General features: G+C 44.7%; 2 protein-coding genes across 3 annotated transcripts; both read right to left on the reverse strand.

Annotated features, from left to right (window-relative positions):
- Positions 1-389: 389 nt before the first annotated feature.
- On the reverse strand, positions 390-41499 carry Maml1 (mastermind like transcriptional coactivator 1). The gene is made up of 5 exons (XM_059270442.1): positions 40777-41499; positions 13393-14808; positions 10886-11116; positions 6736-6832; positions 390-3501 (listed from the first exon to the last, which is right to left on the reverse strand). The coding sequence occupies exons 1-5, from the start codon at positions 41110-41112 to the stop codon at positions 2513-2515; spliced, it is 3069 nt and encodes a 1022-aa protein (XP_059126425.1). The 5' UTR covers positions 41113-41499; the 3' UTR covers positions 390-2512.
- A 2147-nt stretch (positions 41500-43646) lies between these two features.
- Positions 43647-73398, reverse strand: Canx (calnexin). Of its 2 annotated transcripts, none has more exons than XM_059270443.1 (15): positions 73262-73398; positions 61051-61231; positions 60373-60446; positions 59538-59596; positions 57963-58104; positions 57460-57541; positions 56011-56203; positions 52074-52263; positions 50809-50922; positions 50031-50187; positions 48637-48852; positions 47983-48102; positions 46671-46794; positions 46453-46532; positions 43647-45501 (listed from the first exon to the last, which is right to left on the reverse strand). In XM_059270443.1, exons 2-15 carry the CDS (start codon positions 61222-61224, stop codon positions 45448-45450), a joined length of 1779 nt encoding a protein of 592 aa, XP_059126426.1. In that variant the 5' UTR covers positions 61225-61231; positions 73262-73398; the 3' UTR covers positions 43647-45447. The 2 variants fall into 2 exon arrangements, with proteins under 2 accessions (XP_059126426.1, XP_059126427.1); XM_059270444.1 differs by lacking the exon at positions 73262-73398 and adding an exon at positions 72155-72261.
- Positions 73399-109871: the final 36473 nt, after the last annotated feature.

Here is a 109871-nt window from a genome sequence, read left to right on the forward strand (position 1 = left end):
AAAAATACTAGTGGCTGAGTTTATTATCTGGGCACAGTGGTGTGTCTAATTTCAGCACCCAGGAGGCTGAAGTGGGAGATCATTCTTACGGGCTATCAGGAAGGCCTTTGGAGATTCATCTTTTCCAGTGTGCCATTGCTAGCCACCAGCCCCAGCGTTTCGTGCCCACTTCCGTTGACTACCTGGAGTGTGCTCTTTTCCATGTCTTGGTCTGACCACAGTGAAAGGACTGTTCTTTTGCAGCATGCCAGTGGCTCTACCTATCTTCACTGCCACCATCGAGGGAGCCTCCAACAGATAGAGGAAGAGAGCCAAGTTCAATCAGGGAAATTGGCACCTGTCAAATGTCCCTTGCTAGTCCACCCCACGGAAGCCCAACACACCGGTGGTTTCCATACTAGTAAAATATTTTTATTATTTTTATAACACAAGGAAAGTAAAGACTTCTTTTTGGTGTATACCAGAGCTAAGGGAAGCAGAATAAGGGGATTAATAGGACTTTTATGCACTTTTGATGACCATAAAAAGTTAACAATACCAACTGCTTGCCATAAAACTTACCATAGCTCCAAACACATATAAAGGATCAGTTTTAAAATCTATAAAAGTAAAAAATATACAGTTGGACACTCTAACACTTATTTCATCTTCAATATAAAATTGTAAACATTTATTTACACAAAGCACATGTGTAGAAGAAAGTCTGAGCACCCTTTTCTGCTTGAGGCATGGCTCTGAGAAGATAGGATGTGCGAGGAAGTGGGGTCACCTCTTCCCAACTCCTCAAAGCCAGACTCATAAATAAAGCCGTGGGCAGCTCTGAGGGGACCCCAAGAATCACATTTTATTGCTATGACACTGCAGCAAGTGAGCCGCCCACTGCCCGTGTGGCCAACCTGGGCCTAAGGTAGAGTGGGGGCTGGCTGGCGTGCCCTGGGCAATGGGGGCAGGAGGTGGGCAGCTGTCGTAGGAGGCTGGAAGAGGAACCAGGATCCGGCTCCAGCCCTCGGGCATGTTTTTGGTAGAGAATCTGCTGAAGTCACCCTCTTCCCCCTACAATCGGGGGATGATCAGAGGGTGGCATCTTCACTGGCTTATGATTCACCTGCTTCTTTGAGAGCTGAACTGAGTTTCTGGGGAGGACAGGCAGTAGGAGAAATGGCTATGAGACAAGGACCTGAGAGCATGGGTACCCTCAGTGAAAGGCACTGCCGGTGCAAACTAGTTAGCAGTGTGTACACCCTCTGACCTCCAAGTGTGCTGGCTGCTCTTGTCATTTCCTTGGCTCAGTTCTTTACACCGGATGAAGAGTTCTGGGACCCAGGACAATGGGCAGAGCTGTGTGGTTCCTCTATCGACCACTCAGCACGCAAGTCACTCCAGCAAACACCTTTCCCTCCGCCATCCTGCTAACGGTCTCACCATCTTGCTTGTGGTAAGGACAAGAGCTGGTGGCAGCCCCCTCGTCATGTTCTAGTCTGTGGTCATCCACAGACCTCAGAGAATCCACTCACATCTTTAGCAAGGATGGGTTAGTGTTATAAAGCCACTTTCAAAGTGCAAATCGTCAGCTTCGGGAGCAGCACAAGCATGGCGGGAAAGAACAGGGTGACTCCTGGTGGCAGCGGGCTGCCTGCAGCCTTCAGGCTCCCTAAGGATCTGACCTTTCCTCTTCTAATGCAGTAAAGTGAATCACCGTTTCCCAGGTTGGCTGAAGAGGACGAGGCGGCAGAAAGAAGGGACACAGGGATGATGTGGAGGAGGAAAGACGTGTGCACTTCTACTGTGGTAAATACAGGTTGTCAGAGAGATGCAGAGGCTGGACCCTCAAGGGGGCCCAGTATCCCAAAGAGTGAGTGGCAGCTAGGAAGTAGGAGCTTAAGGAAGGACCCTATCTGGACCACTAGAGCTACCATCTCGTGGCATCCTGATCATTTTGGCATCTGCAGCCACAGCCTATACTCGTGGCAGTGATTTCCAGTGACCATGAAAGCTGACAGAGCAGGAATAGAAAGCTCCGACTCAAAAGGAAACCCCAGGTCTCCAGTGCCGCTTACAAATACAACCACCACCTATCCTAATCTGCTTAAAAATCTTAAATTAAAAAAGTTACTTCTATGCTACAAAATGCAAATTATTCTATTTAAAATTTCAACAGAAATTTGTTCCCAGCCTTGAGGCAAGTGGAGAAATCTGGGTAAAAACACAGCACATTATTTTTGATAAGCCTGACATGGTGGGGCTTAATTGCTTCCACTGGCTTTTTGGTCATGTGGGTAGGAAGCCACCTTTCAAACCCATCTCCTGCTATCCCACCCCCAGGTAGTGATGCCAATGGGCTGGGCCAGCCCGTGGACCAGCAGATACTGCCCAGAGCCGGCTTCAGCTGTGGCTTAAGTTCTGCTGGCCTAGTTCTCTGGGCCATGGGCTTTTGGTCCAAAGTAGTTGCTCTTTCTTGAGTCTGAGAACAAAAATATAAGATATCTAAAGACGGAAAACACACAAATTCCTGTTACTGTGACCCTAGAAGATCGTCCAGCTCATTGATCCACTCTTCAGAAGTCCTGCTCTTCAGCAGTGAGTCGATCAGGTCAGTGTGTCCAGCCACACTGGACAGCCCACCGCCGCCCGGCTGCCCACTGAAGGCAAAGGGCAGCTCTTGGCCCATGGTCCTCACAGGGTAGGCCTGGGTACAGTGCAGCCCCGCCCTGCTGTTCATCTGTGAAGTGGGGCTCTGGCTAAAGGCCCCCAGCTCAGGCCCTGCGGGGCTTAAGCCGGGCAAGCCCTGCTGAGGGGCTGCTTGGGGAGGTGTGGGTGCAGGGGCACTGTTCCTCTGCTGTGTGCTCACTGGGGGCAGCAATGATCCTGCTGCACCTGCTGAACTCATGGGGGCCATGGGCCTGCTAGGCATGGCTTGGGAGAACTGCTGGCCAGGTATTTTCAGGTGAGCCTGCTGCATGTGGAAACTGGAAGCTGCAGGGAAGGGGCTCACGCTGCTGTTCCCTGGCGTCTGGCTGCTCAGGTTTGGCATTCCCTGATGTTGCCATGAGGCATTCTGGCCTCCCATGGCTGCTGACACCCTTGGGACTTGTGGCTTTGTTAAACCAGGAGGCAGGGTCCCCTTATTGTGCTGCTGGGAGAGGCCAGCACTCCCCAGAGAGTTCTGTCCATAGGCAGCTGGAGTGGAGGCATTTTGGCCCACATTGGTCTGCCGTGGAATGTGGGCATGTGCGCTGGTAGCCTGTGGTGGGGGCTGGGCAACCATCTGGGGTAGGCCAGAGGCCATGCCATAAAGGCTGCTCTGAGGCAAACTCTGGGAGCCAGTAAACTGGGCCACTCCTCGGTCCTGCTGGCCTGAGCTGGAGGGGAGAGAAGAAACAGGAGCATGTCCAGGACCCATTGACATCAGAGTCCCAGGCTGCGGCGGCGGCGGAAACACTCGAGGACAGCTGGAACTGGACGGACCCAAGTTGTTCATGCCAGGCACAGCAGCAGAAGGTCCTAGAAGACAGAAAATTCTAGCAATCAAGTTGGCATTCATTTTTTTCTTTACATTTGTGTGTGTGTGTGTAGGTGCATATGTGCCAACAAGTGTGTGGAAGTCAGAGGACAACAGGCAGGAGTTGGTTCCTGTTTTAGTTAGGGTTTCTTTTTTTTTTTTTTTTCCCAGAGCTGAGGACCGAACCCAGGGCCTTGCACTTGCTAGGCAAGCGCTCTACCACTGAGCTAAATCCCCAACCCCTTAGTTAGGGTTTCTATTGTTGTGATAAACACCCTGACCAAAAGCAACTTGGGGGGCAAAAGGTTTATTTCACCCTCCCCCCCCCCCCAGACAGGGCTCCTCTGTGTAGCTCTGGCTGTCCTGGAACTCACTGTGTAGACCAGGCTGGCCTCAAACTAACAGACCATCTGCCTCTCACGTGCCAGGATTAAAGGCGTGCGCCACCACACCTGGCAGTTTATTTCCTAGTTTGTAGTCATCATTCAGGGAAGTTGGGGGCAGAAACACGAGGCAGGAACTGAAGCAGAGACAATGGAGGAGTGCTGCTTACTGGCTTGCTTACTCCCTCTTTCCAAATGCCTCTAGCTTGTGTCAAGATGACATAAAACTAGTCAGTGCAGTTTCCTCCCCTCACCATGAAGGTCCTTAGGGATCAAACTCAGGTCATCAGATTTGGTGGCAAATGTCTCGTCTTGGTGAGCCACCTTGCCAGCCCCTGTTGGTATTCCTGACTGTTGTGGTGAAGATATATAGACCTAAGCTGCAGCTCTTCTTCCATGGGCATGAAGTCAGAACCCTCCCACCTCACAGGCAGTAGGGCAATGACAGTATTCAGGGACAGAAGATAGAGCGAAGCTCCAGAGCGGCAAAGTCAGCTGTCTTGTCCACTTCCTTATTAAGCATCCAACAAAGTTTTCCTCAGCCGGGACCTAGTTAGACACTAGAGATTTGAAGACAGACACCTCAGGATGGTCTGTGGAAGGCAAGGCCACCACTATGTGTGACAGGGTCAAAGTCTGAGCAGCAGGCTATAGGAAGCAGGGGTCTGAAGGCTTTGTGCCTAAGATGTGGGAAAGTCTTCAGAAAGAAGGGAGCTTAGAATTGAATTTAGGGCTGGGGGTGTAGCTCAGTAGGTAGAACACTTTTAGTATGCACAAGAGCTTGAGTTCAATCACCAGCAGCAAAGCAGCACACATGTGCACAAAGCATGCATACACATGTATGCACCCATGCAAATGCACACATGTAAGCACAAACTCATGGATAAACAAATGCACACATACACAGATGTGCACCCACATGCAGGTTTGACATGGCAGTCTAGAGGAGAGGGGTTTTTGAAACGGAGAAAAGGCTGTGAAGGGACAGAATTGTGACAAGCTATGGAACACTAAGGAGCAGCCATGGCTGGGATGTATCAAGAAAAGGATAGTAAAGCCTGAGACTGGAGTTTAGTTCTGTTTGGGTGTGGCTGTTGGTGGCTGTTGGCTCTTGAATGGGGCAGTGGCATTCTGGGAAGGGCTCTATAGAGCTGAAGACATGGCTGGAGACACTGTTACTTAGGACACAAGGTGACAAGGTGGTTGAGGCAGGCAGAAATCTAGCATGGAATGGCCAGGTATTTACTGAGCACAAGCTTGTCCTCAGGAAACTTGCTGTCTGCTCTTTGCGCGCGGGCACATACATGTGTAGGCTAAAGAATGACCTGAAGCACAGTTCCTCAGAAACTGTCCACCTTGTTCTTTGGGACAGTGTCTCATTAGCCTGAAGATCATTAGGTAGGCTAGACTGCCTGGCTAGAAAGCTCCAGGGAGCTGTCTGACTTTTTGTGGTACCTGAATGACACACACATGCTACAGCACCTGGCTTTTACATGGGTGCTGAGGAGCAACTCAGATCCTCATCCTTCCCAGCACTTTACCAACTAAGGCCTCTGCAGTCCTCTCCTTTCTTATAGAGACCCGTGTACTGACCTGGAACTCCTGATCCCCCTGCCTCCATCTCCCAGGTGCTGGGATTATCACCATGTCTGGCCTGAGCTTTGCAGAGGACCCAAGTTCAGTCTCCACCATCTGCCCATACTCCTAGCTCCACAGGGATCCAGCGCTCTGGCCTCCATGAGGACCTGTATCACATTCACTAACAAACCTGCCCCCCCCCCAATGTAGACATAATGAAAATAACTTCTAAAAAATAGGTGTAAAGGCTGGGCAGTGGTGGCACACGCCTTTAATCCCACCACTCAGGAGGCAGAGGCAGGAGGATCTCTGTGAGTTCGAGGCCAGCTTGGTCTACAGAGGGAGTTCCAGAACAGCCAAGAGTATACAGAGAAACCCTGTCTCATAAAAGCCAAAAAAAAAAAAAAAAAAAAAAAAAAAAACAACCCAAAAAAAGCAAAAAAGGTGTGAAGAAAAGGGGAAAGCTGAAATGGACGACTTCACTCCTATTAACAGCTCTTATCAATGTGGTGTGGGATGGAGATGGGAAGCCCAGGTCAGACACAGGGTCCCATGACACCTATAAACTTTAACTTTGTATTCCTAGCCAGCACACAGGGAAGCCCCACCTAGACTCACTCTTACATGACTGAAGTCAGTTTCTCTGAGACACTTCACAATGAAGGTCATGAAAGCAAGCCAGACCAGAGCACACCTGACTGACATGTCCCTTGCAATCTCTACCCAAACAAGTTGCTCAATCCATCTGAGGCGACAGCTGAGGCTTAGGTGTTTCTGCCTTCCCTATGACACCATAGTGAGGAGAAGCCAAGCAAAAGCCACACAAGTGCATTAGAAGGACCCTTCCTCTGGAAAATCAGACATTTTTGTAGGTTTTGTTTGAGGCAAGCGCCCTCAAACTAAGAGGACCTTAAACTCCTGAGCCTCCTCCTCTCCCTTCCAAATACTGGGCTTACAGGCATGCACCACTACCCCAGCTTTGGGGTTCTTCTGAAGATACAAAGAACTATCTTGATTAGGACGTACACATAAGATACCCTCTAACTAGTAATCATTTTCCTTAGAAAGCCTGTGTAACTGTGAGCATCCGCAGTCAACCTTGGAAACCCTCTTCTTGTGCCACAAAGGAACTAAAAATCCAGGCCTCCCTCTCTTCCAAACCACAGCTTCCATGAGCAAGTCAACTCGGGAACTCATCAGCACCACACATCATGAGCTCCACCCACCTCCACGCCCAAAGCTGCCTTCCCCACACCCTCCTTCATCTCCCCTTACCTGGGAACTGTCCAACCGGTTGGGGAAAGGTGCTTTGCGTGGGGTCTTGGTACTGGGGGGGTGGGCGGGTCAGATGACGCTGAAACTGTTGCTTCTCCTAGAAAGTGCCAAGAACAGAAATAGTAAAACTTGATATAAAAACCAACGAGCCGGAAAGCAAGGTGCCCATGCAAGCGCGAGGCTCACAGGCAGCTCCTGGGGTGCAGGGAAGGCCAGCGACTGCTCAAGGTGCAGTGTCTGGGTGATAAACATGGGTTCTGGCAATGACTGAACACCTCTATAACTACAGTGGAAACCACTCAAGTGTGTAGTTTAAACAAACCATATGTGACACGAATTATATCCTAATAAGCAATTAGTTTAAAAAAGATGGTGGCAGCAGGGCGGTGGTGGCGCACACCTTTAATCCCAGCACTCGGGAGGCAGAGGCAGGCGGATCTCTGTGAGTTCGAGGCCAGCCTGGGCTACAGAGTGAGTTCCAGGACAGGCTCTAAAGCTACAGAGAAACTCTGTCTCGAAAAACCGAAACAACAACAAAAAAAGATGGGGGGCCGGGCAGCAGTTACACACCTTTATCCTAGCACTCAGGAGGCAGAGGCAGGCAGATCTGAGTTCAAGGCCAGCCTGGTCTACAGAGCAAGTTCCAGGACAGTCAGGGCTACACAAAGAAACCCTGTCTCAAAAAAAAAACGAAAAAGAAAAAAAAAAAAGAGAGAGAGAGAGATAGAGATGGTGGAACTGTAGCAATGACTAACCTCAGCAAAGTGTGGTTTCTGTGTGTGTTTGTGTATGGGTGGGCAAGCATGGGCCATGGTGTGTATCAGGACAGCTCTGGATGTGGGACCTGCCCTTTTCCTTGTGCTGTGACAGGGTTTCTTTCTGTTCTGTACTAAAGCCAGACTTGCTGGCCCACGAACATCAAGGGTATGTGTCTCTGCTTCCCATCGCCATCAATGAGCCCTGGGGTTACAGACCTGTTCTCCTGCACACGGGTTCCAGGGGTCTGAATTCGAGGCCTCAGGCTTGTGAGCCACTTCCTGGTCTCTTTTCTTCCTTTGAGATAATAGTATCACTCTGAAGCTCAGGCTGGCCTTGAACTTACTATGTAGCTAAGCATGAGGACATTCTCCTGCATCAGCTTCCTCAGAGCTATGCCCAGGTGGCTCCTTTCTTAGTTAGAAGACATGGCTGCCCGGTGTCGGCACTCTACCTCTGGTAACCCAGTGTGAGGGAACCATGCATCATGATCTTAGGACCAGGGCATCTTTCCTTCCTTCTTCGTGCTCTGGCTCCTCCCACCTCATGTTCATAGCAAAGAGGCATCTACAATGACTAATGGCCTGTGTGCCAGCACAGAAACACAGCAAAATGCCCCTCACAGATGAAGATGCTGCCTGCATTAGTCCCCACAGACCACATGCCTAAGAAATGCTAGCCTTAGGAAGGAAGGTTCTATTTACTTATTTTAAATATTAAAAACATTTCTTAGCACTCTTTTAAAAAACGAAGTAAAGTTTGAAGCACATTTTTATCTATTGTGTATGAATGTGTGCCATAGTGTGAAGATCAGAGAACCACCTGCTGGAGTTGGTCCTCTCCTGCCACCTTGTGGGACCCTGGATCAGACTTAGCTCGGCAGACCTGCATACAGGGACTTCTATCCACTGAACTATCTCACTGGCCTTATTTTTTTTTTTAAAGATTATTAAAGACTTTTATTGTTGTTTGACATAGTGTCTCACTATGTAGCTCTGGCTGTCCTGGAACTCACTCTGTAGACCAGGCTGGCCTTGAACTCAGAGATCCACCTGCCTCTGCCTCCCAAGTGCTGGGATTAAAGGAGTGCATCACTATGCCTGGCACAGATTTTTAAAACCAATCTAAACAGAGAATTCTCAACAGAAGAAAGAATCCCAAATGGCTGAAAGACATTTAAGGAATTGCTCAACATCCTTTGTCATCAGGGAAATCTAAACCTCTCTGAGATACCATCTTACACCTGTCAGAATGGCTAAGATAAGAACACTGAAGATAGCTTATGCTGGAGAGGATGTAGAGGAAGCAGAACACTCCTCCACTGCTGGTGGAGTGCAAACTTGTACAGCCCCTTTGGAAATCAACATGGCGGTTTCTCAGAAATTTACCTCAGGACCTAGTGATACCACTCTTGGGCATACAGCCAAAGGATGCGCAATCATACCAAACGACATTTGCTCAAATATGTTCATAGCAGCATTATTCATAATAGCTAGAACCTGGAAACAACCTGGATGCCCCTCAACTGAGGAATGGATAAGAAAATGTGGTACATTTACACAACGGAGTATTACTCAGCGGTGAAAAAACAATGACATCTTGAAATTAGCAGGCAAATGGATGGAACTAGAAAATATCCTGAGTGAGGTAACCCAGACTTAGAAAGACAAACATGGTATGTACTCACTCATAAGTGGATATTAGATGTAAATCAAAGGATAACCAGACTACAACCCACAACTCCAGAGAAGCTAGCTAACAAGGAGGACCCTAAGAGGGACACATGGATCGCACTGAGAAGGGGAAATAGATGAGATCTCTTGGGTAAACTGGGGGCGGTGGGAGTGTTAGAGGGGGATAGGAATGGTAGAGTTGGGGGAGAGATGGAGACCAAGAGCAACGAAAGAGCTATCTTGATAAAGGGAGCCATCATGGGGGTAGGGAGAAACCTGGTGCCAGGGAAATTCCCAGGAATCCACAAGGACGACCCCAGCTAAGATTCCTAGCAATAGTAGAGAGGGTGCCTGAACCAGCCATCTCCTGTAATCAGATTAATGACTACTCTAATTGTCATCATAGCACCTTCATCCAGTAACTGATGGAAGCAGATGCAGAGATCCACGGCCAAGCACTGGGCTGAGCTCTGGGAGTCCAGTTGAAGAGAGGGAGCAGGGATTATATAAGCAAAGGAAAGTCAAGATCATGATGGGGAAATACACAGAGACAGCTGACCCAAGCTCCTGGGAGCTCACAGACTCTAGACTGACAATTAGGGAGTCTGCATGGGACCAACCTAGACCCTCTGCATGTGGGTGACAGTTGAGTAGCTTGGTTTATTTGTGGGGCCAAGATTTGTCCCTGGCACATGAGCTGGCTTTTTGGAATCTACGCCCTATGGTGGGATACCTCCCTTAGCCTTGATGCAGTGGGGAGGAGCTTGATCCATGCTTTGTTGACTCCCATGGGAGGCCTTACCCTTTCTGAATAGTGGATGGGGGAGGGGTAGAGAGAGAGAGGGAGGGAAGAGGAGGAAAGGAGGGAGGGTGAAACTATGGTAGGAGCCGGGCAGTGGTGGCGCACGCCTTTAATCCCAGCACTGGGGGCAGAGGCAGGTGGATCTCTGAGAGTTTGAGGCCAGCCTGGTCTACAAAGCGAGTTCAAGGAAAGGCACAAAGCTACACAGAGAAACCCTGTCTTGAAAAACCAAAACCAAAAACAAAAAAAGAAACCATGGTTGGCATATAAAATAATACAACAACAACAAACATTTGTATGTGTGTTGGCTCGTGTGAGTTTATGTGTAGCACATACATGCAGTGCCCACAGAGGCGAGACAGGTAGTTGGATCCCTGGGAACTGGAGGTACAGGCAATTTCGAACCACATGATGTAGGTGCTAGGAACAGAACCCGGGTCCTCTGCAAGAGCAGTATGACCTCTAGCCCAGCTGGTCCTAATTTCTTTTCTTTTTTTTGGTTTTTTAAGACAAGGTTTCTCTATGTAACAGTCCTGGCTGTCCTGGAACTCACTCTACAGACCAGGCTGGCCTCAAATCCAGAGATCCACCTGCCTCTGCCTCTGCCTCCCGAGTGCTGAGATCAAAGGCTTGCGCCACCACCACCTGGCTTGGTCCTAATTTCTAAAAAGAAAATCTATCTTAATTGTGTGTTGGTGGGGTGGGGGAAGGTATTCATCCATGGTGTGGGTAGGGAGGTCAGAGGGTTACTTGTGGAGTGATTCTCATCTTTCATGTGCATGTGGGTTACAGGGATTGAACTCAGGTCATCAGGCTGACAAGCACTTAACCTACTTTGGATTCTTGCTAGGCTAAAAGGGGATTTTAAAGGACACAGCATTGAGTTTGGCTGCAAGGGCACTCACGAAGTGCTGGTTACCTGCTCAGCCAGAAGGTGCTGCCTCTGCAGGAACTGCTGCTGCTGCAGCTGCTGCTGCTCCCTCTGCTTCTGCTGGTCCAGGAGCAGCTGGTGCTGCTTCATCACGGCTGCCTGCTGCTGGCTGCTGAGATACGGCGAGCTGCTGTGAGTGCTGGCCACAGAGACACTAGGAGGCTGGGTCCCCACGCTGGCAGTCTGGGCTGGTACAGGGACACTGGAAGGGTTCTGCTCCTGTCAACAGAGATGAAGGGATCCAAGTCAGATGGGATGGATGATCTGTCCCAACTCTCATCAGGCCAGGTAAGCTGCATCCATGATAGTCGTGTTCACTGTTCATCTTTCTTAACTCCAAGCCTCTGCTTCCTTGATGTTGTAGTTTGGACATGAAATGTCCCTTATGTGTGTGGTGGCAGCATCTTTAAGTCCTAGTGCTTGGGCGGCAGAGGCCAAGTGGAACGCTGAGTTCCAGATCGGTCAGGGATACATAGTGAGACCCTAACTCAATACAACAACAAACCACGCCCCCTGCTGCCACAAACCCAAACCAACCAACCCCAAACAAAAATCCACATTTAAAAAAAAAAAAAGTAACGCCTTACAAACACCCCACCCTTAACCAACCCAAACAAACAAAACCAAAAAAGCTATTCTGCCTTATAGAGTGTAGACTTGGTTTATGGCTGTCCCCAAACAGCATGAAATCATTTTTTTCTTTTTTTTTCCTTTTTTTTTTAAGATTTATTTATTTATTATGTAACAGTATTCTGCTTGCATGTATCCCTGCAAGCCAGAAGAGGGCACCAGATCTCATTATAGATGGCTGTGAGCCACCATGTGGTTGCTAGGAATTGAACTTAGGATCTCTGGAAGAGCAGCCAGTGCTCTTAACCTCTGAGCCATCTCTCCAGCCCCCATGAAATCATTTTTTTTTTTTCCTTCGGTTTTTCGAGGCAGGGTTTCTCTGTGTAGTTTTGCGCCTTTCCTGGAACTCACTTGGTAGCCCAGGCTGGCCTCGAACTCACAGAGATCCGCCTGGCTCTGCCTCCCGAGTGCTGGGATTAAAGGCGTGCGCCACCACCGCCCGGCTGAAATCATTTTTTAATGCCCACTTGTATACACATATTTTCCTGGGAAGGCACTGGATAGCTTTGTCAGATACTTTATATCTTTAGATTTTAAAATTTGTCTAGTGTTTCTGTGTGCACCGGAGGTTAACATCAGTTGTTTCATGTTCTGAGACAGGGTCTCTCACTGAACTGAGAGCTTCCCAATGGGGCTAGGCTGGCAGGGTCCTGTCTCCAAAGCCCTTTCTGACTGCACCACCCACCAACTGTACACTCTGCCTTCAAGTTCATGCTTAAAGGATATGTAAGTGTTATACACTGCCCTTCTGTGGGAGCCCATTCTCAGGTTCCTCGTGGCTTTACCCAGCAGGACCGCATAGAGGATGATTAGGACCACGGGCCTGAGTGCAGGTGTCTGAGATGGTCTGCACTTGGCTGTGCTGGGGGAGGAGGTCTTTTGCTCCACCCCTTGGCATCTCTATAAAAACCCTGGGGCAGAGACAGTCGGGGCCCGTTGGAATAGGTTCCAGGCCCTCTTGAGGCTATCCTTTATTTTCTATCTGTTTATGTCCGCAAGATTCTCCGCAATAAATCCTTCTATCTAATATTTCCTGCTGCTCGCACTCAAGAAAACTCTGGGGAACTGTGGGGGTGGTGGGTAAACGCCCCACACCCTTCCCCTCTTTTTTTCCTACAAAACAAGCAAGGCCTCATACTGTAGCTCAGGCTGGCCTCAAATTTGTGGCAACCCTCTTGCCTCACCTTCCCTGTGCTCAGATTGCTGTGAACCACAACTGGTTTGTTGTTTTGTGACAGTCTCACTATGTAGACCAGGCTGGCCTTGAACTCAGAGGTCCCTTTGCCTCTGCCTGCGGAGAGACTGAGGGATTTAAGGCATGTGCTACCACACCTGGCTTTATTTTTATTCTTTGAGACAGGGCCTTATACAGTTGTTTGGCATGAAAGAGACAACTGAACTAAATTAGGTGATTTCTCAAATGTCTGTGTAGTTCAAATCAAGTTATATTGAGGAATTTTTTTTTCCCTCAAGACAAGAGTTTCTCTGTGTAACAGCCCTGGCTGTCCTCAAACTCAAGAGATCCACCTGTCTCTGCCTCTCTAGTGCTGGGATTAAAGACCTGTGCCACCACCGCCTGGCTATCGTAAGGATCAAGTCTAGTCACCTGTAATCTTCACACTTGGGAGGTAGAGGCAGGGGAATCTGTTGTTCAAGAGCAGCTTGGCTCCATAACCAGCCAGGGCTAAATGAACTGTCCCTCAAAAGCACAAAGATCCATCCTGCCTTAGCCTGTACATTTTCCACTTCAAAGGATGACAGCAGCATCTGCTCCCACCACGTCTCTTGCACACTGACTCTAGTTTCGTATGGACTTCATTCACTAGTGCCCACAGCAGAGTGATGGAGAGAAGGCTCCGACTCACCTGCCCAGGTGGAACCAGTGACCGGAAGGGCATGTTTCCTGGCTTTGGTTTCATCAGAAACAAGGAGCTCTGCTCATTACTCAGATGGGGCAGCTGCTGGGGAAGATACGCCATCAAAGCCGGTTTATTCTGGCCAGACCCAGGGCCGCCTTGCCCACAGTCTGCTTTGTAGTGAGAAAGAGGTTTTGTATTGCCATAGTCTAGCACAGACCCTTGGTTATTCACGGAGCTCTGAGTCAAGTTACTTGGGGACTGGTGACTCAGCAGGTTCGAGTGGCTGGGCTGGAGGTAGGGACCTCCCGGGCGAGGAGAACTCTTGTTCACACTAGGCATCATGAGCAGTTTGGAGTTGGTAAAGTCTTGCTTATAGCCAGGAGGGCTGGCAGGCTTCTCCATGGGATAAGGGACATCTAAGGGACTGTGCGAGGCCCCTGCCTGCTGCCATGTGGCCAGCTGGCCCGGGGCAGGTGCTGGGGCAGCTTGCTGTGGATTCTGCAGCATCTGCTCACGCTTCTGCTTGGCAGCTATCTGCTGGAGCTGGTGAGCAGAGGACAGCTCCGAGGCCGCTCCTGGGCCCTGGCCAGGCAGTACCACACTTGTGAGGGCTCTCTGTGCATTCTGGGCCTGGGCTGATGCCGGCATCAGGCTTGGACTGGGATTGTCCGTCCCAGGTTGACCAGTGGTATGAAACAGAGTCTGAGAGCTCCCAAGGCTTGAAGAATCTGTGCCCACAGGGGCAGATGAAGGTCCCAGAAAGGTCTGTCCTGCAGACCCAGCCCTCACTTGTGGAGAACCTAACTGCTCTTGCTCAAAGGCTGCTGGAGAGAACTCAGTCTTAATAGTAATGTCCTGGGCCAAGGGGGTTTGTGTGGCAGAACCAGAGGGCTCTGGATCCTTCTTCTCCTCAAAGTCTTCAGTGAACAGGTCCTTCATGTCTTCGTCAGGCACCGACCTGTTGAGCTCTTCAATGAGTTCCTTCCACTCCTGCTCATTTAGGTTGAGATCGGGCATGAGGTTGCTCTGGGACACGGAGCCTCCAGTACCCGCTATCATGCACGGCAGGTCATCTACTGGCTCTTGCTTGAGTTCCTTACTCAGGCTGAGAGAAAATGGCTCATTCGGGTTGCTGCTTCCATTCAGGTGGATGCTTGAGTCTGCCATACACTTCTTGTTGATGGGATCTAGCCCCAGGGAGTGCTTCCCACCAGACTGCAGGGCATCTCCCCCAGGAGGTTTGTCAGGTTGACCAAGGGGTGAGGCAGGAGGAAGCCCATTGGCAGACACACTGATGCCCAGAGGGGCCTCTCGGCGGGTCTTCTTATGCCCAGGAAATAAGTCTCCATAGCCATTCTGTTGATCACCATTCTGAGGGGAGGCAGCGCTGTCAAGATTCCTCTTCACTGTATCATGAAGGTGCTGGAAAACATCGGAACAACAGACTTAGGAACACGGATACCTTGTTTCAGGTTCCCTTGCTTCCAACAGTGACTTCAATCAGAGACTGCCATGCTTGCAGCACTCTCCTGGGGGGGGGGGGTTCACACCTCCCTGCACTGCGGCTTCCCCTTACAGTACTGCCTCTATCACCAGACCTGTGACTGGCTAATCGAGCTTGCTGTGGGAAGCGAGCATCAGACCCTGGACTTTCATAGGGCACAGCTGGCTGATGGCCACTGTCATCCAGGTTGAGGGTCTGCAGAAGACTATAACACAGGAATCCTGTATATCATCACACCCAAGACCAGCCAGTGCCAATCCCCCCTTCCTACTCATATGAACCAATACATTTTTCCCCTTGGGCTTAGACTGATTTAACATGGATTCTATTACTTCCAACCAAAGGAACTGTGTGATTTAAATGAGAATGGCCCCCACAGGCTTATATATTAGAATGCTTGGTCCACAGTTAGTGGAACTATTTGGGAAGGAGTAGGAGGTGTGGCCTTGTTGAAGGAGGTGAGTCATTGGAGATGGCCTCTGGGGTTTCAAAAGTCCGTCCCAGGCCCAGTTTTGCTCTTTCTCTACCTGCAACTTGTGGATCAGAGATGAGCTCTTGCCATGTGAGCCATGCCTGCCTATCTGCCACCATATTACTTGTCATGACGCTCACAGACTAACCCTCTGAATCGGTAACCAAGCCCCAGTTAACTACTTTCCTTTAAAAGTTGCCTTGTGCCGGGCGGTGCTGGCCTTTAATCCCAGCACTCGGGAGGCAGAGCCAGGCGGATCTCTGTGAGTTCAAGGCCAGCCTGGTCTACAAAGCGAGTTCCAGGACAGGCACCAAAACTACACAGAGAAAACCTGTTTTGAAAAACCAAAAAAAAAAAAAAAAAGTTGCCTTGTCTTGGTGTCTCCTCACAGCAACAGAACAGTGACTAAGACAGGAGCCCTGCCTGGTGTAGTTTGTGTCTCAGGTAGTGGCAGTGTTAGCCACAATAATCCCACATCCACCCAACTGCCATTCCTGTACCCTTCTCAAAGCCACCTTTTCCCTCCATAGTGCACGCTTCCTCACACACCACATGGGCTGCTTTGTGTTTTGCAGCTCTTGTTCCCCTTTCTTCCCATCACCTCTACGGTGGTTTGAATAGGAACGGCCCCCAAAGACTCCTGTTTGAATGCCTGACCCATAGGGAGTGGCACTATTGGGAGGTGTGGCCTTGCTGGAGGAAGTGTGTCACTGTGGAGGTGGGCTTTGAGGTCTTATAAGCTCAAGTCTGTCTGGTCAGTGGGACACACAGTTCACTTCCTGTTGCCTGTGGATCAAGATGTAGAACTCAGCTCCTTCTCTAGCACCATGTCTGCCTGCATGCTACCATGCTTCTTGTCATGATGATAGTGGACTAACCCTTGAAACTGTAAGCCAGCCCCAATTAAATGTTTTCCTTTAAAGAGTTGTCATAGTAATGGTGTCTCTTTACAGCAATAGAAACTGTAACTAAGACAATATACTTTACTTTTCTTTCTTTTTTTTTTTTTTTTTTTTTTTTTTTTTGCTTTTCAAGATAGGGTTTCCCTGTGAAGCTCTGGCTGTCTTGGAACTCACCAGGCTGGCCTCTGCCTCCCAAGTACTGGGACTAAATCCTCCTTTTCATTTTTGACATCTGTTTATTTTGTGTGTGTAGGGGTGCATGTACATAGGCCACAGTAGGCCTGTGGGTGTCAGAGGATAACTTGCTGGAGATGGTTCTCCCTTTGACCATGTGGGTTCCACGGACTGAATTCTGGTTGTCAGGCTTGGCAGCAACTGTGACCTACTGAACCATCTCACCAGCTGCCCTATCACCAACCACGCAAGCACTGCCACTCCTCATCCAGCCTGTCCCTGAACATGACCATGTGGGTTCTAGCACCCTCACTTTCTTCTTGACTAGCTTCATCTGCTAGCCTTAAGAGCCTACGTGTGCCAGGGACAGGTGCTGTGGGGACTAGCCAGTCTTTCAGAGCACAGAACAACTGGACATGGCTACAGAATAAGACAAATGCCCTATGCACGCTGTAAAATCAGTGCCTTAGAGTTGAGGGTGGGACTGCAGGATGAGAACTGACAGAGCTGACAGAGGAGGTGCTGTGACTCACTCCTTCCCCAGCCTGGGCTCCAGCTCTCAGCCCTCCTTTCCTATACTTACTTTTATTAAGTTATATCTTATCCTCTACCCCTCACCCCCAGTACCACGCCTGCCTCCCACTACTCCTGAGCACATGAAGTGTGCTACTAAAAACGCTCCAGCCTGGCACTATCTGTGGTGGTGTATACTAGTAATCCCAGTACTTAGGAGGCTGAGTTAAGTCTCGAAAGTTCAAAGCCAATCTGGGCCACAGTGAGACTCTTTCTTTAAAAAACAAGTTCCTAACAGCTGCTGAGTTTCAGAGTTCCACGCTATCCCTCTGCTGCAGGAGGACCACTGCCCTGAAGGCAGAGTGCAGGCATGCTCTGACCTGAGTCTGCTGCCCCAGCCTACACCGTGGGCGGCAGCTCTCAGCAGGAGGCTGTGCTCTGGTCACTGAGGACAGTTTCCTCCACCTCTCAGTCTCAGTTGCTGCCATCCTTCTTTCCCACCTTATCAACATTTTCTCTCTTCCATTTTATGGGTGTTTTGCCCGTGTGTACACATATAAATTAAATCTTTTTTTTTTTTTTTTTTTTTAAGAACAAGCCCTTGGAACCAAAGGTGTTGCTTTGCTTCCATGGAGGTTATTTTGCTTCCTACTGCCACCTAGGGGTAGCTGGGGATAAGAGAGCCACCCTCCTAAAAAAACGCATTCTTCATAAAATTCAGTTTGGAGTTTTATTTGGAGAATGTGAATGTATCCTCCATTCCCCCTTTATTGGTTAGAGGAAATATAGCTGACAATATTTCTCCTCCTTTCTTTGTTTTTAGAGATAGGGTCTTGCTATTTAGCCCAGGCTGGCCTTCAACTGTCAACCCTTCTACCTCTGCCTCTCAAGTGCTGGATTAAGGAAGGGGATGAGGAACCACACTGGGCTCTAACAATTCGTTTGTTTCCGTCTTTCCTACCTTTATCTTTTGCTCTACAGAGCCACGTCTGGGCTGGTCAGTTTCCCATCGTTCTAGGGAAGGTGGACGCCAAAGAGGTCAAGTCATCTGAGTCGGTCAGCTGCCTTGGATTAAAGCAGAATCCTTCTCTACTCTAACCAGTATAAAACCTGCCACGCTCTCTTTCAGCAGCCACATGCAAACAGCTGCACATGTGTTTCAAAAGAACAGCTCACTTCTCTAACACCCACTGCTTCTAGCCAACGGAAGTGCTGGGCCACATCTTTAACTAGGCAAAAATGTAACTGGAGTGCTGTAGGCGGGGGTGGGGGTATTGTGGTAGCCCTGGCAGATTCGTAAGCCTCAGGCACTTTGGGGAGTGCCCAACATGTGCAAAGTCTCTGTGGGGGAAGGAGAGGTGGGAAAGCCTTGGAGCCCACTCTCCAGACATTCATATGAGAGATAAGAAACAATCTGAACAGGTTAAATAAAGGTCACAGACTAGGATGGAGATGGGACATAGCAACAAGGTGATATGTTCCATCCCCATCACTACTACAGTAAAGTTATGTGATTGTTGTACAGTAACACAAGACCACCCTCCATCTTGGACATGAGCCTGTATATGCTCAGCCTGGAGATACAGAGTTAGGTGCACAGAGTTCTGGAATGATCTAGTTCAATGGGATGGTGTAATTGGATGGCTGTGATCTGCAGAATATCGAGTGCCTCTATCATGACATACCCAGTCCTGACTCCCACCTTCCTGTGGGTCAGCACTCCCACTGAAAGGCCTCAGATTCCTGGCGCTGCCCACCACTTTCCATTCTAGACAGTCTCCAGAATATTAGTAGCTAGAGTCAGTCACACCTTGTGGACAGCTGGGCAGTGGTGGTGCACGCCTTTAATCCCAGTACTTGAGAGGCAGAGGCTGGTGGATCAATCGCTGTGAGTTCGAGGCCAACCTGTGCTACAGAGAGTTCCAGGAAAGGCTCCAAAGCTACAGAGAAACCCTGTCTCAAAAAGTAAAAAAAACAAAACAAAACACCAATCCACAACCTTGTGGACAAAAATCAGCATCCTGCCCTGTGGGCAACAATACCTCCATGAGCCTTTACAAGATGTCTCTTCCCAGCTACCACTTTGATTTTGAAAAATAACTTCTATTTTATGTGCATGTTTGTATGCATGTAAGGGTACCTGCTTGATGTTCACACAGGCCAGAAGAGGTCATCTGATCCAATGAAGCCAGAATTACAAGGTGTTTGTATGCTATCATGTGAGTGCTGGAAACTGAACCTGGGTCCTCAGGAAGAGCAGCACTTTTTTTTTTTTTTTTTTTTTTTTTTTTTTTTTTAAGATTTATCTTTATGTGCATTGGTGTTTTGCCTTCATCTATGTCTGTGTGAGGGCGCCAGTCCTCTGGAACTGGAGTTAGACAGTTGTGAACTGCCAGTGCTGGAAATTGAACCTGGATCATTTGGAAGAGCAGCCAGTGCTCTTAACTGCTAAGTCATCTTCCCAGCTCTTTGAGATGTGTTTTAGGGTCTCACTAGTCATACAGCTGGCTGTTTTGAGTTCCTGAGTTCTGGGGCTACAAGTGTGTGTACACCATGCCTGGCCAAGATGTGGTTATCAATCCCTTACATACTAGTGGCCACCATTATTTCTTGTTGCTGCTCCCTGGAGGCCTGCTGGTCCTCCTTCCTCTCCTTTGCCTCTCTTGTCCTCTCTAGCCACATCATCCACTGCATCCCTCAGGTCCTCTGTAGGGTGGCTTCCATTCCCGTCCCGCTGTTCAACACAGATTCTCACACTTTCAGTCCTTCCGTCTCTGCCATCCATGCCCACAGCATCTGCCAGCTATTGAGTCTATGTAGTTGCCTCTCCCCCCTCACATTCCTGCCTATGGTCTTGCTTTAGCATCAGCTCTCCCAGTTGCATCTCTCTCTTTTTGTTTTTTTGAGACAGGGTTTCTTTGTGTAGTTTTGGTGCCTGTCCTGGAACTCACTTTGTAGACCAGGCTGGCCTTGAACTCACAGAGATCCGCCTGGCTCTGACTCCCGAGTGCTGAGATTAAAGGCATGCGCCACCACTGACTGGCTTTTTTTTTTTTTTTTTTTAAAAAAAAAAGACAGGGTTTTTCTGTGTAGCCCTGGCTGTCCTGGAACTCAATTGGGGTTAAAGGTCTGTGCCACAACCACCCAGCCTTCCCAGTTGCTTCTTCTTGGTTTCCTCTGAGCTATGTGATTCCTGTCCTTTGATGAGGCAGTATAGTGCTCTCCTCTGTTCCCACAACACTGTCATCCAACAGATCACAGCCACTCCCCTGACCTTACGCTCCAGGGCTGACCATCCCACCCGGAACAAGTCCACTTGCCCAGGGGCTGGGATGCTGAGTTAGCAGCTGCCTCTCCATCACCTTTCCTGCTCCCACAGTGCACCTGATCAGCCTTCCAAGTCCTCAAATGTTCAGGCTCATTCCTGCCACAGGGCACTGGCACACTTTCTTCTTTTTGCCCAGAACAGCTCTTCCTCTGATCCTTTCAAAGTGACTCATCTGCACCTCCTCACAATCGGGCTCTCCTAGTTCCTTGTTGACTTCGCGTAGATCGGCACCAAGAGAATGATGAGCAAACACTCTCCCATACCCATCCCTGGGATGGTGAGGAGTACTCAGTAACCACAGGTGATAGAATGTGCTGTCTCCAGCCCACACACCTCTACAGACTCCTGTTTCTCCCTCTACACACCTGCACGCCTGCCCCTGGGCACATAGACACCTTCAGATGAAATCTAGTCCTATGCTGTCCCCCTCCTCGTTCTTATCTTAGAGGATGTCACTATTAGGCAGCCAGTTACACAAACAGAAGCCAGAGTCCCTTTACCACTTACATCATAGCGGTCTCCTCCATCTTCCCGTCATGTACCTCATTAACTTTCTCTTATCCATCCATCCATCCATCCATCCATCCCAAGTTATACATGTAGATCAGGATGGCCTGGAATTCAAAGATCCTCCTGCCTCCGTCTCCAAGTGCCGGAACTAAAGGCATGCGCCACTATGCCCAGCTTTTTCTTAACGGTGGGGAGTCAACAGGACTACACACCAAGCAAGCACTTTACCACTGAGGTACATCCCCATAGCTTTTCTATGTCTCATTCACTTGCTACATTCACTAACACCAGCAGCTTCTCTATTGAACTATTTTAACCATTTCTAAAACCAGTCTTAATGCAACCTAGCTCCCACCATTTTTGACTCCAGGGTCAGATGATGGCAGTGACTAGCAAATGTGTGGTCACTTCTTTCTTTATGCTCTTCTGTGGCTCCTGGTTGCTCCTGGGTCTTCACAGCCCCCAAGCTTTGGCTTTGCTGTCCTTGAGCACCTTCTCTCGGGCCACACCAAGGCTGTGGCTCCCTGGGACTCTTCTAGAACACAGGTTAAAACCAAAAGAAAAACCTCATGTTCCCCCCCCCCCCAACAACATCTTATTATATAGCCCAGGATGGCCTGGACTCACAGTCCTTTGTGTGTGTGTGGTTTTGGTTTCTATAAGCATAGTTTCTTTGCATAGTTTGGCTATTCTGGAACACACTCTGTAGACCAGCTGGCCTCGAACTCGGAGATCCGCCTGCCTCTGTCTCCCCAGTGCTGGGATTAAGACGTGCACCCCCACACCAGCTATGGTCCTCCTCTCTTAGCCTCCCAAATGCTGGGGTTTAGGCATCTACCCACAGCCTAGCTAGAACTTTTAAAGGTAAACACTGCTAAATACTAGCAATTTCAGCTTCACCCATGCTCCCTCTTCCTTTCCCTACAGGTTCTACTCTGCATATATATAATATATATTTATATATATATATATATATATTTCCCCCCAGAGGCCTCACTTCTGTTTCTTTTAGGAAAAAAACATTATTTGTGTGTGTGCCAATGCATACCCCCACCCCCCACCTTGGTTTTGTTTTTGTTTTTGTTTTTGTTTTTCGAGACAGGGTTTCTCTGTGTAGCTTTGCGCCTTACCTGGAACTCACTTGGTAGCCCAGGCTGGCCTCGAACTCACAGAGATCCGCCTGGCTCTGCCTCCCGAGTGCTGGGATTAAAGGCGTGCGCCACCACCGCCCGGCCTCCACCTTGGTTTTTTGAGAGAGGGTTTCTCTGTGTAACAGGCCCTAGGTGTCCTGTAACTCTCTGTAAACTCAGAGATCTGCCTGACTCTGCCTCCCAAGTGCTGGGATTAAAAGCATGTGGGGAGCACAGTTTGCAGTTTTAGTTTCTTAGTCTAGGATCCCACTCAATATTCAAACAACTCTAGAACATGAGGCCCATTGTTATGTATATCCAATAAAACTCAGTAAATCCTGTAAGTTTTCTAAGGCTGCCAGTGTTCAGCTATCTGGCTATCTTGGGAAGGATCCTGTTGGAGTCTGCTGCAGATCCCTCAATCCGATCTTGCAGATGAAATGCCAGTGGGCAAATGACATGCATCAGAGTTTCAGATCATACAAATGTTCCCCTCAGCAAAGAATGAAGAGCCCCATTCACATTATCCCTAGAAAAAGAAGAGCACAGAGGCCCACAGCAATTCTTTTTAAGATACTTAAAAAAGCCAGGCGGTGGTGATGAATTCCTTTAATCCCAGCACTCAGGAGGCAGAGGCAGGTGGGATCTCTGAGTTCAAGGTCAGTCTGATCTACAGAGCTAGTTCCAGGACAGCCAGGACTACACAGGGAAAAACCCAAACCAAAAGATACTTCAAGGAAAAGGAGTACAACAGAACTACTTCTACAGACCCTGTCATTTAAAATGGCTGCTGTTATACATTTGCCTCTAGTTTAGAACAGTCACCATTTAGAATGCAAACAACCCAGCATGGGGAAGACATAGGCCTCTGGAGGTTTGCTGTGTGATGGTCCTTCTGTAAGTTGTGAATATGTAATACTCTCATTAGTTAATAGTAAAGCTGTTTGGCCTATAGCAAGGCAGGAAAAAGTTAGGTGGGACAATCAAACTGAGGCTGAAGAAAGGCGGAGTCAAGAGAGACATGAGCAAGCATGATGCCAGAGGACAGGTAAAGCCATGGACCACATGACAATACATAAATAGAAATGGATTAATTTAAAAGAGCTAGTTAATAAGCCTGAGCTATTGACCAAGCATTTTGTAATTAATAGAAGCTTTTTGTGTGTTTATTTGGGATCAAGGCAGTGGGGACAGAAAAACTCTGCCTCCATTTACAGGGGTTCCTTCCACTTGCCAGGGACATCCTGAAGATGTCAAGTTCACTCCAGAAGACTTCACAGTTTGGTGCCTAAGTACTTTCTGGAGGGTTACTATGAGTCAGGGTCTTGCTGCCTTGCCTTCTTCCCTAACGCTGGGACTACAGACATGCTGCAGCATGCACACAGTACTGTTTCCCTCCAGGAAGAAAACAGGTTCATGAGTACACTGGTAAAGGGCAGTGCGCTGGCAGCACCCAAAAAGCTGCTTGCCATCACCGTCCTAAGTGTTTACTGTGAGACAATTAGATCACGAGGAAACTACCAAGGTAGTCTGGAAAGGTCACTCTGTCCACCAGTCTCCCCGTTTCTCTCTTAAACTAGCTCACGTAGCCCAGGCTGGCCTTGAAGTTCTTTAGCTGGTGACTCCACCAGTTGAGCCCCTAAAGCAGTGTGAGTTGTCTCTGAAAAATGAGAGGGCCTCATGAGAGGAAAGGAAGTATGTCAGAGTCAGGCTGGAGACAATTCAGGAGGTTATAGTTTACTTGCAGGGAAGGAGAAAGGCTTTCTAGCTAGTTTGAATGTCTTTGTACCCTCCTTGTTGAAGAGGAACAAGGTGAACTTCATCTCAGTCATATCTAAGAGTAGTGAGTAACTATGCGCTCGCTCTGTGGAAAGAGCTCAGCAGGACATGTGGCTGGAGCATGAGCAGCAGACCTTATCGCTCAGGGAAGGGGAAGCAAACAGAGCATAAAGGAGATTGGCAGGCCAAATAGAACAGAAAGGTAACCACTGTACACGGGCAGGGGACCAGCAATTAGAGCGTCACTGATGAAATTCCCTGAGCAGTTTCAGACGTTACAGAGTAGGAGGGCCTGGAGAGTGAGCATAGAGAGTTATTCTTTCTCAAACTCAGTTTGAAGTGGTTGCCTGGGACTAAAGGGGAGGGGGAGGGGCTGAGGAGGAGAGACTGAAAGAGGGAGGTGAAAGGGGAAGGAGGAGGGACTGAAATGGGGAGGAGGAGGCGTTGGCTTTCCCACTATGGAGGATTTCTTACTATTCCAATGAAAACCATCTATAACTGACAGTACATTGGCTCTACAACTCCACGAACAGACTAAAATGCCTACCGCACTGGGCATCTAAAATGGGAGACGGATACGGCATGTGAATGTTATCTCAATAAAGCCCTTATTAAAACTGACAGAGGGCCAGCTGGATGATTCGGTGAGTAAAGATGCCTGCTGCCAAGACTAACAACCTGAGTTTGTTGCCCAGAACTCTGCAAGTTGTCCTCTGACCCCCACACTACGTGTGTGTGTGTGTGTGTGTGTGTGTGTGTGTGTGTGTGTGTGTGTGCATAGAGTCCCAAGGCTGAAATCAGGTATTCTCCTCCATCACTGTCCACCTTACCCACTGACCCTAGAGTCCAACACTCTGACACGTCTAGCTAAGTCCAAAGCACACTTGCCCATCCTCCTGAGTGCTGTGGTACAGGTGAGCCAGCACAGCAACCCAGCACAGCAACCCAGCAAGCTGACTCCTCCCGCATTCGCCATTTCCCCAGAGCCTCCCTGAGGACTTTGAAGGACTGTTCAGCTCTCTTCCTGCTTCTTAGTGCTGCTGTGGGTCTTACCCTGTCACAGAGGAGCCTCCTTCCTGAAGTAGGTCTGTGACACCAACCTAGTGCTGGGCACAAGCGTACCCTTCAATGTCGTTGCTTACTCCCTGCAGCTGTCAAACTAAATTCTCTATGTCATTTCCTGCTGCTGTTCTCTTATGATCATTTCTATTATTCTGATATTCGGACTGCTGAGCTGTCCTCCAAATTCTTCTTCTTCTTCTTCTTCTTTTTTTTTTTTTGGTTTTGTTTTTCGACACAGGATTTCTCTGTGTAGTTTTGGTGCCTGTCCTGGATCTTGTCTGTAGACCAGGCTGGCCTTGAACTCACAGAGATCCGTCTGGCTCTGCCTCCTGAGTGCTGGAATTGAAAATGTGCGCTACCACCACCGCCCAGCCGGTTTTTTTTTTTTTTTTGGAAGGCACTCCATGGAGACAGCAGGAGAGGCTGGCTGAGTACAAAGGATGCTGGGGCTCACCCTGGTTCAGGAGCCACCCCTGTATTGTCCATGTAGTTCTTTTTTTTTTTTTTTTTAAGATTTATTTATTTATTATGTATACAGTGTTCTGTTTGTGTGTATGTCTGCACACCAGAAGAGGGCACCAGATCTCATTATAGATGCTTGTGAGCCACCATGTGGTTGCTGGGAATTGAACTCAGGACCTCTGGAAGAGCAGTCAGTGCTCTTAACCGCTGAGCTCTCTCTCCAGCCCCCTTTTTCTGTTTTTGATGCAGGGTCTTGCTCTGTAGCCCAGGCTGGCCTCAATCCTGCCTCTGCCTCCTAAGTGCTAGGATGACAGACGTAAGCCGCCATGCCTGACTTTATTCCCTTTTCTACCTGATACATAGTTCTTCTTTGTTTCATTTTTTCTACCTGATACATAGTTCTTCTTTGTTTTATTTTTTCAATTAAAAAAAAAAAAGCCAGGCAGTGGTGGCACATGTCTTCAGTCCCAGGACTTGGGAGGCAGAGGCAGGCAGATCTCTGAGTTCTAGGCCAGCCTGGTCTACAGAGCAAGTTCCAGAACAGCCAGGGCTACACAGAGAAACCCTGTTACAAAACAGAAAAACAAGTTAGGGGTGACAGTACACACATGTAGTCCCGGAACTCAGATGGTTTGAGACTGGGTTACATGGGAAGAGCCTGTCTGAAAACCAAAACCAATCCCACACACACTCTGAAGTCCTAGTGTTAACTCACCCCAGAAGTGACTTCCCACAGGTGTCAGCGTCAGCAGGAAAGCTCCAGGCTTCTTTTTTTTTTTAATCTTATGAGTATGGATGTCTAGTCTACATGTAAGTCTGTGTACTACATGCACGCAGTGCTTGTAGAGGCCAGAAGAGAATGTCAGATCACCTGGACCTGGAGTTACAGATTGCTTTGGGACGGTCTTTCTGTACCTAGGAATATGTGCTGCTACCATTGGTTAATAAAGAAGCCACTATGGCCTATGGCAAGGCAGAATAGAGCCAGGAGGGGAATCCAAGGGAGAGACAGAGAAGAAAGGGGGAGTGAGAGGAGACGCTGAGCACTGATAGAAGAGCAAGATATTGTAATGGAACACAGGTATACCACAAAGCCACGGGGCAAAACTTAAGATTAATAGAAATGGGTTGAAGTAGGTTGTAAAAGCTAGTTAATGATAAGCTTGAGCCATAGGCCAAACAGTTTGTAACTAATATTAAGCCTCTGTGTGTTTATATGGGACCAAGCGGCTGTGGGACACAGGAAAACTTCCAGCTATAATAGACAGCTGTGAGGAGCCATGTAGGTGCTGGAATTGAACCTGGATCCTATGGAAGAGCAGCCAATGCTCTTAACTGCTGAGCCATCTCTCCAGCCTCCAGGCCTCACCTCTGATATTATTGGGAACTTGCTTAAAAAATAGATTACAGGGCTGATAATTGATATAGCTGAGTGTGGAGTCCTTGCCTAGCAAAACAAGGCCCTGGGACAACACTATAAAATAAACAAAACAAAAAACTAGGCACCCCACAGTGCTGAGGTGCTTGAAAGGCTGAGGAGGGATGACTGCTTGAGTCTGGGAGTTTAAGACCATACTAGGTGACAGTGAGACTTTCTTTGAAAAAAAAAAAAGAAAAAGAAAAAGAAAAAGAAAAAAGCCCCAGGCATGGTGGCACACATTGTCATCTTAGAATTCTTAGCATAAAGGCAGGAGTTTGAGGCTAACCTAGGCTACAAAGCTACCCCATCTCAAACAATAAATGGCAAAAAGTCTGTTTGGGGATGAGAGGACTGAGCTGTTCATCACTCCTCAAGTACAGCAGGGGTTAAGCAGTCTAAAAGTCACTGTGAGTACAGGCTGCCTTGGGAACATATCAGCTCATCTGTCTCCTGGATGAAGGCAGCCTGTTCTGCAGAGCCTTTGTACATACCCCCTCACCCCCACCCCCATCACCCAGGATCTTCAGGTCCACTATGCTGAGCTGATCTACCCATCAGACTTTGGTGCACAGATCTAGCTGTCCTTCACACTCTGTCCTTCATAGACCCTCTCTACAAGGAGGTGGTGAGCCAGGGGCCTGGATCCCTAATGAGCTGGGTAGCTATATCCTGACCCTGATGTGGCAGCACAACCAATTTTCTCTTCTTGCTTTACAACAGAACTCTGAAAATTCCCTTTCAACTGTGTCTGATGAAATATTCCTGTCTGAGATCCTGATAAATGTAAATTTCCATTTATCTGGTAAATCTATGCCTAGATAAAAATATAAGCTTCAGCAGCTAGAGGGGGTGCTCACCCATACGTCCCCGGATCTGTGAGGAAAGCAGGAGAATCACAAGTTGAAGTCCAGCTGAGGGCACAGCTAGACCTTGTCTCCACAAACTGAAACAAGCCGAGGACACAGCACAGTAGTACAGTGTCTGCCTCCCAAGCACAGTGCCTGCAGTTCAATCCCCAATCGCCAAAACCAAACCGAAGGACAAACGAGAAAGAGAGTACACCCTTCACAGTCCCTGGTCTCGTCACTGCTGACAGCAGTGACGAGGCAGTGTCTCACAGTCCTGCATCGCCCACATCCTTTTTGCTGACCATGTTCTCTACTGTTTGGGAGAATTACATGTGTATGAATTCCACAGATACACTTAATATTGTAACATTTTCTAAGACTCTGCTCTTCCTGTCTGTGAATGCATAATATGTATTTTCCCAGCTTCCAAAACAAATCTTAGTGGCCAAAGAAAACTGTATGGTTAAACTCAAACTAACAGGATGAGGAAGTGTATCCTGCTCTGTGAGGCCATGCAAGGGTGCATGTGGATGCATGAACAACCTGACCTGGAATTAATCACTTACTTACTCCCACACCACCAAAGGCTAGGATATCCACATCCCTGAGGCTCATTACAACAGAAAGAGCCCTGGATCCATGGTGAACAGCAGTAATTTCAGCACAGGAAAGGTAAAGGCAAGAGGACAGGAGTTCAAGGCCAGCCTCAGCCACAGAGTTGAGGCCAGTCTGGGCAAACAACAATGAAAAGAAGGAAAGAAAGTGAGAGGTAGGGACAGTGCGGGTAAGCAAGGAGGTAAACAGTTAAATGTGCTGCTAGGAGGGACCTCATGGCTCTCTGCCACAAAGTCTTTGATAAAAACAACGGTTCTCTACTGAATAAAATACAAACCAGCAATTTATTTCCTAAAACTGTAATTTTTTCATTTGTTTGTTTTTGTTTTTCGAGACAGGATTTCTCTGTAGTTTTGGAGCCTATCCTGGATCTCACTCTGTAGACCAGGCTGGCCTCGAACACAGAGATCCGCCTGCCTCTGCCTCCCCAGTGCTGGGATTAAAGGCATGCGCCACCACCGCCCGGCTAAAACTGTAATTCTTAGAGTGCTTTCACATATATGATCCATCTGCAGAAACTGAGGAGCCCAGTGAGAGGATAAAGAGCCGCGACCAGGCCTTTAGTTGGATTCTGGTTCTACCACTTAGCTGGCAACTTTGTCAAATTAGCCTACAATGTCAGTCTCAGTTTAGTTACATGCAAATTGAACAAATAACGTCTACTATGTGAGGCTGAAATGAATATGAAATAAGAGATAAACAAAAATTTTCCTTGTCTCACATGTAGGAAGAAAATCATGGACATCTTTCTTTGAATTGCCTTTAAAATGACAACATCCTTAGCCAGCCACCTTTAATCCCAGCACTGGGGAGGCAGAGGCAGGTGGATCTCTGTGATTTCAAGGCCAGCCTGGTCTACAGAGTGAGTTCAGGACAGCCAAGGCTACACAGAGAAACTCTGTCTAGGGGGGAAAAAGAAGGCAATGTCCTACACTTTTATTAATCCCAAACAGGGCATGGGGTAATGATGGCTCAGTGGTTCATCTGAGGACTACAGTCTGGATCATCGGATCCCATATAAATGCCAGGTAGGCATGGGAGCCTGCCTCTTTCTTTTTTTGGTTTTTCGAGACAGGGTTTCTCTGTGTAGCTTTGCGCCTTTCCTGGAACTCACTTGGTAGCCCAGGCTGGCCTCGAACTCACAGAGATCCGCCTGGCTCTGCCTCCCGAGTGCTGGGATTAAAGGCGTGCGCCACCACCGCCCAGCTGGGAGCCTGCCTCTTATTCCTGCTTCAGAAGGTATACAGGGACTCCTCAGAGCAAGCTGGTTAGCAAAACTAGCCATATCAGTGAGCTCAGGGTTTGATTGAGAAACCTTAAAGAATAAGGTGGAAGAGCTACTGAGGGACTTCCACCTACAATGCATACACACCCCTATATAAGAGTGCCTACAAAACAAACATGCTTACACATATAGGCACACATACACATACACACAACTGGAAAAAAAAACAGAATTCCATACAAATTAGAAAAATTTTCAGGATATATGATTTGTAACATAACTTGTCATCTGATCAAAAACACATCCAAGGCAAGAGGTGGTTCGCTGGGTAAAAGTTAGCTGTGCAAGCCTGCCCATTTGAGTTCCATTCTCAAAACCCATGTAAGAAGCCCAGTAGGGGAGACTAACACACACACATGTATAGACACTGTTGTATAAAACATCACTAGAATGTCTTTGTCTTCCATGTAACTGAAACCTTAGAGGCTGAGGATGTTCAATGGTGGAGCATCTGCTTAGCATGACGAGGCCTGGGTTCAACCTTCAACACTAAGAACAAAGTAACCACAAAGCCCTAAAACTCAACATCCACTGGACATTCTCTTTTGTACATTCCCTCAGACCCCAGGAGCTAACCTTCCACTTGAATTCTTTTTAGTATCTCATACAAGTGGAGTGATGTAGTGTTTGTCTTTTTGTGACTGGTTTCATTTAGACTAGCCTCTGGGTTCATCACGTTCAAAATGAAAGGACTGGGGCGAGGAGATGGCTCAGTCAGTACAGTGCCTTTGGTGTAAGCTTGAGGAGCTGAGTTTGGATTACCAGCAACTACGCACGCGCGCGCGCACACACACACACACACACACACACACACACACACACACACACACACACACCCTGGGCATGGGATTAAGAGTGGGGAATGGAAACAAAGATAGGTGGACCCCAAGAGCTTGCCAGACAGCCAGGCTAGCCAACTGGTGAGTGCGGGAATCAGTGAGAGACTCTGTTCAAAAAATACAGCGGACCTGGGCTGTGGTGGCACACGCCTTTAATCCCAGCACTCAGGAGGCAGAGGTGGGCGAATCTCTGTGAGTTCGAAGCCAGCCTGGTCTACAGAGTGAGTTCCAGGACAGACACCAAAGCTACACAGAGAAACCCTGTCTCGAAAAACAAAAAACAAAACAAAACAAAACAAACAAACAAAACCAGTGAAAAGTGACCCAGAAAGGCATCTGGTGCCAGACCTCTGGTCTGCACATACACACACACTTAAAAAGACAGGATTTCCTTCTTTTAAAAGTAATATTCCCCTGGGCACTCTGGGAGGCAGAGGCAGATGGATCTCTGAGTTCCAGGCCAGCCTGGTCTACAGAACTAGTTCTAGGACAGCCAGGGCTACACAAAGAAACCCTGTCTCAAAAACAAAACAAAACAAAGTAATAGTCCAGGGGCTGGAAAGATGGCTCAATGGTTAAAAGCTCAGGTTGTTCTTTCAGTGGACCCCAATTTTTTCCCCAGCACCCACACGGTGGGTTACAACTGTCTGTAACTCTAGTCCTAGGGGTCTGACACCCTTTTCTGACATTTTTTGACACCAGCCACATACATGGTACACATACACAGGCAAAACATCATACACACATACACACACACAAAAAAAAAATCTGGGGCTGGAGTGATGGCTCAGAGGTTAAGAGCACTGACTGCTCTTCCAGAGGTCCTGAGTTCAATTCCCAGCAACCACATGGTGGCTCACAACCATCTGTAATGAGATCTGGTGCCCTCTTCTGGCCTGCAGACATATATGCAGGCAGAATACTGTATACATAATAAATAAATAAATCTTTAAAAAAAAAATCTGAATTTTTGTAAAAATAATATTCCAGGGTGGGCAAGATGGCACAGTAGGTGAAGGTTCTGGCTGTGCCAGCCTCATCACCGAGTGCAGTCTCCAGAACCCAGGTAAGACAAACAGACAAGGTGGCGTGCATCGTAATCCCAGCACTTCTTTCGTGACATGGGAGGCATGGACAGAATTGCACTGAGTATGCAGAACAGCAGAGACAGTGAGCTATTTTCTGATGCTATTAACAGTATGTGTAACACAGTGAAACCCTGTCTTGGTTAAAAAAAAAGAAAGAAAGAAAACAAAAAACATCTGTTTTAGCCAGGTGGTGGTGCACACCTTTGATCCCAACACTTGGGAGGCAGAAGCAGGTGCATCTCTCTGAATTTTGAACCAGGCTGGACTACATAGGGAGATCCAGGACAGCCAGGTCTACATAGAAAAACCTGTCTAAAACAAATATATGATGCATTGGTTGTTCTTTGCATACTAAATCATTATAATGCAACTCAAGAAACAGATGTGGTACACAGACACACATGTCCACACTTTTATTCCTCAATAATTAGTATTCATCATTTGTACAAAATAATCCGTTATCGTGACAGTCATGTATGCCTACAATCTATTCTGACCATAGTCACTGTCCCTTTTACCTCTCACTTCTCTCCTTCCAGAGGCCGTTTTATTTAAAATCAAATTGTGGGGCTGGAGACTAGGAGTGCTGGCTGCTCTTCCGAAGGACCTGGGTTCAGTTCCCAGCACCCACATGGCAGTTCACAGCTGTTTGTGGCTCCAGTTCCAGGGGATCCTTCATACATACATACATACATACATACATACATACAAACATACATGCAGGCAAAACCCAATGTGCATGGAGTACAAGTGAATAAATCATAAAAAAAACCCTAGATTCTGCACATGTATTCTTTTCTAGGAACCAACTTCTTTTTAACTTATTGTTAAAAAACAAGCAAACAAACAAACAAACAAAAAGGCTAGCCAGGTGGTGGCGGTGCTTTAATTTCAGCACTTGGGAGGCAGAGGCAGGAGGATCTCTATGATTTCAAGGCCAGCCTGGTCTACAAAGAGTTCCAGGACAGTCAGAGCTGTTATAGAGAGAAACCCTGTCTCAAACAAAACAAAACAAAACAAAAAAAAAGCTTGGGGTATAGGTTTAGAAGCAGAATCCACAAGAAGCTCTGGGTTCAATCCCCTGTACCATACACACGCTGAAGGGAAACAATGAAAGTCTGAAGTTCAATTTATACATTTATTTCTGTCACAGAGAAATATGGAAGAGTGATCAATAAAAAGATTTTCATAGACACTATGTTAAAAATCAAAATACATATGTGGAGTCAGTGTAAAATGTAAAAGAATGTAAGTTCTAAGAGAAAAAGTAATGATTCAAAGTTTTTGTTGTTTTGTTTTTGTTTTTTTGAGACAGGGTTTCTCTGTGTAGCTCTGGCTGTCCTGGAACTCACTGTGTAGACCAGGCTGGCCTCGAACTCACAGAGATCTGCCTGCCTCTGCCTCCCAGGTGCTGGGACTAAAAGCGTGTGTCACCAGCGCCAGCTTCAGAATTTTGTTTAAAGAAAAGCATTCTCCAAATAGTTATTAAAAGATAGTATGCTGATGCTAAGACATTTACTGCCTCCATTTAAAAAGTGATGTAACCATTTTATTTTTAAATGTTAATATTTATAATTCTCTGGAAGTTAGATTCCTTGCAACTATAAATAGCATTTTTAACCATTTCACTTTCTAAAACAGCTGATTTATATTAAGCATGTAGCATGTATAAGGCTGTTACATATAATTTTATTTCATTTTTTACTTAAAGGTGAATTATAGTAATTCAGTATACAACTGGCCTAAATAAATGCATTAATATTTAATTAAAAAAAGTATGTGAGCTGGATGGTGGAGGCAGAGGCAGGCAGATCTCTGTGAGTTCGAGGCCAGCCTGGCCTACAGAGTGAGTTCCAGAACAGCCAGGGCTGTTATACAGAGAAACCCTGTCTCGAAAAAGCAAAAAACAAAACAAAACAAAAAACCCAAAAAGTATGTGAACGGGTGCTTTGCCTGCACGTCTGTCTATGTACACCATGTATGTCTGGTGCTGGAAGAGGCCAAGATAGGGCACTGGGTCCCCAGCACCTGGCAGTATAGACGGTTTGAAGTCACCACGTGGGTGCTGGGAACCAAACCTGGTGCTCAGGAAGAGTGGCCAGTGCTCTTAACACTAAACCACTGCTCTAACCTTGCATTTGGTTTTTAATACGTTTAAAAGCTTAAGATGAAAAGTTTTAGAGGTCTGGCCAAGCATGGTGGCACACGTCTTTAATCCCAGCACTTAGGAGGCAGAGGCAGATGGATCTCTAAGTTCCAGACCAGCCATGGCTACACAGTGAGACCCTAACTCAAAAAAGAAAAGAAGTCTGAGGGGTCAACTTGAAATTATGTGAGAAGGTGCCGGGCGGTGGTGGCGCATGCCTTTAATCCCAGCACTCGGGAGGCAGAGCCAGGCGGATCTCTGTGAGTTCGAGGCCAGCCTGGGCTACCAAGGGAGTTCCAGGAGAGGCACAAAGCTACACAGAGAAACCCTGTCTCGAAAAACCAAAAACCAAAAACCAAAAAAAAAAAAAAAAAGCAAAGGAAAGCTGTTTTGCTTTTCTTTCCTTTCTGTTCAAGAGCTGGGAACCGAACTCCCAAGTTTTATGTGTATGACTGTTTTGCGCGCGCGCGTGTGTGTGTGTGTGTGTGTGTGTGTGTGTGTGTGTGTGTGTGTGTGTGTGTGTATGCGCGTGCGCATGCACGCGCGTGCATTCATGCACTGCCCACAGATGTCAGAAGAAGGCCTCAGAGCCTCTGGAATTAGTTTTATGATAGTTGTGAGCTACTGTGAGTGCTGGGACTCAAACCTGGGTCCTCTGCAATAGCAGTAAGTGTTCTAAATCACTGGGCCATCTCCAGCCCACCCCCTGTCCCAACCGTTTTTCTTAAGTCCATTTCGCAGCATGGCCAAACTACCTAGTCTAGCAATCCAGACCTGTGTCTTTGCCTTCAGGAACTGTTCACCACAAATATCTTCCACCTGGCACCAAAATTATCTTTAAAAAAAAAAAAAAAAAAAAGCAGCAGCAGCTAAGCCAGAGGCCAGTAAGATGGCTCAGTAGGTAAAGACACTGTCACCAAGCCTGATGACCTGAGTCCCCCTGGGTCCAGCATGGTACAAGGAGAATTAAATCTCCATTAACTCCATGTCCCCTCCCCCATACAGTAAATACATAAGTGTAATAAAAATTAAAAATAAAAGCCTGAAGAAAAGTCAGATTGTATTTCTGTTTCAACCCCTCTGCTTACTGCTTTCCAATGAACCCGACTTCTATCCCTGCTTACCATAACCTGCCAGCCACCTACCTTCCTGACACTGACCTTTCATCACACTCAGAAAATTTGTGCAGGCGGGACTATCTGGAATGTTCTTTCCTAAGCCTTTCAGCCAGCCAATGGCCTCCTTTAAATCCAAATAAGAACAGAGCATCTTTGATAGTGTGGTGATGCACACTTTTAACCCCAGCACTCAGGAGACAGAGGCAGGTAGATCCCTTGAGTTCCAGGCTAGCCAGGGCTACACAGTGAGACCCTATCTTATAATTAAATACATTTATTTATTTTGAAATAGGGTCTCACTAAGTTATCCAGGCTGGTCTCAAACTGGAGACCCTCCTTTCAACCTTCTGAGCAGCTGGGCTCATAAGTGCACATCAACACACCCGAGTAGAACTAACTTTTAAAATTACTGGTCCTTTTGCTCCATGGCAGCCATGTTTTAATTTGTCTTTTCACTGGTATACTTCTAGTACCTAGAGCACTCTAGCCCACACAGTAGGAGCTCAAGTATTTGTTACGTGAACTAAAGAAAAATAGGAAGGAGACTGAGAAACACACACACACACACACACACACACACACACACACACACACACACGGAGTGAAAGCTGGAAAGAAAATCAGAAGAGACAGAGCTAAGAGTCTTTCAGAGGAGGAAGTCAGCGTGATGACTAAGAAGCCACTGAATTTGGCAATACTGTCTTTGGTGTCCTTTAAGGGGGCAATTTAAGAAAAGTAGGAGGGTAAACAACAGATAACAATGGGCTGTCAGGTGGAAAGGGCCGAGGGAAGGGAGAACACAGGAGTTGGAGAGTGAGAAAGCACAAGAGAAAAGACTGAGCACAGAGAATGTTTGCTCTTGTTTGCAAACTAAGGGAAAGGCCCGGTGAGAAAGGAAATGATGAGTACCACGGGGGAGGGTGGGAGGCCTCAGGGGGAAAATGGGATCCTGAAGCCACATCAGTCATCTTTAAAAACAAAAGACTGTGCCCCACCCTACCCCCTCACGATCACTGTGCAGTAGTTTCTTTATGCTTAGAAAGATTTTTGTTGTTGTTGTTTATTTGTTACTTTTTGTTTTTGTTTTTTTTTTTTTCAAGACAGGGTTTCTCTCTGTAGCCCTGGCTGCCCTGGAACTAGCTCTGTAGACCAGGCTGGCCTCGAACTCAGAGATCCATCTGTCTCTGCCTCCCAAGTGCTGGGATTAAAGGTGTGAGTCACTACTGCCTGGCCGGAAGGATGTATTCTTTGAATTTACTGGTGTAATTCTTCCATGAGTTTCCAGTCTTACTCTTAGGCTGGACACACTGGGTAACTGGGAGTAGAGAAGTGTGACTCTCCAGGCGGCTCACAGGACAAAGCAGAGTGGGGTCAGGGAGGGAAGCAACAGACAAATGACAAGGCAACTGGAACCCAAAGGTGACAGCAGGTCAATCAAAGCAAGGCATTCTTTTGTCTGCTTTTCAAGACAGGGTTTCTCAAGTAGCCCAGGCTGGTCTCGAACTCATGAGATCCACCTGCCTCTGCCTCCCGAATGCTGGGATTAAAGGTGTGCGCTGTCATCCCCTGGCAACAAGGGATTCTTTGTACTACTGATGACAGGTTAAGATGTGCACGGGGGTGAGCACCTGCAATCTCAGTACTCAGGAGGCAGAGGCAGATGGATCTCTGTGAGTTCCAGGCCAGTCTGGTCTGTAGTGAGACTTTGTCTCAAAAAAACAAAGCAGACCAAACAAACAAACAAACAAATAATAAGTTAAATGATAAATGAGGTAAGGAAAGCAGCTACAGGGATGAATTCTGTCAACTGTCACAACCACTCAGGGTTAAGTTCCTCTTGACACAACAGCAAAAGTCTAACAAAAGTTCGTAGAGAGACTCGAAATAAACCTTTACAACACTTTATTATAGAAATAAACTATTCACGCTACTATGAAAGACTATTTTCACTCACAGAATGAAGGTCTTTATGAAATGGGTGGATAATTTTCTATAATCTAGCAAGCCTAATAAAAAGAAGGCAATCCTGCCACTAGGACACTAGTATTTGGGGCCAGCGAGATACTTGAGTGAGTCAAGGGGCTTGTGCACAGCCTGGCAACCTGAGTTTGGAACCCACATGGCAGAGAACCAACTCCTGAAAGTTGTCCTTGGTATCTACACTCCAACTGTAGTATGCCAGCACCCATGCAGATACCCCACTTCCAACACATGCAAAACAAACAAGCAAGGGTAGAATACTAGTATTTTTCTTTTCAAGAGCAGATTATAAAGAAAACCTAACAGGCTCATTCCTCAAAAGCCAGAATAGAGAAGAGCCTGAAGTACTGTTCCTGACTCATCTCTAACACAGCAGAGCAGTTGGTCCTTGCTGGGTGGGTGTGTTCCCCTCTTGCCGGGTGGGTGTGTATTTATCTTAAGAAGAAAACAACATGAAGTAAAGGGGACTCTCATTAGTAATATCTGATCTTGTCACACCAGGTGTGCCAGTCAGGGAACTCTGGCTGTGCTCTCACTGCCTACCAGTTTGACAAAACTGGGCTGGGAGGGAGGGTGGGGTATGTTAACAGTCCTTCTGGAAAGATGAATGAGATCAAGTAAACACACAGTTGTCAAAAGTCTCTCTGCAAATCTGTGTTCTGAGCTGTCACAATGGCTCGGCTAATACTGGTGGCTGCCACCAGACCCGATGCCCTGATCAATCCCTGTAACCCACTTAGTAAAGGGGAGAACTAACTTCAGCAAGTTATCTTCTTCCAATTCCCACAGGCATGTAGTGGCATGCACACCCACCCACATACACCCACATAAAAATTTTAAAAATGAAGTAAGAAAATTCAAAGCTGTGCTCTCTAAGTCAAAATCGTACAGAGTCAAGGCCTCTTTTCCCCTCTAAAGGAGCCACTAAAATAGAAACACTACTGTTTTCTTAGTGATCCTTACCTTGGGGCCCATCCCCAGGCAGAACAGCTCAGCTAGAATCACGTAACTTGCAGCCTAAAGAGGAACACTAACCTACTCTAAAGTTGAAGCTCACAAGACACTCAGGTCAAGGTTTAACATGGTCACATCAACTTGACATGGCACATCTGGTCAGGGTTCACACTCAAAGGACTTACTGAGAAGTCAGTCTCAAGATGATTCTTAAAATTTTGTTTTCTAACTAGGCTTAGTGGTATATGTCTTTAACCCCAGCACTCGGGAGGCAGAAGAAGAAGGTGGATCTCTTGAGTTCTAGGCCAGCCTGGTCTACAGAGTGAGTTCCAGGACAACCAGGGCTACATAGATAAACTGTGTCTCAAAAAAAAAACGTTTTTATTTTCAATTTTTTGAGTGTTATGCCTCAATGTCTGTACATCCCATATGTGCCCAGTGTCCTCAGATGCCAGAAGAGGGCACTGCACCTTCTGGAACTGGAGTTATAGATGGTTAGCTACCACATGGATGCTGTAAACCAAACCTGGTCCTCTACAAGAGCAGCAAGTGCTCCTAACTGCTGAGCCATCTCTCCAGCCTCCCTCTCCCCACCCTTCCTTTGAGACAGGCTCTCCCTACATAGCCCTAGCTGGCCTAGCTACATATACCAGGCTGGCCTTGAACTTGTAGCCATCATCCTGTCTCTCCTCCTGAGTCCTGGGATCACAGGCATGCACCTCCAAGACCTGTCAGATTCAAGTTCTAACATCTCTTTTTAAAACACTGGATGGGAACTCAAATTTTCTCCAGTGATTCAGAAATAAAAAACATAAAATGATGTAAATTCTAAAATTTTACCATAGTTTTAGACAAAAACTCAAACACTATTAATGTTCTTTCTAGGAGGTGTTCAACTGTTTGTATGTGCAAGTACTTTTGGTGTCAGAAGCCCTGGAACTGGAGTTACAGACATGTGTGAACTGACATGTGGGTGCTGGGATTAAACCCAGGTCCTCTGGAAAAGCAGTCAGTGCTTTTAACTGCTGAGCCATCTCTCCAGCCCCGAGGTAAGGTTTTTTTTTTCTTTTTTCTTAAATGAGCTTTCATAATCTACTTCAATTAGGATGACCACCCACCACTCTCAAAAGTCTTTCTGTAGAGTTAGGAGTGTAGTTCGGTGGTAAAGAACTTACCTAGTATGGTGGTTTGAATGAAAATAGCCCCATAGGTTGGTTCATTTGGCCCTATTAGGTTGGAGTAGGAGTGGCCTTGTTGGAGGAAGTGTGCCATTGGGTGTTGACTTTGAGGTTTCAGATACTCAAGCCAGGCCCAGTATCACTCTCTTCCTGCTGTCTGCTGATCCAGATGTAGAACTCTCAGCTACCTCTCCAGCACTGTGTCTGCCTGTGTGCTGCCATGCTTCCTGCTATGATGATGGACTAAATAAACCTCTGAACTGTAAGCCAGCACTAATTAAGTATTTTCCTTTATAAAAGTTGTCATGGTCATGGTGTCTCTTCACAGCAATAGAAACCCTAACTAAGACACCTAGTAAGTACAAAGTCCTGGGCTCAATTCAAAGCAGGGATTAGGGGAGAGTTGGGGATCTTTCCTTCAAGAAAGATTTGTTAGTAAAGGTGACTCATTCAGTTAAATCATTTTGGTAAAGCACAACCAAGTTCATTATCAATCACTCAACAAATATTCGGACAGCCTAAAATATGTATGGACTCCAAAAGCTTACAGTCTACCTTGCAAGGTAACTATGTGCTAAAAAACAAACAGCATAGGTCTATTTCATAACTGAGTTGATAGAGGAGGTTCTGCTGTGGGCTGGGTTTTCAGAAACTCACTGCAAAGGAAGGTGGGCTGTAGCTGAAGGATGACAGGGTTCAGAAGAGTGTTGAGAAGAGCTTGCTAGCAACCTTTCAGCTTGTGAAATTCACTCACATCCACACTCATTTCTTTTCTGCCTGCCTCTGGGCATGAACTACCACACCTGACCTCACACTCATTTGATTCCTTCAAGCAACCTTGTAAGAAGCCCAACATACCCTTGGTTTACAGGTGAGAAAAGTGGGGATGAAAAGACTTGACCAGCTGGGTCAGAACCCAGGTATTCTGTCTTCTAGTCCGGCAGCAAAGATAATGTGGGAAAGAAGGAAAACAATAATTCTGTGGGGGACATGGAAAGATAGGTTAGGTCAGACTGGTCCCAAAAGCCAACCAAAGATTAAACTTCATCCCCTTCAGCAACAGAAAGGCTTCTATTCTAACATTTCAAGAGGAAGAGTATTAAGTGACTGAAAGTTTAACCACTAGTTAGGGATGAGTTTTACATCACCCAGGGAAGAGTATTATAATGGACCAAGTGAAAGGCAATAAAGACATTAATTAGAATTAGTGAACAATTTAAGTATTGTAAATTTTTACTTTTAAATTACCAATAATTTAGTAACCCCCCAACACACACACACACACACACACACACAATTTCCCTTTTATAAATCAGTTTCAGGGAGGCAACACTTCTAACCAATAAATCTCAGGATTAGTTACTAAAAAAACCAAAGGCCACAGCTGACCAACAACTAACGTCATTTCCCCCGTTCAACAACTATTAATATTATCAGAGATTTTAAATGGGCTTAGCAGGTTAAAATGGGAACTGTCAATGGTATAGTATCTCGTGTTCACAAAATTCCAGGGTTCCCTAAGAAAGAAATACTTTTTATGCAATTCAATGAGTAGACCATACAGTTTACTGAAGCTTCCAAAGGCTTTTCAATTTTCCATTCGAAAGCCGTAGGATATTGTCAACTGAAGGGCGACTTATTTCCATATTAAAGCCCTAACCCTGCCTGCAGCTCCGGACCTTCCACGGAGCAAGGATCCAATCAACATTTGAAGACCAAACGAGGCCAGGCCTACTGTGCAAGAACGCCCTAAGTGGTACGCAACTCCAACGCGGGTCTATTACAAGATGAAGTTCTCAACAGTTGGCAATCAAGTTTGGGAGAAAAGCCTATCAGTAACTAAACTTCTCCTGCTTTTCCAGCACCGACCTTACTCAAAGTCCTCGCGGTAACGTTTTCCCAAAGTACAAGGCAGTGCCACTTCCCGAAGATGACAAGCGCCCAGCTCCCTGCCATGTTAGCCTCCTGGCAGGACCCAGACCCAGAAGTGGGGACGCCCGGGGAAGTTTCTCCGAGGCCCGATCCGCGTCGGGGAGACGTTTTCGGGAGAAAGGGCTGCTGCGGCAGTAGCTGCCTTACTCACCGCGACCGGGCGGCCGTGCTCCGGGCCGTCGGCTGCGTCCAGGCGCGCGGCCGATGGGGCCGGGGCGGGGGCCGGAGCGGCTGCCGGGGCCGGGACGGCGGCGGGCGGCTGCCGGTGCTTGCCGGCGCGTTTGGCCTTGGCCTGGATACAACGCTGGTGCAGGGCGAAGGTGTGCTGGCGTTCGAGCTCCAGGCGCTCGGGAGACACGGCCTCGTAGCGGGCCTCACAGGTGCTGTGGTGGCGCCGGCACAGCTCGATGCGCCGGCGGAGGCGCTCCATGACCGCGCTGTGCCGCGGCAGCGCGAACTCCGCCATGGGGCAGGTAGGCAGCACCATGGGCCGCGGGCGGCGCGGGCCGGGACCGGGCCTCTCGGCGCCGGCTGGCACTTAGGGCTCCTCCGCTTCTGGCGGCCCCGGTCCGCCTCACGGCCGCGCCATGTCCCGGCGGGCGGTGGAGCGGGTTCGGGCGCGGCGGCGGGTCTTCCTCCGGCCCCGCTCAGCCCGACTCCAGGCCAGCGCACGCCGCCCGCCTCAGGCCTCGGCCTGTCCCCTGCACCCCTGCCCCATTGTTTTCCGCGCCGCTGCCGCCGCCATCTTAAAATTGTTTTCGGGGCTTTCGGAAGAGGGCGGGGCCTGGGCCGGCGAACCTGCGTCACCGCTGATGGGCAGAAGCTCTGGCCAACCAGACGAAACCCGCTGCCCGAGGGCGTGGGGGACGAGCACGTTAGGACTGTTCGGGTATTTAAACTGAACGCTCGGGCAAGAAGGGAAGGGAAGCCCCGAGGCGGGCTCAGTGCTGGAGAGCGGACCTGTGACTGACAGGAGCCTATCCAAGAGGAGCCACGTTTTCTCAACACCGCCCCCTGAAGGCAGTCCCTTCCGGGTTCGCGAGGAACGCGGGGTAAATCGGAATGTGGTGGAAGCCGCCAAACCCAGACACCCGATGCGGTCTACCTTTTCACTCTGCCCACACTATTTTGAGGTCAACCATTTCTGACCTAATTCCTTACATGCAGCGTCATAATTGAGCTACTAGAGGTTTTCTCTTTATAGTTGACAGATCTATTAGGAATCACTGTTACTGTCAGTACTTGGAGGAGGGAAAAGCAGTGTTCAGCCTCACTAGTGGAAACTGGCGTTACTTTGATCCCCAGGGATTTACACTTAAAACCGATTGGTATGTAAAACTGAGTTACTCAAAATCCAACCTGAAGACGCTGGGCTCCACTGATGCAACTAGGAAGCAAACGGGCTAAGGAAAAAAGGCGAAAAAGGACAAAAAAATTAAAATAAATAAACCCTAAATGGATATTGACAACCCAACTGACATCTGGAGATGATGGGAGGCTGCACACTAGAAGAGACCACCAGCCACTCAAACATGTTACTCTTAACCTCTTACTAGGGTTCATGAAAGTTTTATTTTAAAAATGACAAGGAAAAAAGCTAACAGCCAAATTTTTTTATACAAATGCAGTAGAAAAAAGAAACTCAAGTTTTTTTGGTGGAGGAAGTGGTCTACAAAGGTAAACGTTCCAATTAACACTCAAGTTAAACAAGTAACTTTTTAAATTTTTGTGTGCAGTGCTGAGGGGTTGAATCCAGGGCCTCATGCATACAGTGCCATTACCACTTACTACACACCCAGCCATGAAACTTTGTTTTTAAGACGTGTCAGGTACCCCAGATTGGCCTCAAAAGCATTGTCTGGCTGAGGCTGCTGGCCTTATTCTGCTTCTGCATCCTGAGTGCTGGGGTTACAGGGCGCACCATTATGGAAGTACACGATCTTCAGAACTAGAAGCACTACACACACTGTAGTGTTTCAATTCAGGCAACAATCTAAAATTGCAATAATCACAAAATATCTTGGGCACGACTTTCCATAATAACCTCATATATGGAGCCTGAGCAAAGATTATCCCCCAGCCCCAAGACAGGTTCTCTGCCTTAGCTGTCCTGGAACTCATTTTGCAGACCAGGCTGGTCTTGAACTCAGAGAGATCCTCCTGCCTCTGCCTCCCAAGAGCTGGGATTAAAGGCATGTGCTACCACACCCCACACAAAGATTCTTTCTAATAAAAATGTTGAAAGTTTTCCACACATCTTAAAAAGTATTATATAGGAGAGGGTGTAGCTCAGTGGTAACGCACTGGTTCAAATCCCAGCACTGGAAAAAAAAAAAAAAAAAACATGCAGAAAACTTCTGTTTCTGAGATGCTGTCCATTTTACACAACAGAAATGACTAACCCACTACTGGACAGAGGAAGTTAAATACACGACTGAATCAAACTCTTCTACAGTAGCCAATGAAAAGATCAAACCATTATTCAAACAGTAAAATGCATCCTAGGTTATCATGAAGTCCAGTCAAAGCAGACACTTAACACAGGGCTTTAATATAACACCGTTTAGTAACATGACAATCTGAAGTGAAGAGTACTTTATGGACAAGAAAATGGAAGACCACAAGCTGAAGGCATGGGTATTTTACAACAATTCGACAAGGAATCCAGCACATAATATCAGAATAAGAGTCTTTATTTTTTCATTCAGTGCCAGGGAATCAAACCTATGGCGCTTTGCGCATGCTTGACAGTTCTACCTACTGAGCTATAACACCAGCCCGGTAAGCTTTTTATAAGATGACTGCTGGTCATTACTGTAGCTTCAACACCTTGAGGGAGAAAGAAGGACCCAGAAAGACAATGGCCGCCACCAATCACATAAATAAATCTGTCATTTTACAGCCTGGGTGAAATAAAGTAGGCATGAAATATGTTAATGTGGAATGATTAAACAGATAAACAGATTTCTAAAAAAGCAATCATCCCCATGTTTGCTTCAAGGAGAAACCTGCAGACATGTATTCGTTTCTTGCTATTAACTCTTTATTTCACTCTATACAATTTGGGAACATCCGCTACATAGCTATGGTCACTGTGACCACAAACAACAGATGGGAATAAAGCACTGAACAGCAAGAAAAATGCATTCCACCCTCAAAAGAAATGAAATGAACCAGTGTTTAAAAAGACAACAAATAACACAGCCTTCACCCTTTACAAATATATTTCTTTCCCAGTATCTCCCCAATATAAACACTGTGGAGTGTTTATATATATTCAGTGCAAGGAACAGTATCATCGGTACAATTGTAACGCCTCTAGAGAAAGAATGAAGTTGAAACATCTGTTTCTGAATACATTTCAATGTGGTGTAATAATGACATTATTACACTATAGTGATGCGGGAGAGGCTCTTCTAGCACCCATCTGCATTCCACATGAAAAACAAAACAACTCTATAAATTCACTTTAAAAAATTTTTCAAGCCACAATAAAAAAAAATTTTGAACAGGACTGCTTTATTGTGTGAATTTTAAGACGCAACTTTTACATGAACTGCAAATGAAGATTTTAAATATCCTACAAAAGCCAAATAACTCATGCTATGTGTCAATCCTCCCATAAACACTTTTAGCCTATGTTCAATTACAGTCAATTCTGAATTGGCCCACCTCTGCATTAGACTTTCTAAAGTCTACACAGAGTAAAAGAAATAGACACTAATGAAGTCTGTAATCTATCCTGTAGTTGGACCCTGGAAAGGTGTGGGCCTGCTTAAAATAAACAGATGTAATCACAGTAAAGCTAACACTATGCAGAGCTTATAATTTTCAGCAACGGACTGCAAGCTGCGCTGTGAAGAAAATGCATAGCAGAGAAAGCTGGGGACTGAGGAGATCCGTGAGGAAAGCAGTGTCAACACAGTGGAACAAGTGATGAAACTGTCTACTTCGGCACCACCAACATTCCTTCAAAAGCCTTGTGCTCCAGAGGATGCGAGCTGTCCACCTCCTCCATGGGGAGTACAGTGGGAACTGCTGCATTAAGCCAGCTCTTGTCCTCTGCAAAGCTGTCTGTGAATGGAGCAGTCCTGAGGACAACACAACACTGCACGTTATGAGCTGACCAACACCCAGTCAAAGTCTCCTTTTAGTTCTTTTTGGGTCTATTCAATATAACTCAGAGACTTTGATATAAATTCGGGCTTCCATCCAATTCCTCTTATATCTTTAGGAGGAATTAAGTAATGGAAGCACACAAAACAAGATTATAACCACAAATGACTGTACTCGAACGTGATTACAATTTTAGGGACAGAGACACATGAATGTTTTAATACCAAACTTAAAAAAAAATGTTATAAAAACTGCAATTCATTCCCCCTAGCATTCCTAATGTTGGTGTTATTTCTGCACAAACAGATTAATATATTAAATTAAGCCAAGATTTTAAACTGGCAAAAATTCTATCTAAAAAAAGGAAAAAAAAAAAAAAAAAAAAAGAAAGAAAGAAAGAAAGGGGGGGAACCCAAAGATTTTAAAAACATCAAAATAAAAACACAAGTTAGTTGCTTCATGTTACATTTCACAACCATTATGTTAAATGTTCTTTTCTACAGAAACAGGGTCCTTTACATTACAATTGCAATTATTTACTGCTAGATGTTTAAAATTACAGACTAGTATTCACTGGAACCTGTAGATGGTGACGTCTTGAGGTTTTCTGAGTTCCCACCTAAGGTATACCAGGCCCTCTCCTAGGACCACACTTGCAGGGGAAGGGGAGGGAGAGGAAATCACAGATCAAGTTCTTAAGATTGTTTCACTCTCTTCGTGGCTTTCTGTTTCTTGGTGATCTGTTCAAAATTTCATCCTCCTATTAGATGAAAAGGAGAGAAGATCACCATATAATTAGCATATTTAAAAACCAAATTTTGCTGAATTTCCATAACCATTTAAACTAAGTTACTCAACTGGAGAAAAACAGGAGAAAAAGTATACTGTTATACGTAGTGGGATTATAATAGGTATTCAATTTCAATCTTTTCCAAAAGCATGCACTTTCCTCAAACCTATCAATATTTTAATTTGGGAGGGGGATTTCATTTATTTTTATGAGTGTTTGCCTGGATGTGTATCTGTGCACCCTGTGCATGCCTGGTACCCTTGGAGCCAGAAGAGGGCATCAGATTCCCCTAGGACTAGAGTTACAGACAGCTGTGAGCCACCATATGGGTGCCCTTAAGAGCACTTACAGCACCACAGAGTAGAGTAGGTTGGAGCATGGAACTGTATGTAATACCAGGCATGAAATCACGAAGATGAGCAATTCAATATTATCCCTGACTGCAGAGTTCAATGTCAGTGTGGGTTAGATGAAACCCTATCTAAAAAGTTTAAAATACAGTGGTATGCATGAAATACCTTTGAGGGCACAGTGAGGAGACATAAATGTCACAGGACTGTTAAGCAACTCAACACTCCCCATCTCAGAAACCATATTTTTCTTTTCCAACTTCTACTTAATACAAAAATGTAAATAAACAAAATAAAAATTTTGTGCACAGAAAAACTTGAGATTCAAATAAAATATTGATCATTAATTAATCTGTGACAACATTCCCTTTGTGCTGGAGAGAGGGCTCAGTGGTTAAGAGCACATACTGCTCTTTAGATGACCCACACCACCTGTAACTCCAGTGCCTTGGGGATGGACCCATCACCTCTGGCATCTTCAAGCATGTGCACTCACATACACTACTTTAACAACCCATTTCATAGACACCCTCTCGGCTGAGATGACGGAGGTACTGATGAGCCCCTTCACCTCTGCTGCAGGTGTTCTCTCTTCCTCATCCTGACTGCCAGTGCCACCGTCTTCTTCAGCATCACTCTTCTGTTTCTCTTCTAAGACAGGAAATGAAACAATTGAACAAAACTTCACATCTGGCTTTGACAATAATTAGAGCATCATTTAAAAACAATCTTTCCCTGTGACTTGTTTTGTTAGTCAGGATTTAAGACAGATTTCTAGGTACCACTCACCAAGCTTCTCTTCCCCTTCATCGTCTTCATCTCCCTTGCTCTTCTCGTCTTCCTTCCCTTCCTCCTCCTTCACATCTGGCTGGGGAGCATCCGTCTTCTTGTACTCCATAGCATTGGACTGTTTCTGGATTATTAACAAGTGCGAGAACCATGTTTATGTTGTCACAAATATATTACCCCTCAACTCCTGAATGTCTGTGGGCAAAGTGCAGACATGTGAAAAACATATTCTTACTCATTTTTTTTTTTCTGGGAGGGAAAGTGAGAGGGGAGCAGAGGGAGAGAGGTACCAAAATAGAATAAACAGTAAGAACAAAGGCTCAGGCGGGAAGTACAGGCCCAGATTGTCAAGCTGACTCAGATACTTCAAACAGTGGTGAGGGTAAGGCTGCAAAGAGACCTTTGAATTTGACAAAGTGCCATCCACAGAAATCAAATCCTAAGTTATGAGACAGCATGCAACAAGGGCCAAATAAGAAAAACGTTGAATAAACAACAACAACAACAACAAAAAAAAAACAAAAAAAACACACCCAGAAAAATGTTGATGCTGTAAAACCTGCATGCATAGTTTTGAGAAGTATTGTTTGGACAGAGTGAAGGCAAGGAGGGAGAAATGGATAAATAATTAAAGACCAAATAACAAAATATAAGAATAAAAATAACATCAGGAGAGAAAATGATTTGTTCCTAGATGGATGATCTTGTATCTAAGTTGTTCTTTTTTCTTTAAAAGCTGCCACCAAATATTAAGACTAGTAATAGAGTGGAATGACAAACAAAGGACTCTTAAATCCTGTCATCACCTGGGCACAATGGCCCACTGAGAAATGGTGACTAATGTTTTACAAGTCAATGCAATCATGGTCTACACACTAGAGAAGGGACCCGGGCAAAGAGGACTAGTTGCCAGTCCTGCGGTATCCCTGCACCCTCTCCCAGGTTTGACCACGGCCTGATTGTGCAGAACAAAACACTTGCTCCATTAGTGAAGCGCTACTTCGAGCTGAAAGGTGTGTTTGTCACACTCAAGTGTTGGCTTTAATTCTAAATAAAGGTTTCTATTTTACTTTATTGCTGTCTAAGGCGGTCAGGTGACCTGTGCTAGAGCAGACAGACTCCTTTTAAAGTCTGGTAGAGATAGAAACATCACCTCCCCTGGCTCAAACCCAGGGGGGATCTTGTTTAAAAAAGGGAAAAGAAAAAAAAGCCAATGCAAAATATGACAAAGTATTTATCGACACTACTGTAAAAAAGATAACTGTAAATTAGTTATTTTTTCTTAACATCAAAAGAACTCTAATATTCCTACCTTTCCAGAACAGCAGAAGAGGATCACAAGGAACACTGGCAAAGCTACAGTCAGAATGTAGACCACCCAGAGCCATGGACGCTCTTCAGCTGCCTCCAGCATCTGCCCCACGACACCTGGCTGAAAAACCAAACAATAATTCAGAGAACTGGCTTCTAATTGTCCCATGTTACTCAAGGAATGGGCACAACTTGGTTCCTTCTTTTTCAAAGGAGTCAAACTAAGATGCGCATAAGGAAAACAGGAAAAAGTCCTCACTTTCCTGCTCTCACCATCATGAGGTTTCACCTACACAGGTGCAGGAAAAGGTGGCTTGTAACAACTGCAAAAGGTCCCTTACTCAGAAAACAGACTCAGAAGGGCCAGCTAGACTCTGGCCCTTCAAATCTCAGCACAGCCACATCATTAGTTATTTGAAAATTCCATACAAGGAGTAAACTAAGATTCAGCATTTTTAGTACATTAAATACACTTAAATTGTAAATACATGCATACGCACACACGCACATACACACAACAGTACATACATACAGGCTCTAAAGCCAGAATGAGACTAATAGAATCAGGTCTTAACACTAAAAAAACTGCTTTTCACAAAGCAATCAGTTTCCCCCAAAAGCAGATATAAATGCACAGTAATGAACAATCACTAACCTCGGCAGCCCCATCAGCAGCTTTCTTCAGGCCCCACCCATCATTGGCCCAATCGTCAACTACTCTAGGGTCACTACCAATGATAAAGTTGTCAAAAAAAATGTCGGAAGTCATGGACCAGAGCTCCAAACCAATAGCACTGAAAGGAGTCATCTTAAAAGGTTCCAGGTCTTCAAAGAAATCTGGATTTGGTATTTTCCTTGGTTTCCAGACTCCCTAGGTTTTTTCGGGGGCGGACGGGGGTAGAGGTAGGAAAAGAAGTTTCAAAACATCATTTCAGATAATAATAATAATAATAATAATAATAATAAAAATAAAAGAAAAGCTATAAGACTCATTTTGTATGATTAACAGAGATAAGCATTAACTTTGTCAAATTTAAACAAACAGCAGAACAATAAGCACTAATGATGTTTTTATACTCTGATTTCTGGATTCCACCTAATTCAATTTCCAATCTCCAGGATCTTGTTCGGAACCAACCCCTGGTTCTGTGCAGCCCACTCCACCCTTATTAAGTGTTGGTGGAATGTAGTCAGTAAAGCCATTTCCCAGTGGTGATTTTCGTTTGATTTTGTTAAACAAGGTTTCAGGCCCACGGTAGCCTTAAATTACTCCTGATTCTCCTAATTATAGCTAAAGTTGACCTTCGACTCCTGGTCCTCATGCTGATGACCAAGTGTTAGAATTATAGGCATGTATCAACATATCCAGATAGTTCAATGGCAAGCCAAAGTATAATTTTTATTTCATCTTACTTATCTAAATGTACAACTAAAAACATTTTACAACAGAAAAGCATACACAGTATATGCATACAGATGTACCTATACTTTATATCTTAAAGTCTAAATGGAAATGATTGTAATTTTCTTGGCTTGGAAACTGAAGCCAGGTAAAAATCTCAATAGATACATTCCCAGAATACAACTGGGGCTTCACAACTTCACTACACATATTCCTACCACTTCATGTGCACCTGGTCTTTTGGCAGTTGAAGAAAACCAATGAGAACAAGCAATAAGCTGACTTAACATGGCAAGATCCAACTACCATCACAGTTCCCTTATGGCCAATATAACTCCTGGGTCCTGTGGCTAAAGCAATCCCGACACTTGATGACAAGAGGGTATACAGGTTCTCTGGCTCTACTTTTAGTTTCAAACAAAGGTCACACAGCAATTGTGAACACTTTTCTCCCCTGTTTTTAGGTTTTATGTTTAGCCTATTATTCAACTGTCTCTTAAGTTTACTTTATCTTCTTGATGAAACAGCTTCAATACAGTCATCAAACCTACTACCTCATTAATCAGACTTCTACCCAGATAATGAACAGTAAACCATTAACAGTAAACAGATTAATGAAAACAAGTAAACCATCAAGAGGCACAAACCTGGTAGTTAGGATTGTCAATCATGGGAGGCTTCCATTTGCCCTTATACTTGGGGTTGTCAATCATAGGTCGCTGCCAGACTCCACACCCAGGGGCTGACTCACATTTAGGGTTGGCAATCTGAGGAGCCTCCCATTCTCCATCCATATCCTCATCCCTGTGGAGGTACAAGCCAAGTTACAACTGAACAGCCAGCCCTGTGCTCAAGATGCTACTGATTCAGAACAGTATCTCAGTTCTCATCCCTAGCAGCAATGATCTTTCATAAAAGATCAATTTTGTTTTTACACAATGAAATTTAGTAAAGTTTATAGAGCTCTCCACTTAAACTTGGGCATTTGGCTGTACTTACTGCCTTTTTTTTTCTTTTTGGTTTTTTGAGATAGGATTTTTCTGTGTCCAGGAATTCTTTGTAGACCAGGCTGGCCTTGAACTTAAGAGATCTACCTGGCTCTGAGTGGTGAGGTTAAAGGTGTGCAGGAACACGCCTGGGTTCTTCGTGCGTACGCGCTTATTACTTTTATTTATTTATTTATTTATTTATGTATTTATTTATTTACTTTTGGTTTTTCCAAGAAAGGTTTCCTTGCATAACAGCCAACCCTAGCTGTCCTGGAACTCACTTTATAGGCCAGGCTGGCCTCAAACCTCAGGGAGATCTGCTTGCCTCTGCCTCCCAAGTACTGTGATCAAAGGTTTGCACCACCATGTCCAGATCTATTGTTTTAATTTAAAAACAAAACAACAGGTAATTCTAAAAGCAAACTGAAATTCTCACCAATCCTCTGGCTTGTCTGCATCAGGGTCTGGGATATACTCAGGCTCATCATCTAACCAGCCTTCAGGCTTTGTGGCCTCTTCATCTGGAATCTTAGCAGGGGCATCTTCATCCCTTAAATAGAAAACACCAGCTATGACAATACTGGCCAGAGAATCAGTCAATGTAATCTCTTAGAAAACTCAATTAATTCATCCTAGAAATCATTTCTAAATCATTTATCTAGGCCTGCTCAACTGAAAACAGCAGCCAAAGATCAAGTAGACATTTCTCTAATGGAACTACAGGAATAATCAAGAGTCAGAGGGAAAGATGCTCAACATACAAACACAAATTTAAAGTTAGCTGGGTATGGTTGTGCACACCTATAATCCTAGTACTTGGGAGGCAGATAGATCTCTGTTAGTTTGAGGCCATCCTGGTCTATACAGTAGGTTCCAGGTCAGCTAGGGCTATATAGTGAGATTCTGTCTCAAAAATAAACTTCAAGAAATCTTTTCTAATTAAAAAAACAAAAACAAAAACAAAAACATGAAGGCTGGAGAGATGGCTCAGCAGTTAAAAGCACTGGCTGTTCTTCCAAAGGACCCAGGTTCAATTCCCAGTACCCACACAGCAGCTCACAATTGTCTGTAGCTCTAGTTCTAAGGGACAAGGCACCCTCACACAGACACGCATACAAGCAAAACATCAATGTACATAAAAATAAGTAAAAAAAAAAAAATATCAATTAAGAATTTCAGAATGTTAGCTTTAAATGTGGATGGTAGTAGATCACTCCTCAGTAACACAACACATGTTTAGTGTACTGGAGGCCCTGGGTTCAATACCTAGCACTGTAACTCAGTAAAAACCAGTAGTAAAAAAGCCCTAGAATGACTGGACCAAGAGACTGCCACAAGACAACTCTTGTCAGTACAAATAAACCGCAACAGTTTTAGCATCCTTTAGTTTATAAAATGGGGAGGGATAATTTATACTATCACTACTGGGTTCTTCTTTCCAGCCACAGTAATTGGTACTTTTCGCCTGTAAAATAGAGTACATAAGTCTCCCCCCTTCTCTTCTTGCAATCGGGGCACAAGGTCTTACTATGTAGCCCAAACTGGTTCCACTTTCACAATCTTTCTGCCTTAGCCTACTGAATGTTCGGGTTACAGATTATTTAAACAATCAGATCTCATTCAGTCAACATTTAGGTGTTCAAGCTATGTGGAATACACAAAATATTTGTTAATACTCAATGATGGAGCTCCAAGATTTACCAGTCATCTGGCTTGACAGCATCTGGATCTGGTATTTTGGGTCTTTCATCCCAATCCTCAGGCTTCCGGTCTTCTGGGTCCTCAATTTCACGTGAAGGGTTTACAGCAGGAGTCATGTCATTGAGCAGATTGCCACTGTTCACAACAGACTGGTCAACTAATATTTCAAAACTATTGTCTGGGTTCAAGACTGAAAAGAAGTTAAATGCAATTAAAAATACTGACTTAAGCATTCATCCCAACATTCCCATCAATCCAAAACAGATCATGTGTTCTTGAGAAAGAACCAGTGAGTAGTCATGGAACAAAGAGCTCAAGGCACTGGGGTGAGAATACCAGTCAACAAAGCCTTAGTTCTGAAGAGCTTGGGGGCCCCAGTGCCATTTCCTTAGGTTCCTAGAAACTACAAATTTAATAAGGTTTTTTTTCCTCCAATCTGGAAATCAACCCTAGGGTCTTGTGCACACTAAATAAGCACTCTTACCCTGGAGCTATTAAATAGCTATTATTTACCTATTAAAATAGTTAAAGGAGCTGGATTAATAGCTCAGTGGTTAAGAAAGCTCTCACTGCTCTTCCAGCGGATCAGGGTTCAATTCCCAACATCTACATGGCTGCTTACACCTTCTATAACTTCAGCAGCAAAGGATATGACAACCTTTTCTGGCTGCTATAGGCACCAAGCACACATATGGTGCATAGACATGCATGGAGAAAAAACACCCATCACATAAATAATAATTAAAAATAAATAAGGGGCTGGAGAGATTGCTCAGTGGTATATAGAACAGGTTTGGTTCCTGATATCCATATGGTAGCTCACAACCATCTATAACTTCAGTTCCAGGAGAGTTAACACCCTCTCTGGCCTCTGAGGGCACTGTATGCAAACGATGCACAGACATACACACAGGCAAAAGCCACACATAAAATGAAAACTTAAAAAAAAAAGTTAAAATTATTACACCAGGCCAGATGTGGTAGTGCATTCCTCTACTACCAGCACTTGCTAGGCAATCCAGGTTTGAGGCTAGGATAGGTCATGTAGCAAGACCCTGTCTCAAAAACAGTAATAAACTTGTTGGGCATGGTAGCACACTCCTGTGATCTTAGCATCTGGGTGATAGAGGCAGGGCCATCAAAATAATTCTCAGCTACACAGAGAGTCTGAGCCAGCCTAAGCAACAAACAGCCAGGTGTAATGGCACACGCCTTTAATCTCAGCACTTGGGAGGCAGAGACAGTTGGATCTCTGTGAGTTTGAGGCCAGCCTGGCTACATAATGAGTTCCCAGACAGCCAGAGCTACACAGTAAGACCCTGTCTCAAAACAACCACAAAATGAATGAATGAATGAATGAATGAATGAATGAATGGGATGGTGAAATGCACAGCAGCATATAAAGGCACTTGCCACACAATCCCAATGCTCTTGAGTTAGATCCCAATAACCCACATTAGGGTAGAAGAGGAAACATCTTCACAAAATTGTCCTCTGATCTCCACACGACAATCATCTACAAACCACAAAGGTCTTCACTGATAGGGGCTGGAGAAATGACTCAGTGGTTAAGAGCAGTAGTTGCTCTTCCAGAGGACCCAGTTCAATTCTCAGCACCTACATGGTGGCTTACAACTGTCTTTAACTCCAGCTTCAGGGGACCAATATACTCTTCTGCAATGTCAGCACCAGACATGCAAGTGGTGAACAGAAACATACAGGCATAACACATTAGATAAACATCCAACAACTATACCACACGCCCTGTTCCACAGTTGTGCTTTTAAAAATTTCTCAGATTGCTAGGTGTGGTGGCACAAGCCTACTCAGCAGGCAGAGGTAGGAGGATCTCTGAATTTCTAGACAGCCAGGGCTATACACGAAAAGCCTATCTCAAAAAAAAAAAAAAAAAAAAAAAAAAAAAGATTTTTTTTCTCAGATTGTGAAAACGTCATTAAAACAAACTTCAACTCCTATTACTATATAAAGGAACAGAAGACAATCTGCTCTACAACTTTGTAGTTCAAATGATAAATGCAACACACTACATATGAAAAAGGAACTAGCTAACCAACAGCTATTCAATATTGAAAAAATAATATTTCATTATAATTTTTTATTTAACAAGGAGGAAACATCATGCAAGGCCTTATGGAATTACTGCCTTTTGAATGAATTGGCAGTTTCTTTTTGCAAACTTCTCGTGCAATAACAGCTATGATTCTCCCCATTTACTGTGCATTTCCATGTTAACTCTACATGTAATCTCATGACTACATCTCAATTTTATGGACATACACAATTGTGGATAGTCTAGAAGATGATTTCTTATTTAACTGTACAATTTGTATGATTAGAAACATACTAAAATGCACTTCATTCTAGGCTATTGTTCCATGTGGACTGGACACTCACCACTGACAAGGCAAAGTTGGTCAGACTAAGTGTCCTCGAATTTTTACAAAGCAGAGGTGCAGGTGCCTGGCCTTGTGGATCAAAACCCTTCAGAAGAATTATATTGATCTAGAAGTAATAGCGCAAGTGTCTGTCCTTGGTATATCTTAGTCTTTCAAGAGATCAATAGCACATATGTCGTCCTAAGCTTCTTCCACTGACACCTCCCCACTCTGATTCAGAAAACAATTAACACTTTGTATTTATTTTTACACCAGGCTTTTTTTTTTTTGTTTTTTTTTTTTGTTTTGTTTTGTTTTTTTTTGTTTTTCAAGACAGGGTTTCTCTGTGTAGTTTTTGGTGCCTGTCCTGGATCTCGCTCTGTAGACCAGGCTGGCCTCGAACTCAGAGATCCACCTGGCTCTGCCTCCTGAGTGCTGGGATTAAAGGCATGCGCCGCCACCACCTCCCGGCTTTTTTACACCAGTTTTTAATGCAAGATTTTAGGCTCAGCAGACTAATTATGTATAGGTCCTGAGAGTCAGATGATTAACAGAAAAAGGCTGTTAATTGACTAACCATGTCTGGATATTATTAATCACATAAAATAGTACACTTATTCTTTGCCTTTTCCTTAAATCTCTCATTGGTTTAATTTCTTTCCTTGTAACCCTTGTAGCTATCCCTTTAAGAGAAAGCCAGAACTTTTTACAACCTACAGCTGTTCTCAGTCACCAATTAAGCTGACCAAGTCTTTGCCAAGTGTGACTCTTATCAGAATACTTGTCCCTGAGAGTTTACTTTGTAGTTTTTACTAACAAGTTGTTAATGAATGGAGATATATATATATTATATATATAATATATATGTCCATAATATATATATATATAATATATATATATGTGCATGCTTGGGGGAAAAAAGATGAGAAGGAAGATGGAAAGAACTAGACAGATATGAGAGAACAGCAGAAGGGACTGAGAGGAGCTAAGTATGAGAACAGAAAAGAAACTGTGCAGATAGAATTGACTGAGAAGAATAAAGTGAATGGACTAAAGAACTCCGTGTGTTTAGATTCATTTGATAGCCCTCAGATTAATATCCTAGCCGCTTGTAGCTTCTGTTCTGGACCCTGGTAGAAATGTCTTCAGGGCAGGCGCACCTGTGGAGAATTCGGTAAGAATAGTCTTTCACATTCCTAGTATTAGCACATGTTTTCTTTCTGCAGTAAACCTGTGACCATGAAAGTTGTTAATTTACACACATGGCATCAAGACCTTCTCAGTCACCATACATTTTCTCCTCTCCATCAAATTCTACTTTGAGCCCATAAGCACTTTAGTAGTTTCCTGGTGAGGTGGGAGCATAGTCTGTTATCCATTTTCATTGGAAGATAGTACATAGGATCTTTCCAAAGATTCTTTATAAAGAAAAGGCTTTTACTGGTAAGCATAAGTATTCAAGTCTGCAAACTTAACATTAACCAGATGATAAGTATGCAATGTCTTATACCCCCCCACCCCAAGCAGCTGGTTTTTCTTACTTAATGTGTAAAGGTGCGTTTTCTTGTCAGTGAAATAGGTCTTCAGATCTGCATCTGGCCTCTTAGCGTGTTTTTCTTCATATACACCTGTCTTGGGGTTTTTGTGTCGAAAGATGAAGTGCAGTTTGTAGTCCTCTCCACATTTATCTGGACCAAACATAATAGTATATGGGGTCTTGTCGTGGAACTGATCCTTAAGAGACAAAGGTGAAGTGCTTTAATTAACTCTAGTCAAAGAATTCAAAAAGCAAACTTTGAAAAGTATATAATACTTCCTCACAAAATTCCATACAAAGGGTTGGAAAGAAGGCTCAGCAGTTAAGAGCACTTGCTGCTCTTCCAGAGGACCTAGGTTCAATTCCCAGCACCTACATAGCAGCTCACAACTGTCTGTAATCCAGCTCAAAGTGATTTGACACCTTCATATAGATATACATGCAAGCAAAACACCAATGCACATAAAATAAAAATAAATCATTTAAAAAACTCAATACAAATTAACCTATTTCTTTTAAAGAAAATCTCATGGCTTTATAGAGCTTGTTCAGATACCAATGAAACATAACTATCACTCTCCAGAAATATTAAAATGCTTAAAAAAACAAAGTTACATGCATATAAGCTTCTTTCAAAAACAAGAAATAAACTTGAGAAAACAGAAAATTGGCAGTACACACCTTTAATCCCTGCACTTGTGAGGAAGAGGCAGGTGGATCTCTTGGAGTTCAAGGCCTGCCTTGTCTACACAGCAAGTTCTAGGCCTGACAGAGATTCTGTGTCAAAAAATAAATAAAACCACAAAACAAAAAACCCTAAAAATTCCAGTTAAGAAACCAGAGATAAGGGCCGGGCGGTGGTGGCGCACGCCTTTAATCCCAGCACTTGGGAGGCAGAGCCAGGCGGATCTCTGTGAGTTCAAGGCCAGCCTGGGCTACCAAGTGGGTTTCAGGAAAGGCGCAAAGCTACACAGAGAAACCCTGTCTCGAAAAACCAAAAAAAAAACCAAAAAAAAAAAAAAAAAGAAACCAGAGATAAAATACAGCTAAAGCGGGGCTGGAGAGATGGCTCAGAGGTTAAGAGTACCAACTGCTCTTCCAGAGGTCCTGAGTTCAATTCCCAGCCCCCACATGGTGGCTCACAACCATCTGTAATGAGACCTGGTGCCCTCTTCTGTATACATAATAAATAAATAAATCTTTAAAAAAAAAAAAATACAGCTAAAGCTTCAACAGTCACCTTATCAAGTCACAAGCACATCAGTGTCAAGCCTCCGTTGTTTGACAGCAGAACAGCCTTTATTTTCAAAAGTCTTGTAAACTTTTCTCTCTTTTTAAATGATGGGGATTGAACCCAGGGCCCTGTGAATTGGTAGGCATGTACTCTAGCACTGAGCTACACTCCAAACTCTTAAGATCTTTAAAACAAACTTTACATAAACAGAATACCTACCAAGTTGAGTTCTGAGGTCTTGGAAAGCAGCTTTACGTAGGCTCCACCACATTCTATTCCATTCTGAAAATTAACCTCATACCTAGTTTCAGAGAGAAAAGCAAAAAAAAAAAAAAAAAAAAAAAACCTATGGCACTTTGAAAGATCACACTTCCCAGTTCATTTCTCCCCAGTTTGGTCACATTTCATCACAGGTCGTATGATTAGTTCCACACAAAGGGTTCCATCCTCTACTGCTTTCATGGGGCCACTCAACCGCAAAAATCAAAAAACAAAACAAAATCAATCGTTAATGCAAAATTCAGACATTTGTTTGCTATCAAGAGGGTAAACAACCACTGTTTTGAAGCAACTTGCTAAGCAGTTAAAAACAAAACAAACCACTCAACATGTTCAAATTCACACAAAATTCCCACTGTCAACATCTCATGGGTTTGTTGTTGTATGTTAAGTATCAACTGAGATTACCTTTTCTAGAACTATCAAGAAGGCACTAAACTTACTGAACAATGAGAGGCTTGGTGTCAAACGTGAAAGGCTTGTTCAGTTTAGCAGAGATGGCATGATGCTTGGCCCGAGACATCAGTATAAGTCCTTTATCACCTGGAAGCTTCGTGTCCTTCATTTCATCTACCTCCCACTTTCCTACAAGACAATACAAAAAAGCTCTCCACTGTTAGCCTACCATTTAAGGTCTTTTGAATGGTAATAAACTAAATTCCAGGATGTATAAGTATCACAATGATCAATGTTTATTTACCATTACATTTACCTGTAAGCTGAGTTACTGTAGAGTGTGTGTCTATCTGTTAAAGGGTAGAACATGGTTTGGAAATAACTGTAGGTATATAACTTTAGTTATATTCATTACACCTAAAGAGGAACTTCCTTTTTTTCCCCGACACAGGGTTTCTCTGTGTACCCTTGGCTGTCCTAGAACTCACTCTGTAGACCAGTCTGGCCTTGAACTCACAGAAATCTGCCTGCCTTTGCCTCCCCAGTGCTAGATTTAAAGGCGTGTGCCACCACCAACCAGCTTGGAACTTCCATTTCTAACATGGTTATTAAATAGGTCTATTTCTATTACATCTAAAGCCATATACAAATATGGTATAATTCCTAAGGTGGAAAAATCTGAAAATATCTCCTTTTTATACTATTTATTTTTCAGCCAAGCAAGGTGGCACAAGCCTTTAATCCTAGCACTTTGGAGGCAGAGGCAGGAAGATCTCTGAGTTTTAGGACAGTCTGATTTACAGAGCAAGTTCCAAGACAGGAGTGGGAGAAGAAATAGTCTTCCCTAGGAAGAGGCCCAATTGGTTACCAAGTGGTCAGTCTTGAAATCATATACATGCAAATAACTTTCTACACAAAGTGAGCAAGTTGTATTCGTATACTTAGAGGAAAGTGTATAATAATAAAAAAATAGAGGCCATGAAGTAGAAAGAGAGCATGGGGTGCATGAGAAGGACTGGAGGGAGGAAAGGAAAGAGGGAAAACAATGTAATTGTATTTTAATTTCAAAGATAAAAAGTTTTAAAAGAAAAACAAAATAGTTTTTACTTCTGTTTGTGATTGTGTTTGTGTATGTGAATACCCATGGAGGCCAGAAGAAGGTTTCTAACCCCGAGAGCCTGAGTTACAGGTGGTTGTAAGCCACTGACGTGGGTGTTGGGAACCAAACTTGCCTTGGGAAAAGCAACACATGCTCCTGACTAAACCATCACTCTAGCATCAAACATCTTTTGAATTAGTCGTAAGGCCATGGACCTAGAGGTTAACCCCAGCGTGAGCATTCGGGCAACACAAACTGGAATCAGTGGGCTTTCAGTTGGGAGGGACGAAGAGAAATAGATCAGGGAGGAGTCAGGGGAGGGGTGGAGTCAGGGGAGGGGTGTGTGTGTGTGTGTGTGTGTGTGTGTGTGTGTGTGTGTGTGTGAGAGAGAGAGAGAGAGATCAATACATTATATACACATATGAAATCCTCAAAAATTAAAAAGCATGTTATGTTTTAAAAGAGACACCATGGAAACAAGATGCCTCTTTGAAATCATACTGTATCTAGAGCATATTCTCACCATCATATTTGGCAATTTCATCATCAGTGTCATCTTTTTTGGCTTTAGATAAAATCCACCTGAAATTAAGACAAACCCGAGTTAAAATTCATGTGACAGTCAACGCTGCCTTGAGTCGCATCTTTTTCCTAGTCCATCTAGCCTACTTAACAAGCTCAAGAGGAAACAAAAAATTCCCAAAGAATGAAATGTAGGGGAGAGGAGAACAGGAATGAAAGCAACAAGAGGCAAAGTTCCAAGACAACGTTCATGTATAACACTGGAGCTGTACTACTGCACATGCCTGTTAAAACGAAATCCCAGGGGCCTACTTTCTTTCTTTCATTCACTCACTCACTTATTCATTCATTCAAAAGTTTACATCCCAGCTGGGTGGTGGTAGCATACAACTTTAATCCCAGCACTTGGAAGGCTGAGGGAGGAAGATCTCTGTGAGTTCAAGGCCAGTCTGGTCTACATAGTGGAGTTCCAGGACAGCCAGGGCTACATAGAGAAACCCTGTCTCAAAAACAAAAAAACAAACAAAAAACCCGGAAAAAAATAACCAAAAAAAAAAAAGTATATTTCGACCCGTTTCCCCTCCTATGAACCCAGGTTAGTTGATTCTGTGAGTTTTCTTGTGATGTCCTTGATCCCTCTGGCTCCTACAATCCTTCCTCCCTCTCTTCAGCAGGATTCCCAGGGGCCCACTTTCTAAAGCTGTAGCTCTCAGCAGAGTACTTACCTCCCACATGTGACACTAGGTTCAACCCCAATACTGCTTCAAAAGGAGCAGGAACTTTTCCAGTATTTTCTTATGTACAAGACAAACTTTTACCCCCATGAAAACACTTACCCTGACAGAGATCCTCTGTCAAAGGAGTCAGCAAAATAAACTTCCCCTGTTGGAACTGGAGCTTTGTAGGTGACCTGTGTTAAACATGAAAATGTAATTAAGAAGTAACATTTTAAGCCGGGCAGCAATGGCACAGCCCCAGTCCTTCAGGAAGATCACAAATCCCAGGCCATCCAGAGCTACAAGAAGACTGTGTGGTATTGGGAGGGGAGGGGCATTTAGTAACATTCCTTAGAATTTACTCTCTTGGTTTAATTTCAATTGTTACAGCTGTCCCTGAATTCAATCCATATGAAACCAAAAGCTGCTAGAAGGCTTAGCAAATATCTTTTTAAGAAGTTTGCTTTGCCTTTGAAAACAATCTTTTTTGGGAGGGGGTTTGCTAGGGATCAAATTGAGAGCCTTACATATACTAGGCAAGCACTCTACCACTGAACTATATATTCCTAGACTCTGGCTTCATATTTTTTGATTTTTAAACCAAGAGCTAAAAGGATCTACATCAAGTGGGGCATGGTGGCCCAACCCTTTAATCCTAGCACTCAGGAGGCAGAGCAGGTGGATCTCTTGATCTTGAGTTCCTGGCCAGGCTGGTCTACCAGGACAGCCAGGGCTACACAGAGAAACCCTGTCTTACTACTCAAAACAACAACAATAACAAAAAGATCTACTTCAAACCTTTGGAGATGAAGGAGTGCTGGTATCTGATTTCGATTTTGAATCTTCTACCTCTTCAATAACATCATCAAGATCATCTTCAATATCAATCATGTCATCATCATGTCCTTCATGAGCCTGAACAGCTGCAGCGCCAAGGACCAGTAGCCAACACAGTAACCACTTCCCTTCCATGATCTACCTGCAAAAAGAATAGAATGTGTTGTCTTCCATTTTAAATCCCATAAAACCTTCACCTGCTCCTTGCTTAAAATCAAAGAATTAGGGCTGGAGAGATGGCTCAGAGGTTAGTAGCACGGGTTGTTCTTTCAGAGGTCCTGAGTTCAATTCCCAGCAACCACATGGTGGCTCACAACCATCTGTAATGAGATCTGGTGCCCTCTTCTGGCCGACAGGTGTACATGCAGGCAGAAAGAACACGATACATAATAAATCTTAAAAAAAAAAAATCAAGGAACTAAAAGAAATACTGTATTTCAACCTATAAAGAAGGAAAAGTGTGGGGGTTGGGAATTAACTAAGTGGTAGAGCGTTTGCCTAGCAAGCGCAAGGCCCTGGGTTCTGTCCTCAGCTCTGGGGGGGAAAAAAAGGACAAAATAACAAAAAGGAGGGCTGGAGAGATGGCTCAGAGGTTAAGAGCACTGACTGCTCTTCCAGAGGTCCTGAGTTCAATTCCCAGCAACCACATGGTGGCTCACAACCATCTGTAATGAGATTTGGTGCCCTCTTCTGGCCTACAGGGATACATGCTGTATACATAATAAATAAATAAATCTTAAAAAAATAAATAAATAAATAACAAAAAGGAAAAGCGTGGGCGGTGGTGACACACGCCTTTAATCCCAGCACTCGGGAGGCAGAGGCAGGCGGATCTCTGAGTTCGAGGCCAGCCTGGTCTACAGAGCGAGATCCAGGAAAGACACAAACCTACACAGAGAAACCCTGTCTCGAAAAACCAAAAGAAAAGAAAGAAAGAAAAGTGAGCTGGGTGTGGTAGTGCACACCTTTAATTCCAGTGCTTGGGAAGCAGAGGCAGGCAGATCTCTGTGAGTTTGAGGACAGCCAGGTCTACAAAGTAAGTTCCAGGACAGCCAGAGCAGTTACACAGAGATCCTGTCTTGAAAAACCAGGAAAAATAGTGGGGGCTGGGGGGGGGGGGTGAACCCTAGGAGAAAGGGTTTTTCTAAAATCAGTTAGTTAAAAGCAACACTCAAGCAGATCTAACTATACCAATATAAACTGGGTGTTCTGGTACATACCTGAACTAACATTCAGTTGGCTCAGGCAGGAAAACCCTAACTTCAAGGCCACCCTAAACCACGCGAAACCCTGTCTCTTTCTCTCACACACGATGTCAAACAATACACCAAGGGTATTCAATTAACCAGTTTATTACATTTATTTACAATGTGCCCTCTTCTTCAAAGCTATCAAAAGACAACTTTCAGGAGTCTTTCTTTCTACCATTGGAGTCTAGGGATCTAACTTAGGTCATCAGGCCTGGTGGCAGGTACCTTTACCCACATGCCATCTCCTTAACTCCTAATCCATTTCTTAACGTTCAAAATATCTTTCACATCTAATTTACAGTTACTGATTAAAACATTAAAACAAAACGACAGAGGCAATAATAATTCAGTTCACACTCAAAGACATTGATGTTGCTGCTGTTCAGTTCTCAAGTGTAGACATATTTTAAAATTAGTGTTCTAAGATTCAACAAAAACATTAAGCTACTTCAATCTCTCATCTCCTAAGCACTTAGGTCTCTGGTATTAAACTAGACTGTCATGGGTGGTAGGTAGGCCTTCTTTTTAAGGATCACAGTTCTACTGAAATAAAAGCTGAGCAAGCTATTAAGAGCACAAAGTGAGCTGGGAGTAGATGGGGCCTGAGAAAGCAGAGCCAAGAGACTGGAGAAAGAAACAAGTGAATGATGTACAAGCATAAACATGCCTTTGACAGGGTACAACTTCCTCTTTCCCACATGGTCACCAAGCCAACCCTGATCTTTCACTCTCCATTACCAACAACAGAATACTTACTGACATCCTGTCTCATGGCTTCAATTATTCCTCTTTGAGGCCACCCTACACCCAGGTAAGATTCCTTACCCCAAAACCCTGTCATGGAAGTCTGCATCTGCAGACACCTGTACATCCTCTAGCAATCAGTTCTTTCTCTCAGGCTGCTCTGCATAGTAATTTCCCAAAACCCCTCACTCACATGGTGAACCTAAAAAACTGATTCCCTGAAGTTGTCCCCTAACCTCTACAGATATGCTGTGGCACTCACAAGCATACAACAACAAAATAAATAAATTTTTAGATTTATCTGTATGAATGTTTTGCCTGCAAAGGTCAGATTCTGTAGAATTGGAGTTATAGATGATTGTGAACCACCATGTGGGTGTTGAGAAATAAACCCAGGTCCTCTACAAGAACAAATGCTCTTTCATAACCAGTGAGCCATCTTGCTAGCCCCACAAACTTCTTTTTAAAACTATATTTAAAAAAACAAACAAAAAAAAAACCAAAAAACAACTTTTTTTAAACAAGAAAAAAGAACGAGAGGGGAGGGAGGAAAGAAACTTATTTTTTCTCTTCTTTACAATGAAGATCTTTACTTTGCAGACAAGTCTAAAACAAAAAAGGAAAAGGAAATGGGCCCAATTTACTCTATTGACCAATTGAGTTTCTAAAATAACTGCCAACCACCTGTTCTAACGCTGAACTACAAATTCCTTATAAACTCTAATACACATATATGTAGACTTAAGACTTTAAGAGGCCGGGCGGTGGTGGCGCACGCCTTTAATCCCAGCACTCGGGAGGCAGAGGCAGGCGGATCTCTGTGAGTTCGAGGCCTGGGCTACCAAGTGAGTTCCAGGAAAGGCACAAAGCTACACAGAGAAACCCTGTCTCGAAAAAAAAAAAACAAAAAAAAAAAAAAAAAGAAAGAAAAAAAAAAAGACTTTAAGAGAGGAGCGATGGCTCAGCACTTTCAAGTGTTTCCTGCTCTTCCAGAGGACCCAAGTTCAGTTCCCAGCACATCAAGAGGATTACACCTGTCTGTAACTCCAAGTTCCGTGGAATCCAACAATTCTAGCCTTTACAGACATCTGCACTCATGTGCACATAACCTCCTACAGACACATACACATAATAAAAAGTAGAAATAAATCTTTAAAAAATACTTTGTTGTATGTTATGGGTTTAAAAAAAAACACTTCTGCTCTTTTAAAAATGTAAGATAGTAAAGGACAATTACGAACTGGGAGAAAATATTTACAAAACACACATCTGATGGACTTGATTTAAACATACAAAGAAATAAGCCTCAGCATAAGAGAGAACCCATTTAGAATCTAAGCAAAAGCAGGGAGTACAGTTCAGCGGTAAAGACCATGCATGGCTCAGCACTTTAGAGGCCCGGAATGAGTCAATGACCTGTACCCAAAATTCTAAAGGCAATCAAAATATACTTCCAACAGGTGAATGGAAAAATAAACTAGTTCATCCATATTAGGCAATCTTGTTTAATCACTGAGAGAAGTGCTCAAACATAGAGACGACAGGTGAATCTACAGTGTGTTGCTAACTAAGCAAGAGGCCAAACTGCTGCAGAATCCCAATTACTAACATTCTGAAAGGGGCAGAACAAGAGACTGGACCATAAAAATCAACTCTGTGTGAGCCAGGCGGTGGTGACACACACCTTTAATGCAATCACTTGGGAGGCAGAGGCAGGCAGATCTGTGTGAGTTTGAGGCCAGCCTGGTCTACTGAGTGAGTTCTAGAACAGTTAGGACTACACATTGAAAAACCCTGTTTCAAAAAACAACAAAAATAAAAACCAAACCAAAACAAAGTACCACACTAGCTTTGAGAGCTGTTTCCCATGGCAGATTGGTCAATGATTCTGATATGGCAAGGTGTGTCAATAGCAATTGAACAATTAAGTAGATGGCAGCCAGTTTTTCTGTTGGAATAAAAATGTACAGATAAGCAAATAGAGGCTGGAAGAATCTATATGGCAACGCAAACAGAATTAGAGACATCTGTATGAATGTTTAGCTTAATACAGACAGTTACATAAAAATGTTTGCATGTATTTGCATACATAAACCAGTTGGAATGCATACATACTTCCGTGCTGTCAACTCAGAAGACCCAAAGAAATGAAAGACACTACATTACTGTAACCATCAATGGACCAAATATAAGTTCTTAGTTTCTCATAAAAGGAAAGAACACTCTTTGAAATAGCTAATTCTAAGAGAACTGAATAACCTGCAAGACAATCGTGGAAGCTAGATGTGGTGGCACATGCCTAGAACCCTGGCACTCAGGAAACTTAAGTGAGGCAGACCAGTTCCATAGTGGGGAGGGTGGGGAAGAAATCTAAATATATAGTGCCAGAGAGTAAGTGATCAATGAAACAATCACAAAAGGACATCAGAGGAATAGTTTACTGAACAAGCTGAAGGATCAATCAAAGATGAATAGTTTGAGCAACAAAATTAGAATACTAGATTATACACTCCTACAAAGTTCCTGCACAGAATCTAGAATTCATTGACACTGCCCCTTCATGCATTGTGAGCATCCTTACCTTTAGGCTGCACTGTCACAGCTTTCTAAAGAGAACAGAGAGGAGGAGAAGAGGGAGTTTAGTGTAGAAAGCTGGCAGAATACCTCAGCCAGTTTTGATCAGAGATGGGCCATACTGACAACATACATCCTTGATACCATGTGACAAAGGGGGTAGTAGAACCTTTGACCTTCCCCTAAAACCCATGTCTGCAGTCGGATAAGGAAGGGACAGGCAAATCCCAAGCAGCATAGTCCACAAAATACCTCCTCAGTTTTCCTCAAAAAAAAAAAAAAAAAAAAAAAAGGTAAAACTACCAAAAAACAAATGTTTGACAAACTGAAATCTAAGAAACTGTGACAGCTATGAGATGCCTAAGAAACTTGAGTAATACCTGTGTCGTCTTTGTGCTTGAGCAGTCTTTTAACAATTACACAAGACTAACTAACAAGTTACCATTCCTGGCTATTATTCATAGATCTTTTTTTTTTTTTTCTTTGAGACAGGTTTTCTCTGTGTAGTTTTGGTTCCTGTCCTGGATCTCTACAGACCAGGCTGGCCTCAAACTCATAGAAATCAGCCTGGCTGTGTGTGCACCCTCTCCCCCCACCCAGTGCTGGGACTAAAGGCATGCGCCGCTGCCACCACCCGGCTTATTCATATATCTTAATGTCTACAATGATTCCTTTTTTTTTGGTTCACTCCAAATCTTTTATATTTACACCTACAGTCTCCTAAGGCAGAAGCAGGCTGTGAGTTCAAAGCAGCTCGGTCTACACAGTGAGTTCCAATACAGTCAGAGTTATTTAGAGACCCTGTCTCAAAAGAAAAAAAGCACACCGGGCAGTGGTGGCGCACGCCTTTAATTCCAGCACTCAGAAGGCAGAGGCAGGAGGATCTCTGTGAGTTCGAGGCCAGCCTGGTCTACAAAGTGAGTTCCAGGAAAGGCACAAAATTACACAGAGAAACGCTGTCTCAAGAAGAAAAAAAAAAAAAAAAAGCAAGCAATAAGGCTGGTTTTTAATCTATTTATTGTGGGTGAAGGTCAGAGAACTACTTTCAACTTTCTAGGGTCTGTTCTCTTTCCCACTTTCCACCATGTGGGACGTGGGAATTGGACTCAGGATATCAGGCACGGCAGTAAGCCTCTTTACCCACCGAACCATCCAGGCAATCAAGTTTTTTTCATTTAAAAAAAAAAAAATCAAGCAACAGGGGACAGATTAGAGCTCGATGGTAGAGTACTTGCCTGGCATGCTACAAGTCTAGGTTTTGCAACCAATGTGGAAAACAGTCAGCAGAGAGCTCTGAAGCCACAGTTAGCAAGTACTCCCTGGAACTGCAAGGTCCAGGAAAGTCAATGCAGAGATTATCTTACTCCTATACAGAAACACATTTCCTACAATTCTTTTCTATTTCTAAGGTAAGGCTTCTAGTATTCCTATATACCATTTTTTCCAGCTTCCAACATAATTTTATTTTCTGCTTACAAGATATATCACTTTCTGGTTTTCTTGAAGTTCTTCATTTACTGTTTTTTCCTATAGTGCTTGAACGCAGTGGCTTGCAGACACTAGTCACATGCTCTATCAATGAGCTACTACTACCTCAGCCCTGTCTTCTAATCTTCTTTAGGCTCACCCTAACAATCTTACACAAGCACACAGGATTTTGTCATTTAAGTTTGATGCCACAGAGCCCCTTTGAGCTAGACTGAAAATGCAAGGCTGCATGGCTACCAGTTACAAATACAAACACAACTGTCTCAGTATATGTCCTTGTAAAATCTGTTTCCCACTTTTTCTTTCCCTTTTGGTAGTGTTGAGTAGCAAAACCAGACCTGTGCCTGTTATGCAGCTCCAATCTTTGTCTTGTGAAATTACAAATTACTAGTGAGTGCCATAGACCTTCAGAAGAGACAAATGATTAGAAATCAAAGCCACAGACATGCAAAATCTTAACATCTGAGCTTACTGCAAGGAAAACTTCTCTCAAAAATGGCTTAGCCTTTAAGGCAAATAATAAAACCAATGGTGGAAAGAGAACGACTAACATACACATGACACATTTTATGATCCAGAACGTTAAAAGAGCTGGTCAAGTCCAAGACTATTTCCCAGTAGTCATTTAACTGGACACTACACAAACTCTTTGGGGACCAAGGAGAAGCAGCATCTGGTGCCTAGCAGAGCACTTGATACACTTAACCGGAATGCTGGAGGTACATACCTGTGGTAGCACTTAGGTGACTAAGCAGGAAGGATGAGCAGTTACAGAATGAAAAGGCCAACCAGGGACACACAGGCTCTCTCTCAAAGAAATAAAACAAAGCCTGGCAAAATAGAGAGCTCAGTGGATGAAGATCCCAAGAACCTACATGACTCTGAGAACTGGCTCCTGCAAGTAGCCCTCATACTTCCACACACGTGCTATGACATGTACACACACATTCCCAATGCTCCCTCCCCAATGTTTAAAAAAAAAAAAAAAAAAAAAAAAAAAAGCCAAGGCCAAAGGGAAAAAATTCCAAAAATAAATTCTTCTCAGAACTAGGAACTACACATGTAGAAGTGAGTGTGGTCTGAATATACTCTGAGCACACCCATGTAAAAGGCCTGGTTTGGGTCTTACACTTAGTTACCTGTCTGTAAAAGGATGCTCAGCGGCTGCTGGGTATAAGAGATTGCTCTGTGTATTTTTGCCACTTTTGAAGTGCTAAGGCCTCTGCATATTAGCCTGGCACTCAGCATTCTACTGCTGAGCTTCATGCCTAGTCCTTGGTTTTTTTTGAGACAGAATCTTCACTATGTAATCCAAGCCAGCCTCAAACTTAATGATCTCCCTGCTTCCACCTCCAGGGGCTAGGATTAAATGTATGTACCATCATATCTGGTTTATTTCTGCCAGTTCTTTTAAGTCTATAATTACCTCAAAACTTTAGATTTTTTTTAATATATTACAAAATCATTGAAGATGGCTTTGTACTTGAGAGGCAGTGGCTTTAAAACCATCACAAGCTCAAAGCCAGCAAGTTCCAGGCTATCCAGGGATTCACAGCAAGACTGGCTAAAAGAAAAAGACAAGCTGGCAAGATAACTCAGTGGATAAAGGCACTCACTGCCAAGACTGACAATCTAAGTTCATTCCCTGGAACTCACACAATGGACAGAATTAACTCCTGCAAACTACATTCTTTTTTTTTTTCCCCCTGAAGCAGAGTTTCTCTATGTAACAGTCCTGGCTGTCCTGGATCTCACCTTGTAAATCAGGCTGGCCTCAAACTCACTGAGATCCACCTGCCTCTGCCTCCCAAGTGCTGGGATTAAAGGCGTGTGCCACCACCACCCGGCTCCAAACTATATTCTTGACCTAAATACATGCGTATGTGGCATGTGCACCCACACCACGCACAACATGCATACCTACACGCACAATAGTAAAATATAAATTTTATTTTTTTATGTGTATCTGCATGCATGTATGTGCACAATGTGCATGCTCAGAGCCTGTGAAAGTCAGAAAGTGATGTCTGAGTCCCTGAAAATGATGGCTATAAGCTACTGTATGGGTGCTGGGTACAGAACCCAGGTTCCCTACAAGAGTACTGAATCATATTTCCAGCCCCAATATATTAAACTTAAAAAGAAGAAATGTGAGCTTAATGAAGTTTACTCTTGCTGAATTTAGAAGGGTTTGAAGGGTTGGGAAAGAGACAGGTTCCTGGGAATCACTAACCACTTGGCCTTAGTTTAACAGCAAACCTTAGGCCAATGACAGACCCTATCTTAAAAAGCAAGGTGGAGGCTGGGCGGTGGTGGCACATACCTTTAATCCCAGCACTCGGAAGGCAGAGGCAGGTTGTGAGTTCGAGGCCAGCCTGGCCTACAGAGCGAGATCCAGGAAAGGCGCAACGCTACACAGAGAAACCCTGTCTCAGAAAACCAAAAAAAAAAAAAAGCAAGGTGGACTGTTCCTTGAGGTAGCCTTCTGGCCTCAGTGAACATACATGCATGGCCACCCGTATGAATGTGCACACATCCTTGCAAAGACCCACAAAAAGTTTAGGGTATGTTATCAATGGTGGAGCCTTTGTCTAGCATGTGAAAGCCCTAGATTTGCTCCCCAGTAATCAAATGACCTGCAATAAAACAAAAAGTATGGACATATAAACACAAAGCCAAGAAAATACATTATTTAGAACATGAAGACTCTGGCATGCTTCCCCACTTAGCAAAGACAGAGAAACAGGGCCTAGTTTCAGGGCCAAAGGAATCAAGACCACCTACCTAATGTACCCACTTAACTTTTAGAATGGCGAACTATCTTAAATCCTAGAGGAGGAAACTTCAGATTTTGTTTTGCAGTGCTGAGGCTCTGCATTCTCTGCCCTCACCTTCAGGCTCCCAATTCTGAAACTTCAATTCCTTATTGAAGACAGTTCAGTGCTGGGGAAGGGTAATCTGTCCTGTCAGGGAAAACTGTTCTAGTTTCTCAAGCTTCTGTGCGGTCTTGGTCAGCTCATCTACATCCATTCCTCCTCCCTCTATTCTATAACCTTTAAACTACAACTACTGACCAATGCCCGTACTTTTAAAAAACTATTTTTTTTTATTTCCTATGTTTGAGTGTTTGCCTGTATGTACATCTACATATCATGTATGTGCCTGGTGCCAAAAAGGCTAGAAGGCAGTAGATCCTCTGGAACTGGAATTAAACATGGTTGTTAGCCATCAAGTAGGTGTTAGGAACTGAAGTCGTGTCCTCTGTAAGGGCAGTCAGTGCTACTAACCACTGATCCATCTCTCCAGCTCCCAAAGACTTTACTTCTTATGAGAATTTAAAAACAAACAAATTCAAGCAGGGCATGGTGTTACAGACCTGTAACTCCAGGGCTCAGAGGCAGAAGCAGAAATGATCTCGAGTTTGAGGCCAGTTTGGTCTATATTCCAGGCCAAGTCAGTATGACCCTGTTTCAAAAATCAAACAAAAAGAAACTTCAAATCTAATTTCTTTCATTTATGAAAATTACAGGAATAGTAAAATGATCTAATGTTCTTGGTTATTCTAAAATAAATATTAAGTAATTTTTGAAATGGCACACAAAATTTTTAAATGGGATTTCTATGTAAGCTATGCACTCATTCTGGCATACTACTGACGTTAATGTATGTGCAGGCTATGTGTGCAAAGGACATACAAGTGATTTTTTAGTAACTTATCCCCCTATTAATTCACTTTAAAATGTGAATACCCAGGATGGAGAGATGGCTCAGTGGTTTAAGAGTTCAGTTTCCTGTTGAGCAGCTCATAACTGTAATTCCAGCTCCAGAGAATATGATGCCCCCTTCTGGCCTCATGGGCACCTATGAATATATACACTCATACTGACATAAACATAAGATTTTTGTTCAATAACTCTTAAAGAGACTTTTTTTTGAAGACCTGAATATCCCAATATAAAATTCTCTAGAGTCCCTTTAAAAAAAAAAAACAAAACAAAACTGCCTCTGGGCTGGAGATATGGCTCAGTGGTTAAGAGCACTGGTTGCTTTTCCAGAGGACCAGGTTTGATCCCCAGAACCAACAAGACAACTAATTCAAAACCATCTGTAACTCCAGTTACAAGGGATCCAGTGCCCTCTTCGGTCCTCAGGTACCAGGCACATACATGATACACAGATATACATGCAGGCAAAACACACATACATATAAAATAAAAATACATAAACCTAAAAAATGTTTCTCACTTACCGCTTGTAGCCACAACAAAGTATTTAACAAGCAAGCCTTTCCTAATGAGTTTTCCAGTAAGCTATACAAGACTACAATTATCTTTAGCACTTCACTTCTTAGGACTTTATATGAGCTGCCAATTCTATTTGCCCAGTTCCTTACACTTTCCAAAGCAGTTTCATATTGTCTGCCCCCTCAAAAGTGAGGCAGGTAGGAGACTTATTCCCATTTTAAAGGTATAGGAACCAAAGTTACCATGCTGGACACAGAATTCTGCAGATGTGCTTACCAACTGCCCCTCTACTCCCTTAAAGCTCTCTTGCAGGGCAAGTGACCTCTGCAGGACAAGGATGCAACAGTGTGACTGTCAAAGCTGCGGCAACTCTGTCAATATGCACATGCCTTGTGTCCCTTGAAAGATAAGGAGCTAACTGCACTGTTGAGTTAAGATAGCAAGGTGGAGAAGGGATGCTGACACCCATTTTCAGACAGATCGGTAAACCCTCTTTTGTGGACGGTTCACTACAATACACAGTTCCTTGGGGCCTGGCTCACCTGTACACTCACCTGGTCCATAAGCTTAATTAAAGCACAAATACAACACGGGAGTCGATTCTGTTCATGCCCTTCCAAACATTACTGGAAAATATCAAGATTTTTAAGATCACCCAATTCCCCCCCATTTAAAAAAAGTAAACAAAAAAGGGCAAATTATTATTATTATTATTTTTTTAAAGCATAATCTTCCTTTCCTCAGGGTAAAGAAACTGGAGCTCACCTTTGTCCTTAAGCTTTTAATATTCAGCTCAGTTTAACTTCACAGTCAATCTCTGGTGCCATGAGCAGCAGTTAATATGTAAGGTGCCATGAATGTGTCTTCAGGTCCTGGCATACAGGACTTAACTCAAAAATTAGTGTGTCAGTGTAATGGACCAAGGCATTCAGACTACAAAATTAGCCACTGCAATTACTACCCACTGAACCTTTACTATACATCCAACTTCCCATTTCCACACCTCTTAATTTAATACAAGGCCATCAGGCATTCTATCTACTACTGGGGAATGAGCACTGAAGTAGAAAAATCTCCCAAATTCCCATCCCCCCAAAAAAGTGCTTGGATCGGGTCTTTTACCTTAACTAAGAAACCAAGACTGTCTAGTCCTCAAGTTACAATCCCAACGTGACTATTAAAACTACCTGCATGACCTTGGGCCAGTTATTTCAAACTTCCAGGCCTCAGTTTCTTCCGCTGGCTAGTTGAACTTTCGATTGGTTTTCCTGCTTTTATGGTCCAGTGAATACCCACACTGGATTACTATCCCCCACCGAATAAGCAGGTGCTCTAATAGTTAAGCCTCAAGTTTCTCAAGCGCTACACGTTCTAGTACATTCTTCTCCTTCGTCCGAGTGCTACGGTCCAGTCTTCGCTTTGGGCATCTTATTTTCTAATACTGGAACCGTAACGCTCATCTCTCTCGGTCTACTTCACCTTTCCCTACTACTCGGGACCTACTAGGCCCGATTCTAGTTCCACACCTGGACCGGATTACTCAGTCCACCTCCAAGTGGGCCAGGACCGGGCCTAAGAAAACTCTAGAAGCAAAGCCATAGAAAGTTGTTAGCTTTCTCGGAGGTCAAGGAAAGCCCCAGGTCACCTGCCACGCCTCCCGACCTAGGCGCGCTTCTCAGGCCTGCCTCCCACCCTGGGCCGCTCTCCTCACTGCCCCGAGCGTCCGCCAAGGCCTGCGCCGGTCGAACGCCCGCCCGACCCCTCGGCCGTCGAGACTTCGGCCACGCCCGACCCCTCCGCCGCGGCGCCGCTCTCCCAGGCCCCCAAGGCTCGTCGCAGGCTTGAGGCTCCCGCACACGCTTCCCGTCTCACCTCGAGCCTCCCGGGGACCACTGGCGGCTCCCGCACCTTCTCCCACCCGCACACCCGGCCCCGCGCTGCAGTGGAGACAGCGGCGGAGGCGGCCCGACCGTCACGTGCCGCAGAACTAAGAGGCCTCCGCTACCGCTGCCGCGCGAGCGAGCCCCACCGCACGAAGACCAACCCCGCGTCCGCCCCTCGGTCCTGAGTGGCTACAACGAACGCTAAATCCCGCCCTCTAGCGCAGGTTCTGCGAGTTCATTGGTCGAAATAACCATCGCTCAAACCGCCTTCCCATACGCCCCCTAGGGCTATTCTTCGTGGAGCGTGATGATTGGGCAAGAGCGAGGCAGGAAGTGGTTGTTGATTGGGCAGGAAGAAAGAAGGCGGGCCGTGACGGACGGGCGGGTGCGCTCTCCCAGAGCCAGTAGATTTTGGCATGCTTTTTCGAATGGGGTCGCCCTGGTTCTTCAGTGGGCGGCGTGTTAGCGGCCATTGCGAGAAGACGCCTTTCCCACCCGTTGAGCTAGGAAGCCTGTTCCAGCCCTGGCTGCCCTTCGTTGCAGGGACACGTGGCCTCCATCAGAAATGGAGGGAGGTCGGGCTAGTATGCCTGTGCAGAGAGTGCAATCCCGCTGGGCCACAGGCGCCACCATTCCTGCGGAGTCATTGCCCTGAGCCCGGGAGTCTGAGACCTCTCTACCTAACAAAACACGGTCTAGATTCACAGTCATGCAACATGAAGTCACCTTACCGTGTTCCCGTGTTGTTTCCCGATTTTGATCATTAAAATTATACATACCCTAGCGACAAGATTGAGGGAAAAAAGGGTGATGCCATGTGCAGATTTAAAATACCCATTTCTGTAACCCACTCGTTTTTCATTTTCAATATGCTGAAAACCCTGTAAGACTGAGTGGCTTTGAACATCCTGCTCGCCTCTGGTTGTGTTTTATGACCCAAAGCTTTGAAGACTGGTGAAAGAATCAGCATATTTTTTCATCTATGTAACTAACAAAACCAGCTTTATTCCTGTCATCCCAAGGGAAAGGCAGTCAGGGTTTAATGTTTGAGTCAATTTAGTAACTGCCAATTCTCAGTCCCTAATTTTATAACACAGAATTCGCTTTCCTTATTTGCCTTGGAAAGATGTTCAAAACAAAAATTTGAAGCCAGGTATGGTGGCACATGTTTTAGTCCCAGTTCCCAGGTACTCAGGAGGTTGAGGCAGGAGGATCCCCTTAAGCTTATGGAGAGATAGTTCAGCGATTAAGAGCACTTGCTTGCTCTTGCAGAGGACTCAAGTTCAGTTCCCAACATCCACATCAGGTGCTCACACCTGCCTATAACTCCAGCTCCAGGGAATTTCATGGCTCTTCTGGACTCCAAGGACACCTGCACTCCGAGGTACACATAGATACATACTGATACTACATAAGTACACATAATTTAAAAAAGATACAGATACTACATAAGTACACATAATTTTAAAAATATTTTTAAAAGTTAATTGGGTTTCTCTGTGTAGCTTTGCACCTCTCCTGGAACTCACTTGGTAGCCCAGGCTGGCCTCGAACTCAGAGATCCGCCTGGCTCTGCCTCCCGAGTGCTGGGATTAAAGTCGTGCGCCACCACCGCCCGGCTTTAAAAGTTAATTTTAAATAAGCTTCTGGCTTATGTTACCCATGATGGCCTTGAACTTAAAAGAGTGAAAAAAACAACTACTGCAGAAAGGTGTTATATCAGTAGTGAAGGGGTAGAGGAGCTGAAACTTTCTGTATGAAACTGACAGAGAAAGAGGTGAGCCTTGGACTGGACCCCATAGATACCCACAATTTCTGAAGGTAGAGTTAGAAGGAGAGTTCTTGAGATGAGTAAAGGGTGTATGGGAAAGCAAGAAGCAAATCTCAGGTATTTGAAGGATCCATTTATAAAAATGCCTTGGGGGCCATCAGGAAGACTCTGCAGGTCACCAAGTCTGATGACCTGAATTTGATAACCAGGACTCACATTGTGGAAGAAGAGAACTGAATTGTACTCTGATCTCCCCACACATTCACATACACACAATCGTAATTGTGAAAAATTAAATGAAAATAAAGACATGACTGCTCCAAAGTATATAGTCCAGAGAAACTGGGAACCTCATTTTTCTGATCCTTTCATAGTGCACCATTATAGAATATCACAGAGTTTGTGTGTGTGTGTGTGTGTGTGTGTGTGTGTGTGTGTGTGTGTCCCCTGCCCCACCCCCCCAGATTCTGTGAAACAGTCCTGGCTGTACTGGAACTCACTTCGTAGACCAGGCTGGCATTGAACTCACAGAGATCCACCTACCTCTGCCTCCCGAGTGCTGAGATTAAAGGCGTGTGCCACCACTGCTGTTATGGTACTGCAAGTGGGGGACCCCGAGCTGGCCAGAGCAGCGAGTCCCACAGGTGAGGGAAACCTGCTGGGCAGATGTAGCAGAGGAGGGCAGCCTCATGTCATTCAGGTGCTGCATCCTTGCAGAAATGAGTTTATTAGAGAGATGAAGAGAAAGGGAAAAAGGGAAAGACAGAAAGAAGAGAGACGAAGAGAAGGAGAGGGGGTCGAGTGTGCACACCTCGTGGAAATGGAGAGCAAGAGAAAGAAGGGAGGGGTTTTTCCTTAAATCAGGCTTTTACATTAGGACGCAGGGCGGCCCCAAGGGGCGGGTCAGAATATTAACAACTGCCCGGCTGTATTTCAATTTTTTTAATCAAGAGTTAAATCCAAGTTACATATATACTGTGGTAGTTTGAATGTAATTGGCCCCCATAAGCTCATAGGGAGTGGCACTATTCAGAGGTGTAGCTTTGTTGGAGTGGGTATGGCCATGTTGGAGGACATGTTTCACTGTGGGGGTGGGCTTTCAGGTCTCACATATGCTCAAGCCATGCCCAGTGTCTCAGTCTACTTCCTGTTGCCTGTGAGTCAAAATATAAGAACTCTCAGCTCCTTCTCTAGCACCATGTCTGCCTTCATGCTGCCTTGCTGCCCACCATGACAATAATGGACTGAACTTCTAAACTGTAAGTGAGCCACCCCAATTAAATGTTTTTCCCCATAAAAATTGCTGTGGTCATGGTGTCTCTTTACAGCAATAGAAACTCTAAGAAAGAAGTTGGTACCAGGGCCTGAAGTATTGCTGTGATGTGCCAGATCATGTTTTCCTTTGAAGGAATATGGACCCTGAGACTGTTGAATAGAAAAGCAGTTGAATATTGTAAGTGCTGCTTAATGGGCCATCCTAGTAGGAACATGGAAGATAGTGGTACTGAACGTGATTTGAACTGTGGGGGAATGGCTCAAGGTTTCAGAGAAGAAGAATATTAATATGTGGCCTAGAGATCATTCTTGTGATATTTTGATGAAGAATGTGGCTGCTTTTTATCCTTGTCCGAAGAGTCTGCCTGAGACTAAAGTGAAGAGTTTTGAATTAATTCTGTTGGCAGAAGAAATCTCTAAACAGCCTGGTATATAGACTGTCCTGTGGTTTTTGGTGGTAACTCTAATGAAGATTTATAATGAAAGGAGCAAGCTGAACAATAAAAAAATATAAGATATAGAACAATTTGAGGAGAAGAGCACCAGGAAGTGGAATAAAGTTAAATCCAGTGTTCAAGGAGAGAAACGGAGTAAGAAATGGAATAAAGGGAGTGGTGACCTCAGGGCAAGATCCCATTCAGCTAAATTTCCAACTTGTGAAAAGGAATTTAAAAAAAGCTTAGAGCTTGGTGTGGTGGTGCATGCCTTTAATCCCAGCACCAGAAAGGTAGAGGATGGCAGATCTCTGAGTTTGAGGCCAGCCTGGTCTACAGAGCAAGTTCCAAAACAGCCAAGCTCAGGCAATGAAGGAAATCATGGAAAACAGAAAGCTGGTGAAGATATAATTGAACAGGGGGGCTGTGTTCCAGCCCCAGCAACCAACAGAACTTGGCAGCTTTAGCCACATGGTTCTAGCTCTAGAATCAAGGATAGAAGAAAGACATTATGGAATCTCTCTCCCTCTGCACCTAAGGAAAGCCACAGAGGGTTGGGGATTTAGCTCAGTGGTAGAGCGCTTGCCTAGTAAGCGCAAGGCCCTGGGTTCTGTCCTCAGCTCTAAAAAAAGAAAGAAAGAAAGGAAGGAAAGCCACTGAGGCCAAGCCTGTGGCAGGGTTGTCCCTGAATGGAGGCCTAGAGAAGCCATTGTGTGAGGCTGTGAAGTTGAAGCCTGGATTGCCTTAGAGACCCTAAGATGTTGGCAATGCCAGAGCTGTGGGATACCTGCCTAGGAGAGCTGCTAACAGGGAGGAGAACCAGCCCAAGAGAAAAAAGTGTGTTGCAGTCAACAAAGCTGAGCGGAGTTGGAGATCTGAAGAGCATTTTGACATCAGGCACGGAGATACAGGGTTTAGAGCTTGACTAGCTGGTTTTCAGTCTTGCTTTGATCCAGTATTGCCTCACTATACTCCCTTTCTTACATTTTGGAATGGTAACGTATATCCTGTGCCATTGTATGTTGGGAGTATGTGATCTGGTTTTTTATATTGATTTTAGGGGATTACAGTTAAGAGATTGCATGAATCTCAGAAGAGACTTTGAACTTTGGACTTTTAAACATTGTTGAGCCGGGCGGTGGTGGCGCACACCTTTAATCCCAGCACTCAGGAGGCAGAGCCAGGCAGATCTCTGTGAGTTCGAGGCCAGCCTGGGCTACCAAGTGAGTTCCAGGAAAAGGCGCAAAGCTACACAGAGAAACCCTGTCTCAAAAAACCAAAAAAAAAAAAAAAAAAAAAAAAAAACATTGTTGAGACTGTAATAGACTATGGGGAGTTTTAAAATTGGAATAAATGCATTTTGCATTATGGCATTGTTACAAGCTTTTGGGGGTCAGCTAGTGGAATGTGGTAGTTTGAATGTAATTAACCCCCATAAGCTCATAGGGAGTGGCACTATTAGGAGGTGTGGCTGGGGCTGGAGAGATGGCTCAGAGGTTAAGAACACTGGCTGTTCTTCCAGAGGTCATGAATTCAATTCCCAGCAACCACATGGTGGCTCACAACCATCCATAATGAGATCTGGTGCCCTCTTCTGACCTGCAGGTGTATATGCAGACAGAACACTGTATACATATACATAAATAAATCTTTAAAAAAAAAAGAGGTGTGGCTTTGTTGGAGTAGATATGATTTGTTGGAGGAAGTGTTTCATTGTGAGGGTGCGCTTTGAGGTCTTGTATATGTTCAAGCCGTGCCCAGTGTCTCAGACTACTTCCTGTTGCCTGTGAGGCAAAATGTAAGAACTCTTAGCTCCTTCTCCAGCACCACGTCTGCCTTCATGCTGCCTTGCTTCCCACCATGATGATAATGAACTAAACTTCTGGACTGTAAGCAAGTCACCACAATTAAATGTTTTCTCTTACAAAAATTGCTGTGGCTGCTGGGCTGTGGTGGCACACACCTTTAGTCTCAGCACTCAGGAGGCAGAAGCAGGAAGATCTCTGTGAGTTCGAGGCCAGCCTGGTCTACAGAATAAATTCCAGGACAGCCAAGGCTACATAGAGAAACCCTGTCTCAAAAAAAAAAAAAAAAAAGTTGCCATGGTGATGATGTTTCTTCACAGAAATAGAAACCCTAATATAAACAGTATATTATAAACAAGAGTTGAATCACATATATGATTTGTAGCAATTTTTTTTGAAGATTTGTTTATTTATTATGCATACAGTGCTCTGCCTGCATGTATCCCTGCAGGCCAGAAGAGGGCACCAGATCTTATTACAGATGGTTGTGAGCCAACATGTGGTTGCTGGGAATTGAACTCAGGACCTTTGGAAGAGCAGCCAATGCTCTTAACCTCTGAGCCATCTCTTCAGCCCCTGTTGTAGCAATTTAAGATTACCTATATATAGTTTTTTTAACTATATGCCTTTTGTTACAAGTTTTAAGTTAAATTTTTGTTAACAAATTTTACAGATATTTTAACCATACCAAATAAACTTATAAATCCTGAAAAAAGGAGTTTACTCAATAGTTCTAAGAGATTTTTTTTGAGAGCAGTGAGCCAAGAAATTGTATCGACAAAAGATTTTTAAGAGCCAGGCAGTGGTGGTGCACACCTTTAATCCTAGCACTCGGGAGGCAGGGGCAGGCAGATCTTTGTGAGTTCGAGGCCAGCCTAGTCTACAGATTGAGATCCAGGAAAGGCACAAAGCTGCACAGAGAAACCTTATCTCAGGAAAAGAAAAAAAGATTTTTAAGAGTGGAAAGTAGAAAAACCTCAGAAATAGATTTGGAAGTGTAGAGCAGAGAAAATTTAGATACAGGAGATTGGGGATCATTTGTCTATGCAGTGGCAGAAGTTGTTACCTGACGAGAAAATTTGAAAATCTAGTGTGCCATCTTTGGCCATTGGGCTCTAATGAAACCAAGCTGTTGTCAGTAAGACAGCGAAGTTTTAATGGAATATCTGAGTCCTAGGAGGAAGACAGAAAGGGTCACATAAGACCCAGGAGGATGCAAGGAAGCTAGAGGCTCAGGAGGACGTAAAGGAGCCATGGAACTTCCAGGAGGGAGCTGATAGGCAGAAGGGGCAGGGTCGCAGACCACCCAAGGGAGGGTTCCAAGATCATAGAGGCCCAGGAGGGCACAAGGAAGCTACAGGGCTTAGCAGGCAGCTCCTAGGGGGAGTTGGGGAGGCTCCAGGAGGGAGCTACGAACAGGCCAAGAGGGAGAAAGGGTGGGAGAGAGAAGGGATAAGTGTCCTGGTGATAAGAATTTCAATCTGGGGCATTCCCAAGCATACTGAAAGACTTGTTAGAGAGAAATGTCCCAAATCACAGAAAGGAGATGTCCCTTTCCATGAGATAGAGGCCCAGTAACAGCAGACAAAGCAGGCAGCTCTGGGGTGACACCCAGTAGAGGAGGAGAGATGAGTGGTTAGAGCAGGTAGATGAGAAAACAGTTGAAGAGGTGTTTTTTGGAGAGGCTTTTGGGAAAAAGGAGGGTTTCAATAGAGGAAGAGGGGTAAATGTCTAAGCAGAGAGATGCCCATGAGGGCATAGCAGGCCAGAAAGATGGAGAGATGCCCAGGTGACAGACACCTCAGGAGGGCATGGCAGACTTCAGGAGCCAGAGAGGACACTAATGGAGTAGGCCAGGAGGATAATTAGAGCAGGTGGAGGGAAGAAGGCTGAGGATGCAGACTCTAGAATTTGGAATGAAATTTGGTGGGTGGCAGAAGCCAGCAGAAACAAATGACCCACTGCTGTGGAATAATCCTTTTGTACACTGTGAATATGTATTACTCTCATTGGTTTCGTAAAGAGCCAAATGGCCAATAGCTAGGCAGGTAGAGTTTAGGCAGGACTTGTGGACAAAAGGAGAGCCCAGGGATGAAAAAAGGCAGAGTCGCCAGATAGATGCAGAGGAAGCAGGAGATGAACAAGCCATGCTGAAAAAGGTGCCGCCATGTGGTAGAGCGTGGATATGAAATATGGGTTAACTTAAGATGTAAGAACTAGTTAGTAACAAGCCTAAGCTATTGACCAAGCATTTATAATTAATAATAAGCCTCTGTGTGGCTATTTGGGAGCTGACTGGCTGGACAGAAAACCCCATCTACAACCCCATCTACTTGGGAGAGCAAAATCAGCAGCCTGGTTTGTAGCAGCTGAGTCCCTTAGAAGGGAGAACATATATGCCCCCCCCCCAGGTTTCAGACACCAGATAAATGCAAATAAAGACATGTAGCTAAAGATGACACAGAGACATTGCATCTGGCTTGAATTCTGGAGTCTCAGCACCTAGGATGAACTGCCTTTTGTGATTGCTACCTTTTGTGATTGTTGCCTTTTGTTTGAAATGTTTGATTCTTATCTGAGTTCTTCCTGAAGGACTCCAGAACCTTTGCAAAACTTAGTAATGAGAGGACCTGGCACACGAGGAAGTCTTATGGCTGAGGATTGCTTAGGTAGATGGTTCCTTCAAACAACACCAGATAAGAGGTTTTGATATTCAGAAGTCACTTGATAAAGGTATAAACAATAAAAAAGCTTTTTGCAAAGCAACTGGCAGTCAGTTCACCAGATGCTGATTCACCTTAGCATTTGCTAAGCCTAAATTCATCTTGGAGTGACCTTTTCTTCCACAGACCCATGCAAAACAGAACACCAACAAGGACATGACTGCTCCAGGGTACGGTTGAGAAGGATTTTATTATAGATATGAGAGTTCAGCCAGAGGCATCTGGAAGAGTCCAGAACAGGACAAGAAAGAAGTAGACTGAACCAGGCCATGGGGAGTGAGGGGGTGGTGAGAGAGGAAGAGAAGAGGGGGAAACAGAGAGGGGACAAGAGAGAGCTGAGCACCAAACAGGAATGTTGTCAAAATGGCAGGTTTATATAGGCAAGCTGGGGAAGGGATGGGAACAACACCCCCACCCCCCCAACCCCCAATCCCGCTGGAGAGGTTTGGGGTAGGGAGTGGGGGTAAAAAGAGCAGAGGGAGCCACGGGTACCAAGGGAACCTAGAGGACAGAAACTGCTTTGGTATGCTAATAGGCACCTCAGCCATTTGTCCCAGGTTTCTGTGGGACCTGACAAAAATAAGATGTTTTGCAGGCCAGTGGTGGAGTGGCGGCACATGCCTTTAATCCCAGGGAGGCTGAGGCAAGTGGATCTCTGAGTTCAAGGCCAGCCTGACCTATAGAGTGAGTTCCAGGACAGCTAAGGCTACACAGAGAAACCCTGTCATGGGATGTGGGGGGAACAAAAATAAACAAATAAAATATTTTGATTAGAGAAGGGTATTAGGGAATGAACAGAAGTCAGCTCCAGAGTTGGGGTGGGACCAGGCTCTGAAGGCCTACCGTAGCCAGGGAGTCTGTAGAAAAATAACAGATTGTGGTCGCGATTGAGATATTCAGGGAACAATTATTTTAATGCTTTTGCAGACAAGTCTGGCAGCAGTGAGGAGGCCTTCTCTTATATTGAATACAAGAGTGGGATTAGCAGGGATATAGAAACAAAACCAATGGATGTTGTTGCTGAAGAATGATCAGAGCCAACACTGATGGTTCGGCCTGGATGGCTGGCAGTGCACTGTAGAATGCAGAGCAGAAAGTAAGTCAAGAGAGGCTAGTCCTGTCTCTGGGCCCAAGTCATAGCTATGGATTGGTATTCTTCAGCTAAAGATTGTTCTTCAAAGAAGGAGCCTGAGGAACGAGTGTTATGAATTTGAACACATGGGGGATCCCCAGCTGGCTGGGCCAGGGTATCCCATATGTGCAGGCAACCATGCTGACATGATGGGCAGATGCAGCGGTGGGTGGGCTGACAGACGACCTACGCCATGAGAGCATGGGGGGGGGGGCAGGGCGGTGGCCAGTCATTTACAACCCAGTCGCTGCATCTGTGTGGAAATGGTTTATTATAATAGAGTGACACAGAGAAAGATAGGAGAGAGAGAGAGAGAGAGAGAGAGAGAGAGAGAGAGAGAGAGAGAGAGAGAGAGAGAAAGGAAGAGAGAGAGAAAGGTCAAGGGTGCACACCTCCTGGGAGGAAAAGCAGAAGAGAGAGAGGAAGGGGAGGGGTTTTTCCTTAAAATGAGGCTTTTACGTTAGGATGCAGGGCACTACCAAGGGGCGGGTCAGAATATTAATAATGAGATTCTTTTCTTGATAATCCAAAAAGAACTTTGAGATATTGTTAAAATAAATAAGCAGAGCCAGGTGCGAGGAATGAGCCTGGAGCGCCAGCCGCTGTGAAAACGGAGGGGGGATTACCTGGTCAGCACACTGAGATCCAGTCTTGTAGAAGGAAGAGAGGGAGGGAGAGAAGGAGGAAGGAAGAAGGGAGGGAGGGACCGGGGATTTTTTGGTTGGTTGTTTCGTCTTAGTTCTTAGATGTAGAATCAAACAGGACTGCATGGTATATAAGATGGCTAGGATATGGGTTTCAAAACAAATCCTGTCCATTTTAAAGCATACACATCATGTGCCGTACAGATCCTACTTCAGCAGAGTGTTAGAGTGCTTGCCTAACAGATGTGAGGCCCTCGGTTTTATTCCCAGGACCACAAAAAAAACCAAAACAACAAAGTAATGAATGGAAGGGTGCAGTTCAGCAGTTCAGATGGGAGAATGCCTGCTTGATACACACAGGCTGTAGATTGGATCCCACCACAGATAACCCAGGCATGCTGACACACACCTGTAGTCCTACCACTGGGAAGTAGAGGCAAGTTCAGAAATACAAGGTTATTCTCAGCTACACAGTGAGTTCAAGACCATCCTGGGCTACAAGAGATCCTATCTCAAAGGAAAAACAAATGAAATAAAATGTCTATAAACAAAATTCTTGAACCATTTGTGCTTCACATTTTTTTGTTTGTTTGTTTTGGTTTGGTTTGGTTTTTGGAGACAGGGTTTTTCTGTGTAGCCCTGGTTGCCCTGGGACTCTGTTAGACCAGGCTGGCCTTGAACTCACAGGGATCTGCCTATCTCTGCCTTCTGAGTGCTGGAACTAAAGGCATGCACCATCACCACTTGGCTCATAGTCAGCTTTTCCTTAAACCTTAATTTCTTCCCTCACTCTTCCATTGAAACCACTCTTACTGCCCTCATCCCCAACCTCCTGTACTTGATCCGATCCTACTGCCACCAACACTCACATTTCCACCCACTCCTTTCTTACTCGGTACACTGACGTTGGTCATTTTTCTGTACACATACTAATCTGACACTGTCAAAGTAATTGGTGGGGAAAAAACATTTCATTACAAAGGCGTTAAATGTTTTGCATTAATCATGTACATTTCTATTGTTCTAGTGCATACCTGTGCAGGCACTGTACATCCTGCGATAGTCTCAGTGAGTTTGAAGAGGCCTAACTTAATATTAGTGCAGCCATAACAGGCTGCAAACTAACAATACTAGAACTAGGCCTCGCCGTTACAATAACCAGGAAAAACCACAAACTGTATGTAAGACAAATTGCTAAATAGTCTTATTAATAAAAAAACTCAGGGGGCTGGAGAGATGGCTCAGAGGTTAAGAGCAGTGACTTCTCTTCCAGAGGTCCTGAGTTCAATTCCCAGCAACCACATGGTGGCTCACAGCGATCTGTAATGAGATCTGGTGCCTTCTTCTGGCCTGCAGTCATATATGCTGTATACATAATAAATAAATAAATCTTTAAAAAAAATAAAATAAAAAATAAAAACTTGGAGCCAGATATTGGAGTTAAAAACTGAGAGACCAGAAAAACAGGACAAGCCACAGACAACTTCACCTCACTGACACCTCAGTCTCCAAAGAGACCTACTTCCTGTATACCCATGCCTATATGCCTTTCTGTTCTGCTATCTCATTTCCTCTCTCTGCCCAGCTACATCACTTCCTGCCTATTTGTACAGACCTTCAGACCTTTATGGTTAACTAGTGTTGGCATTTAAGGCATGTGCCACCACACCTGGCTCTGTTCTCAGTATGGCTTTGAACTCACAGAGATCCAGATGGATCCCTGCCTCCTGAGTGATAGGAGTAAAGGCATGTGCTATCATTGCCTGCCCTCTATGTTTACTATAGTGGCTGGCTTTTTCATCTGATCCTCAGATAAACTTTATTGGGGTGCACAAAGAAAATATCACCACAACTTTACTTTGCAGGAGACCAATCAGAATTGAGACAAACAAATACTAGATGCTCCATTCTTTACTCCTTAAAAACCCTGCCATAACTGAGCTCAGAGCTCTCCCTGACCCAACCGCTGTGTCGGAATGGTCAGAGAGCCCAAGCTTGAGCTTGCAATAAAGGCTCTTTGCTTTTGCATATGAACTCGGACTTCTTGTGGTCTATGTGGGGGGGGGGAGCGGCTTATGACACAGGCGTAACAAGTTCATATGTAAGTTGTGTCTAATGTTTTTAGAAGGCCTTATTTCCTTGGTATCTTCTGTCACCTCTGGCACTTACAATCTTTCTGCCTCGTCTTCCACAGGGTTCCCCAAGCCCTAAGGGGAAGGAATTGTTGAAGCCATCCCATTTATCCCATTTAGAATGGAAAGTTCTGATGCCTCTCACTTTCTGAACATTGTATTTTTTTTAATTATTATTTTATTTTTATCATCAGCTTGATACAGTACAAATTCTTATCCTAATAGTGAAATGTTTCACTGGTGCTTGCCCAGTGATTGGTCAAAACCAAAACTTGCTATAAGCCACAGTCATCCTAGGGTACCCCCTGCTAGGTAGCCTCCCTGGATCTGTGGGTTACAGTCTGATTGCCCTTTGCTTTATATCTAGAATCCACTTATGAGTGAGTACATACCATGTTTGTCCTTCTGAGTCTGGGTTACCTCACTCAGGATGATATTTTCTAGTTCCATCCATTTGCCTGCAAATTTCATGCTGTCATTGTTTTTCTCTGCTGAGTAGTACTCCATTGTGTATATGTGCCACATTTTCTTAATCCATTCTTCAGTTGACAGGCATCTAGGTTGTTTCCACGTTCTGGCTATTACGAATAATGCTGCTATGAACATTGTATTTTCAATTTATGTAATGTGTTTTTCTTTGCCCCACCAGCTGTTCAGGATGTCCTCTCAATCTGTAGACTAGGCTGACCTGGAACTCGGAGATCAGTTCTCTTCTTTTACAGGATCAAACTTAGGTCATCAGGCTTAACTTGAGACACCTTTACCCACTGAATCACTTTTCTAGCCCTTATTTATTTACTTATTTATCTATTTCCTTATTTAGAGACAGGGTCTCAAGTATACCAGGTTGGCCTTGGAACCAATCTATACTTGATGATGACCTTAAACTTCTGGTCTTCCTACCTTCACCTCTTAAGTGCTCGCATGAGATGCCACATGGTTTACGCAGTACTGGGGATGAGACCCTAGGCCTTCTGCATGTTAAGTAATCAACTGAGTAAATCACCAACTTCTTGATCTGTAGTTTTGTGAATTATTTTGTATGCATGGATTGAGGTGTGCACATGGAGTTGTGTGGAGGTCAGAAGACAACTTTGTGAAGTCTGTCCTCTCCTTCAACCATTTGCGTGGGTCCCAGGGGTTTGAACTAGTTTGCCAGGTTTGTGCAAACACCTTTTACTCATGGACCTTTCTGCCAACTCCTTGATCTGTGTTTTCAAAACATCACCTTTATTGTACTTTTCCATGATTTTGAAAAATGAACAAAACATACCATGTGACCACTACCATTGTCAAGACAGAGACCATTTCACTACCCAATGCTGTTTCCACTTCTCCTGATGCCAGACTTGTATGTGCTGTCTCCTGACGACCAATGTGACACCTTTTTTATGGACACCACTTCTGTCCGTTCAATTCTGTCCTGACACTACCCCATTACAACCCGGGCTCCATATGCTTAGTCTCAAAGACCACACTCACTTCAGATGCCCGCTGCAAACAGGATGCCCAGATTGCCCCACTGCAGTTCTAGACTGATGTCAAGTTTGGAGATTCTGACACACTCCCCTCAGGCTCTGTAATTGGCTAAATAGAATAACTCCAGAACTCAGAGAAGTGCTTTACTTATATTTCCCGGTTTATTCTAAAGCATAGAATGAAGAAACTCACAGAGCAGGAGGTGGGTGATAGGGCATGAGCTTGAAGCTTCCATTCTCTCTCTGTGTGTGCCACTCTCCTGGTACCTCAGTTGTTGATGGAGTAGGAAATTCTCTTAATTCTATCTGCTAGGTTTTGAATTTATTGTTTTTTTTGAGAGGTGTATGGAGGTTTTATTATATAAGAATCACTGATTAAATCACTAGCCATAGGAACTCAGTCTCCAAGACCTTTCTTCTCTGCTAAAGAGTGGAAACGTCCAAGGCAGTGCTTCCATGGTGGTTGATTTGGCCACCAGCCCTCATGTCAAAGCTGTCTACAGTCCATCAGGACTCATCTCACACACACAAACTCTGAAATGGCTGAAAGGGGTTCTGTGAAGTACAAAGGATGGCTCAAAACTCAACAACTCATCTCTTACCTTAAAGGAAATAAGGCGATTCTGGGAACCAATATGAGTGACCATGGCCCATGGACACAGATTTAGGTTACCCAACCTAACTGTTTACTGAAGGTTTTATAGTAATAGAACAAAAAACAAAAACAAAAACAAAAAAACCACAAACAAAAAAATCCCCATTAATCCAAGTATAGATGGGTAGAAACATCAGGTAGGAAGATTACAGCAGCTTGAGGAAGCCTCTGCTCTAGGCCTCAGATGTTATCTGATGACGTTGTTAGGGAAGATAGGGGTCTTGCTGGTACATTGTACAAGGATTTACTCAACAGTTATAAGGACAGTAGGTTACACAGAGAGGTAGGCAATACATGGCTTATATAAAGAGCTGAAGCTATCCCAGGAGAACTTGGCTTCCCACCTGGAAACACTGGCTTTGCAAAATCACAGAAGTTTCAATCAATCATCTGCTCTGTAGAAAGTTTCATATAAGTGTGGCTTTGGGTGGGTGGCCGTGGGTAGTTCCAGCCCCAGGAAGTCAAAGGCTCTGGGTGGGTGGCGGTGGGTAGTTCCAGCCCCAGGAAGTCAAAGGCTCTGGGTGGGTGGCGGTGGGTAGTTCCAGCCCCAGGAAGTCAAAGGCTCTGGGTGGGTGGCCGTGGGTAGTTCCAGCCCCAGGAAGTCAAAGGCTTTGGGACTCTGAGGGAGGAACCAAACAGTTTTTACTATACTTCACCCCATTCCAAGGCTCTCCCTCCCACCAGCATCAGGAAAGCTGGCCTGCTCCTATAGGTAAGGTCTGTCTTATGTAGAGCTTCATAAACATGGAATCCTCAGTAGCCTTCCCTTACCCAAAGTTCTGCTACAATTTCAGCTACCTCACTTAACCTCACTCCAAAATTAGTAAATGGAAAATTCCAGAAATAAAAATAACCAAGTTTTAAATAACTTTTATTATAGTATAGTTACAATTATCCTATTATTAGCTATTGCTGTTAAGCTTTTATTACGTCCATAAAATTGACTTCCCATGAGTATGGGTGTATCAGTTTAGCAAAAATGGATATAAAAGGTTCAGCAGTATCTTAGGTTCCAGGCATCTGAGGAATACCTTAGAACATATTCCAGAGAGATGGCAGACAACTTTATAGTATTTGGGGTCTGGCTGTTAGAGTTTTTTTTAAAAAATACATTGTGTCTGTGTATGTGTGTGCATATGTTGGCGTGCCATAAAGCATGTATGAAAATGAGAGGACAGTTGTGTGGGAGTCAGTTCTCTCCTTGTACCATGTGGGTTCTGGAGCTTGAACTTAGATCATCGGCCTTGGCAGCAAGCTTCCTTACTTGGTGAGCCAGCTTGCCAGCCCTTCTTTTATTTTATTTCGTGGTGCTGGGCAGTCTTTCAATCAAAATATTGTTCCAGATTCTTGGTTCACACTGTAATCCTTGTCAGTAGGATTCCTACTTCTTCTTCTTCTTCTTCTTCTTCTTCTTCTTCTTCTTCTTCTTCTTCTTCTTCTTCTTCTTCTCTCTCTCTCTCTCTCTCTCTCTCTCTCTAAGAAAAAGAAACACTACCCAGGTGATGGTGGCACACACCTTTAATCCCAGCACTCTGGAGGCAGAGGCAAGCGGATCTCTGTGAGATCAAGACCAGCCTGCTCTACAGAGGGAGTTCCAGGACAGTCAGGGCTACACAGAGAAACCCTGCCTTGGGGGAAAAAAAAAACCAGCAACAACCAAAAAACAAAAAGAAAGAGAGAGAGATTGTGTTTAATGGTACAGTTCAGCATACTCCAGCACCAGGACTGGCATGGAGTTAATGCATCAGGGACCATCAGGTGACCCGATGGAGACTCACATGGCAAACAGAATGAGGAAAACTATCATCAAACAGAAGAACCCCATGGCCTCATAGAGGCAGAGCCCAAAATGACACAGGAAATGAGCTGCTGCTTGAGACACAGTTCCTCAAATAGCCAATAACCAAGCTGCCTCACACTGTTTCAATGGCAGCCCCTGATCCAGATGCACCAATTCTGTTAATGTCCCAGGAGAAGACCCTGGTCAGGAACTGGCTACTTGCCTTCTCAGGAGGGATGCAGACCCAGGCCTGATTAGACGTGCTGTAAAAGTGGGTCAGGACTGGAGAAAGGGGAAGTGCCCGGTGCTCTCCATTTTCTTTCTTTTCTTTTTCTTTTTCTTTTTTCTTTTTTTTTTTAAGACAGGGCCTCAAGCCAGGCATAGTGGTGAACTCCTTTAATTCCAGTGCTTGGGAGGCAGTGGTAGGCAGATCAGTGAGTTTGAGAATGCCTGGTCTACAGAGTGAGTTCTAGAACAACCAGGGCTACACAGAAACTCTATCTTGAAAAGCAAAGAAATATGTAGTCCTAGCCATCCTGGAGCTTGCTCTGTAGACCAGGCTGGCCTCAAACTCAAGGAGATCCACCTGTCTCTGCCTCCTAAGTGTTGAGATTAAAGATGTGCACCACCACTAAAATATACATTCTTTAAAAAATGCTCTTCACACTTTGTGTGTGGAAGATTATACACTTGCCATGGAGGCATGCAGGGATCAGAGGACAGCTAGCAGGAGTCAGTTCTCTCCTCCCACCATGTGGGTTCCAGGGACTGAACTCACGTTGCTAGGCCGGGAGTCACTGTACCCACCAAGCCAATCTGCTGACCAAAAAAAAAAAAAAGTGTGTTCTGTTTATTTACTAGTTTGTTCATTTATTATCTGCATGTATGTATGGGCACCACATGAGTGCCTAAGACCCATAGGTGTCAAAAGAGGGTGTCTGATACCCTAGGACTGGGGTTGAATGATTGTGAGTCACCATGTGAGTGTTGGGAACTGAATCCATGACTTCTGCAAGAGCAGCAAGTGCTCTTTGTCTAGTTTTGGTTTTTCAAGACAGGGTTTCTCTCTGTGTAGACCCGGCTGCCCTGGAATTCACTCTATAGACCAGGCTGGCCTTGAACTCATAGAGATCTGCCTGCCTCCGTGCACCACCATGGCCTGGCAAGCAGTGCTCTTAACTGCTGAACTATCTCCAGCATTAAAAATGTGTGTTCTCGCAGGGTAAGCTGGTACACGCTTATAATCCCAGTGGTTGGAAGACTCAAGGGTCATTTCAGTTCAAGAGTTTGAGGCCAGCCTGCATAGTATAGGAAAACCCTGTCTCAATATTAAAATAAATGAGAAAATGTAAGCCAGCTATTGTGACACAGGCTTGGAATCCCAGGATTTGGGAGACATAGTCAGACTACCACAGAAAGAGACCAACCAGGCCTAAATACCAAACAATGCTGGGCGGTGGTGGCGCATGCCTTTAATCCCGGCACTTGGGAGGCAGAGGCAGGCGGATCTCTGTGAGTTCGAGGCCACCCTGGTCTACAGAGCAAGATCCAGGACAGCCAGGACTATATAGAGAAACCCTGTCCCGAAAAACCAAAAACCAAACCAAAACAAAACATACCAAAACAACAACAACAACAAAAAGGGGTGGGTGATGGAATGGCTCAGCAGGGAAGGGCACCTGTGGCCAAGCCTCACAACATGAGTTTAATCTCTGGGGTCCCACATTCTGTGGTCTCACCACATTGACCTCTGACCTTGACACGTGGGAAGTGGTACACACACACACACACACACACACACACACATGCACACACGCACACACGCACAAACAATGAATAAATAACAAATAATTGGGAGAGGACACCAAAAAATAATCAAAATGTATGTTCTCAGCCAGTTATGAGTAGCATGAACCTGCGCCCTCAGTTTCTCAGCAGGCTGAGGCAAAGGGGGGACTGCCTGAGCCTAGGAGTTTAGGACTGCCCTGAGTAATCTGACAAGACCCTGTCACAAAAATAGACACTTTAAAAAAATATAAATTTATAACCAGAATACTGGACATCATGCTTCCGCAGAACTAGGAACTGATTTATGTATGTATGTATGTATGTATGTATGTATGTATGTATTTATTTGTTTATTTGAGACAAGGTCAGTTTACATGTAACCCCAGGCTGGCCTTGAATCCACTATGTAGCCAAGAATGATCTTAAACTTCTGACTTCCTGCCTTCAAATTCTGAGTGCTGGGATTGCAGGTGTGTGCCCCTCTCCCAGTTTTAACCAGTGCTGGGGATTGAACCCAGGGCTTCATGCATGCTGGGCAAGCCCTCCACCAACGGAGCTACCTCTCTAACCCAGAGACTGAATTAAGTTGTGTTTTATTCAGCGTGTCATGATCTGAGAAGGTTACCAGTTTAGCACCCTGGGTAGACCATGTCAACACTACAATAGCCGGCCAGTTTTGTAGTGGGGTGGAAGGAGTTAGTCAGTCATTCAGGAGCTAGGTGTTACCTTGATCGGGTGGTCGGCTGCCCTCCTGAGATCCCCTGTCCCTCTCATCACTCGGTGTATTTCTCAGTACTGTGTCTCTGGACTGACTGGACAGCTCCAATGATCTGCCAATATCAACTCTCTGCTCCTCTAGGTATCATCTGGGCTAACAGAATCAACTGGAACAAAGAGGCCATTAGCCGCCTTTGCGATATTAACACACTTGTAGAATCCTTTTTCCAGTGTAGAATCCAGACATGACCGTGTGGAGTGGAATGCCCCTGTCTCATCATTCCATGGTTTTATGTTTTATTTTAGGCTTGATGTCTTACTATGTTACCCAGGCTGCCTGTAAACTCCTGATGTCAAGTGATCTTTAACACAGCCTCAGTCAGCTCTAGCTAGGACTACAATACACACTATAAAGGTTACCCATTTTAAGAGTGATTACTTTCACTAAATTTATATAATACATGTACCACCAACAAATTCCTTAGTGCTCACTGACAGTCAACATCCAGACAGCTGAAATGTGTCTCTCTCTTTACATCATATTTTGTAATAGGCCATGGATTTAGAGTGGGCATCTGCTTGGGGCCCAGCAGACCAAACGGACAACGTTATCACAGTAACTGAGTTCAGACTGGTTGCAAAGGGCCCTGTGGCCAGTGAACTGAGCTATAGATTAGCTAGTCAAAACTGTAAGCAGGGGTTGAAGAGACGGCTCAGTAGTTAAGAGCACTCAGTGGCTTCTCTTGCAGAGAACCTGGGTTCTGTTCCCAGCACCCACATGGCAGCTCACACCTGTTCCTAAGTCTTCTAAGGGTCATAACCTAGTCTGGCCTCTTTGAGTACCAGAAACACAAATGGTGTACATACACATAACACAGATAAACACTCACTACAAATTAAAAACAAAAACAAAAAACCAACTGACATGCAGTGGTGGCGCAGGCCTTTAGTCTCAGCATTCAGTAGGCAGAAGCGGGCAGCTCTCTGTGAGTTCAAGGCCAGTCTGGTCTATAGAGTGAGTTCTAGGACAGCCAGGGCAGAGCAACACAGAAAAACCCTGTCTAGAAAAAAACAAATCCAAACAAACAACAACAACAAAAACCTGTAACCAGTTGACTGGTTGATTAAACTCTAGCCAATGTAGTTACTTTTGTTATATCTTACTTGGTGTTCTGTGTTGTCTGATCAAGTATTGGCTGTTCTCGTTCCGGAAGCTGATTGACTTTCAAATCATGTTTTGTTTGGCATTGGCTCTACTAATTTAACTATGGAATTTCCCTTTTAGCAGTGGAAGGATACGCTATGTGGTGACCTGCAGTATCTGATTTCTTCTGCTTTGGATTTTTTTTTTAGCTTGTTCCTGATGAAACATATATGAGTACTTTATCCTTTTTTATGGCTTAATAATGTTCCAGTATATGGATATACCACATCTTATCCACCGATCATTTGAAGGACATCTGGATAGCTCCCAATTACCAGCTATAATGAGTAATGCTGCTATTAATATTTGTACACAAGTATTTGTATGGGCATGTTTCCAATTCTCTTGGGCAGCATATAGTAGAATTGCTGACTTGTGGGTTTATGTTTAACTTTGTAAAGAAACTACCAAACTGTCCTCCACTGTGGTTTTGCCACTTCATATTTCCCTGTGGAAGGTGCCAGTCTTTCTATGTCATAAAGATATGCCATTGTCTGTCCTTTTGAAAGCCATCTAGTGGGTGAGAGGCTGTCTCACTGAGGGTCCTTCTAGGTCAGGGGAGTCCCCTCTGGCAATAGAACTTTTATTTTGTACACTTTGCCTAATCTTTCTTGGTACACTAACCCTGTTGACCAGGGTGGGGCAAAGTTAACAGCCCCAGGCAAGAATGTTACAGTTCTTACCTGCGGGTCCAAGGCTTCTCCTGGATAAACACTTCCGCAATTGTTCCAGAGCTGTAGTTCAGCTTCCAGAGCCCTAACTGGGTCTGTCATTTTTTTCTCTGTGTGTGTGTGTGTGTGTACATAAGTGCATACATACACATGCCACAGCTCATGTGTGGAGATCAGATAACGACCTGGGCTATAGGATCCCATCTTCCACTTTGAGATTGTCTCTTTGTAGCTTCTGGGGACTCTCTGCCTCTCACTTCCCTGTAGGAGTTTTGGGGTCACAGACATTTGTGCTTTACATCCAGGTTTTTTTTTTTTTTTTTTTTTTTTTCCAAGACAGGGTTTCTCTGTGTGGCTTTGCACCTTTCCTGGAACTCACTTGGTAGCCCAGGCTGGCCTCGGACTCACAGAGATCTGCCTGGCTCTGCCTCCCGAGTGCTGGGATTAAAGGCATGTGCCACCACCGCCCAGCTTACATCCAGTTTTTTGTGAGTTCTGAGAATCCTCACACTTTTATGTGGGTTCTGAGGTCCCACACACTTGGGTGGCAGGTGCTTTTACCCAGTGAGCCATTTCCATATCCTTGTTTTGTTTTTTGAGACAGGGTCTCATCACACAGTCAAAGCTGTCTAGGACTTACTATGTAGCCGAAATGGGCCTTCAACATGTTATGCCCAGATCGCGGATACCCCCAAAAGACCACCACAGAGACCGAATCCTGTATGTAAAATCAAAGAGCCTTTATTCAAGCTCCAGGGCTTGGTCCCTCTGTCTGTCTGACGCAGCGGTGAGGGCAGAGAGCCCAGAGCCCAGGCAGGCTGGGATTTTTATCATAGCAGAGGTTGGGGTGAGGGGATTTCCAGGGTCCAGGACCCTGATTGTCTGACAATTGTCTAGGGATATCTGTAAAACAAAAAATAGGTGTGTGCCAATTTTTAAAGGTGTGTGCCTATATTTAAAATAGGTGTGTGACTCTGGGACATCTGGTCACCTTATCTAATGGTTGGAATGTTTGAGATGTCAGGTACTTCCCCATCTCTGGGTAGATCCCTGGGTGGTATCAGCTTAAGGCTTTTCCTGGACCTGGGTATTGCCTGCCAGTAAGCCTGTCACAGAAGCTGTGTCTAGGCCCCTAAGCCTGTCATGGCTGCTGTGTGGTCAAGCTATTTTGGGGCCTCTTCACAAACACATAGTCTTCCTGAACCCTGAGTAGTTCTACGTTTTCTCTAGTTTTGTAGTTTTCTGAGATAGGATTTGTTTTGTATGTTTGGTTTTTGTCTCGCCCCCCTTTTTATGTGCATTGGTGTTTTGCATGCATGTATGTCTGGGTGAGGGTGTCGGATTCCCTAGAACTGGAGTTCCAGAAGATTGTAAGCTGTCATGTGGGTGCTGGGAATTGAACCCGGGTTCTCTGGAAGAGCAGCTAGTGCTCTTGATTGCTGCCCATCTCTCCAACCAGAGATAGGATGTGTTAATCTCACTCTACCAAACCACTGCCCTCTCTCACCCTTAGCTGAACAGTTTCCCTCTCTAGCCACATTCTCTGTTTGCCCTGCACTGCTTTTCTGCTTGCTTATCTTGGTCTCTGTTCTACGTGTACCTCATTTTCCCTGCCTGCCTGTCAGCATCATCTGAGCAGCTTCTCAAATCCCACTGCAAATCAACAGTAATCCCAGCATGCAGGAGGGCGAAGTAGGAAAATGAAAAGTTTGAGGCCATGGACTAGGGATGTAGCTCTCAGTTTGTACAGTGATAGGCACAGTGCTTGCCTGGCATGCCAGAGGCCCTGGGTTCCATTCCCAGAGCTGCATAGAACCGGCGTGGTGGTACATATCTGTAATGCCAGCACTGGGGAGGTGGAGGCCAGACGATCAGCAGCTCAGACATTCCTGGCTATATAATGTTTGAAGCCAACTTGAGCTAAGGAGTCCCTGTCCTGTAAAACAAAAGTTTGGCTAGCAAGCCTGTGAGGAAAGGAGACTTGAGTGGTGTGGCCATTTATTCTGCTTTCTGTCTCTGTGCCCCCTGCAGAGCTTCCTCTAGCAGCATCATATTGGGCCAGGGCATCCAAAGGTTCACCTCCATGGCCCATCACAGCCATTAGGAGGAGGACCCAGGAAGAATTTGCCATTTTCAGTGGAAAATATGAGGGGGTTACTGACTATGAGGACTATGTGCTTTGGATCTGGATTTGTTGTACCTTCTTCATAGTAAGGCACCAGCTACTTAAGAAATAAGGATGTTTGGGGCTGGAGAGATGGCTCAGAGGTTAAGAGCACTGGCTGTTCTTCCAGAGGTCCTGAGTTCAATTCCCAGCAATCACATGGTGGCTCACAACCATCTGTAATGAGATCTGGCTCCCTCTTCTGGCCTGAAGGGATATACGCAAGCAGAACACTGTATACATAATAAATAAATAAATTTTTTAAAAAAAGAAATAAGGATGTTTAATTCATCCGTTTAACAGAAATGAAGAATGGTCAAGAGGTGGTATCTTACTGTTCTATTGATGTGAAAAGACATCATGAACAAGGAAACTTATTTGAAAAAAAAACATTTAATTGGGGGCTTGCTTACAGTTTTAGAGGGTTAGTCCATGATCATCATGGCAGCAGGCAGGTAGGCAGACAGGCATGGTAGCTCAGAACTTTACATCCTGATCCACAGGCAGCAGGCAGAGTGAGAGAGACTGGGCCTGGCTTTTGAAACCTCAAAGCCCACCTCTAGTGGCACACTCCCTCCATCAAGGCCACACCTACTCAAACAAGGTCACACCTCCTAATCCTTCCCAAACAGTTCTACTACTGGGGACCAAGTATTCAAACATATGAGCCTATGGAGACTTCTCATTCAAACTACCTCAGGTGTGATCTCTGAAAACTGGATTGAACACTTGAATTCTTTCTTTTTTTTTTTTTTTTTTTTTTGGTTTTTCGAGACAGGGTTTCTCTGTGTAGTTTTGGTGCCTGTCCTGGACCTCGCTCTGTAGACCAGGCTGGCCTCAAACTCATAGAGATCCACCTGGCTCTGCCTCCCAAGTGCTGGGATTAAAGGCATGTGCCACTACAGCCCGGCAACACTTGAATTCTTATCCTAGATAAGATTATAAATAAACTAAAGACATGAAAAAAATATGATGCCGTCTGGGCTTTGTGGTGAGATCTTGACAAAAAACAAGACCAGTACCCAAGCTGTGTTGCAGAATACTGCATCAGATTTTCAGGGTAAGGGCTTATCCATCTGAGGATTGAAGTAATTGAAGGACTTATAAACCACTGAGAAATATAAATTAATCCAGGGATGGTAGCTGTAATCCCACTCTTCCGACACTGGGAAGATACTGGAGGGTCCAGTGTTCAAGACCTATGTTATATGGGACTCTATCTCAAAAAACAAAACAAGGGGGCTGGAGAGAAGGCTCAGAGGTTAAGAGCACTGACTGCTCTTCCCGAGGTCCTGAGTTCAATTCCCAGCAACCACATGGTGGCTCACAACCATCTGTAATGAGATCTGGCGCCCTCTTCTGGTCATACATGCTGTATACAAAATAAATAAATAAATCAAAACAAAACAAAACAAAACAAAACAAGGAGGCTGGAGTAGAGAGAGATGGCTCAGTGATTAATAACATTTGCTGCTCTTGCAGAGGACTGAGTATGGTTCCCAGCACCACCATGGGGGTGTTATCATCTGCCTGTAACTCCAGCTACAGGGAATCTAATGCCGCCTTCTTCTTCTTCCTCCTCCTCCTCCTCCTCCCCCTCCTCCTCCTCTTCTTCTCTTCTTCTTTTTTGGTTTTTCGAGACAGGGTTTCTCTGTGTAGCTTTGCGCCTTTCCTGGAACTCGCTCTGTAGCCCAGGTTGGCCTCGAACTCACAGAGATCCGCCTCCCGAGTGCTGGGATTAAAGGTGAGCGCCACCACCGTCCAGTGTGATGCCTTCTTCTGACAAATACCCAAAGACATACACAAAAATAAATCTTCAAGAAAACAAACAACAAATCAGGGCCAGCAGGCTGGCTCAGCAGGTAAGAATAATTGTAGCTAGAGTTTTCCTGCCTGGCCCACGGTCAGGGCAAATCTCTCTCACCTGCCAGTCCCACAGCCGCTCAGACCCGACCAAGTAAACACAGACACTTATATTGGTTACAAACTGTATGGCCGTGGCAGGCTTCTTGCTAACTGTTCTTACAGCTTAAATTAATCCATTTCTATAAATCTATATCTTGCCACGTGGCTCGTGGCTTACCAGCATCTTCACATGCTATTTATCATCATGGCGGCTGGCAGTGTCTCTGACTCAACCTTCCACTTCCCAGCTTTATTCTCCTCCTTGTCCCGCCTATACTTCCTGCTTGGCCACTGGCCAATCAGTGATTTATTTATTGACCAATCAGCAACACACTTGACATAGAGACCATCACACAGCAAATAATAGTGAACAATAATATACAAGTGGATCTCTTGCTTCCAGGAGCTTGCTGAGGGTCCTCTGGCAGATATGAATTGAGGAAAAGGATGAATTTAGAAAGGATGATTCTAGAAAAGGTGATTCTTCCACGTCATGAAACATTCAGATCAGGCAGCTGGGGATATAATTCAGTGGCACAGCATGTGCCTCATATGTGCAAGACTTTGGGTTTGATCCCCAGCATAACAAAAGGAATTTTTTTTTGAGACAGCCTCACTATATAGTTCTATCTGGCCTTGAACTGGCTATGTAGAGCAAGCTGGTCTCAAACCTAGAGATCAACTTCCCTCTGTGTCCGAAGCTTGTCACCAAGCCTGGCTACAAAAGTCTTTTTTAAATAAATTTGGATCAAAGGTTAGAGGGATGGCTATTCTCCCCAAAAGATCTGGGTTCGATTCTTAGGACCCACATGGTAGCTCACAACTGTAACTCCAGTCTCAGGGGATCTACTCAACTTTTCTGGCCTCAGAGGGGACCAGGCACTCAAGAGGTGCATAGACATATATGCAGGCCAAACACCCATACACATAAAGTAAAATTATTTTAAAAATTCAGGTCAAGCAAAATTATCAACGGTTGCTAAATTTTGGGGAAGCTTGATAAGGAATGGAATATTTATTTATTTATTTATCTCAAGACAGAGTTTCTCTGTGTAGCCACCACTGCTGGGCATCAACAGGATATTTTAACATCAACAATCTTGAATGGACACCTACTCATACACCTGCAGAATCGAAGCATGGATAGTAAGTATCAATCGCCATATAAAGTTGGTAGCTATACTGGGATCATTTAAGAGAATACACGCTGAGCAGTGGGGATGAAGTTCAGTTGATAAAGTAGTCTTCTGGCATATGTGAGGTCCTGGGCCCAGCATTTCATAAACTGGGCACATGCTCATCATCTCTGCACTCAGGGAGTAAATATAGGAGAATCAGAAGTCCAAGGTCGTCCTCAGCTACATACTGATTTCCAAGCCAGCCTTGGCTGTTTGAGATCCTTTCTCAAATGATAGAATATATAGCCTGGCATGGGGGTATATGCCTTTTGTCCCAGAACTTGGGAGGGAGAGGCAGGTGGATCTCTGAGTTCAAGGTCAGCCTGGTCTACACACTGAGTTCCGGGACAACAAGGGCTACACAGAGAAACCCTGTCTCAAAAAACAAAAACAAAAACAAACAAAGAAAAGAATAAAGGACTATAGGGGTTGGGGATTTAGCTCAGTGGTGGAGAGCTTGCCTAACAAGTGCAAGACCCTGGATGAGGTCCTCAGCTCCGGAAAAAATTAAAAAATACAAAAAATAAAGGACTATAATGTATATAAATGTTTAGAAACAAGACAAATAGGCTGAAATATTGACCGAATTTGGATAATAGGTACACAGGTATTTTTCATATAACTTTTAAGCTGGCAAGATTGTGTAAGACTATGTAACACCAGCACTGGGTGAAGTAAGAGGGACTGCTGAAGTAAGAGAACAGGACTTCAAAAAAACAGTGCTCAAAAAAAGCGGGGGCAGGGGGAGAGCAAGATTTATCTTTCAGGACATCTGCCCTCAGTCTATTTTGGAAGCTCAAAGCTCAGAACAGAATTCTGTTTTGTGTAGAATACCTCAGGTGTTCACTGAAGTGATAACAAGAAGCCAGGCAAAAAGGACAATCAGTCTAGAAAAGCCAAGCACACACGGGCTAAAGATTAACCCCACACAGTCTTATTTGAGTGCATACAAGCAGAAACCCCCTCTGAACCATTCATCTGGGCTGAGAGTGTAGCTCAGTTCAACACTGCAAAAATAAATGAGCAAACAAACAAGTAAGTAAATAAATGCTATTTATTTATAACTATCCTATAAATATAAACTATAAACCATTTCTGCAGTGCTGAACTCGGGGCCTCCTGCATCACAAGGCAACACTCTAACATTGTATAAATCTTCAGCTCTCATCAAAGATTTTTCTTTTTTACTTTAATTGAGATAAGGCCTCACTATATAATTAAGCTGGCCTGGAACTAAGAGATCTATCTGCCTCTTCCTCCCCAGTGCTGGGATTAAAGGTTTTTGCCACCATGCCCAGCACAAAAGATTTTTAAACTTAGATATGAAACAAACATAAAAATCAAATTAACATTTTTTCCTAATTAACACTTAAGGAAGACAATAACAAGAAGAAACACTGTTCAGGGCTGGAGAGATGGCTCAGTAGCTAAGAGAGCTGGCTGCTTTTCCAGAGGACATAGGTTTGATTCCTAGTACCTATATGGTGGGTCACAACCAACCATTCTGCAAACAATGCCCTCTTCTGACCTCTATAGGCAGCAGACAGACATGTATGTGATGTGCAAAGACATACATGCAGGTAAAAATGCATACATACACAAAAAATAAAATTTTAAAATTATGCTGGGCGGTGGCAGCACATGCCTTTAATCCCAGCACTCGGGAGGCAGAGCCAGGCGGATCTCTGTGAGTTCGAGGCCAGCCTGGGCTACCAAGTGAGTTCCAGGAGAGGCACAAAGCTACACAGAGAAACCCTGTCTCGAAAAACCAAAAAAAAAAAAAAAAAAAAAGAAAAAAAAAAGAAAAAAAGGCTGTGTTTTATGACCTGGTGTCTGAGGCAGATGTTAGGAAGTCTGCTGGCATGTGTGCTAGCTTATTTTCAGTTCACTTCTTTCCTTGTGTGACTGAAATCTTCCCTGAAAGATCTCAGGGCTCTGTTTCTGCCCACCATCCTGCTGCTGGGATTACTGGCATGTAAATAGTCTCACTTTTAGTTTTGGCTGGCCTAGAACTCACTAGGCAGACCCAGACCAGGCTGGTCTCAAACTCACAGAGATCCAACTGTTTCTGCCTCCCTGAGTGCTGGGATTAAAGGCATGCACAACCATACTTGGAAATTTGTGTGTGTGTGTCTGTGTGTGTGTACAACACAAGTATGTAGTTGCCTGTAGAGGCCAGAAGAGGGCATATAATTCCCCAAAACTGGAGTTATGGGTAGGTATGAGCCATTTGACATGAGTGCTGGGAGTCAAACTCAAGAGGAACATCAATAGCTCTTAACCACAGCAGTTACTTCAATGCCTACTTAACAAAACAAAACAAAACAAAACAAAAAAACCTTTATTTTGTGTGTATGTGGTTTCAAGCATGCCAAGGCACATATGTGGTTGTCAGAGGATAACTTTCAGGAGTCATTCTCCCTTATATCTTGTTGAGACAGGGTCCCTTGTCTCTGTTGCTATACAACAGTACTTTGGCTAGCTGGCCCAATAGCTTCCTGGTGATTTAGTCCCGTCTCCCATCTCAGTGAAGGAGGGCTGGGATTACAGATGTGTATCATCACAGCTAGGCCCCCCCATCCTTCTGAAGGAGGCCTGGGATTACAGATGTGTACCGCCACAGCTAGGCCTCCCATCTCACTGGGGGAGGGCTGGGATTACAGATGTGTACCGCCACAGCTTGATTTTGACTTGGCTTCTGGGGATTGAACTCAGGCCATCAGACTTCCATAGCAAGTACTTTCAACCTGGAACCATCTGCCCAGCCCTGTTTTACTCTTTGTAAAGCACAGGGGTCTGCTCATCTTCTCAGAGAATGACAGATGTCACTAGCAGAATACGTCAGAAGCCCGGGTGAATGGTGTAACTCAGCGGTAGAGCAGTTGCCCAGCACACTCAAGGCTGTGGGTTTGATCCCCGTAACTACAATGAAGCAAACAATCTCAGAAGCGGGAATGAAACTGCTGTGGGTAAAACAGGAATTCACTTTTTCAGTTGTAGGAGTGTTAGCTGCCAGAAGGGTCCACTGACCAAGATGCCTGTAGTATAAGGAAATCTGAAAATTTATTTTTGGTTCCTTTTTTTTTTTTTTTTTTTTTCAGAGACAGATAGACAAGGTCTGGCCTCAAACTCAAACACACTATTCATCCCAGGCTGGCCTGGAACTTTCTCCAATTCTCCTGCCTCAGGCTTCAGAGTGCTAACAGGTGTTTGACACCACATCAAGCTTTAAATTCAGCACGAGTGCCAGGTGTGGTGGTGCACACCTTTGATCCCGGCGCTGGGGAGGCAGAGGCAGGCAGATCTGAGTTTTAGGCCAGTCCAGTCTACATGTCAAGCTCCAGGCCAGGCAAGGCCACATAGCGAGATTGTCTCAAAACAACAACAAAATGCATTGTGTGTACATTGTATGTGGATGTTGTCCAGGTCAGAGGACAACTTTATGGGGCCAGTTCTTCCCTTCCATCTTTGTGTGGATTCAACATCAGACTCAGGTGGTCAGGCCTGCAGAGCAAACAGCTGTACACACTCAGCCATCTTGCAGGCCCACGCCTGGCTTTCTTGTTCTCTTCTTTCCTCATGTCATTACAATGACCTTTATGTCCTGATGTTCAGATCTGTTGGGACTTGGTACTCCCTCCTCACAGAGACCAGATTTAGATGATGTTGAGGGGGAAGCTGTTAAAATAGTCAAAACCTACTGTGGACTGGGTCTTTTTTTTCTGTGGTTGTTTTTTTTTATTATGAATGTGAATCCTTTAGCTAGCATTACACTTCTGCAAGGGGCTGAAGAGACGGCTCGGCATGTTGCTCAAGCATGAAGACCAGATTTCAGATCATAGCATTTATGTAACAAGTTGGACATCTGGCACACACTTGTAACCCTAGCTCTGAGAGGATCAGAGACATGAGGATTTCTGCGGCTTGCAGGTTTCCAGACTAGCAAGAAACACAAGCTCCAGGTTCAGGGAGTCTGACTTAGGAAGAGGTGGAGATGAGAGGCACCTAAGATGTTCTTCTGTCCTCCACATGGCACACACACATAGGTATAACACACAAGTCTCCTGGGGCTGGAGAGATGGGTCAGGGATTAAGAGCTATTACTTCTCTTCCAAAAGACCCGGGTTTGTTTCCTAGCACTCACATGGACAGCTCACAATCACCTTAATTCCAGCTCCAAGGGATCTTCCTCCCTCTTCTGGCCTCCATTCACACACACACACACACACACACACACACACACACACACACAGAGTATAAATTTACACTGGCACAAACACATACATGTAAATTTTGTTTTGTTTTTCCAAGACAATTTCTCGGGGTAGCCCTTCCTGGAACTCACTCTGTAGACCAGGCTGGCATCAAACTCACAGAGATCCACCTGTCTCTGCCTCCCAAGTGCTGGGATTAAAGGCATACATCATCACTGTCCAACTTTTTAAAAAACATTTTTTAAATTTTGTGTATGAGTGTTTTGCCTGCATATATGTTTATGCACTACAATGTGTGCCTGGTGCCAGAGGAGGCCGGAAAGCATGGGAGTCCCCTGGAACTAAAGTTACAAATGTTTGTGAGCCACCATGTGGGTGCTGGGAATTGAACCCAGTCCTCTGCAAGAGCAACAAGTGTCCTTGGCTGCTGAGCCAGCTCTCCAGGCCCCATACACATAAATGTAAAAAAAAAAATCTTAAAGAGAAATTTCCTCAAAACCGAAGTGTGTTCATGAAAGGAATTAGCTGGCAAACTGGGAATTAACTACATCCCTCTTTACCTCCTGCTTCAGTCACCAAGTACAATGTCCTTGTATCTGGCAGCTTTTCCTTTATGGGAGTAGATGGAATACTGGAAATTAAAAATATATATCTTCTGGTGGTCATCCATGACATACCCAAAATATCATGTTTAGTTTTATTTTTTGGCTCTGGCCATGCAGCCCTGCACAGCCGGGTTGCTATGTAGACCAGGCTGGCATCCAACTCAGAGACCAGCCTACCTCTGGCTTCCAAGTATTGGGATTAAAGCATGTGTACCATGCCCTGTTCCACTGTTTTTAATTTTGTGCAGCTTCTTCAGCGCTGAGGATGGAACCCAGGTTCCTGTGCATGCTAGGCAATACTCATCCCCGAGTTACATTTCAGTCTTTCATAGTTAGTCGAAATTAACTTTCATGAGACAATGTGCATGGTGAAACCAGTGGGTTTCCTGAGCTCTGATTCATGCCCACCAGACACTTTGAGTGCTCCTAAGCATCCAGGTGAGGAAAGATCGCTGGGCATCCAGCATGAGGGTCTGTTCGATGAAAATCAAATTCTCTTCCTAAATTCATATGGAAATTCAAAGGACATGGGAGATGTCAAATCATTCCTTTTATTTATTAAAGTGGTGTATACCTGTTTGTGTATAGACATAGGTCTGTGTGTGTGTGTGCGCGTGCGTGCGTGTGTGTGTGTGTGTGTGTGTGTGTGTGTGTGTGTATGCATGGAGGTCAGAGGTTGACTTCTGGTGTCTTCCTCGATCACTCTCCACCTTTTTGAGACAGAGCCTCTCAATGGGACCTGGAGCAAACTGGCTCAGCTGACTGCCAGCCAGCAAGGCCCCAGCATCCTCCTGTCTTTGCCTCCCCAGTGCTGGGACCACAGGCAGGGGCACAAGGCCCAGCTTTGTACATGGTGTTAGGGATCAAACCCCAGTCTTCATGCCTGCATGGCAGGAACTTCACCAGTGAAATCATCTCTCCGGTGCTCAGCCCGCTTTCTTATTCTGTCTAGGACCTTAACCCTGGGTCAACGTGGGTCTTCCCTCCAAATTAAAACTTTCTGAAAACACCTTCACAGACACACCTAAGAGCTGTTTCCATGGTGATTTTAAACCAGTCGATTTGACCATGAAGATAAATACAGCTCTAGTCTGGAAGGAAGGAAGGCGTGAGAGAGGGAGGACAGACACAGAACCCTCAGGATGGATCAGTAAAGACACTACCACAGTTGGTGCAGGAAACACTGCTTTTTTGTTTGTTTGTTTGGTTTTTGTTTTTTGCAGACAATTTCTCTGTGCATTTCTGGTTGTCCTGGAACTTTCTTTGTAGACCAGGCTGGCCTCAAACTCAGAGTTCCAGCCTTCCAAGTGTTGGGACCAAGGGCATGTAACACACTCCTGGATCAACTTGTTTGTTTTGTTTTGTTTTGTTTTGTTTTTCGAGACAGGGTTTCCCTGTGTAGTTTTGGTGCCTGTCCTGGATCTCACTCTGTAGACCAGGCTGGCCTCGAACTCACAGAGATCCACCTGGCTCTGCCTCCTGAGTGCTGGGATTAAAGGCATGCACTACCGCCGCTGCCGCCGCCGCCGCCACCACCACCACCACCACCACCGCCGCCCAGCTCAACTTTATTATAAATGGTACTGAGTAATACAGAAAAAGAAAATATTTATGGGGAAAAAAACACAAACAAATAATTAGTTAGAAATGAAGCAGACTTACATGTAAAACTAAAATTGTAATTTCTCAGAAGAGAATAAAAAGGAAAATCTTAGTTTCCTTAGGACTGACTGACAATGAGTTTTTAAATATGATGCAAAAATTATAAACTCAAAAACCAAAAAAATGACATTGGACTTTATCAAAATTAAAACTTTTATACTGCCGGGCGGTGGTGGCGCACGCCTTTAATCCCAGCACTCGGGAGGCAGAGGCAGGCGGATCTCTGTGAGTTCGAGGCCAGCCTGGGCTACCAAGTGAGTTCCAGGAAAGGCGCAAAGCTACACAGAGAAACCCTGTCTCGAAAAACCAAAAAAAAAAAAAAAAAAAAAAAAAAAAAAAAAAAAAAAAAAAAAAAAAAAAAAAAAAACTTTTATACTAACAAGAAATCACAGACTACATGGAAATATTTGCAAAATTTGCTTGACAAAAAATTTTTGTTTTGAATTAAAAAAAAAATTCAAGCCGGGCAGTGGTTGCTAGTGCCTTTAATCCCAGCACCAGGGAGGCAGAGGCAGGCAGAGTTCAGGGGCAGCCTGGTCTATAGAGTGAATTCCAGGCCAGGGCTACACAGAGAAATGCTGTCTCGAAAAAACAAAAACAAACAAACAAAACCTAGAATTCAGTAAGACATCCGTGGCTACACAGTGAATTTGAGGACAGTCTGGTATGTATGAGACAGACCCTGTTTAAAAGAAAGACAACAAATCCAAATTCAAAAATGAGCAAGAGCCGGGTGGTGGTGGCGCACGCCTTTAATCCCAGCACTCGGGAGGCAGAGCCAGGCGGATCTCTGTGAGTTCGAGGCCAGCCTGGGCTACCAAGTGAGTCCCAGGAAAGGCTCAAAGCTACACAGAGAAACCCTGTCTCGAAAAACCAAAAAAAAAAAAAAAAAAAAGAGCAAGAGCTGGATGGAAATTGCACACCTACAGTTGGAATACTGCACATTCCAAGCCAGCAGGGGCTGTCTTGTGAGGCCCTGTCTCAAAAAACAAAACAAAATAGAAAGATACAATATGAAGAAGAGCTGAACCATCACTTTGTCAAAATGGCTAAGAAACACGTGTAACTAGCCATTAGGAAAATGCAAATTAAAACCACAGGTTAGACAGTAAGAGACATGGGAAGACAATGGCTAAAATTAAGTCTTATCTTACCAAGCTTTGGCCAGGCCTAGAGGAGCTGAAACTTGGGATCACTGGTGTTAAGGATGTGCTACAAGCAAGTTGGGAAAAAACTAACATATTTGCTATGTGATCTTATCATTCATAACGCTTGTATTAATTCAAGAGAAATGGAGGGAGGAGGGGTCTATACAGTGTACAGATATGTTAGACATGTTCAATGAAGTTTTATGTGCACTTGTCTCCAAACTAGAAACCACCCAAATTTTTACCAACAGAAAAAACAAATTGTGTGGTATATTCATACAGTGGAATACTATTCACCCATAAAATGAAACAAATTGTCAATACATAGATACCTTAAAATAAATATGCTACAAGAAGCCAGCTGCTACCTCCCCCTTGCATCGGGGTATATATTGACTAATTTTAGTATATAAAATTCAACAGGCTGTTAACCACAGTAATGAGAACAGATAACTTCTGCAGGCAATGTAAACCTTTACCATGTTGCTTTTTGGAGATGAGGTCAAATTAATTATCAAACATATCAAACTGTCCATGATGAATGCAGTTTATTGTGTCAATTACACCTCAATAAAACTGTGAGAGAGTGAATGTGCTGTGCTTCTGCAGTCCCCGAGGGCTGCCGAGTCCAGGAGTTCAAGGCCAGCCAATAGAGACACTCAGTCCTGAAAGAGTTAAACTCCCAGAAGGCAGCGCTGCCACCTGCTATGCTGCCCCTTGAGCACCCCCTTGGGGTTGGGTCCAACCCCTCCTAGGGCCATGCAGAGGGTGAATGAAGTAGGACGCCCTAGAAGAGGCCACTGAGATGAGAGACCAAGCAGAGACAGTCATTCGAGGCCTTTTCGTTTCCTTCCTTGTCTCACACATGGCTTTCAAGGACGGCAAGTTCCTTCCCAGCTCTAGACCACAGATCTCCAATTTTGTCTCACCATCATGGCTCAGATTTAAGCGTAATGAAGTGCCCTTCTGAATACCATGTCTACATTAGTTCTCACCCCTCAGTCTTAAAGCCGCTTTCTGGATTGGGTTGATTTTCTTCACTGCATGTATCATAATCAGAAATTCTTCTCCATATAATGATTTCCCCGGCACTTTCCATTTATTTATTTACTTTGGGTTTCTGAGACAGCCTCTAGTTAACCCTGGTTGGCTTGGAATTTGCTTTGTAGACTAGACTGGCCTTGAACTCACAATCCACCTGAAGGTGTGTGTGTCACTGTACATAGTTCCATTGCATTTATTTATTTGTTGAGACAAGTTTTTCTGTATAGCTCTGACTCTGACTGTCCTCAACTTGAGCTGTAGACCAGGTTGGTTTTGAACTCAAGAGACTGGACTGCCTCTGCCTCTCGAGTCCTAGGATTAAAGACAAGTGCTACCACCACTCAGCTCCCCAGAATTCATTCATTCATTCATTCTTTTTATTTATTTATTTGGTTTTTTGAGACAGGGTTTCTCTGTGTAACCCTGACTGTCCGGGAACTCACTCTGTAGACCAGACTGGCCTCAAACTCAGAGATCTGCCTCCCAAGTTGCTAGGCCTATTCCACTACCAACTGGTTCCCTTGCATTTTTTTTTTAATTTTTTTGTTTTGTTTTGTTTTTGTTTTTTGAGACAGGGTTTCTCTGTGTAGCTTTGTGCCTCTCCTGGAACTCACTTGGTAGCTCAGGCTGGGCTCGAACTCACAGAGATCCGCCTGGCTCTGCCTCCCAAGTGCTGGGATTAAAGGCGTGCGCCACCACCGCATTTTTATTTTATGTGTATTGGTGTTGGAGCCCCTAGAACTGGAGTTACAGACAGTTGTGAGCTGCCATGTGGGTGCTGGGAATTGAACCTGGGTCCTCTGGAAGAGCAGTCAGTGCTCTTAACCGCTGAGCCATCTCTCCAGCCCTTCCCTTGCATGTTTTAAGGACTTATAAAATTAAAAATGCAGTGGCCAGAAGGGATTGGATTTCCTGGAGCTGGAGCTATCCTAATCAATGTGGATGCTTGGAAACAAACTTGGGTTCTTTGTAATAGTAATACATGGTCTGAGCCACTGAGCCAACTCTCCAGCCCATTTTAGTTTAGAAAATTATTTATTATAGCGTGTGTGTGTGTGTGTGTGTGTGTGTGTGTGTGTGTGTGTGTGTGTGTCTTAGGGTTATTACTGCTGTGATAAAACATCATGACCCAAAGCAGCTTGAGGAGGCCGGGTGGTGGTGGTGGCGCACACATTTAATCCCAGCACTCAGAGGAGGCAGAGCCAGGCAGATCTCTGTGAGTTCGAGGCCAGCCTGGTCTACAAAGCGAGATCCAAGACAGGCATCAAAACACCACAGAGAAACCCTGTCTCAAAACAAAAACAAAAACAAAAAACAAAAAGGAAAGGGTTTATTTTACAACTTGTAGTTCACTATCCAGGGAAGTCGGCAGGAACTCAAGGCAGGAACCTGGAGGCAGAAGCCAGACTAGAGGGCATGGAGGAGTGCTACTTACAGGCTTGCTCCTTCCTGGCTTGCTCAGCCTGCTTTCTTATAGCAGTATCCTGGGCAGACTACCTGTCCAGGGATTGCACCACTCACAGTGGGCTGAGCCCTCCCACGTGAATCAGTAATTAAGAAAATGGATTACAGACTTGCATACAGACCAATCTTATAGGGGCATTTTCTCAACTGAGAGTCCTTTTCCCCAAATGACTCTAGCTTATATCAAGTTGAGGTAAAACTAGCCAGGACTGTGTATATGTATGTGCGTGTGTATACATAAGTGCATATACACACATTCACTTGTATATGTTCACGTGTGTGTGTGTGTGTGTGTGTGTGTGTGTGAGAGAGAGAGAGAGAGAGAGAGAGAGAGAGAGAGAGAGAGAGAGAGAGATTGATTTCCCCGAAGCAGGAATTGTAAGCCTTGATATGGGTGCTGGGAACCAACCCTGAGTCCTCTGGAAGAGCAGCAAGGACTCTCAGATGTTCAGTCGTCTCCCCAGACCCCCACCCAGATCTTTACTACTGGGGACGTACCAGCCATTGCTGCTTTTGTTGTCAGGTGGTAACTCAGTTTCCCCTGCCAGCAACTGACAGAAATGAGAGGCCTGAAGGGGCAGCCACAAAGACTGGCCCCCTTCCTCACTGTGGTACAACCTGTGCTGAGTTCCGCAGGGGAAAGCACAATCTCCACTTATACCAGTCTTCCTTTAGTGTTAAACCTGTCCTACTTCCATCTTTTCTCCTGAGAGCACGCCCTCATAAATCACCTCAGCAAGAATTTTCATCTCACACTGTACTTCTTGAAAACTCACTGCATGACACCATGGAATGAGGGAGAGTCTCGTAACTCCCTGTAGCACTCTGCTTTTTGTTAAGATGCTTGAGATGGTGATTTGTAAAGAGAAGAGGATTTGGGACTGGGGAATTGGCTCATAGGTTAAGAGCGCCTGCTATTCTTGTGAAGAACCCATGTTCAATTTCCAGCACAATGGGCAGCTCACAACTACCTGTAACTATGGGCAGAAATCTGATGCCCTCTTCT

Source organism: Peromyscus eremicus, chromosome 8a (genome assembly GCF_949786415.1).
Source record: "Peromyscus eremicus chromosome 8a, PerEre_H2_v1, whole genome shotgun sequence".
Lineage (NCBI taxonomy): Eukaryota > Metazoa > Chordata > Mammalia > Rodentia > Cricetidae > Peromyscus > Peromyscus eremicus.

What these genes read in the sequence shown, in the direction of transcription:
- Maml1 (XM_059270442.1), bottom strand. Translation starts at nt 41,112, where the DNA reads ATGGTGCTGCCTACCTGCCCCATGGCGGAGTTCGCGCTGCCGCGGCAC. An exon ending in AGCACCTTCTGGCTGAGCAG is followed by an intron (nt 6,833 to 10,885) that starts GTAACCAGCACT and finishes GGCACTTTCTAG; the next exon opens with GAGAAGCAACAGTTTCAGCG. An exon ending in ACCGGTTGGACAGTTCCCAG is followed by an intron (nt 3,502 to 6,735) that starts GTAAGGGGAGAT and finishes TCTGTCTTCTAG; the next exon opens with GACCTTCTGCTGCTGTGCCT.
- Canx (XM_059270443.1), bottom strand. Translation starts at nt 61,224, where the DNA reads ATGGAAGGGAAGTGGTTACTGTGTTGGCTACTGGTCCTTGGCGCTGCA. An exon ending in GACAGAGGATCTCTGTCAGG is followed by an intron (nt 59,597 to 60,372) that starts GTAAGTGTTTTC and finishes TCTTAATTTCAG; the next exon opens with GTGGATTTTATCTAAAGCCA. An exon ending in AGAGAACACCTGCAGCAGAG is followed by an intron (nt 45,502 to 46,452) that starts GTGAAGGGGCTC and finishes TTCATCTAATAG; the next exon opens with GAGGATGAAATTTTGAACAG.